The sequence below is a fragment of the Calypte anna genome, chromosome 2, assembly GCF_003957555.1.
Source record: "Calypte anna isolate BGI_N300 chromosome 2, bCalAnn1_v1.p, whole genome shotgun sequence".
NCBI lineage: Eukaryota > Metazoa > Chordata > Aves > Apodiformes > Trochilidae > Calypte > Calypte anna.
This window is the reverse complement of record NC_044245.1, coordinates 136,667,765-136,807,768: the sequence shown is the minus strand read 5'-3', so window position 1 is coordinate 136,807,768 and position 140,004 is coordinate 136,667,765. Positions and strand designations below refer to the sequence as shown.

At 38.9% G+C, this 140,004-nt stretch overlaps 2 protein-coding genes across 2 annotated transcripts; one reads left to right on the top strand and one right to left on the bottom strand.

The window, feature by feature from the left end:
- Positions 1–26,936: 26,936 nt before the first annotated feature.
- On the bottom strand, positions 26,937–30,922 carry UTP23 (UTP23 small subunit processome component). The gene is made up of 3 exons (XM_008505351.2): positions 30,661–30,922; positions 28,641–28,815; positions 26,937–27,746 (listed from the first exon to the last, which is right to left on the bottom strand). Exons 1-3 carry the CDS (start codon positions 30,846–30,848, stop codon positions 27,363–27,365), a joined length of 747 nt encoding a protein of 248 aa, XP_008503573.2. The 5' UTR covers positions 30,849–30,922; the 3' UTR covers positions 26,937–27,362.
- Positions 30,923–42,426: 11,504 nt separating this feature from the next.
- On the top strand, positions 42,427–133,145 carry EIF3H (eukaryotic translation initiation factor 3 subunit H). The gene is made up of 8 exons (XM_030445893.1): positions 42,427–42,566; positions 64,828–64,984; positions 115,721–115,888; positions 117,401–117,500; positions 118,939–119,088; positions 128,161–128,281; positions 130,778–130,910; positions 132,885–133,145. Exons 1-8 carry the CDS (start codon positions 42,447–42,449, stop codon positions 132,980–132,982), a joined length of 1,047 nt encoding a protein of 348 aa, XP_030301753.1. The 5' UTR covers positions 42,427–42,446; the 3' UTR covers positions 132,983–133,145.
- The last annotated feature ends 6,859 nt before the right edge of the window (positions 133,146–140,004 follow it).

The following is a 140,004-nucleotide window of genomic DNA, read 5'->3' as shown; positions in this document are numbered from 1 at the left end:
TTCTTCTCTATGCCAGTCCTTTCTGAATGCCAGAACATACTCAGCTTGAGTTCTTTTAAGTCTACTGTTCCCTTGCTTGTAGCATTGCATGTGGGATGTCAGTGCTTCTGTACTTAGGTGCTCCTGGTAGATCCAGACAATTGGATGCAAGCCTATAGAATCAGTGCATCTCTCATGAAGCTGTTGGTCACTTGCTGAGCTTATACAGAGCCCAGGGTCAGGAATTCTGTTCTACATGGGCTGTCTCTGGAAGGTGAAAAACCATCCTGGATCCAATAAACTGATTTAATCTGGGTTCCACACCAGAAGTGACTGTGTTGCTTTTGAGCTACCTGTGGAAGGAGCTGAGCTGATTTTGTTTGTGAGATGTCTTGTAGATGCAGGCTGGCCTATGTTGAGCTCACCTTAACATGTACAACAAATGTGTTCTGGAAAATCAGGACTTTATTTTTGTTCCTTGGGTTAAAGCTCTATAAGGGATGAAGTACTGGAACTCAAGTACTCAAAACTGGCATGACAGGTAGCTTTTCTGTCTTTTTTTTTAATGAAAATATCCTTGTTTATTTAAATAATTGGTTTTTCTCCTTTTTACATCACTGTGATCAGCAGTCCTGACAAGTTTAGTATCATTGGGAGTATACAGTTATGCGAAATAAATATAATCTGAGGCAATGCATGCAAGATCTGCTTTGTAACATACAGGATTTGAACTTCTAGTTTTGAACATGGCCTGCAAATAGTACTGACTGACATTTCTTGGAAAGCAGGCTTTGCAGTAATCCACAGATCAGCTGTTGAATGAAGTCTAAGGAACAGGCAACGCATTTGCTGTTTCTCCTGTATCTGCAGGAAGTGTTTCCTGACTCTGTAACTGTGCAGACAGGAGGAGATGCAGAAAGGCTCTTGGTACTGCATTTATTCTGTTTACCTTTCCATATTTTTTGTATTTCCAGTGTTCTTTACAAAGAACAACAAAAAAGTACAGCACCTGCATTTTGTTACAGTTCCTCTTCACATACGTACATGGCTAATGGCTTTAAAGGAATTGACCATAAGCATTCAGTTAGGTTTTACTAGATGAGCCATTTTCCTAGCATTTCAGTGAGTTACACCATCTACTTTCCAGAAACCAATCTTGTGAGGGATTTATATAATGTTACTGTAAAATTTATTTATTGCTGCTTTTTCACCTTTCAGGCTGGAATGTCTTTAGTATGTTTGGCTATAGCATTAGGCTGCACCAATGAAGGGAACTAACTGCTGTGAATGCCTCTCCTGCTGCCTGTTCCCCACTGGCAGCAGGTTTGTTCTGTCTGCAAATATGAAGTATTTATATCAGTGGCTCCTACTCATGCCCTCCTTTCCAAATTACTCCTTTTTGGTGGCTGAAAAGGAAACAGTTCATGAATCTAAAGAAATTCTCCTGCAAGGAGATTCAGTTGTTGAATGAATTCCTGCCCTCCGTGTCTGACCACCTTGAAGACAGAGTGCTTGCTTCAGTTCTCTCAGGAGAGCTCTGTTCTCATTCCAGGTAGGACTAAAAGGAAGGAAGTCAGGCAAGTAATGTAAACTACATATGTAGATTAATTAACACTCTTCTGGTAAGGATATGAGTAGAGGACTCTGTAATTCACAAGGCAAGGCAGCTTCTAACAACTAAAAGTGTTGGCTGAAGGTATCACTGGAACTCACACTTCAAGATTTTAAACCAACTTGGATAGCAACCTTTTTGAAGTGGCAGCTTTGCTTCAGTGACTTTGCAGGAGGATCAGGTATATGGTCTGAAGGATGTTGAGCTGTGTCCACCTGCAGACACTGGACTTCTGCCTTTTCTGCTTTGGCCTTGCCTGCTAATGTGCTCCTACAACTGCAAACAAAGGAAGGCAAGCCCCAAAGGGTTATTTTCCACTCCCTGTTACCCCATTGCCACACCTGTGTGTCTGGTGGTATGTAACAGGTAGCATTTGGGGGGTGGGAAGTGAGGCTCTGGTAGATTTTTGTGTTCCCAAAGCTCCTGAGTGTCCGCTACTTGTGGAACAGATTTCCTCAAGTGGTTCTTTTGTTCCTCCTTTTGCTTTTTCAAATATTTTTGTTTTGTTAGACCTACAAGAATTAACTAAGCAATATGCTATGAACTTCTTCAAGATGCATATATAGTACAAGCAAAAGGACCAGGAAAAAGTCCCTACACACAATGAAGAAAGGGCAATTCTCTGCATTGCTTGCTAACCTCTAAATGTCTGGTAAAGCCACTGGACAGACCAGGAGAAGGAAGTAAAAAAAGGGAAAGTTTTTTTTTTCCCTTGTAATTCTTCCAGGAGCAGTTTTTCAGAACATTCTCAGGCAGAGTCAAAAAACAAACAAAACAAAAAAATGCAAAAAAACCCCCAACAAAAAACAAAACAAAAAACCACCAGCCCACTTCCCCCCCCCCAAAAAAAAAACCAAACCTCAGCTAGGATAAAATATTTGTATTAGCCAAATGCTAATGTTAATGTTGTGTTATAAGTAGCATAAAGTGCCAGAAACTTTCTGGGAGAACACACCCTCCCATTTAATTTGGCCCTAACTATTCTGCCGCAGCCAGGAAAGATAGAAGTAGTCTGGCTGTCGTGAGCAATGTCTCCATGTTCTTCCCTCCCCAGCCCAACTTGTTTTCAATAAAACTTTCTAATGTAGCCTGAAACTAACAGTAGGTAATTGAGGACTGAGTGGTTGACCTTTAATCAGGGATGTTTATAAATGTTTGACATAGATCAAGAGTACATGTGATGAGAAACACAGATTTGCTCATGACACTTGGCATACTTCTGGAGCAGATGGGGTTTAAAGCCACTGACTCCATGCAAGGACTCCTCTAAATTAAACCATTCTGCTACTCTCTTGGAATACTTTCCCCTTTCCTGCCTTGCAGTGCCCAGGTAGTGCTGGCAACTATTGGTGCAATTTAGTTATCTAGGTTCGGGGATGGTGGGAACTGATTCAGGGTAAAACCCACCAAAAGAAACATGGGTTTTTTCCTCCAACTGGATCAATTCCTACATCCTGTGCACTGGGCAGCCATACAGAAACTCGTGCCAGCATAATACAAGAAGCACCAGGCAGAAGAATAGAGAAGAGAGAAGATGAGGATTGCTTTTTTGGATGGCTGTGCCAACTTTACATGTGTGTTAAATCAGCCTAGGGAAATTATTCACATTAATGCTGCTTGAAATTGGGAGTCCCAGCCTTGGCTGAAGCTGGTGAATTGGCATATTTATCGTCAGCTTGCACACCAGTGCTAACATTCTGCTTCTCCAAGGCAGAAGTTAAATCTTCTCCCTCAAACTGGGTATTTCTGTGACAGAGCTCCAGTCCAACCTCTGCCAGAGGATGTGTCTGCAGTAGCTTTCTGTTCATTTACTGAAGGTGAATGTATCCACTCCTCCTGGTACTTGAGAGTAAGCCAGGAGTCAACGTGCACTTCACAGGCAGCGTGTACCACAGATCACAGTAGACTGTTAGCTCTGAAATAAATGAATTGGAACACCAGAAACTGTTCCACTGCTGAGCATTTTTGCAGAGAAGTTCAGCTAAATCTGTTTTTGTGCAAATTAAGCTGCTTCTCGTATTCCTTGACTGCAGGACTGATCTCCAAAAAAAGAAGTGCTGATGTTTAAGGAATAAAGAGACCACAGTCAATGTGAGAAAACATAAGAGAAGCAGCTTAGAGTTTGGATTTAAAAGCCAGATTTGATGCTTGATGTAGAAATGTTGCTCTGATTGTTCAAGTATCTGATGAGAGGCCATGAAAATAAACTAAGTGTACCATTTTACATTTTGTAATTACATGAACACAAACTTGCAGCTAGTCTTGCTGATGCTGAGGGAGGCAGCAATGAGCCAGAAAAGGCATGGAAAGGTTTGTGATGGTGGCAGCTCCTTTGCAACACACGCTGCAGGTTTTCCTTGACGATTTCTCAAAACCAAAATAAGTGTGGAGGACACTGTGTGCTTCCAGTCCAAATTTTCATCTTCAGATCTGTCAGAAGCCATTTCAGTTTGTTGATAGTAGTTGGCTGCTCCCCATGGTGTGGAGTGGGGCTGATATCTCTGCCACCTTTGTCACTGAGCTTGTGGAATTACAGGCTGGTTATGCTGGGAGATGAGCAGGCAGCCCTAATGCTAAAAAGCTTTAAAACCGAGCCCAGGGGGGACAGACCTGATGAATGAGAGAGGATTGTCTCAGGAATACTTAAACCATCCCTCCCTTCAGCAGCAAAACCACTTTATGTTACAGCCACTGTCATTCCCCTATCTTGCTTGTCTGGTCCCTCGGCAGGGCTGAGGGGACCCTCGGAGCATTGCAGATGTTTGGCAGGTTTCACTGAGTACCAAGGAGCTGCTTTTGATGAGGCACAACTGAGCAAGAGGCTCAGTCTCAGGTGCACACAGCTGCAGAGCAAGTTTTCAGTGCAGCCCCTGCTCCCTGTCCTGGTGGCCAAGAGCTGTCCCCTGCAGGGCAGGTACAGATCACTCCCAATGCCCAGAGCCCAGGGAGAAGGAGGCTGAGCCCACCTCGGGGAGGAGTGCTAGGTCTAGCTAGACAGGTTCTCCTATCACCTTGCCTAAAATTATCTTCCATTTATGGCAGGCTTTGTCCTTATAGTCAGTAAGTTCTGTTTCTGTTAGGAAAAGGCTTTTCTGGTTCAGCACGATGTGCAGGTCATTCGTGCCCCGAGGGAAATACAACAGGTACCGAGTCCAGCCAGATGTTCTGGGCATACATATAGAGAACCCAGAAGACTCTTACGCCCTGAGGGCTGGACTGGAAGTGAGAGGACTGTGGGTTTTCATTGCAAATGATGTGGAGGCATAAGGTCTGCCAGCAGTGGAGATGGATTCAGCGGGAGGAGAGCCAGGGCCTGCAGTTCGGCTGCTGGGACAAGGATATGACAGTAACCTGTCTGCCCAAAAGATCCACCACAGGTACAAACATGAAAGTGCTGTCCATGCAGTGCTTCTTCAAAACCCCTCTCCATTCCCATGATCCCCAAGGCCCAGTTTTTCTGCTGTAACAGTGAGTTTTCTGCTTAATTTTAGGGACAAGACTTTCTCTGTCAGAGGACAAGATTTCTGGAATGCAGGCTGTGTATCCTCATTCTGTATTGTAAAGCAAAGCACACTTTTACCTCACATGCAAATAAGGCATTATTAGTGGAAAAATACAACCAAAACATGCTCACCATACTGGAAAGAAACACAGGATTAGTCCTGCTCTTTGGATTTTCGTGGTTACATGCTCCTACCTCTTAAGTGTGACACTTCTGTTTTTCAGCTAGTGTGTGTGGGTTTATGCAACAACTAAAAAACAATGATTTTTTAAACCTAACACAATCTTCCTTATGGGAAGAGGATCTGGGTTGGAAAACGCCTGGATACATGGCAATACAGTATGTCTGATTTAAAACTTGCCACCTTTGAAGAAAATGTGCATGGGTGTCAACGTGTGTCTGGTTGAGGAAGTTGGCACTATTTGAGAAAAATACCACAGCTGTTGGATTCCTGTAGTGTAGTGACCAGCTAACACATGGTTTCTGAATACACAGGTAAGAACTTTGGCCTGAGTGTTCTTCTGTCCAAAGGGAAACCAGATGCTCTTATGCCCCAGATCTAGTGCTCAACCATGAGCTTCCTGACAAACTCAGGGTTTGCCTGCTCCATAGGAGCTGATGTTTTCCACAGGTGAGTGCTGTGCAAGGACATGTGTGTGAACCCCTCCAGGAATAGCACTTGACAAGTCCCCCTTACTACAATGAGCCCACTCTCCTTCCCTTCCAGCAGTGGATTTTCCTGCTGGAAATCCAGGTGGTGGCAAACTAGGCTGAAGCCCATGTGAGAGGACCCCGTGAAGGTGACTGAGTTGTGTGCCCTGAGATTTCATTCCTACATCTCCTGAGCACACTTCATCTGTGGAGGAAAGGCAACAACCCCATCACAGCAGGACCTGCTTCTGCAGAGGTGAGGAGTAAGGTGGAGAGAGCACCTCTGATCAGGAGCCTCACAGTCAGGACAAAGTCCTTGCATTCAAGTCACTGATGCACAGTGCCACAGGTTAACAGTGGCCCGACAGTCAAAACGAGTGACAGATGCTCTCTATTAATCTCTCCTCCCTGATAAAGAAAGGAGAGAGACTTATGGGTTGGAAACTAAACTACACAACTTTAATGTAACAGTAATGATAAATAGAAAAATTACTAAATATATACAAATATACAAATATACAGGAAAATTCCTTCCCCCCTCTCCCCCTGATAACTCTCACATCACCACCGAGGCTGCAGGGCAGCTCTGGGACAGTCCAGGCTGGACTCCTGGGGTCAGCAGCAGTCGGGAGCTGGAGGCAGGAACACACAGATATGGGCTGGCACGGATCAGGATCACAGGCAGATGGATGGACAGAATCCTCCCAGGGTGCTGAAGGAAAACAGGGAACAGGTGAAGAAGGGGAAGCAGGAAGGGCAGGAAACTGGCTTGACCCTTGTGATCCCTCAAATTTATACTGAGTATCACATGTGTGGTCTGTTTGGTCAATTCTGGCATCTATCTTGTCCATTCCTCCCCAAAGGAGGGCTGCAGTGGGACCTCTTTATTCCTTCTGGAGGGTAAAATGTTCCTCAGAGCTGAGCAGTGGCCTTGGTTCTGCACACCAGTCTCTAGCAGTAACTATAAACATTGAGTGTTATAAGTTCTAGAAGCAGACACTGTCTGAGAAACTCACTGTTAATTTCAGCAAGTACAGCTACTTACAAGAGACTTACCTAAAAGTAAAAGCACAAGACAGAAAATCACCTTTATCCTGGCCCAAACCAGGACATATAATTAGGTCTACATCACTTGAGTAAGACTTAGAATACCAGGACAAGGCCCATTGACAAAAAAGACATCTTTACGCATTATAGAAGGAACATGAAAGCAATGCAGCTTCTAGGGAGAAATCAAGCTGATTCCACCTGAAAGTTACACAGATGTGAGTAATGAATGCTCATCCATTACCCTTCTCCATCTACTGCAATGGAGAGGTAGCACCAGGTTTTACATTTGAAGAGGTAACTTAGATGTTACAGTAAATTTGGGACTACCATTTAAAACAAAAAATAAAGGTTTAAGGTCATTGGACTAGCCTGATACAAAAACTGCCTGGTATTTGAAAACTTCAGCTTATTATCCAACATTATCCAAAATGATGTCATACCAAATAGAGAATAAAGAAATACAGTTTAACCAAAAGGTACAGGTAGCAATAAAGGATTATGCTTATGAAGCTAGATTGCAGAAAATACTGTCTCATAATCAGACACATCATCATCACAATATGTATGTACGTATTTAAAACACATCCTCCTATAACCAGCTTCTAGATACCGGTTAAACATAGTAGAAGTAGCTAGCATTTAAAATAATCCCTTTCAGAAGTTTGTTCATATTTTTTTTTCCTCCAATCAGGTAAATTAGAGCTTCTTTTTCAGGCTTAGGAGCACAGTAAAGTTTGATAGGCATGAGTTCTTGATGAAAGCCATGTAACAGTGGGCAAAAGACCAAGAAAAAAAATTTAAAGGAGTTAATTTCCTGCTGACTGAAGGATGTGTGTGAGGTCACATGTATTTATCTTTCATTGTGACTCCATATTTCCTTCTAGATGAGGAATAAAACTTGTCTTCATGGCATTTCTGCACAGGTATTTTAATTTTAGACCTCACTGTAAAAGAAGGGCCAAGAATTTAAGCAGTCCCGGGAAAGATCTTAAACTCTTGCAATATTTAAACTGTTATGAGGTGGAAACAGCCCACAGAAAAATGTCATCAGCTTTCTGCTACCAACCTAAATACCTGTCTGCATGGCCACTGAGGACTGAGCTTCCCTACTCCCTCCACACCTGGACCAGTCTCACAGAGCCAGAAACCTTTCTCAGAAAAAGTCTTTCTCAGAAATCACATTCCTGAATATTCTTTTCATGAATCCACAACTGTAGTCACTTGGCTCTCACTTATTTTTCTCCAGTGTTGGCAATTTGTTGTTTCCCCCAAATGTTCATCTGGCTCTGTTTTACTTAATCATAGTGTCTCCCAAAGGTCTGCACTAATGAGTTTTTGTATTTGTATCATATGCTTTCTCTGCTATGGAGAAATTTAGTTGTATAAAAAACAGATTTTGAGACTCTTTCTATTCTCTGCCTTTTCTGTAGATCTATCTTTTCCTCAAATCTGAAAGGTCTTCTTACCAGAAGAGGCTTCCTGAGTCCCTTCACCCCCCTAGGTAGAATTAGACCACACCTTAACAATGCTACTCTGTAATTTAGATTTGTGGCAGAACTTGAAAGTAACTGTCCATTTCTTTCTCAGTTTGGATTTAGGTTAACTAGGGTTGTCCTGAGCTTTAATTTGAAATCCCAGAGGTCAAGATCATCCACACACTCAAAAAGTGGTGACAGCTCTGGATGACAAGAGGCTATTGAAGGAGCTGTACTCTTCAGGGTATTTGCAGCCAGAAGGGAGAGGGAAGGGCTGCTCCTGAACAAGGGGAGGTTTTAAGAGGTTTTAGGGGACTCGAGGAAGCTGTAAGATCAGCACTGGAATACAAACCTCCCAGGAAAGGCAAAGCCAGCTGCCCTGGAGTTAACCACAACTAGCAAAGGGAATCACACAAGCTACTCAACTGATACAAACAACATGTTAAGAGCTAAGTATCTCAAACAGAGAATATAAAATCTCATTTTAAATTATCCAGTTAGGAAACAGCTTAGCAGGGAATGTTCTTTACAAGAAAGCCCCTGGAGGACTATTATTCCTACCCATTTTGGCAACTGCTCTCTCTTCACTCCCATAAATTCCCAGACCAGGGAACTTCTTGAACAGATCTGCTATCAACAGCAACACTTATCTTAGTGAGGCATCACAAATCCAGCTTCAGCAGCACAGAGTTCCCTACAGCATTTTACTCATATGAATCACTTTGTTTCCAGTTTTCTCTTGTAGATACAAAGGAATCAGTGTCCAAATGATATTCCAGTTTTCAGACTGCGCGTCAGGCTGAAAGTGTACCTGAGTGTTGTTTGCTAATCTGGGTCCACCCACAGGCAGTTCTCAAGTACAAAATGCTATTTATTGGCCAAACGTAGGGTCATAGGAAAGAAACTGATGCCTTTGATCCTAAGAGCAGCAGAAAGGAGGACATCTGATTCCATTACAGCTGTGTCAGGAAACTTTCTGGGCATGGAGCCATTCATGCACTGTCTATGGATGAAGTACAAGAAGATGCTGACTGACCTGAAGAACGCTGACAAGGATGGTGGTGTTGATGTGAAGTTGGGCAGGACAAACCGTGCAGAGGAGTTCCTGTTGGTGGCAAAACAGATTTCTTGAGAAGAATTTTGGGGAGGACCAACAACTTTCCTATAGTAAAGGACTTTTTTTTTTTTTTTTTAAATCTTAATTTCTGTTATGGTACCAGATTAACACCAGCATCCTTCAGAAAGAGACAATTTTCATTGTCTGGAGACTGCTAGTTCTCAGCCTGTTTGTTACTGGAGGTTCAGGCAGCTCTGATGCCTTTCATTACTGTCCTAGAGCAGCATCCAGGCAGCAACCTCCTTAGCAGTGGTGGCAATTGCAGCCCCTCACACAGTTGTGCTGGACCTGCCTTGCATCCCTTTGTGCACTGAGGTGGGGATCTCAGACTGGCTTGGTGCTTAGAGTCCAAGAGATGAACTACGGCTGAAGCTGTGTGGTAATGTCCTGTCCTCCCTGCTTTGCAAATCCACCGGTAAGTTTGTGTTCCCACCAGGGGATGGCGTTTTACCCTGAGACATTACCTAACTTTCAGGCAATGGTATCAAATCTTAGTTGATTATCTAGGCACTGACAGAAGAGCTGAAGACAAAACTATGTCCCCCAAGACACCCATTCCAGTTTATCTGCCAAAACTCCTGCTGTTACATTATTTTACAGCATTTGAGATTTTTGCCAGGTGTTTGTCACATGTATTTTTTTCAGTTACTATGAATTTTCTGATTGTCTGGTTTGTTTTTTTTTTCTTTTGCCTGATGCTTCCCACTGTTCAGGATGCTTTAATGATAACACCGGGCTTACCTGTAGCTTGTCTCCTAATAAACCTGATTATCAGTTATACAAGCTCAGATTTTCCATAAGCTGATCAGACTTCTTGAAGCGGACGAAAGTATGTTGCACTAATGTATGAGAAGAGTCTCAATCAACTTTTATATCCACTTTCAAAAAAACACAATTTTCTCTGAAAGACCTGCCTAAAACATTTGTCTCCCAGCTCGAAATATATTTCTGAAAGTAATAAAATTTTCCATTATACCAGCAAAGTAGATATTAAATTTTATTTCTCTGAGTATCAGAAGTTCCCATCCCTCAAGGGATGTCTTCTATGTATCTTTGCAAACTTAATAAATGAAGTACAATGAATTCAACTGATGTCCCACCTTCAAAGCAGGGTTATTATAAAACTGGGGGAAAAGAATCTTCCTACAGTAAGTGGAATAATAAAAAAATATATCTCATGTTCTTGAAACACTCAGAAATTTCTGGCAAAAAATAGGACAAGGTATTTTACTTCTGTGCACGTAATTGTAAGGGCAGCTTGCCATATACTTCACTCATTTAGATAAAAGATCCCTGTGATGGATGACACAACTATATAAAAAAAGAACAGAGCCTTGCAGCATTGACCTACTGTCTTTCTAATACTCTGTCTCCTTGGGACTTTCTAATTTCAGGCATCCTGGCCTCCTCAGCTCTGTCTCTGTTCTCGTCTACTTTTTTTCCTTAATTAAATTCAAACTACAGGACAAATATTTCTTTCTTTTCACCCATGTATAGACATCTCACCTGCTCTAGGCCCAAGATATCTGAAAGTCTATTGATTGGAAATGTTGCTACGTGTCCAAAAAAAAAAAACAACTCTGAGATAATGTGGCATCTTGTCACATTTAGCAAAAAACTGGCTGAAATGCCAGCACTTTGAAGCAAGTGGAAATTTCACCATGGGATTCATTAACGTTGATGTTTCAGTCCTGGAGTTTGGGACGTTGGAGCTGGGATTTTCTCGGGGGGGACACTCTGTGGTCTTTGCCAGAAACAGGGGTGATCATGTCCCACGGGAGCTGGTGCTGTGTCACCCTGTGTGACTGTTCACTCGAGCTAACCACCAGTGCTGTAACAAACAGCACTTTCTCCTTTGCACTTTTGCTTTAGCTGATAGAGGAGAAGGAAGTCCAAGCAGGGACCTCCTCATCTGACCCACCACCCACACTGTGACCACTACTGCAGACAGGAGCACAGAACAGTATTCCTCCTGAAAGAAAATTCTACCAAACACTACACAACTGATGCAATTACAATCACAGTTCAGAAGAAGATCAACCCACCCCCCCCCTTTTTTTTTTTCTGCAGGTTGAACAAGACAGATAGAAGTGTTGGTGTCTTTCAGGATTTAAAAGACACATGGGCTGCCTTGGGCACAAGCCCCTGGGTGGCCCAAGGTAGTTGGGCAGAGGACTGGGTGCTGGGTGAATATCACACTCCAATATTGATCATTACTCTGTTACTTCTTTTGCCTTTTTTGTTGTCCTCTTGTAGCTGTTGTGTGATAGGTTTTTTTCATGCCCATGGAAATCTTCTCAGCCACTCTCCTCTCCAAGTGCTCAGGGTGGTGAAGGCAGGCAAGGAGGGGACATGCCACAACAGAAGACTGTCCTTGAATCCTAAAGTTCAGAATTCTCTCTAGTCAGGTTGCCCTGCTCAACAGGTATGTTGAAAAAACTCCTGTGAGAAATGGATCAGGATGCTATCAAAGAGCAGGAATTGGGATGACATGTTTGATCCTTCCTTAATATAAACTTAGACGAAACTGCATCTTCCTTGGACAATATTTCCATCCAGATATGTAGGCAACCTATGTATGGTGGGGGTCTCTGATGTGCTCTGAGTGTGCCTCGTTCTCCTCCAGTTTGTCAGAAACAAAATGCTCTTGATGCTCAAATAAGCTACTTTGATGTACAGGCACCTCACCTGTGTAGTGGTCAGTCTGGTCACCAGCCACATGCCTGAAAGATGATACCCAGATACCTGGGATATCTTGTCCTAACCAAACTTGCAGGCACTCAGTCCTGGATGTTGCTGAAAGCAGGATATAAAACTAGGCAGGCCCCAGGGTTTGGTCTCCTGCTCTTAAAACCCCACTACTTTCTTGAATTCCCTCCTCCCTACCTCCTCCTGCCAAACTTCAGCTTGGAGAATGGATCCCAAGCCAGGGCTGGCACAGTGTTCACACGTAATGAAACTGGCACTTTCATTACTCCTAATATGATTTGCTGAACTTGAAATAGGAGTGCTTGGCATGGGAAGGTGCCTAGCAGGTACCACAGGCCAAGACAAGGAGTACTGGGACATCTCATATGTACTAAGAGGTACATCCAGGAAAAAGCCACCTGTTTCCCTCTAAAATGCCCCTCTGTGTGCAGGTAACAAAGATATGCATTGTGATAGTACTTGGAAATGCTTTAAAATCCATTTGCAGGTCACAACTAGCAGGCAGGCAGGCTGTCATCAGCTCTGATATTGCCATTTCACTTCCACTTGCTTCCATTCATGTGGAAAGTTCGTGGAGCACCCTGAGCTGTGATCTGCTCAGCTCTGGGTTTGGCTGTCTCCTTTCTGAGGAAGGCAATTCTCACATGTGGTTGTTTTCCAATTATCACTTGTTGAGACATATCCCTTGCTTATATTACAAAAAGAATCAGGTGAAAAGTACTTATTTACAAGTCTTTATTCCAAGGCACAGGGATATCTTATTGATCTGAGCTTTGAACTGAAACTGTGGGGACTCTTGGGAATCACATTTCTTCTGGCTGAGCTAACCCAGCCTCTTACTCTTCCATAGAAGATGATACAAAAAAATTTAAGTATCATACAATTTACTTGTGTGTGTGTGTGAACAGTATCCTGGCTGTCCATTGCACAAGATTTAAAATAATCATGTCTCCTACAACAGGCTGTAAAGTTAACACTGTATTTGATATTGGGCTTTGAAATGGGCTTTTTTTCTAATTACTGTTTGCCCACTCCACACCAGGATGTGATGCAGATGCTTCCTTCATTTCAAAAGTTTAATCTTTTTGGTGTTTAATATTAGTCTGTAAAGAACTTTAGGAGGAAAGCATGGATTTTTGAAGGGATGAGTGGGTGAGACAGCAGTGCTGTGGCCTTTCTGTTTGCTCTCTCCCACCCACAAGATGCACAGGATTACCTTTGAGGTCTCTCAGCAGAGTAGGTTTGAAAAAGTGGGAAAAACTTGACAATAAATGAAGTATTTCCATTAGCAGAGAGCAGATGGACTTGTTCTGCATCAAAAAATAGCTCAAATATTGACAGCATTACAATAACATATCACATACAAGAAAGTAAAACCCTTGGGACTGCTACGTCAGCTTCTAGCAAACTGTGTTGTGGCCCAGGAAAAGTCAGCTTCCCTCCCTGTCATCTGCTGCCCTGACAGAGTCTCAGGGCAGATCACAAGAGTTCCCAGTGCATCTCAGCCTCAATAGTGAGACCAGCAGGGTTTTGTCTGGACCAGCCTTGTCATAAACTGGGAGAAGGGAGGGCTCCCTGCTGCCTGAATGAGCAGGACCAGCACAGGCAAAAGTCCCAGTGAGAGCTGCTGAGAAGAGAGGATTTCTTTTGCTGATGCTGTGGACATTTCATGGCTCATAACCTTTGATTTTTTTTGGCAGCCACCTTTTCCTTTGCACCAGTGTGGTCAGCAGCTGTCTCTTCTCCTTGAAGCTTGAACAAATTTGACATAATTATGCAGTTTCAGTTACTTTGGTGAGCAATTTAGCCCACGGTCTTTACACCAGCTGTTTGCACACATCTGATGGAATGATTTCATTAAAGCAGCTTCAAGCTCATTGTAGTCAATACCCCAGTTTCTTTTAAAAGTAATTGAGATGCAGTTCTTTTTCATGCTTGTAGCTTTGGAGGTTGAAATTAAGCTGCATCAACATTCTGGTAATTTGATTGTTTCTTACCCATCTTCTCATCTCTCTACATATCTTACTTTTTCTAGGTACATTACGCACTCATTGGTCCCCTTTTTTCTATGCAGTTCTTGATTCTGAAAACAAAATTCAAGAACCAACTCGCACAGCTCTTCACCCACAAATGTATCTATTCATCCATACAAACAAGAGGACCAGACACAAATATCATACAAATATGTACAACAGCCAGGGAAACTGAAGGAGAACACCAGCACCCTTCTGACAGTGCCAAAAGGATGCACAAAGTAAGTGTAGGAGCTCCCTCTTTAAGATGTGAGAACAGTAAAAAATGAGGTCCATAGGCCTGGACTGTGCTGCTTTGCTTTGTTCCTGGAGATTTCTGTAACAGCCATCAGAAGGAGTGCTGAGAAAGAAACAAAAGCTATGATCATGCTGCATGCTGCAAAAAGCATGGGCAACCAGTTGAAAAGTTCAGTAATAGCACCAGATGGATGGATGGAAAATGCCCTAAAAATGTATGATTACTCTCCCCAGAGGCTTACAGGTGAAATTTCAATACAGTAAGTGGACTATTTCCTTATCAAATGTGACAGAAGGCAGAGGGGACTGTAAGGTACAGTACAGATATGAACTATGACCATTATTTAAAGTCACCCTACTGAATAGTCTGACAGCTGGAAATCCATCTACCAGTAAGAACAGTTATTTTGCCCATGCCTAAATCATATTCCTGGACCTTTTATAACTGTCAATAGTTAAGTTAGAAATAATGATGTGATTCAATAGCATGTTTTTTGAAAAATAAGTAGTGCAAGAAAACATGTCTTTTGTCCACATTCAGCTTTGTTTTCCATGCTCCTTTCTGTGTTGCTCTCTCCATATTATATGAGGGACTTACACTAATCTGACAGAAGGATCAAATGACCTGGAAATACCTTATTAAATACCTTATTACATGTGTACTTGGGCTTCTGACCCATGGAGAAGCCTGATAGAATAAACTGGTGTGGTGGATTTTATTGAAGTGGGATTTATTGGAAACAATAATCAAGGGAGCTTACTGTTAAGGCAGTAAGGGTTTATCTGCTACAGTTTTGCTAAGTTAATTAAAAATGGAACAATCCCATGATTGCATCAGGGTTCCTATTAAGACTAAATCAATAAGCCAATGGGTTCAAATCATGGAATCACTAAATTAATGCAGTGAGTAACCAAACTCTAGTTTGAGGCTGGCAGTGGAAGGAATTACTTTGTGTTTCAAGCTCTCATGAGAGCAAGGGACGGAATTGAAGGAAAAGCCAGAATCCTTTCCCTCTGAGGCTGCAGGCTGCCGTCTAACCAGCACATGAAATTATTTACCCAGTGAAGAAACATTTTGGTTTTCGGCCTGTGCCAAGGAAAAGTTGTAATCCCATCCTGTTTCATTTTGAGGAAATGCAATTTTGAGAGTTCTCAGCAGTTCTGCTTTAACATGGCTTCTTTGTTCTCAGCTGCTGCCAGCAGTTATGGGTTAACTGTTCTCTCTGAATACCACAAACACAAGAAATTTCCCAGAGAAGAATAAAAGCTCCTTCTCTGAGGTGCAGAAGAAATGATACAAATTGAAGGCCCCAGACCAATTGTTCCCCTACCCAGCCACTTGTTCCCATCAGCAAATTGCCAGGCACTGCTGTCCTTCTGACCAGGCCGCCTTGGAGAGGCAGTCCACTATTCTTAATACGTCCACAATTCTGAATGTTTATTCCTGTATAAAACATCCATCAGATTGCTTGTGGCATGCAGAAAACTGCTTGTGTGGATGTCAAGGGGCAGCATCCCTCCAGACCTTCTGGACTGTGTCCCCTGTAGGGACCCTCCCTGCCCACTACTCAGCCACATAAACGGCAAGAAGCCAGAGCAATTTGGAGTAATCATTTTATTTTATGCCTGTTTCATTTAGTTTCTTTAAAATTCAAGCTGTCTGACTGCTCAGAAGAGAGACCTCAGTCTCCCTGCTATGGTTTTCTTGCTTCTGTCTTTATCCAGGCAATTTCAGGGAAACATATTCTGTAAAACTAAGTGCTAGACTATTTTCCAAACATTTTCTTCTCAAGATAGAGTAGTGCAAGGAAAACAGTGAGCTCTTACCTGTGGAGGTTTAGTTCAGGTTTTCTTGGTGAAGTTCTGAGAGCCATGTTTTTAAAGGTGCTTTCAGATTTCTAGTATTGTCTTTACAGCTGATTTGTAAAACTTTTGCATTTCTATCCTCTCACTCTGATCATTGCCTTTAGAAATGAGGTGCAATATCTAAGGAGTAGATGTTTTGAGCAAGTGAAAAACTGACCATTTCCCTATGCTTAGCAGCTCCCTACCCTGACACTAAACAGCCCACTGTGCAATGTGTCCTGGGTGGTCACTTTTCCTATGGATACCCATTTTTGGTGTATGGCTTCAGTTGAGAGGATGGCCATCAGATGAGCACACTCTTTCAGTGTTTATTAGGATACTATGATAAGGACAAGACAAAGAGGCCGAAATGCTGTAAGTTTTACCCCTTGCATGTAAACTGAAAAGATTATTTCTGCCTGTGCTTCCTTGTGTTTAACACACCTCTTCTACTGAGGTCTGCTGTCACAGGTACAGGATAGTGAGAGAGGGTCAAATGCTTCTTAGTCTGATGTGATCAATAATCAATTTAATTCCTGTCCAGACACAGCGAGTCTTGTGTGGTCACTGGATCATACCAAACAGAATAACTAAATCACTTCTTCCAGATGAAACAACTTTTATAGGGTAACAACTGAGAGTTCAGCCTGCTGGGCATAAAAACATCACATCTGGCAGAGCATGAGGGTTGTGCATTCACCACAACTCTAGAGGGCTGGGCAAGCAATAGTATCCCTACCATAGACTTCTGTGGGACAAAGGAAAAATATACAGGCAGGCTAGTGTGCTTTACTGGATTTGACATCTCTTTAATGAATTAGAAAAAGCCATGGTAAATTCATTAAGACTTTTCCATGGAGTTCTCTAAGCAGAGTCCCACAGCTGGGATTTAAAGGTCTTGAGACAAGATTGAGACTTGTAGAAGTTTTCTTGGATGAGGCCCAGAGAACATACTGTAAAGATAAATGCATACTTCTCATCCTCTCTCCCTCTCTGTAAAGCATTTAGACTTAGATCTTCCCTGCAGATAAATTGGCATAGTTTCACTCATTGCATTAGAGCTGCAATAATTTATGGAGGGCCTATGCATTTTAAATCACGTCAGTTATGGCAAAGATAGGGGGGATGCTGCAGACCACAGTCCCTTCTGAAGGACCACATCACCTCCAGCTCCCAGTCCCCACCTGACTGCTCTCCCCATCTCCACTTTAAAGGTAGGATCAGTGGAGGTTTTCACACCCCCTAACACCCTGGTTCTGACCTGGGGACAAGAAGTAGCTGAAGGAACAGAGCTGCAGCCACAGGTAGCAGAGTGCACATGTGTCCACCCTGGACAAGCAGTGTGATCCAATTCGTTTCACCCAGCTCAGGCAAAGTTAAGGCTCCTTAGGAACACCCTGTTGCCTTTGCAGCCATCCCCAGGGTCCTGGGGGGGCTCAGGCTGCCTCACACCACTTCCACTTCACAGCCAGGGCTGTGTTCAGCCTGGCCTCGCAAATTCCCCCCAGCCCTCCCCCGGAGTCTTTGCAGTCTTTGGGGTTTCCATTTAGATGCCCTCTGAAGTAATTAATACAGAGGGCAGTATGCTGGTTCTGCAGAGCCCATTAATCACTTTTGCTGAGACAAGGGGACTGTTTGTCCAGAGTTTGCAGAGATTATCACCCTGGCTCCGGGATTTGTCACGTTGCATTACTAATGATGTTTTAGTGAGCTCCTCAGTTCCCAGTGGGCCACAACCTGTCTAAGGCAAAGTCAAATATTGTTGAGCGGCAGAGGTTTCCTAAGAAGAAGCTTATCTGTTCCAGATTGCTTGATTATATAAATAGGACTTTGATATGAAATACAAATGCAATTAATTCCTCAAGGGTCACATTTGATAACGGCACAGAAATTAATCTTCAGCTGCAGAAATAACACTGGAGTCAAGTAAAAGCCTGTAGAGATATCCACTATCCCACCAAAAATATTGCTTTATTTTCCTTTTTAGAAGAAATATATTATTGTTCTTGTAACCCACTGAGATTACTTACTTGAAAATGTTTTAAGAGGGATTAATTCATTAGTAACTGAAGATAAGGGCACAGCAGCCATAGAACAGCAGACCCGCAAGCACTGCCCTGCATGAATGGGAAGCTGAGCCAGCTTTCAGATCCACTTTACAGCCACAATCCAGTAAAAGGATGAACCAAGATTGAATTTAACAAAGTAATTCAATGTGCCTAAATATTCTGGTGTGAGGTAGTTTCCTAACACTGTCAGGGAGACTGTTGCAGACAAGAGGTCATTTCCCATGGGTGACTGGGAAGCTCTCATGTGATTCTATGAAGAGACATTGATCAGAAGCCTGGAAACACTCCTGGAAAAGTTTACCAGCAGGACAAGCAGATATAGAGAGTCATAAAGCCCAGGGCATTAGTGACAAGTAAATGTTTTCAAGACTAAAATCTGCATTTTTCACCAGTTTCTTCAGCACTCAACTGAAGAGCAGAATTTCCAGTCTTAAGCTTTTTACTTAAACTTAGTAATTTAGATAGACTTAAAGTCAGTAATAATTAGTGTTATACATTTCTCTTTTAGGTTAGATGTTCTTTTTTGGGTTCAATGTACCTATACATGTAAATTAATCCAGTGCCTTCCCCAAGGCCCAGGTGACAGCTCTGTTCAGGTCACTGTTAGTACATCTCATATGCCTATGAAGAAGATGGATAGATGGATGCATCTAAATACCATGAGTTTTTCTGTGGCTTTCAGACAGGACAGAACCTGGAAAGAGATGGAGGACTGAGAGAAAAGGGAGAAGGAGGTGCAAAAGGGGGGATCTGGCTTTGATGCAGAGATATTGGTGCAAGGGTATATATTAAAAAGGTGATATACTACACAGGTGAGTAGGATACCAAGAGAAAGCCAGGGTCTGGGACACAGTTTTGGCCCAGTCATGGAAAAAAATGCTGAGAAAGCCTTCAGAAAATAATATAAATTTTAAAAAGTGAAAACAAGGCATTAGTCTTCTTCAGAGTAATGGTACCAGATTTGTTTGTGGTGGAGATGAGCTTGTGTATAAGAGAAGGGTAGCTAAAAAAGCCTTAATAAATGTAGTTTAAAAAAATATACACAAATGAAAAATTTTGGTATTTAGAAGTCTGGCAATCAAGTGTTTTGAGCAATCCTAACACTTGCAGCTTGAGTCAGCTAGCTACTTCTGAGACTTTTGGAAGGCACAAGTGAACAGATGGTGTGTTTGTGACACCATCAGGTAGTGGGCAGTGAATTTCAGTAAACTGGCAAGTATCCATTACAAATTATTCCAAAGCAGATAATTAAATATGTTATAAATAACAACAACAACCTAAAATTTTTTAAATCTCAAGGAAGGAATGACAAGAAGAAACAACTTTTTTTTTTTTTTTTTTCCAAGTGAATTATACATCCTTATTTCTTACCTTTCCCTAGTCCATTACACACAGAGATCAATTAAAAATCTAATAAATTAAACTTCCCTTGGATAGTCTACATAACTGAAGATAATTGTCTGCCATCTTGATATGGTTAAGCATATGCAAAAACAATGTTTTAGTACTCAATAGCATTAAGAAATAAATAGAGACTTGAAATGAAGTCCCCTAGACATCACAGAAAGCCAGATAGGTGGAAAAATCTGATTGGCATAGGGCACTGATTTGTATGAATGCCATATCCCCAGTTTCCTTTTTACTTTTACTATTCTCAGCTCAGAAGCTTGGCAGGTCCACCTGGGTTGTGATATCTTGGATTTTTTGTGCAAATTTCTCTCTGACTCAAGCTTGACACCAGTGGTATTGTTCTTGTTCAGGGCAACAATAAATCAGACTTTTTTTTCTAATGATGATGCATAAACCTCATGGAATTTTTTAATATTCAAGTTAATTAATAAAAAAGTCTAATATAAACAAGCAAATCACATCCTCAAAACTCATCATGGATATTGAGAGGAAAGGTCTAAAAATGGGATAGAAATACAAACACAGGACTTGGGGGATGATTCCAGCTATGGAAATGCAGCCATATAGCCACTGAGGACTACAAGAACCTGGGTCGGGCATGCAGAGAGGCTATCAGGAGGGCTAAGGCTCTGCTAGAACTGAAATTGGCCAAAGATATCAGGAACAACAGGAAATGATTCTTCAGATACATATTCAGTAAGCTGAAGCACAGGGAACACACAGAACCATTGCTAAAAGGAGCAGGGAAACCAATTACTTCTTAGAGCAAGAAATGCAAAAAGTTGTGGAGATCAGGGGGATAGCCCTGGTGACTGGAAGAGTACAACTCACATACCCATCCACAAGAAAGGTACAAAAGAGAACCCAGGAAACTACAGGCCCAATAGTCTTACTTCAGTCCCTGAGAGAGTAAGGGATGGAGTCCTGATAGGAAGTATCCCTGTTGAAATGAATCAGGTGATTGGAAAAAACAAGCACAGATTTAGCAAAGGCAAATGATGCCAGACTGGTCTGATTGCCTTCCACAATAAAATAACATTTTCTCTTGACATGAGAAAGGTATAGGTGTTGTGCACTTAGACTTCAGCAAAATGTTCAACACCATTTCAAACAGCCTCCTCCTGTACAAACTGGCAAGGGTCAGATTGGGTGGGTGATCTGTGAGCTGGGCAGGGATTTGGCTAACAGGCTGCACTCAGATGGTGGTCAGCAATGGTCTTCACTCAGGCTGGCAGCCTGTCACAAGTGAGGATTGATACTGGGTCCCAATTTTTTCAACATCTTCTTAAATTATCTGGATGATGGGTTTGAAAGCACTCTCACTAAGTCTGCTGATGACACTATATTGGGTGGTGAGATGGACACGTGAGAAGAAAGATGTAAGATGTGTGTCATCTTACAGAGAGATCTGGATAGGCTGAAAGAACAGGCAAGCAAAAAGTCTGTGAACATTAATAAGACAAGTGCAAGGTCCTGCACCTGGGTCAATATAACCAAAGAGCCCTTTACAGGATAAGACCCATGTGGCTGGGGAGCAGCATTGCTGAAAGGGACTTGGAGGTTCTGGTAGACAACAAGCAGAACGTGAGCCAGCAGTGAGCCTCTGCAGCACCAAAGGCAAATCAGACCCCGGGCTGGATCAAAAGAAGCTTTACAGCAGTGGCAGAAACATGGTCATCCCACTCCACTCAGCACTTTTCAGGCCACAGGTGGAGTACACCATCCAGTTCTGTCCCTCACAATTCAAGAAAGATGCAGACAGACTGGGAAGGGTCCAAAGAATCACAGAAGTTCCAAGGGGTCCTAAGATTATCAAAGGGCTGGAGAATGTATCCTGTGAGGAAAGACTGAAGGAGTTAGGTCTCTTCTCCCTGGAGAAGAGAAGGCTTTGGGGGATCTCATCACTGTATCCCTGTATTTAAAGAGTGGCTACAAAGATGACAGAGACTTTCCCTTCACAAGGACCCACATGGAGAAGAAAGGACTCAACAGGAACAAGTTGCAGTGGTGCAGCTTTCATATCAATATAAGAAAGAAATTTTTTACAGTAGGAACAATCATTCAGTAGAATGACCTCTCCAGGGATGTGGTGGAGTTCCTATCACTGGAGGTTTTTTAAGATGTCATTGAACAAGGTATTAAATGATGTCATCTCATGTTCCTTTCCTATGAAATGTTGGATGAGATGATCTTTCAAGGATAGTTTTGATCTATTCTATACAAATTACCATTTACATCTTAACTTTAGGGCACAAGGTAACAACCATAAGTCTAGTGCATGACAGTTTTATTTAGGATTTATCATGTATCATTCCATGGGTGAGAAACCAAGATGTGTCCAAGGGCAATGGCATTCTGCTGAGGCACCTGGGGAGTGGGTGGCAAGCTGAGAGCTGCATGCAGAGTTCCTGTCCTGGGCATTTTCTCACAAGACTCATCCTGTCCACACTCTTCCTGAAAGAACATCCAGCAGAAAGCAGAAACATTCTGCTCTTCTTAAGTGGTCTTGAGCAAGTTGAAATCTTTCATGTCAGGTGATGCTCTTAAGTGCTACAGACAACAATTTCACCTAGAAAAGAATGAGTGGAAATATCATATAGGTCTGTAAAGTCACAAGTGGCATGGGAAGGCTGACTAAAGAATGACTGCTTAATGTTTCATCCTTTACAAGGGCTAACTGGCAGGTCGTACATTCAAAACAGACATGTGAAAGCATTTTTCATAAGACGTGTTCAAATTGTGCAACTCCTTACCACAGAAAAAAACTGAGGCTTAAAGTTTACACGGTCTCAAGGAGGGACTGGACAAACTTGTGAAACAGAAACTCATTGCAGGCTGTTTCAAACAAAATATTTTTCCTGGGTCAGGAGCTCCCTAACAAATTGTCAGAAAGTTGGAACATCATCTGGGGAAGTACCAAAAAAGGTTTTGTCTATTTTCATTCTGCTCCTGAGGAACAGCTTTCAGCCTCTATTGGGGGTGTGATGCTGGGCTAGACAGATTTTTGAAACATCTTGGGACAGCCCTGCTTGTATTCTTGGAAGCTGACAGAGAGGTCAGGGGTGGAAGGGGGGAGCCAGGAATTCTAGAAAACTGCTCTCTTAATTTTTTCTGAAAACCTGCCTGTCAAAATGGGTGCCAATTCACAAAGTGAAAAATTTCTTTAGTGTTTCTCCAAGACAGTCTGAAAGACTAACTGCCCTGAAGAGTCAAATCAGTAGCATCTTTGGCCCCAGAGGAAAGAAGATGGCAAAAAGATCACTCTGGATCAACTAGAAGTCAAGAGAGCAACAAGAAACTTTCAAGTCCCTCACTGAGCTTGTGGAAGAATATTAGACCTAAAAAAAAATAACATACCATGTTTTGAGTCATGATTTCCACAGCCAGAAGAGCCTCAGTCTATCTCCAGCTATTGTTGTGAGTACCCTCAGGAGCAATTAACTACATGGATTCACCCTATCAATAATGGCATGAATAAAGTTGCTCCTGGATGTAATATCTGTGTGCTGGGCAGTGAGCCATGCACAATGTCAGGCAAGCTCTACAGAGGATTTGGCTGCAAACCTGCCAGTGCTGCAAAGTGTGTAATACTGGAAAACTGTAAAGACAAGGAGTGTTTGGCATCAGGAGACCTACATTCTGCAGGAATCTGGGGGATATCAACACAGAATCTGTGAGTGGGTTAGTCAGTCCAGCTCCCTGTTTTCAAAAGGCAGAAACTGAGTCAGAAAGGGCAGTGAAGTTTTCTTATGGGAAACAGAAATATTTTTATCATTATAATTGTTTGTTTACAGTTTATTATTCTGTTTCCCACTCTCTTTGACTGCTGAGACATTTCTGGTTCACCTTTCACTACTGACAAATTCTTTCCTCCAGTTAACACCCAGAAACCCTCATACATGTTTTTCTGTCTTCCTTGGTTTCTTTTAAACCCCAGTGATTAATCTACTGTCTCTTCCTCCCAGCTTTCAGCTCTGGGTTGTTTTTGATTGGAGCCTTGCTAACAGCTTTGTTGTTTCCCTGTCTCCATACACAGAGTGCAGCTGCATGTTCTCCCTCTCAACAACAACAGAAGAAATCAGAAAATGAAGTCCCCCCGTGAGATCCCAGACAGTCTCTCCTGCAACAAGCCAAAGCAACTTTTGCAAAATGACTGCTTCTGTAGGCAGGCAGCTGAGCTCTCCGAGACAAATTTCTGGCTCAGAGTATACAGGCATAAAAATTACCAGAAATACATCACAAGCCCCTCTCCTGCCATTTCTAAATCACAAGGTGCAGTCTCTCTCAGTCCTGACTCTCTGGGTACAAAAACTTTTGCTTTCTGTCATTGTCTCTCAGTACACTGCAATCTTTCTCCCTGAAATTGTAACTGATAACACCAGCAGGGGCTCTTACTTGTTCATTCTCCCTATTTCTGCCTGCTCCCTGCGTGACACATTACGCCCACACAGAGGTATGAAATGCACGGTAGCTGCTTATGAAACTTCTGTATGAAGGATGCAGTGACCATAAATAATGTATTATTCTGATGTTCTTCATCTTGTAACTGACAGAACATGTTGAAGGAACATCAGGAACCCTTTAAAGATGATGGGAGAAGTCATTCATACCATACCAGTGTAGCTGAAAACAAATGAGCAGGACTGCTCTGGACATCCTGCTTTCCTTTCACCACCAGAACGTATTTATTCTTCAAGTCATGCCATATTCATATTTATTTTAATGATTCATAAACATGGCAGGTTCCAGAAGCTTCTAATTAACTAATCTATTTAGTGTCGTTAACAGATGCTCAGGGAGTGATTTATTGTACAATACCAGATCCCACCAACACATAAATCCAGCCAACTGAACTGGCAGGCAACCTGGGTAAATGCCTTCTGCTGCTGGTGGATGAGATTGTCCTAAATTCAGCATTAGTGCCCCATAGATTGTGATTGAAATGTTATTATTTTCTTCTTCCATCACTTTGCACATTTAGCATACACCGTACTGTACAACTACAGCTATTACCCACTTCTTATTTAAAAAAAAAAAAAAAAATATATATATATAGCAAGGTACCACATAGGATTCAGTGCATATATTTATGCTGTCTCAGAAAAGAGGAAATTACAGCTCCAAAGAAGTTTTATCTCAAGCTTCTTTTAATTTACCTCTGGACTTCTTAAGTTGCAAAACCAAAAATAAGTCCCTCCAACATGCTACAGCAAATCAATCCTAAACTTTATGAGAAAAATCACACCGGGAACCCAGTCTGTACTAGAGATGTAGCCACATCTCCAGAACACTGATGGATAAATAAGGGAATGGGCACTACATGGGCACTGGGCACTACAGCACTGGGCACAACATGGAGCTCTCCAGGTGCTTCCACAGGGATGTTTCACACAACACCCGGAGATGCTACCAATGACCTGAATTACCAGAGGGTCCCCAGCCTGTTCTCTAGCCTGGGCCACCTAAACCTCCACCCAGGTCTGGCAGGCAGAGGCAGCACAGCCAGAAAGCATGGCAAGAACCCAGCCTGGGCAGAGCCAGCCCAGTGCCCAGTTACCAGTGGCTTGTGGTGCTACTGGTTTAATGCCACGAACACAGCCTGCCACCTTTGGCCTGGCAGACTTGTTTCACATGGAAAGCCCAAGTGGATTTTTTTTTTTTTTTAAGATTTCAAAATGGCAACAACACATGGTCTGATTGCCTCTGCTTGTTGCCCGGGCAGGCGTTCTCTTCCAAAGCTGAAAGGCAAGTTATTTACCTCACTGGAGGAGAGCTGCAGCATAGCTGCAGACAAATTTTACAGCTTTCTCTGAAGAGCTCACTCCCTTTTCATTCCAGTTCTTCCCAATGGCAACACTGTGACTCAGTTTGTGTTAAGAAAATACTAAGGAAACAGATAAATATTGTTCTGAATTCCTCAAGGTGTGAGTCAGTAAAGTAATGCTTTTTTTTGCAGTAATTATGTTTTTGTCTGTCTATAGCCTTCAAAAAAGTATAAAGCTTTGTGTTTCAACTGCACTGAAAGGGACTGCTGTAAATAACTAGGATGTACTTTCTCTTCAATTTTTTTTAACAGTATTTATAGTAAAGTTACTAGATTTTAATATACTTTTGACTTGGAAACAGTTTGAAGATGAACCATCTCTGCTCTCTGCTCCAAGCTTTACTTACAGCAGTGCTTTCTGCAGGTAGGTTTGGGGAAGGGGAAGGAATGCAAGCAATATTTAAGGAGGAACAGGAAGAAAAGCTACATTATTATGGCACTGACAAATAAGTGAAGGAAAAGGGAATATGATGGCTTGAGAAATGTTACATACATTAAACATATATGCTAGGAGTTAGTAATTCTCCTCAGGACTCCCTGCTAGCAACAAACGAAGGCACAGTATCACCATGACCATGACTGTTTTTAATTTTTAATTAAATCTTTCATCTAGACTATAGGACCCTTTCTTCTAGTCAGTTCTCAAGGCACACGAGGTCTCTCCCATGGAACACCAAGGGGCAGTGCACTCCACACAGTCCGGTTGTGAGAAACAGCTTCCACCTGGGGCTGCAAGCAGAGAGCACCCTGAGGGAATCTGCAGCTTCTATGGAACAACCCTGCAGTTTCCACTAAGGCTGGCCAGCTCCCATCAAACTGGCTTCTCAAACTCCCTCAAACAACTGTCCTTATAATTTGAAAAGTCAACATAAAACATCACACACTACAGCTGTGTATAGACTGTAGAAATTCAAGAACCTGTACAGAGAACTATTTGCAAGTGTTATGATGGAGAGGCTGAAGGATTGTTTAAAAAACATGGATTAAACTCACGCAGGTGATGCAAGCTTTCCTTCTAAGGATTACATCTAAATTAAGCTGAACTACACCAAGAACAGTTAGAAACCTGGGAAGGGGTGACTTAGGAACACTGCTACAGCTCCCCTGTCACAGCTCATGGGATACTGCACACCTTGCACTGTGTCAACTCAGTCACTCACTTCTGCTGCCTTCTGCCACCAAACATCCAAGGCACAGGAAACTGAAACTAAAAGAAAGTACAGAACTTGAAACATTTTTGGCAGCTCCCTACTTTGACACACCAGAGATGTCATTATAATGTCAGGAATATCAATGCAATCACACACCCTCCAGGGTCTTCCTAGCCAGTAATGATCATGAACAGCAGCCATATCAGTTCACATGGAGTCTACAGTCATTTAGACTGGAAGGGACTTCAAGGCATCCAGTCACTTTGCAAGAGTTAGCTTCCATAGTCAAACAATGCAGATAAATGAGATACTATGCTTTTTTAGGTCAAATCCGCAATCTGTATCAGAACTGTCAAAACTAGTCTTAGTAAGAATAGCAAATTAGATTTAGAAAGTGTAGTAACCCACCCAAACCCACATGAAACAAAAAGCTGCTACCAATCATACAAACCCTCTGGTGGGAAGCAAGATGCTGGAGAGAATAACAGAACATGAGGGTTACTAAATATGTTTTAATTACCAAACAACAAAATAAATTACTAGGACAATAACCTGAAAATGCTGAGATGCAGTAATAAACAGTACCATCTCATAAAAATAAGTTTTCATATTATTCACTTGATTTCACATGACTGCATATTAATCTTTTTGCAAAGGTAAAGCAATGTTCAAGTCCTGCATTGTACAGAGAGATGGGTTTATTCTTCTTCATTCTTCTGCACTGACTGCACAGCTTCTGCTTTAATTCTATTTTGCTTTCTTTTTCTCCTTTTCTTCTTTTCAGCAGAGGGCTCCTGACCCTCCTGTGTTTTCTTTTTCTTCTTCAGACAGCTGAGAGGATTTGGGCCGCCTGCCCTTTTACGTTTTCTTCTCTTTCCACCTTCTTGCTTTGCTAGTCCTTCTTTTTCTTTAAGCTGTACAATACTTTGTTTTTGGTGCTCTGGAACAAGATCATTTGTCTGCAGCTTTTGAACAAATGCCAGAGATTTAGGTGAAGGTTTGTCTAGTACCATAGTGTTCTGAATAATAAAGAGGAGAGGAACGCCAGCCTTCTTTTTCACTTTGTTTGCTAAATCCTGGTCCTGTAAAATTAAATACTTCTGTCAATATTGTGAGATTAAATGATATTTGCAATTCAAATGCACCTACTTTGAATAAAAAAAAGAAGATAAATTACATTATGAAAAAAGATAAGAAACTTAATCTATCAGATATTTCCCAGCAGTGCCTTTCAGAACAATTTAATTTTTAATTCCTCTCCTTCTGATAGCTGTACTTCTGATGGAAAATTTATTAAATGCTTCCTTTTTTTTATGCATGCATAAGCATACATACATTTTCTGCAGAGAAAATCCCAGTTCATTGGTATGTAATACACTATGAGAAACAAGATAATTTCTTCCATAATATGTAATTTTAAATGCATTGTATCTTACATAAGAATAAAAGTTTTACTGCAAACCATTTTATATATAATGTAATTCACACACAGTGTCCCAGTAATGGACCTAAGGAAAAAAAACCTGCCTTTTTTAACACAATTTTAGCTTCATCCTTTAGCTAGAACTTACAAAGTGTCTTAAAAATTGAAGTTATACAGTTGTTTAACACTTAAATTAACTTTTCAGACTACTGTGCAAAACAGTTTAGGGCAGGGGATGCATACACAAGCAATATGCAAATAACAATCATTAGTTGTTTTCTTACATGTCAAAAGGTAGTAAGTTTTCTATGCTTTCTGCTAAACTATACAGTATCCTTCTAGGTAAAAATAACTAGTTGTTCAAGTAAGAGAAGAGATTCCCTTATAATCAGCAAATACATTTAAGAGCAAGGAAGGCTTTACAAGATTAATTTTCACAAGCTATTTAAAAAAATCTTGTTACTGACATTTCTGTACCTTAGGTATTCCCTACCCTTAGGTATCAAAGGACTGCTTCAAATGAAATGCAGTTACCTTCCCCATGAGCATGTACCTGTGTAGCAATAAAGTAGTGATGAGGGTTGCCCTCTTCAATCAGGGAGAGTAAACACGTCGAACCACTCACAGGATCCTTGTGGTGAGAACAGCTTCTCACTTGAAATCTCTGGGCAATTAATTTTGCTCCATACAGTGCCTTCCCCAGTGATTCCAGTTCTTTTAGAACGCATCTGAAAACCAAAAGCAACAGTGATTTCTAAATGAGAAAATGACTTCACACTTTTTACAACAGCAAAAAGTTTATGTGAGTTAATGGGGAATGAGCAATGCCCAGTTGTTCAGGCTCTATGATTTGTAAATGGCACCCAGGAACCTGAAAGCAGTAACCCATCAGATGTCAGCAAGATTTCCTTGGTTTCAAACAAGACTAGCCCATAACACTATAAAGTTATATTAAATAATTTAAAATATTTCATATCAGTGACAATGCTAAGTCCTTCCATTTATGTTTGGACATAACCTAGCATATGAACTGAACAAATAAAATTATTTGAATTAGGACAAACTGGTTCTTGCACTGCATGCAAGTTAAACTCTGTATTGGCATCCATTACTTTGCTTCAAATTTGCTATCAGAATCCAACCAACTCAAGCAAAAAAAAGACAAAATATTTTCCATATGATTAGAGATCTGCAAGTATATGGCTTCATGACATTCCAGTTTTAACAATAAAACACAAACCTAAACCCCTCATCTTAGCAGCACTTGGAGCAGATGTTCACATAGGGCAGCACAGCAGTTTGTGAGGATGCTAGCTTGGATACGCAGAAATGAGCAGGAGATGAAACCCAACTTGCTTTGGCCACAGTCTTACTATTACAGATGGACAGTGGCAGGAACACATGGACTTGAAATACAGATTCAGGGATATGGTAGCACAGTTAATAAGTAATCATGCCAGAATTTTTTTTTTTTATGTAGTATACATTTATCTCAAATATAAATGCAAGATATTAAATAAAACTACTTTTGTTTCCTAAGAAGAATGTTTTGATTTTGACAACAGTCCCTGCAGAGACCTGAAGCTTTCTGCAGACTCTCATAGCAAGTCAGCTCACTTCCTCACGGAAGCTCTGGTCTTGCCACTGCGGTGCTGCCTCACCAACTTCACATTCTGACAGCAGAGTCCATTCTGCTGCCTGCAGTGAAAAATGGTCAAAAAGATGCAACAGTTATTGCTGAAAGAAGGAAACAAGCAGTGACATTTAGACGTGAACGTAATCAGTTTGGACAAAAGATAATCCCAACCCTTTCACAGATAAGGTAACGTCTCAGTATTTTCTACTGTTTAGAGGTATGGGACAGTTCTGTAGCCTTTGTAAGATGGCTCACTGTTTAATTTTAGTACTTCAGGGAATTTATCTTCCTGGTACTTTCAGTACTTGCCCCCATGATGGGCAGCTGGCTATTCTCTCATTGCTGAAATCCATGTGAGAGGGTTTTTTTCACACATTATACAAAGTCAAGTAAAAACAGAAGCACCTTACATGTTTAGTGTTCATTCTTTACTCCCAACGCTTTGGCCAGCACATCCTTGCTCTCCCTCAGGAACAGCCACTTTGGATCAATCCCTCTACTACCAGGTTGCAACTCCAGACGAGAAGTCTGAGTTTGCTTTTGTTGTTCTCCCTTCGCCAAGAAGACGATGGGAGTGGGAAGAGGCTCCCCCTGAGGTAGCCCCCTGTTCCACTCCAGCCCTCAGCTGCCGTACCCGGAAAGGAGGCGGCTACCGGCACAGCAGCTCCTCCCGTGAGTTACCCACAGCGCTGCCTCCTCACGGCAGCTGCCGCCTGGGCCCAGAGCCCCACAGGCAGCGGGAGCTGAGGAGAGGCCGCAGACCCAAAGAACCATGAGCAGGGTACAGAGACCCCGGCCCCCCCCCCGCCAGCACCCCGGGTGTGCGCACTGCACCCACCCCGCCCCCCGCGCATGCGCACTGTGGGTGCCCACCAGCCCCATCCCTCCCTCTCCCTCCCTTCCCGCGGTGCCGGCGCCCCCCGCCCCAGGGCCGTACCGGGTGGTGCAGAGCTGGGTGGCACCGCCCAGGTAGCCCGGCAGCTGCTCCCGGATCTGGATCTTGTTGCGGAGCGCGGCCTGGCAGAAGGTGCCGTCCAGCAGCACTTGGAAGGGCTCACGGAAGTGGAAGTTGTGCTTGTAGAAGCCCATGTTCTTCTTGGCGTGCTTCTGCCGCCTCAGCCCCATGGCGCCCACAGCCCCCGCCCGACAGAGCCGGCTCCCCCGGAAGCCGAGCGGGCCCGGCAGACGCCGAGTGGGGCGGGGCCACCCCCAACCTCCCGCCTCCTGTGGGCCGGGGGAAGCGGCTCGGCTGCTGCAGGGGCTGCCACCTGGCCCGGACCTGAGGTGACTTCTTGAGGGCTGTGCCCGACTCTGCCCGTCCGGAGTCCCTTGTGCGGCCGGGCTGGCGTGCGGTGCCTCCGGTGGCCTCCCCCAGCCATCCGGTGTTTCAGGCTGGTTACCCGAGGACGAGGTCGTTACCCTGTTTATTGTGGTGTTAAGCCAACTCCTGCTGTTTGCCAAGATCAGAAATACACAAATTTCTTTTTTTTCTGATTCACTGTAATGGTTAAATTACAATTCGTCACCCAGAGGCTGTAGTTCTGTCAGGCATCAGAGTACTTTCCTTAGGAAGGTTTATTCAGTGCCTGCTTCTGCGGTTTGCATGTGTTGGCTACATCAACATAAACTGTGTGCATGGATTCATATATTCAGCATTTTCATAGAATCATAGAATGGTTTGGCTTGGAAGGAACTTTAAAAATTACCTTGTCCTGACCCCCTTGCATGGGCAGGGACACCTTGCAGAATCACAAAATGTTTTAGGTTGAAAGAGACCTCCAGGATCATCCAGTCCAACCTTTGACCAACACCATAAGTCAACGACTAAACCATGTCCCTAAGGACCAGGTCCAAATGCCTTTTAAATGCCTCCAGGGATGTTACTGCACCACTGTCCTGGCCAGGCCATTCCTATGCCCGACAACCCTCTCAGTGAAAAAATGTTTCCTAACACCCAGCCTAAACCTCCCCTGGCACAGCTTAACTCCCACCAGACCAGGCTGCTAAAGCCCCATCCAGCCTGGCCTTGAACACTTCCAGGGATGGGGCATCCACAGCTTTACTGGGCAACCTCTGCCAGTGTCTCACCACCCTCACAGGAAAGAGTTTCTTCCTAATATCTCTCTTAAATCTACCCCCTTCTGATTTGAAACCATCCCCCCTCAGTCTATTGCTATATGCCCTATTAAAAAAATGTAATTTCACTGTAGTTTGGTGAGATGTCTGTCATTCAGAAAAGTAGATTGTGCAGACTCCTCCATGTGCAACAGAAAGCATGAGCACAGCAGAATTTTGCCACCCAAGAAACTGAGCTTAATGCTGTATTTTAGGCAGGCAAAGGGATGTGACAGGGTATCACCATCAAAATGATAATTGGAGACATCTGTCTTGCTATGCAGGTACAAGAGAAGACATCTTTCTGCCAGGGACAGCTATATTGCAAGCAGAAAATTGTACCTGCCAGTTAGCTGTAACCAGTCAGACTGCTCTAAAGTAATTTAAACAAGTACCTGCCTCTTTTTGCTATCAAATAGAGATGGAAAACATCTGGTTCTAATCAGCTTTATCAATGTTAAGAGAAACTGAAAAATAATGCATTTACTTAATAGTCTAGAAATTTTGATATTTAAATGGGATAATATTTAAAACTACTTATGGGATGAAAAGTGCAAAAACTTTAATCTAGTATATTTTTCATGGGATCTGATTGTGCTGCTGATAGTATTTTTCTGTCATTCAGTCTTTCTTTCCAGCTCTCTTCAGGGGACATGCTCATGAGTATCATGGACATACATGGACACATGCCTTACTCTATGAGCTAAGTGACAGGCTGAATTCAGTGGTATTTATTAAACCTCAGTCCTGTGGCTGAAAGGTACCCACACTAGTGTGCTATTCCTCTTCTTCTATCTAACTGCATAGTCTGATTATTCTAAAAATTACACAAAAATTTGACAAGACTCCACAGTAAAACCTTATTTGATTAACTGTTTTTTTTTTGTGTGTTGCTTTGGTTTCTTTGCCTTTTTTTTTTCTTTTCTTTTTTTGGGGGGAGACTACAACTAATCCAGAGCCTGAAGACAGGCAGTTACTCCTCATTAAGAACATTTTCCACATCTCACAGACAGAATATGGAATCTGCAACAACTGTTGCTATTGCAGAATGGAATTAAAACAGGAGAAACAAGCAAATGAGAGCTTGAGCTAGTCAACATTTTGAACTAAATGCAAAATAAGATATAGACCAGAGTAGGGTGTTGAATACCATTCAGATTAAATACTCTTTCCATGTTCAGTTGGTAAATAAATGCACAGGCAAGTTGTAATGCAATTGGTATGGTAAATTATGTTCAGAAGGCTGATTAGAGGGCAAAACAACAGCACAGATTTCTTCTTCCTTGTACAGAAGATAGCATTATTTACATAATAAACTACTTGCAGTACCATTCTGTCAACTGAATTCTACTTTTATGCAATTCTTCTAAAATTTCTTTTAAAACTACTTTTGAATTACTTTAAAAAGTAGTGTCTGTGAGAATACTATATTGGTACAATTTTTTTCACAACTTTCTGTGACTGTTTGACAGTATTTTCTGTACAATGAAATGTACTGCATTTCTTTCAAATTCAGTCTTTTTACTTTTCCCATAAAAAGTGGATTTAAAAAAAAAAAAAAAAACAAAAAAACCCTAAGGATCCTATGGGAGCAGTAGAATCCAGTGGTCTCCAGGACCAGGGGATTGCTGCTACTGCCTGCTGACATACATCTGGGTACATTCTTTAGGTCCAGGGGGGTTCTTAGGCTTGCATGTGTCCTGCACAAGTGTATGGATGCACCTGCACTCCGGGAGGACACTTACACAGCCAGACACACAGACAACCACAGCACGTACAACTCTACCAGAAATCACACATAAGTACAGGTAGTGAACTATCTGCTCCCCCTCTCCAGCTGACAAGGACTGAAATTCCTAAGTGGCTGCCTACACACCCTCACTCCCTGTGCTCACCAGCACACATGTTCACAAGTCCTCCATTCAGATATTGGCATGGCCCCTGTCCATCTGATATCCATGCCTGGACCTTGGGTTCCTTAACCCATCCATGTGTGTATGCACACCTCTTCCTACTCACTGGCTCATCCAGCTTAAATCTGCTAGCACATTACACATCCACAGGATTAAATACATTGTGGAAAGATAACTAGATAACTAGACAGCTGGTTAAGAAAGGGCTTTAATAAGGAGGTAGGACAGGCTGCCATAATCAGGCAAAGACCTCAGACAAGTGTGCTGAACACTGCTGGCTCAGATTCGAGCCCTCCTCCATCCCATATTCCCACACATCCTCCTAGACCAACCCCGATCCTTCCTTTCCCTGCATTTGGCCAGTTCTGGGAACTTCCTATAGGAAGCTGTAGATAATCCCCCAAGCCCCTGCTGAATGCCTGGAAAATATTTCAGTCCCATAAATCCCACAAATACCTTGTGATACAATAATCATGTTTGCTCCTTCTTACCAAAGATAAAGCTCAGGCTGACCCTCTTTGGTGTGGCTTCCTGGGCAGAATCTTTAATAGCTTGAGGAGGTCTGCTCTTCACTCTTGCCTTTTTTACCACCTGCTTATTTGGCAATTATTGAGCATTTGTGTGTGTTTAATACATCACTTCCCTTCTTATTTGTTATTTTATATGGAGTAGTCCTTAGCTAGATGACTTCATCAATCAAATGCTCTCACATTTCACATACCTTTACAGAAACTGTATGTAGCACAGCAAAACCTGTCATAAAGCTCAGAGGCAGATAGCTTTTTCAAATAATTTGCTACTATATTTTTAATTGAGAGGTTCGTCAATTATCTAGCTGCACCGTTAAAGACTTTGAGTTTGTTTTATGGGTTTTTGTTTGTTTGCTTGGTTGTTTTTTTGGTGAGCATTTCGTTGAAGTACTAACAAACCACTTGTGTTATCAGTAGACTGCCTATCAGCAGCATTGTGAAGTGAGCTTGAAGAGAAGAGCAGAAGGTGTTGAACCTTTGTTAACTGAGCTGGTTTTTTTCCAAGCCAGGAAACACAATTTGAAATGGACAATTTCTGCAACTTCAGCAGCCTGACTGCTGCTGGGCAGGATACTTCCTGGTCTAGGGTACAGTTGCAAACTAACAAAACACTTCCTGGACTGTATCCATGATACCAATAACTGGGAGGTAGATATATAATATTTATGAAAATAAAGTGTCATACTGAAGGAGATCTATATATTCAAAGTAAGTTCATCCTGAACTTGCCAAATCTGAGCAATGAAAGGTGTCACAGGAACTTGGCTTCACTCCCTGCACTGCACACAAAACTTGCTCCAGCAGAGTATTAGCTCTTTGCAGAGAAGACCATCTCTTGGCATATATGAGTTCAGCTCTGGTTTTGAGATTCTAAGTAATGCAGTTGTAGAATTAAATAACATAATATTGCTGTGGCAGGTGGATTACTTGAAGTGAAAGATGTTCTTCATCAAGAGTTTTGATGTAGGCCTAGTAAAAAAAAAAAAATTCCTCTAATAGCTGGCAATTGGCAAATGCAAGGAAAAGATCTCAGGTCCCAATTCTCCCAGACTTGTCCTGTATGAGACCTTTTTAATCTCAATGTGTTGCTTCTGGGCAAATGTTGTGCTCAGTGATTATCTCCACTATGTCTTAGCACCAGACATGCTTAAATATGAAAAATTAACTGATTTACAAAAAAGAGAAGGATAGGGCTTTTAATTAGAACATTTGGAAACAAAACAATATAAACACAGGACATTGTTATATGTATATGTTATATGTATAAACATATAAACATTGTTGAAACATGTCTGAAAATATTTTCCTAGGTATACTTCTGAATATTTCTGAGGTATGTATAGGCCACATAGCAAGATTCAGCAGTATTTAATGTGCTAAATTATATTTCTCAGAATGTTTATTATTCATGTCTGGCTCTCCTTTCACGGCCTTGTCACTCGTTGTGAGCTTTTGAATTTTAGCCTTCATCAGGTACATTCATCTTTCACAGTACTTATTTTTCTGTTCTCTCATGGGAATGCAGCATCTGGATTCATAGTAAACATGGCTATAACAAGCCCTGGGTTTCCATTATGAATTGGTATAAACTCAGCAGGTGAGAATTTTGTATATGGTAAAGCTTTCTGCACCTTGCTGGCTCTAGTGTTACCATAATCCTTAGCTGAAAAATTATTTCTGGCTTAAATAACATATCTGCCCATCATATATCCCACATTAATTATCTTGTGAACACAAGAGGTTAATTTATTAGAGGTTAATGTAAAGGTTAAATCATTTAGTTTTACTACATACTGGTGGCTTCCATGAGCCAGTATACAGCAGGCTTTTAAGTGACTGCTTATAATTTCAAATACTTTGAGACTGTCCTAGAGGGCAAAGGTTTTGTAGGCAACTTTAGCTTCCTTACTAGAGTTGGAAGAAATTACAGGGTTGAAAATAATCAGTGGGGTTCTTGACAACTTTTCAAATGTTATCTCAGGTTTTATCTTTTTTTTTTTTCTCTCTCATTTTTGTTACATTGATCAAATCCACATGAATGATGAACAAAATCATATTTCTCTCATGTAACTAAATCTATTTATTGTCTTTCTGAATAGATACACATCACTGATATACACCATTTAGTTTACTGCAGAATTTTTGGCTGATGCAGCTCTTCAAGATGTGTGTGTTGAACAACTGGTTTCATGCTGCTGTAAGGAGACACAAAGGCATCTTTTGGGGGCAGCCTTTCCTCCCTCAGTGTTTGTCGGGATCTGCACTAGTTGGTTGCCATTCTGCTCCTTCCGTACTTGCAGAGCTTATAGAAGCATTTAACAGTGATGTAAAAGTGCCATAATCTAGAAAAAAAGACATCTTTGTGGAATAGCCAGGACTGGAATTGTAATTTCAATTTTGGGAGCAGAAGAAACGCAGGAGACAGGAATACATCTTGCCAAGCACTGATTGTGTGATAGCTGATGTGTTAGGAAGATAGAGGGGAAGAATAAAGTGATGCTTTACATCTTGTCTCCTGTTGTGCCTATGAAAGTATCCACTGCTTCATGTTGAACAGAAATTCCCTCTCAGCCTTTTAGTATTTCTGGTAGAAAGTAAATAAATCAGCTCCATTAGTACTTTTAATCAGATTCACAGTTTTACATTGTAGATTACAGGAAGGTGGAAGACATAAAACATTTAGGATTTTTGGTATGCTGATTTCCATTTGTTTCCTCATTTCTTGATCTCCTTAAAGAAGGTTGTTATCTTTGGCATGTAATAGCTTGCATCTCATCAGGAATCAGAAGGTTTCTTATGAAGATAAGGCTGAACAAATTGACATCAAAAGAGAAATTATGTGGGAAGCCTATCTCAGACGAGAAATTAACTTTATGTCAAAAAATTCTGATTTGTTCAAGAGAGTGTTGTTAAATTGCCTGAGATACTATGTGTGTCTTTTAATCCTTTGATGTATTTCAGGGAGAATGAGTTAACTGGGAACAGAGAAGTGGAATCTTTACATTGTGATGGTATATATATGGCCTCTATACTTAAATGTTTTCTAACTTATTACATAATTTTCTAAATTGATTCTATAGCAGAAGTCTGGCTCTGCTTAGAAACATACAATAACTTTGTGCAAATAACTGTCCTTTGCCTTATGGGCCAAAATTAGCATTTTAAATGTTTTGGTCTTTTTCACCAACTACGTTTTCAATTAGATAATTTTATTGTTAACTAATATGTTATTTTTTCTTCCCATTAGTTGTAAGCTAATGGTTTTGAGGTGCTATCTAAATGATCCATTAATAATAAAAATAACTATAAAAAAATAAAAATAAAATAACATCTGGAATAAAAATAAAAAAATCTGAATAAAAATAAAAATAACATCTGGAACATAAACAGAGTGGATAAGAATGGAAGGTAACTGAGAACATTTATTGGAAAACAGTTACTGAAAAAAGCAGAGAAAAAGTTGAGCAGTGAAAAAAAAAGAAACATTCCCAGAGGAAGAGCTTAAAATTTTAAATATTTCCTTAGCATAGAGAAATACCATATTATGCTACTGTCCAAGACAGGTGTTTTGACATTATTATTTTTTTAATATAACACTTTTACATTTAGCCAAGCAAATGCCTGTCTAAGAATATGGCTGAAACCATGCATGGCCTCTGAAACCTCTGTTCTTATGGAAAAGGAATTGAGCTCTGGTCCTGTTGTTCCTTTATTGCATTCGATGTTTGTCTCTGGGGATTGCAGCTCCCACTTTTCTATCACTCCCGAACCTTTTTACTTTCCATTCCATATTGCAAAGAAAAATCCAGTAAAACAAATTTCTTCATTTCCAGTCTCTTAAAGAAAGTTAGAGAAAAATGTGGACCTCAGTACTGGCACCAGTAACATCTTGAAGTCACAATTGGCCTCATGACAAATGCTAAAAAATTCTTGGCATAAAATGCCCATCCAGTTATGTAGCCCCATCTTACATTTCCACATTGAGCTCCTCTGTGTAAAGTTGTATGTTTTGGAATATCTGACACTGAATATTATTATTTGTCAGTGAAACAGAATCCTGTAGGTAATGTAGATATAAATGTACAAATGGCCTGACTTCTGTGAGTGGCATTTGGGGAAAGGATCAGTGATATCTGAACAAAGTGGGTGTTGAGTGCAACATTATTTATCAAGGAAAACCACTTTAATGTGGAGCTGATGCTCCTGGGGATATTTAATTTTCTCTAGACTTAAAATGCTGCAGTCAGCAGAACACAAATGGCTGAAACCCCTGAATTACACAGGATTTATACACAATCCTGCTTCCTGAAGCTGCAGTCAGTATTTGGAATTGCCTGCACATGGCACACCAGTACCTAAAATAACTGCAGTTAATGGAAAAGTAATGCATGCAGATGGCAAAACTGCATCTACAGGAGAGACCTGAGGGTCCCTGATGCACCTTCTTCTAAACACTTTTTATTTTTCTTTTAAACAAAGGAAAGAAAAAGTCAGCATTTAAGAGATCTTGTCTGTCCCATGGCTTCTGAAACTCGATTTGCAAGTCTTCTTGCCTTCCTCCAGTTCCTCTTCATTCCATGGGAGTGAGCGAGTGGCTGGATGGGGCAAAGCACCAGAGATAACTTTGACAGAGAGGGACCTTTTTGTCACAAGGGTTTCCACTGTCAGAGCAATATGTGAGTGGCTAATCTCAAAAGGCATCCTGTGGATAAGAAAGGGGTTTCTCAAGGAACATGGAGGCCAAGCTGTGTGTAGAAGTATGTAGAAGAAGCTTTTTACTTGAATTTAGGGATTAAGGACAGCCTTATATTCACTACACTTCTCCCAAATACAAGACCTTTTTTATGCAGACAAGGTGTTAGATTCTTACTTCATTCTTAAGCAATGCAGCTCCTGCTGAGGCAGAGCAGGCATGTTACTTATCATGGCACACAGAAAAAGGTGAGTGATATATTTGTATGGGGATGTGCCATGTGCCCATGTTTCTTCAGATTTGGAAGTTTAAGCCAAGTACCTCATCACTTCAAGAAAACTGTGATTTTCTGAACTTCAAACTTCTGTAGGGGTTTAGGATATTACAAGGCAATTTTAAGTGTATGTTGGGAGAATCACTTGCCACCAAAATTTGGGGGTTATTTTGCTAAATACAATTTCTTTTTGTAGATAATGAATGTTGTTTTAGGCAAGTGTAGTTATTAGTGCAATTTTGTATTTGGAGTACAGTTGTGTCTCAGTGCAAGTACAGACCCATTATCTGCATCCTAAGTGATTCTTCCCTGTTCCTCTACACTTTGTAATAATGAAATTAAGGTACTCATTATGCTTAAAAATATTTGGAATTGCTGACAGGGTTGGGAAGAAAAACACAGAATTCAGACATGACCCATTTACCGAGTGGTAACAAGTCATTGCAGGTTAGCTGAGCTCTGGTAACTCTTCATGTGCATGGTCTCAGCCTGCAGCATACATACAAATGAAATTCAAGTTGGTTGAGCCCTTAAGGGAAAGTCAGTCTGACAATTGGAAAGGGATTACAGCTTTGAACCTGCAATCAGATGATTTCTATTTAACAACACTAGTTCTGCTCATAGATATGGTGTAGCACTGTTGTGAAGAGAAATGACACATCTCAGTTACACCAACATTTTTACTTAGCAGAACGGGAGAATAAAAGGCTTCTGTTTGGTTCCAGCTGTCTTTTAATTTAAAGTATAATTTAAAAATTATTAATGGAGTCTGTGCACTACTTGAATTTTAGAAAATATTTTTTGATGGAAGTTCTCTGTTTTGTGGTTTTCCTGTGCAGCTTGGGCAATATTACTAAAATTCTTCAGCCTGACATCCTTTTTATGGCCTCTTATTCAAGAATTCAGTATGTTCAATGCTGAAATTTTCTGTGGCCTCTTGCCTCCAGTGATCTGCTGAGTTCTGTAAAGTAGAAAGTTGATATTTCTATTCCCTTTTTCATGCTAATCATAATTAACCAAATTTATGGAATTATTCTGGCAGTGCATTAAGTAGCGTGAGCCCTATGCCAGCCGCTCAAATAGGGTTATTTTGGGTGCCCCCAGCAACCTCTTTGAACCTGCTGATGTTCTGTACTGTAGCTACTTGTTAGGTTTGGGTTTGGTTGTTTGCTGTTTGGGTTTTATTTTGCTTTTTTTTTTTTTTTTTTTTAATTACACTGAGTTTCTGTGAAAAAAAATGATAGCCAGGAATAATGTATCACATTTGTCTTATCCCATGTGTTTTCATTCCTTTTCAGATCCCTAAGAATTTGCCAGTGGTAAAGCACTGTGCACTTGCTGACAGAAGGCATGTTTTTTCTATTTAAATACCTTTCATCAGTATCTTTGAAGTAGCCCACAGATCTCCAGCAGCCCATGGACTGGATTTGAAAACCATTATCTTATCATAATACTGATTCCTAATTTTAGTCTTGGTGTGGGTTTTATTTTATTTTTTAAAATTTTTTAAACTTAATTTTTTTTTTAAATTAAAGCTTTTTGATCATATTATAAATTTAAACTGGGTATGCATGTGTATGGAACAGCAAACTGAAATATTAATATTGAAGCAACCAATTTTTCTCTCTAGAAAAACTTCAAAAGGCAACTCCAGTGGGAGTGCAGCATTCAGTCATGGAAACCTCTGAAGGGGAGGACTTCAATCTGAACAGCTACCTGATGGTTGAGCTCATTGGCCATAGCCAGTGTCTTGAAACTCTGGGGTGTTATTGCATCAGCCTCACTACAAACCTATTTTTTAGAACAACGCCCTAATGATGCTGCACATCCACACGTAGGACTCTTTGGGGAACAAGGCACATTTGACCTTAGTGATGCTGCAATTCTAAACTTCACCCTTAATCTTTACTGAGAGGATTTTTCCAAAAGAAAATCTAAAGTGGGATTCGTCACACCAAAGTTCAGGCATCTGCCATGGGGTGTTCTTAGCTAAGCTGGTTATCTAGGTCTCTTGTTTGTGCAAATCTGGTCACTGATTATCAGTGCCTGGTGGGGATGATTATTTTAATAGATTCTTTGCTTGAATTTTTTCCACCCCTGATGCAGGCAGCTAGTAGGGAATATTCTTCTGATGTTAAGGCCATTTTATAGGAACAGGAAAATGCTGAGTCTCTGTCTGCTGGAAAATGCAGATACATATTTTTGGTGTTGGTAATTATGTTCCCTTCCCCCAGTTAAAAATTAGCATCAACTGCACTGTTGAAAAGGTTAATGGTGAATTTTTATTAGGTCACATATTTGGCATAGAGTCAGGAAAGCTCTTGCTGTTGGGTATGTCTACTTTTCACAGCCTACTCCATTATTCAGGTGCAGGGTCTGAAGTACTTAAAAAAAAACACAAAAAAACCCCCCCAAAACTAAAAAGAGCAGCAGAGCAAAACCATCAGTGCAACACTGATACTCTTTCCTGGGAGTTTAGAGCTTTGTTTGTACCTAATGCCTGAGATTTTGTATCCCCTCTCAAGTAAACCCCTAACTCACTGCTCACCCTCAAGACATAACTCCAAAGCACTCAACAGTTTTAAGGCAAAAACCCAAAGCTTTCAGATCTGTTAGATCTTGGAAGTGCCTCTTCCTGGGTCTCAGCCTGGGCGATGAGGTGCCAAGGCTCCATGAGCAGAGCTCCCTCAGTCCTGCCGGGAGCCCTCTGAGCCCCGAGTCCCCTGGGCCGGACTTCACGGCACCCTCAGCATCAGAATCAGCCGAGGAAGCCGTGAGACCCACGGCCTGAGGATCCCAGGAACCCCATGTGGGGAGGAAGGGTCCCCTCCTCCCTCCACCGCCCCAGCCCTCGGGATGGGAACAGGGAACAGGGAAGAGCCCCTGCTCCAGGCGTGGATCCTGCGCCTGGGACACCATGCGGGATGGCGAGGCCGAGCGGCCGGGCCCCGTAAGGAAGAACCGGGGGCCGTGAGGTAGGGACAGGGGTATGGGCACGGGTATGGGCAGAGATAGGGGGATAGGGACAGCGGGATAGGGGTATGGGCAGAGGTAGGGGCACGGGTACGGGAGCCGCCCCGCATAAACGGTTCCCTCCCGTCGCGTTTCCGCCCGGAGCCTTTTCCCCGCGCGCCGCCGCGGCCTCGCCGCCGCTTCCGGTGTTTCATTTTTCTCTTTCCGGCCGGTGCGAGCGGAAAGATGGCGTCGCGCAAGGAAGGCTCCGGCGCTGCCGGCAGCGGCTTTGGCGCCTCGAAAGGCAAAGGAAAAGCCGCCTCCACGGGAGACTCGGCCGTCAAGCAAGTGCAGATCGACGGGCTGGTGAGCGGAGGGGCCGGGGCCGTCGCTGGAGGAGGGGCGGGCGGGGCGACCGCGTGGAGCCTCCGGTGGGGCTGCCCCCGGCTCCGGGGCGGTGCCGCGGTCGGGGGAGATGGTCCCTGTCGGAGCCGGGGTCGTCATGGAGCCTCGACGGGCAGGGACGGCTTCGGTGTCTTCCCGGGAGCCCTACCCCGCGGCCAGAATCCCGCCGTGCTTGTCCCATGGCAGGGGGGAGCGGCTCCTTCCCCTCTGGAAGCGAAGGCTGGGGCACAGCAGGCGGCGATGGCTTTAAATTCCCTTCCTCCACTCCTCCCTTCCTTCCATGCCGCTGCCCTAGTGCTGGGGTGTTCTGTTTCCACCTTTCATAGGTCGGACTGTTGAGAATTACGCAGGTGTAGGAGATGGTGAGCACGGTGGGGTTTTCCCCTCATCCGGTGTTCTTGTTGCCTTCTTTGCTAGGGCTGATAATGCTGTTCTTTGTCTATAAGAAATAAGATATAGTGAGGGATTGAAGGCTTTAAGCAGAGAATGAAACTGTCCCGATAGAAGCGATCCTTGAAGCAGAAGAATTTCTGCTGAAGCTGCTTCTTGACTTTACTGCAGGATGGTTTTGTCTTGTGGTTTGTCTCATGTACAATGACATAAAGTGGAGAGAAAATAGCAAAGTTTTTTGAGGATAGAAGAATTTTACTTTTTCATTGTTTTTCCCAAGTGTCACTGGAACACAGGACAGCTGAAGTGTGAAGAAGAGTCAGTGTCCTGCAGTCAGGGTACTGGTAACCAGAGGGAATCACCAAGCCTACTTGGTGGTTATCAGTGATAGTCCCCAGTCATTATTCTGGAATTACACAGTATAATAAATATTTGGGAACAGGAAGAGTAACTTCTGTGTAGTTATTTTTATGAAAGAGAAAATTTGAATTAATATGAGTATTTCTGAAATGATCTGTTCAGCTGAATGGATCTCTGTCACTTTGGTGCATGGCAGTTTCAAGGAGTGGTGAAAACTGACCAGTCATGAAATGTAGCCCTAAAAATATAGTAGCTGACAGCAGGGCACTGCTATTGCAAGCAGACTACAACCACATGAATGGCAGTGGCTGGTGACTTTGTATCAGGAAGTCTGAGGCAACCATGGAAAAGGTAATAGTTTAAAGCAAGATACAGGTTGGCACCTTTAATTGCATTTCTGGGGGTGTAAAAGCTGTTGTATCAGTTTTGGACTTTATAACAACTGTTAAATTTGATTTCTTTTGTCCCTGTTTTGAATAAATAAATAGAAAAAAATCATAGAATCATAGAATTGGCTGGGTTGGAAGGGACCTCAGAGATCATCGAGTCCAACCCTTTTACCACCGTTGCGGTTGCTAGACTATGGCACTGAGTGCCACATCCAGTCTCTTTTTAACTGTTCTCTATCAGATGTGTAATCTCCTTTGTCAACTCCTGTTCATTCATATCTCCTGTGAATGTCCTTGATGGTCTCCTGCCATGTCTGCTGACAGTCCAACAAATACATATGAACAGTTCTTGCTCTCTGCTTTTTCCTTGTCCTTGTTTATTCTGGTGCAGAACAGTGCTTGGAGTCTGTACAGAAGAAGGTAACTTTCTGGGAACAGTGCAAAGGTTTTACCTCTCTGCCTGCTGAAGATGTCTCCCAGGGATCTTACACAAAACATTCTCAGCACAGTGACTGGGATTCACAAACTTCCATCCCACCTGTGGTGGAGAGAAGAGTTGGCATAAATTGGTTTGCTTTGCAAACTGAGTGGCTCTCCTTGCAAGTCCTCAGAGTGTCTTAGGAAAGATTTCTTCACTGAAAGCGTGGTGAAGCATTGGAACAGGGACATTGTGGAGGTGCTATCCCTGGAGGTATTAAAAAATGGGTAGATGTGGGGCTTTGGGAGATGATTTAGTGGTTAAGGAGGTGTAGGACTGATGGTTTGGCTTGATGATCTGGAAGGTCCTTTCCAACCGTGGTGGTTCTATGGTTCTGTTAGTGGAATTCTGTTACCTTACTGATGTAAATGTCTCAGCTGTGCTCACAAAGAAGCCTTCATCTGTCATCTTGGTGATGACCAGGGTGATTATGTGCCAAAACTGGGGATGAATCTTGGTGGACATCAGGGAAGCTGGCAGTCTCTTTCCACTGGTGCCTCAACTCTTGGCAACAGCATAAGTAATACTTTCAAATGGGACTGCTTTGAAAGCAAAGGCATGATGTTTAGGTTGCTTTTGGGTCAGTGCATTAAAAATAGAAGATGCATCAGTCCTCTCTATATGTGAGAATGTGAAAGTACTTTCAGAAAGCTTGTTATTTCACAGAAACAGTAAATTAAAACATTAGTAATGAAGTTATAAGTATCAGTATGTTACCTTTAAAATTAATACATAAACTTAGAGCAATACCTGCTTTGGTGTCCTTTTTTAAAATGTGGTACAAGTTCAGCATCTTGTGATTAGCTTTTCTTATTTTACTCTGCTTATTTATTATGTAATGGTGTAATTTGGATTTAGATCAAATGCAGTTTTGTTTCAAGTACCACACTAGTAAATTCTAAAGCATTGCCATGGCAGGGGTAAAAGCTAACAATGAAAACCTAGCAAAATATGTTAAATCTGCATAACTTTTTAAGCTATTAGCACTATTAGAGTATTCTGCAGAAAAAACAGCACCAAGATTTAGGAAGATTGAAGGATAACTGTGTCACATTGTAGACACTTTTCAACTTGACTGAAGTACCGGAATGCTTGTTTATAAAATACTTCTGAAATTAAAGTGAACATAGTTTTACAGTCTTCACAGTTTGACAGCAAGGAGAGAAAAAATACAAGTCTACCTTTTTCTGCCAGCTTTTCTGCTACATAATTAAGGTCTCAATCATCAAGTGGTACATGTGGCCAGCTACTGCATCAACATGATAATGAGATTCCAGGTGTTCTGGTTTTGAAAACTTGAATGTAGTTTTGGTTTCTGATCCAGTATGGAGAGATTGGTAGGAGGCAGAAATTACCTGTGTATACAGTTATATTGGCTCTTTTGAATTAGGAATGTCTTGTGTAAGGCACCATAAGAAGTGGGTGATTTTTTTCTTTTGAGAGGATATTGTGATTTGTTTGGAGTTTATTTAGTAATAAAGATGAGTAGTGGCAGCCTGTGCTTGTTCTACAGATCACTGAGTTTAACTCATCCTTAGTGAGCAGGGATGTGTAGTCTGTATAAGGATTTGTACAGCTGCAAGGGATAACATGGGTCTAGTTGCAAAAATAGAAAGTCCTAATATGTCACTGGTTTCTGCTGTTGTAAAGTGCCTGTGGTGATTCAGCTTCTATTGATTCAGTGAACAAAGTATCCTACACGTTTAAGTTTATACATTCAGACTTCGTTGGTATAATAGTGTGTCAGAAAAATTATATGCTTAATGAATAAACCTATCATGAAAGCAATTTCCACTGTAGGTGTCACCTAGTTTTTCTAAAAAATTTAGAGCTTGCAAGGTAAAAATCAGTCCTCCAGAAACTGATATTTATAATGTGCTTTTTGTTTAAAATGAAAGGAAGATTTTGTCTGGGTTTTTTGACCATTCTACAAAAAAGATCTTAAGATGAGCTCAGTCCATCACATTTTGTTATCTTTGCTTCTTGTAGAAATTCAAATAGAGATTCCATTGTGTTCTCTCCACTCAAGTGGCCCAAAGAAAACCTTTGTTCACAGGTACTGGTGATCACATGCATAGGATATTTTGGTCTGTATGTTTTTTTTTCTTTCAATGGGTAAGCAGCCTTTTCTGCTTTTTTGAGAGATTAGCACTTACCTGATCACTCACATTTGTGGTGATTATCACTACAAGGCACTGCATGAAGTCTTAAGAGTCTTGGGTTGCCTTCTGGAGTTCTTAGAAACAGTAATTGTAAATTTTATAATGAGCGTCCACCTGCTGTAATCACAGAAGAACAAATTAATCTTTTGATATAAGAACTGGGTAACAAAAAAGCATGAGTTGTTTTTTGCAGCTTGGTTTGCAGTAGGCCTTTTGACCTAATTAGAGCTCACGCATTCTTAAAGATGTTTTTTCATTTGAAGAACTGTAAGATTTTGTACCACATGTGGACTGCCTTACAAAGGCACTTTTAGAAACTGAGCTGCTTCTTCAAATAGGCTCTTCTGCTGCTCAGCTATCTACTTGCATGGAGTCTCTAAACTTCTTTAAGAGAGCTGTTCTATGTTTATTAAAGTTGCCAGCAACTTTGAAAATATTGGTGGACGAACTTAAGTATGAGCATGGACATCATAGAAGTTGTTGTTCTATAGGGAACCAGAGTAATGATTACACTGGCTCAGTGTCTTATACCTTTGGAACATGCATATATGATGTGGCCACTCCAACTTGTTTTGTAGTTGTGTTTTAAAATAAATACAGGATTAAGATTGCCCAAACATCATCTCTTGCCATCTGAGAACATGACAGAACTCATTTGGTTTATTATTGGTTCTGGGACTTATGCATACTCTCATCTTCCTAGTGGTAGTTCCAGGTGTACCAGCTGCATTTACAGTTGACTGAAACTATATAATTGCAGGGATGTCACTTAATTGGAAGAGGTTGTGATCAGACATCTAGGATGTCTTGTCCCTTGTAGTTATTAAAATGTTGTCTCTGTTAAAATTTTTATTGAAGGAAAGGGTATGTAATGAGCTTTTTCTATTTTTCATGTATGGAGGAGGAGGGATAGCAGAGCTCTGATGTGTGCATGCAAGGGATGCATGGCCTTTTCCTGGTTGCTCATCTGCAACAGAGATCCCTCTTTCCTGCTGATTGGAGAAGCAGCAAAAGGTACAGCAAGTGTTGTAATGTGTAACTTCTATTACTCTTGCTGGACACCTCTTTTTTTGTGTGTGTGTGTGTAGATAGTGGAGTTGAGGTATGTAAGAACCTTATTACAGCTTGAACACTTAGATATTTCTGCCACAGCTAATGAGTGTAATTTATACTAGGTTGTGCATGGCTTTGCAATGAGTTGTTTCTTCAGTGCTGATAAATTTGCTAGATTATCAGTTTCACAGTTGTGTGACCTTTCATAGCAGGAAACTCAAAAGCCACCGTCAGATTGTCTTCCCAAGGGGGTAATAATTATTACACACTGTCTAAAATGTAAAGCAGTGCCATAATTTGCTTACCTTTCCCTTTTTTTTTTTTCTCCAAGAAATATTGGTGGACTTTTGTTTATTTCTAGAAATTTCAAGCCAGTGGATTTTAGAACATGCAGCAGTTATTTCTTTGAATGGAAATAAAATTTCAGGTTAGCTGAAGACCTAGCAGTGTCTATCTGTGCAGTCAAGTGACCTGTTTTAATCTGTGAAAAGAAAAGATTCTCGTGCCTTAATCTTTCTTGAAAGAAAGCAAGATAAAAGGTTAAGTTACTAAATAATTGCATTTAGTGATGTCAAAATGAAAAATACTATCCATAAATGTGCTGGAACACACATAACTCTGGAACAATAAGACTCTTAATAAGAACTGCTGGAAAAATAAGACTCTTTTTACAACAACTAATCTGAGCAGTTTGAAATTGTAAAGTTGGGTATAAAGATAATTTTTCTTTGTTTCCACAAAACTAATCTTTAAAGTCCGACATTCAAACTTCAATTGCATACTGAAAACTCTGTAGCTGTCCCAAAATTGCATATTTTCTGTGAGTGTGGTTGGTGGTGCTGTACTGTTGATTTATACAGGCAGCTATATTGAAAATGCCCTTTTCCTTTTCATGGAATCATGAACTGTCTAAGGATTTTTTTGTATCTTGATGTTTGCTTCCTTAAAGCTAACAAACTTTCTTTCCTCTTTTTTCAGTCTGTGTCCTACACTCCGTTGTGATCTGCATTATACCATGGAGATAGTGTAAAAAAAGAAAAAACAAAAAACACACTTTTTTTTTTTTTTTGTTCAATGTGGTAGATGTATCATGAAGCACCACTGTCTTGTACAGGGTTTCAGGTACAAACCCACTTGTGGAGTAAGGCTGTTTTCTTCAGAACACTTATTTTCATGTCTTCTAGTGGAAAATTTAAAATATTATGCTGATTTTGTGCTTATTAGGTTTGTGATAACCTAATTTCTCGAATCTGCAATATTAATTAAGAGCCATTGTACAATACAAGAGAGTGTAATGAACGAAAATGGTTAGTTGGAAATCCTAATGTTTATTATCTCTTAAATGATAAGGTATTATTCAAAATTATTCTTCTACTGTTTCATATTTTATTTGGCCTTTTTTACATATAGAATCATCATAGTTGGAAAGGACCTTTAAAATCTTCAAGTCCAACTGCCAGACCTACACCCCTGTAACCATTAAATCATCTCTTGAAGTGCCATGTCTCCCAGTTTCTTGAGCACCCCCAGGGCCAGCAACTCCACCACCTCCCTGCACAATCTGTTCCAATGCTTCACCACTCTTTTGGTGAAGAAATTTTTCCTAATATCCAATCTGAGTCTCCCGTGGCATAACTTGAGCCTGTTTCCTCTTGTCCTATCACTAGGCACTGGGGAGAAGAGGCCCACACCTGCCTCACTGCAGCCTCCTTTCAGGTAGTTGTAAAGAGCAGCAAGGTCTCCTCTCAGCCTCCTTCAGTCTGAAGAGCCCCAGCTCCTTCAGCCTCTCCTCAAGAGTTGTTCTCCAGACCCCTAATCAGCCTGGCTGCCCCTCTCTGCACCCTCTCCAGCATTTCAATGCCTTTCCAATAATTTGGTGCCCAAAGCTGCACACGTATTGTGTGAGTATCCTCACCAAGGCTTGAGAGCAAGGGTAAGATCACCTCCCTGGCCCTGCTAGTCACAGTTCCTGATACAAGCCAGGGTGCTGTTTGCCTTCTTGACCACCTGGGCATACTGCTGGCTCATGCTCAGTTGGCACCTCCAGGTCCCTCTCTGCTGGGCAGCTCTCCAGCCACTCCCCTCCAAACCTGTAGCACTGATGGGGAGGTTGTGGCAGAAATGCAGGACCTGACATTTGGCCTTGTGACACTCATACAAGTGGCCTTGGCCTGTGGATCTGGTCTGTCTGGATCCTACCCTCAAGCAGATCAACACTTCCACCCAGGTTGGTGTCATCTGCAATATGGCATAATGCATATGGTGAATTTAACAGATGAGCACGAAAGCTTGTGTAATATAGAAATTGAACTAATATTAAACCCAGAATTACTCTGTGTGGTGGATTGTGGCTCATGTCTGACCAGTATGTAGATAATGGGTAACTGGAAACTTTCCTCTGGGAAAATGACAGCTGTGAGTTGGGAGATAGAGATCTTTTAAGAAGGCAAATGTGCTGGCTGCTAGGCTAAATAAGTGTTTTTTTATTAATTAAACTTGCTTTCAGAGTAGTCAAAAGGAAGAGTGTTGTTACTGGGTAGGTGCTTCATTCTTTGTATATCCTCTGCATGAGGATAATTTAGGAAGGAGAGTAAAACTAAAGGCAAGTAATTCCTCATCTAGCTAATTCTGAACTAACAATATGTGACTTTTTTTTCCTTTCTTTTTAAAATCCTAACCTCTTGAATTTGAGAATTCATTCAGAAAATTATATCCACCAATGCTTTTGGAGGACATAATGTTGGCAGACTGAATAAGGTTTTCTTAGACGTTGCTTTTGCACTACAGTGTAGCTGAAGCCTTAACAACATGCTTAAGCACTGATATGCTCATTGCTTTTACTATTTGTTAAATGGGAATTTCCCCCCTCACTTTTTTCTACTTTTTATTAAGCCACTGTATATGAATTCTTTTTACACTTACATCCAGTGCACACAGATTTTACATTTTGTAAATGTAGCAGAAGTTACAAAGGCTTCTCAAAACAACTATAGGTTTCTCTTCCTTTATCTTCATAGCTGCTAATGTGGAAAGCATTAATAATAGTAATAAACTGCCATTGTGTAGGTAACTAATACTGCCAGAACTTCAACAGAAGCCTTTATGGGTCGTAATGGGTGAGACATAACTGAATCTTTAGGCCATGTTAATTCTTAAGGTGATCTAATGCTGGATAATATTTGTTTCAGCTATTTAATTCTTTGAGTCTTTGAATATATATTTAGTTGCCTATTTTAAAGTTTGTATAGAATTTAAGCTAAAGCTTAAGATACCCTCGTAAAATTATTTAAATTAAATATGAACATTCATTGCCCAAACGAGGATTATATCAGGAAAAGCATTAGAAATTGTAGGCCATTTGTATTTCCACCAGTGTGGCTATAGTGTAGATGTTTCAGATATGACTGATTTATTCTAAGATTGTTACTGTAAGTTTCATTATATCATCCCTAATTTAATGATGATGTAGTGTGCCTAATGCTTTGTATTCTCAGCTATGGTATATAGAGGGTATTTTATTAACTTTTTAAAAACCTAGATAAAAGGTTGTGAGTTCACCTTTTATTTATTTATTTATTTTTGAAAACAAGCCAAAACAGAAAAAAACCCAAAAAGCCAAACAAAAAACCAACAGAAATCCTCAAAGCCTATTGTTATTGTACAACTTTTCAATAGTTACTCTACTCACACCTGTGGTATTTAAGTTGCCTATACCTGGTTTTTTATTACTAGTAATTTTTGCCCTAAACACATTATCATATCCCCAAGTGTATGTGGGGAAGGCCTACTCAGCTTATTGGGTTGTAAGCTCTTTAGGAAGACTTGGCTAATGAGAGCAAATGAAACACTGGTACCGTGTGTACTGGAAGTAGGTTTTTTAGGTTTATTTTTTAAAAGTTCTTTTAAGCACTTTAGAAAAAAAAAGATTTTGACCTTCTTGGGAAGAAAACAAATCAATTACTATAGTATTTGAGTACCTCTCATTTTAAAGCTGGTAACAATAGTGAAGCCTATATTGAACTGGTTAAAAATCTCTGACATTTTATCAAGTTGTGAAAATTGTGCTTTTCCTAGCTTTTCCTGTGGTTTCTTGCCTCCTGCTTTACCCATTTCGAAGACTTGGCAGAAATGTCCAAGCTGTGTTCTGTCTGCTCTTCCCGTTACAGTTTCTTGACATTGTGGAGCTGTAGAACAGGGTTTTATGATATAGCATCCTTCAATTGGTGTTTTGTATGTCCTCCAAAGGGGTCTGAATGGAATTTTAAATTGAAGTTTAATCTCTTTGACTTTTCCTTGACCTGTTTCCTTAAAAATGTGAATCAGATTAAGCTGATGCTGAGAGATAGTGTGTAAATTGAATATGAACTTGATGTGTTCATGGATACCTTGAACCATGCAGGAGATGGAAGCTTTTTGTATTAGTTGGATGGTATGTAAATACTTTCCTGTTAATTTTCAGGTACAGAGAAATGCATGAATATAACCTAGATAAAATGGGTTGTCTGACATACAATCTGTCCTTACTTTCAGAAGAGAAAGCATTATGTTTATTAGCAAGTTAAGAGGGAAGAACCTCCTTGGAATATATAGAAAACTTCCAATTTTTCAGCCTTAGTGAAGTGCCAGGGAAGTTCTGAGGCATCACACCATGTTGGCTTTCTCACCTTTCTTCCCCCAGCTGGCTGCCTCGTTTGTAACACTTCAGCAGGACAGTTAATAGCTCTCTATGGAAAATGTCCCACAGTGTCTGACCCGCTGGGTTTTATGAGTTAGCTTTGTCTGTTACCAGAGTAACAGTGGTACAAATCAAAGTGGTGATTGAATGAGTGTTGAATGAAGTGTGCCAAGGTTCTTATATGTTTTCTGTGGTTTTTATGCATCTTTTTACATCGGGACATTTCTGTTTAAAGCAAAATAAAAAATTCTGGTTGTTGGTGCTTTTTATTTTATTTTATTTTTTTTTCCTCCTAACCTAGGGTTCCTTGAGATCTGAGTCTGTGAGTAGTTTCTTCCAGCAAGGAAGAGCCATCTGTTTTCTTCTAAGTTGTACATTCTTGTTCTTGCTGTTGATTTCATTCTTAAATATAGACTCCATCCCTTTTGAGATTTCTTAACATGAAACAGGTAAAGTAACCACATCATGGTGGTCTGAAGATTAAAATTGCAGTGTCTCTTTTAATGGATAGCAGGTATACTTGCTAACAGAGCACAAACTTTAAATAATTTTTAAGAGTGCATTGCTGCACTCAGCATCTACTAAGTGTCACAGTAAGTATACTCCAGTGAGGTATTAAAACTAGAACATCTGGTATCACTTCATACAGTGAAACTAGTCTGCTGACAAAAGGAGTTAATCTAAATGAGAAGGTGGTTTAAATATATTGAGCAGTGTTAAACTTCAGGACTTGAAGGGGAAAATATTTCAAAACACCTTTTTTTTTGGGGGGGGGAGGAGGGAGGGACAGGGTTGTGCAAGAAGGAATAATGTGTTAGTCTCTAAGCTACTGTAAACGTCTCATTATTTTTTGTTCCTGCTGTATGCATATCAAAGGGGTCCCTTGCTTTGTAATTATATATGTGTAGCTGTTGAAAACTGTAAATGGTGCTCTCGTGATACCTATTTAACAGTGTCAATACCAAGGAAAAGAGTATTTCCAACAAATATATTTAAATAACTTCCTACATTTTAATGAGTAAAATGTTATGTCAGAAACATTTATTGGAACAAAATTATATCTTCATGTGCAGCATGGTGTAGTTGAAGGGAAGCATAGGAGATAGAGCAGGCCATAGATAGAAAACCAGCAGGTACAGATACAGAGAGATCATTTATTGTGTGTATATCAGATGTGTCTTTTATGCTGTATTATGTCTCGGGACTTTTTTTTCCACCTGCTAAATAAATCTTATAAACCTTATGAGAAGAATGAGAAGAATGGTCTTCTGATTTTTCCTGCTCTTTGAAAAATATTCTCAAAAAATTATTTTCCATACTTACACACATGCAAAATAAATCCTCGATGGTGGTACAGTTTTGAGCATGCATGTTGTTTTATTCTTTAGGCAGCATTAAGGTTGCAGAGATGTGATTACCTGCTTTAATAACAATGTTTAGTGGTTCATTTGAGTTACCACATAATATAATGGTATCATCTTAATTGAAAGTAAAAAAAGTGTTAATATAATAAATAATAAAATTAAAATTTCAAGCTTGTATTATAAGTATTATTAGTATTTTGTGAGCTTATTCAATAATCTAAAATCAGGAATGCAAACCAAAGACAATATAACTTTAATATTGTTTTTTCAATATGCATACACAAGGTTATTTAGGAATAATCACCTTGGGAGAAGTCAAGTAGACTTGTGTGTGGATTCTTATTTCAGATAAGCATTTGGTTAATTTATTTTGTCTTAATCTAATTTTAAAGTTAATAGAGAGGCTTACTTACGACTGGAGTTTGAAGATGCACCTGAATTTTGCTGAATGCATGCAGTTACAGGATAATTATCTTTTATAAATATTTGGTCTTTTACTAGAAAAAGAAGGTTCAGGTATTGCTGTGAGCACATGAAGCTTCTCAGTCTCTTTCTTTGTTCTGTTCAAACGTTATATTCTGCAATAGAGTGAATAAATACCTTTTCATGTTAAACATCGGGTCCATTTGGCGTTTACAATCATAATTTGAGCTGAATGTAATTTCTTGTCAGTATTTGTGGGTTTTTAATGCATGTTTGAGCAAAATAAGCAATCTTATTGACAAAATTCTTTGTTATCATAGGCTAAGTTGAGCACTTAGGACATTTTTTTTTATTGTTACGTTACTGTCATGCAAAAAATTAACTTCTCTAAAACATTTTAAATATCAGAAGACATATAGGATATTTACTGCAGCTATCATACCACTTCTTGGGTACAATCTATAAGCCATCCTGCCTTATACATTGGGTGCTCTCAGTGAGAAAATGAGCATAATTTTTTTTTAATCTCACTGTCACAGTAAGGAAGTGATTTTCACATGACCATGTTCAGAGAATGGTACAAAGGCAAATCTCTATGTGAAAAATGGGGAAGATGAAGCTTACCAGCAGTAACTGACTTTCACTTTTTTTCCCGAGTTTTATACTTCAAGTCAGCAGGAAAACTGAGTCTCAGTCCAGTCTCAATTCTCTGGATTGCATTACCTGTTACTAGGAGGGTTTGTCTCTGTTGCAGCCCCATAGCACATATTTGCCAGAAAGGATAAGTGCTTGAATGTGGAAAAAATTGTTACAGAAAACTTTATAAATTATTAAAATTACTTGGAAGTAATGTCCAGGAGGGATTTTACTGGTTACTTGGAAGCATCTGTTGAATGCATATGGAAGTCATGATTTTAAGACCCACCCTTAAATAGTATATGCATTCCAGTTCTGTTGTACAGGGTATGGTCTTTAAAAAAGGTCATTAATCTCAGATCAGTCCCTGCTCCCTTCTCCCCATCTAGCTCTGCCCTAGTTTACTAATTTTTGAAGGTCAAACAGATAGGGTCAACAGTGTTGAAGTTTTTCTTTGGGTTCAAAATAAAAACAATTTGGCACAGTCTGATTTAAAAATAGGCTGCTAAATAAAATTTGCTGCTGCTGCTTTTGGCTGTCATCTTTATGCTTTTTAATGGGAAGCTACCCCAAGTTGATGCTGAAGAGAAAACCTTTTACTTGCAGATACATTACTAACTCAATGAGCACTGTGAATATTTGAATGATATTCAGCACATTAATACACAGAACACGGGTATTAACTGTACATTGAAGTATAAGTGAAAGGTTCTGGTGTATCGAGTGGAAAATGTTGAAACTGTGCCTGCCTTTACTGGCTCTATATAATGTCCATATGCTAGGCTCTAAAGGAGTATATTCATCAACTTTCATTCTTGAAATGATGGGTAGGTATTGAATTCATTAAAAATAATAAACATAAATTACGTTGGCAATTTACAAAAATTGCCTAAAGTACTGGATGTTTTCAAAAGATTTGTGTTTGAGATTTGTGAAACAGGAGAAATAGTACTCTAAGTAGTGCTGGGGAAATGTTCTCTCCCACTTGTAACTAGGAGAATTTTGGATGTTAATCATATTACAGCCCTATTGCTGCTGCCTGACCATGTGTTAATAACATCCAATGCCCCGCTGCTCGCGCGATTGAAATCCTGGGGCTGCCTTACGGAAATGTTTCTACAGGGAAGTGATTCTGTGGTGCCTGTGGCCCTGGGGGTTTCCATGGGAATGAGCATGAATCCATGTCCTGTGAAATGTGTCATGAAACTTTGAATTGCAGAGAAATACATTATACCAATGTGTGAACAGGGCAACGGAGAATTTAAATACACAAATGTAATGATGCATTTTTTACTTACATTGGAGCAATATTTGAAGTGTACTAATGTCTTTCAAACAACCATGGAGATGGTTGTTATCCTGAACTCTTGAGCAGTCTGAAAAACAAATGAAAATATAGCAGGACAAAAATCACGAAGGGATTGGTCTGTTTGTCAAAACACAGCTTGATTAACATATGATATTTTTCTGTGTTTTAATAAACTTTGCTTTTCTCCACTGTTTAAAGACTTTTTCCTTCGGTGCAGTTTCTGTTTAACTTCTTCCCTTTGAAAGAACAAGCAGCTCACTTGGACATGAGTAAATAAATGACTTAAACAGATGTTTCACAGTACCTACAAGACATTAGCTGATTAATCTAAGTTCCTGACAAGAGTTGAGGAAAACCACAGCCTATGAAAAACCAACAGGCTTCTAACCAAAAACCCAGTAATCTCCCCTTCTACTGTTGTATTTGTACAGACACAGTCTTATTGTTCATGTTATTTTAGTTCTTCAGGCTGAATTCTACCTACCTATTTATTTCAGTAGCAAAATCCTTTTCATTTTCTATTTTAGATGAATACATGAATTACCAGTTTTATTTTTAAGTAATAACTAACGGATTGTTTCATCTTCTGTCTGGTGCTATCTAAACCGATTGATTTTTACAGTTTGGAATAGCTTTTTTAAAAGGGTTTTTATTTTTTAATCCCTACAGTTTTTGAAATATCCCAGAAATTGAATGAGTAAGAAGCTAACCTATGTGTATAGCAGCTGGGTGTGCTTCCAGTAAGTCCAATGTATGTGTCAGTCCCTTGGCAATATCCATAGTGAGCCTGAACTTCGAGTGTGAACGACTGCCTCTGTTGAAAGGCAGAGGAGGGCCCTGTTCTTGTTAGATTGGGTTTCCTTTCTCCTTGAAGGGAAATTCTAGAGCTCCTGAATTGCACCAGCTTGGGAGTAGTTCTTAAAAAGAGAAATAACAAAGCAACTGAAAGAGTGGATGCTTATTGAGTGTTTTATATGGGGCATTTCGTGGAAGTGGCTTAAGCTTTGCATTCAGTTTGCATTGAATGTGTTGCTGAGATACACAGGATCTAACAGAGTTACAGAAAGTGAAAAAGGAACTGAATGTTGTATTTTTCTAGACTGAGCTTCAGCATAATTGAGGTGTAGCTTTTCTAGCCATGTCCCCAAATGCACATCACCAGTTCGTGTTTGGGAAGGAGTGATAAAATGCTTCTTGGCCTGTCACTGACTTTTCGTTGTGCTCTGAGTTAGCTGCTCACTGAGATAAAGTGACAGGTTATGTCTAGCTTAATGCTGTATATGGATATTATAATTTTTTTTGTTGGGAAAAAAAAAGGCCAACACAAGAAAGTTGAGTTAGGTGGCTATTAGCACTTTATGAGCCAGGAGGTAACATGGAAAACAATCTAGATTGCTATACTTACAAAGTGATACGGTTCCTTAACCAAGTATAAGTGACTAACTACTGATACTAAATCAATAATATGTTCTGATTTTCTTCAACCTAATGTACAGATTATGGAGCTGCACTCCTTTTTGAAGGTTACTGATGTTCCCTTTTGTAGTTAAGTCAGCTGAAATTTAAAGTTTATAAAGTAATCGGGTGATATGGTACCAACTGATGGAATAGGTCACCCAGGGAACAAAAAGCTTTGGATGCACTTCATACCCTAATACTCTGAAGTATTCAAAGAGTACAGAAGTGTGTAATATCCCCTCCACCCCTCAAAAAATAAAAAAATCTCCCAAACCCCTACAGTTTAAGATGGAATATTTAATTTTAGCATGGATTTCCAAAATTATTTGGAGTGAGGACCTATATGAGATAAAACAAACAGAATCCTGCGATTTATATTGTCTGTGTGAAAATACATGTAGTATCCCCTGCCTCAGTAGCACCTTGGATCAATATGCTTTGTTCAGAATAGCTGAATGCAGGCTTAGCTCCTGGAAATTTCAATTTTAATGTCAAAAAGAGATTTTGATTTTTGCACCTGGTTGAGATTGTATGAAATGGCATCCATCACTCTGTTATGCCTCTTATATAATTGGTTTTTTTTAGCACTGTCAAGTTAAGAAATAAGATTTTAACATCTGGTGTTTATTAGCTGTTGAGTGAAATAAATTATAAGCTTACTATCCCAAGAACTGTATTTTCAAAGGCTTTGTAAATGGTTGTATTAAGATTCTAGTCAGTCAAGATAAAGGTAAAACATCATAGGGCATTTGAGGTCTTCTATCCAAAAGATTATTATTATACTTCCTAGACAAAATAGGGGGGGGTTAAGACAGCTATTCCTGAACTTGCTTTTCAGAAACAATGTATTTTTAAAGGTACCTTGATTTTCAGGTCTACTCAGTCCTTTTTTTGCCTATAATTTTCAACAGTGTGTTGAGATTGTCTTCCTGATTACTTGTCAGATAGTTAAAGTATCTGGGTTTTTTTGGGCCCAAAACATAGTTAGGATTGAAGATACTCATCAAAATAATTCCCTTAGGATGCTGAAGGTCTTAATGGTAAACAATATTTTAAATTTTTTTTACTGCTGGGATAAAATTGGTCTAGCAGTTTTAAGAGTTTTTATTCCAAAATTAAGCATGAGGAAGAAAAGACTAAATATTTATATGTGGATCATGTCAGGAATGGTCAAAAAATCAGCACTGAGAATAAGAAAATATAGAAAAAAAATCTTTGCAGGTAAGCTTGAATATTCATTTAAGTGAATTCAGGGTTTTATTGTAATTAGTGATTGTCATATTGCTCAAAATCAGTACAACACAGAAAATTCAGTTTTATCTGTAAACTTCAGTTCACCTCACCTCATGCCACAACTTTATAAGGTGGCAGTCTTGTATCATGAAGCTTCATACCCCAGCTTTTCACGTGTTGTGGTATCAACCTGCTGATTTTTGTGCTTTTGACATGTTATCTCCAAGACACTGCTTTCTAGAACATGTTTGTGTGGACTGCCCTGATTAATTTGGAATTTTTAATGTGTGTCTGTAAACATCTGTCTCCTTAATCATCCAGAGGAGAGCGTTATGTGTATTAGACATCTGTTTTCTTACTCTTAACTGTTGCAGTGGTATCTTTAATTTACTTTAGAGTTCCTTTGCTCCTGGCAGGAAAGTTGAGGGACTATGTTGCTGCTTATCAAGTGGTGCTATAGCCAGGAGACAGATCAGCTCAAGGCAAGTTTTTGCTTGGTCAGCTTCCAGAACTTGTCTTTTTTAAAGTGCAGATAAGCACTTACTTCTAGCATGTAAAAAAACCAAAACAAAACACCACCTCATCTGGAGCTATTAAAAATTTTTTACATTGCCCATGTTTCTCTGTATCTTGCTCTAGTTTTCTCTATATTGTTATTTTTTTTTCCACAAGTCTTTTGTTAGAAAAAAAAAGGCATTCTGTGCTTACCTGAACATTTCAGAACTTTTTAATTAAATTTAATTTTTGTGTAGCTAATTGATCAAGTTTTAGCATGATGCAGGTTGTAGATAAACTTTCAGTGTAGTGTGAGCTAGGAAGGCAGACAGGGCCACTAAATTAGCCTGAAATTTGATGTGTAAAATTTAATATGGTTTTGTTTAGGTGTTATCAAACAGATTTACTTACTTTTTCCAGAAGTATTGTGTATGTATTTTATGTGTATCAGGTAGATGGCATTCTTGAGTTTAGTACAATTCAAACTGAATTGCATGAGTTGTTAGCAATGATAGTTGGAATTTATCCATATACAAAACTACATTAACAGTTCTCTCTTGAACTTCGTCTGTGCTAGGAGTTTAAGTAAAATTGCTCATGCTGTAAACACCTAAATATAGAGGCTCATGATTTCACTTTTAAGTATTCATCAGGAGAAGGCTCCATATGTGATATGAATGTATTCAAAATGTATCAGACATTATTAGCAGTCACAGCTTTTAGGACTCTTTTGTCAAGCTTAATAGTGATCACAGTTTCACTGGTCTTAAATATGGGGGGGTCTTGTGGCACCTTGCACATCTGATGCCCACGTTAGTTATGGTGGTTTTGAAACCACCTGCAGAAGTGTCACATACACTCTGTCCCCAAATGCTGGGAACTGGTGCTAGTGGTTGTACTGACAAAACTTTATGGGTGGGAAAAAATGTTAAACATTAAAAAAACAAAAAAAGTTGATTTGACTGTGAATCAGCTTATTACATTGTGTATCCAGTGAGCTAACAGAAGCTCTCTTTTTTGATGCTGCATCTGTAGGACACAGCACAGGTACTGGCAGTCTGGTTTCAGTGGGGTGACTTTGAGCTCTCTGGAAGACATTAATAAATAAATCTTCAGTGCTTTGATTTACAGTTGTCTCTCTTTAGAGAAATACAAAAACGTGCATCTTGGCATATTCGTGTTCTTACAGTGGAATTTTCCCCAGGCCCCCCAAGGCTTGCAGAACTTGAGCTGATGGTTTGTGTTATAGGTATTTCTGTAATGAGATACGTTTTGAAATTAGCAACTATGATGTTGAGATGTAACCAAAGTTAAAATTTGGCATTGTAGTCCTACAGCTAAAAATAAGTATCTTTGAAGTTTTTAATAGTTTCAGAATGGTCCCTTTTTGTAGAATGACTGTATTCTTGCTGTTTGAGAAGTGTTTTGATGATCTGGAGATTAGAAGCAATGCTGAACTTTAAGCTTTATTTTTTAATTTAAAAATTTTTTTTGCTAATTAAGGGAAGACTAATGGCCATCAAAATCAGGTGGCTACTCCAAGTGATTGAATTGTTTTGGTATTTTGAGCACTAAGTTTACAAGACTGAGGGACTTTTGAGTTTCATTTATGAGTTTTACAAAGAGTCTTTTTGTACCTGAGTATGTCTTGCATACTAATTGCATTTACTAAATCAAGCTGTATTCTGTTATTGGCTTTAGTTTTCAGAGTTATCAGAATTTAGAAATCGGTGCTGTTTTTTGTTTGTTTGCTTGTGAATCAGCACTGTATGAATACTGGTGGTCATTTAAATTTATTTGGGATATTTTTCTGTGTCACTTGTAAACATTTATTTGTATTTCTCAGTATGTTGTATTACTTTTCTTATTTTTAGATTGCTTACATATATTTTCACAGCAATAAAATTATTTTGATTCTGTTCTGATGCTTCAGAAAGAACACTTTCTGGGAAATACCTTGATACAAGTTAGTGTTCATTTTTTTGGGGGGGGATGATGGATTGTGGGGTTTACTCAAAACGAAGTATTGGTTTGCACAGTCCAATCAGTAAATGCCATGGCATTGTTGTTTGTATAGTGATCAGCTCTTAAAATCATGGAATCATAGAAGAGAGTCATAGAATGCTTCGGGTTGGAAGGGGCTTTTAAAGGCCATCTAGTCCAACCCCCAGAGCAGAAACATCTTCAATTAGATCAGGTTGTTCAGAGCACCAATCAACCTGACCTTGACTGCTTCCAGGGATGTGGTTTTTACCACCTTTCTGGACAACCCGTTGCAGTGTTCCCCACCCTCGTTGTAGAAAATGTCTTCCTAATATCTAGTTTAAATCTCCCTCTCTCAGTTTACAGTCATTACCTCTTTTCATCACAGGGCCTGCTAAAAAGTTTATCCTCATCTTTCCTATAGATCCCCTTGAAGTACTGTAAGGCTGCTGTATCTGGGCTCCATCCTGCTGAAGCTAGACTAGCAAACAAATGGAAAGGACAGTTTTAAAGTTTGTAACTGATTTTGTTATCACAAGAGAAATGGTTCTGTTTTACACTTGGTCTGTTTTTAGTACTGAAACAGAAGTTCCAGTGCATGTCTGTTTCGTGGTCATATGGTAGTATTTTGATGGCAGGTTTTTCAATCCAATTTTAAGAGCCTGCTATACTAAAGACTTATGTCCTATGTGCTAAATAAACCTCTCCAGAACAAAGAACAAAATGAAAACAAGCATCATGTGTTGCTGAGTGCATTTCTGACTTGTTCATTTATCTTCTTAGAACTGAGTGTGGTAGCTAATGTATTTTCCAGTGCAGTCATAAACCTGAACTTCTGCAGCTTGCTAATGGGTGTGAAATATAGAGTAGACCATCCATGACCTCCTCTGCTACCTTTCTCAGACTCTGTTAGAAAACAGGCTTGCAGGTAGCTCTGAGCTGTGATCTGTAATCTCCCTGGATAGTATCTGCTATCTCCAGTGTTCAGGCTGGAGATTGAAAACTGCAGACTTGTGTAATAACTTCATTGTGTATTGGGGTATTCAGTTAGCATTTAAGAGTTTTGAACTCCCTAGTTTTATCTCCTGAAAAATCTCTGATACTCTATGACAGCCCATGCTCTTTTAATTTGCTGCTGCTTTCTGTGAGCAATTACAATCAGAAATGCTGCGATAAAATTGGCATCGGATCACAAATACTCCTGGAATGGAATCAAACAAATAGGATTCACAATACCAGGAACAGTGAGTGTGCAAAGAAAACTGAAGAGCAAATGAGGAGAAAAATACTGGAAAAGGTGAAACTTACAAGATTGTAAAGGTACTGAGAGTAATTGTAGAGCAGGCAGACAGCATGCTGTGCTGTAATTTGCAGTTAGTTATTGTTTCCTTTTATCCCAAGCAGGCAATGCTTTTGTAAAGAATTGCATTTCTAGTTACCTTTTTTTTCCATTTAGCCTGAACTGTGATGCTTTAATTCATTAATGGTCTCTTTAGAATTCCAATCATAAAATGGTTTGGGTTGGTAGGGACGTTAAAGATTATCTAGTCACCACCTCACTGCCAGGGACACCTTCCACTAGATCAGGTTGCTCAAAGCCTGATCCAACCTGGCCTTGAACACTTAGAAGGAGGTGGCAGCCACAAATTGCCTGGACAACCTGTGCCAGTGTCTCACCACCCTCACAGAGAAGAATTTCTTCCTAACAGCAAACTTAAATCTACCCTCTTCCAGTTTGAAACCATTACCCTTCATCCTATCACAAAAAATGTACCCATAAAGGCCATCTCCAGCTTTCCTGTAGGCCCCATCCAGGTACTGGAATATTGCTATAAAGTGTCCCTGAAGCCTTCTCTTATCCAGGCTGAACAATCCCAACTCCCTCAGCCTGTCTCCATAGGAGAGGTGCTCCAGCCCTCTGATCATCTTTGTGACCCCTCCTCTGGGGTTGCTCCAACAGCTTCATATCCTTCTGTTGGGGACCCCAGATCTGGACACAGTTTCAGGTGTAGTCTCCCAACAGCAAAGCAGAATGGGCAGAATCACCTCCCTTGACCTGCTGGCCTTGATTCTTTTGATGCAGCCCATGGTATGGTTGGCTTTCTGGGCTGCAAGTGCACATTTTTGACTCATGTTGAGCTTTTCATTAGCAACACCCCCAAGTTATTCTCCTTTCCCCTCAGGGCTTTTTTCAATCCATTCTCTGCCCAGCCTTTATTTGTGCTTGGGATTGCCCTGACTCAATTGCAGGACCTTGCACTTGGCTTTTTTTAACTTGATGTGGTTTGCATGGGTCCACCTCTCAAACCTGTCAGAGTCCCTGTGGATGGCATCCTTTCTGTCCAGAGTTTCTAATGCACCACACAGTTTGGTGTCATCAGCAAACTTGGTGAGGGTGCACAGAGTTCCCCCATGTGTGTTGCCAACAAAGATACTAAATGGCTCCACCAACTAACCCTTGAGGAACACCAGCTTTTACTGATCTCTGCTTGGACATTGAGCCATTGATCGCATTGATCCAACCAATTCCATATACACTGGGTAGTGCACCCATCAAGTCCTTCTCTCTCCAATTTAGAGACAAGGATGTCATGTGGGACAATGTCAAATGCTTTGTGCAAGTCCAGGTAGATGAGGGCCACTCACTTGCTCTTCTCTTATCCCCAAATGCTGTAACCCAGTCATAGAAGGCCACCAAGTTTGCTAGGCACAATTTACCCTCAGTGAAGGCTTGTTGTCTTTCATCAGTCACCTCCAGTTGTGACATGAAAGAGAAAACTAGGGAGAATATATGTTCCTGATGTGTAAAAATGAGATTAATTCCTATCCCTGCTCCCCCTCTGCCCTCTGTAGACTGTTCAGTAAATACCAGTATTTATAGAAGATCTGTTCTTGGTGTGGTTGAGCTGAAATCCATTAGATGAGCCTGTTTGCCAACAGACATTAGTGTTGCTTCAATGACAATATAGTCATCAAACATTTTCTGTTTTATTTTGCTTGGGTAGATTAGAGTTTAGTGAACTAAAATCCACTTATGGGGGACAAAGCATAAGAATTTTATGTTTGTGCTTATTGTTTTATCTTGTGCTGGTTCTAGTTGTTAAGCATAAAGTTTTACTTAAGTGTAAATTATTTCTAGGAAATTACTGACTGTTTCTGAGTATTTTTGTTCATACTGTTCCAATTTACAGTATCATCTGAGAATTACTCATTGTAGAGTTCAGATTTAGAGAAGGAAGTGAGAATTATATTACAAAAAAGTATGATGAGTAATTTGTGCTCCTTTTTTCTTTATCATTCATTATTTTTAAATATACTATGACACATAGTTTATGAACATATAAATTGCATTATCATCTGAAGTACACTGTAATGAGATACAATTTAGAAGGTTAATGCAACTGAAATTTGGTGTATTTTTGCCTTTAAAAATTTCCTACTAGTTTCTGTGGTTACTTTGAAGTGTTTTGATAGTGTCTAGTGCAATGTTTCCCTTGGGAGGGAGCTTACGCAATATAGCTTTTAACAGTTACAGCAACAAGGTAAAGTAAAAAAGATCATTTCATTGTAGAAGGGTGTTTCAGAAAATTGGTTCAACGATACATTTAGACCATTCATTTAATGGTTTTTTTTATTCTTCTGTAATATTAAAATTTCTTCAACATGTATTAAAATTGTTGGTGATTAAGCCAGTAGCTCACTTGGTTTGCAGCTCTAATTTGTGCAACACTTCAGCAATTTAAAAACACCAGCTATGTACTTTGAGAGCAAAAACCCCATTGCATAATATTGTTTTCCTCTCTTTGTGTTGTAGGTTGTGTTAAAGATCATTAAGCATTACCAGGAAGAAGGACAGGGGAATGAAGTGGTCCAGGGAGTGCTGCTGGGTCTTGTGGTGGATGACAGACTTGAAATCACCAATTGCTTCCCTTTCCCTCAGCATACAGAAGATGATGCAGATTTTGATGAAGGTAATTATTACAGTTTTGCAGAAATTCAAGTAAATAAAAAAATCCACATGTGCAAAAAAACCATTTTTTTCCTTGTGTGGGATCAGAGAATGTTTTCATTTGACTTAAGGTATCAATGGGTTACTCATAATGCCATTGCTGGACATTCAGCTGAAATTTTGTCTATGTAAGAAAAGTTATAGGGATAAAAACTGTATTAATGGACTCACTTATTATAGGTGCAACTCTCCACACAGGAAGTTACATAAGTTTCCAGTCTATAATTCATGTAGACTTTAAAGGTTTTTATGAAAAATGGCTCTGTGTGTACATGTACATGTATGTGGTCAGGCACGTAGGTTACCTTTCTGTGGGTTTATTTGTTTGTGTTAAGTACTCCTTGAAAGCTCGGAGAGCAGAGCTTTTTAAGTTTAAGAGGCACTGGTTAACTTGAAATATGGGTGATATGTCTGCTTTTCCAAGTAAGCTAACAGCAGCATCAGTGTTTTCTTTCTGTTTTGATATTTCCTTGCTAGTCCTTGTAATGTTTAGTTATTGCCCCTCTAAGTCAATATAATCAGCTTGATCTAGAACAGTAGAAAATTTATAAAGTAATTTCAAAAGACTTACAGTTCTAATGTTTGTAATAGGCATTTAATGATATTAGTAGAAATGTTTCTTTGTTAGGGCTTAAAAAGATACAGTTTAACTTCCAAGAGTAACTGAAGAGGCCATATTGTCAAATAGTTGTGGGAAGATTGATTCTGTCTAATTTTGATAATTCAGTATGAGTGAGATTAGTATAACCTGCTTTTTCTTCTAATGAGGTTAGATGTTATTAAATATGTTATCTTATTACAAAAGAATCTTTTACTTTAAAACAGAATTTTAAGAATTCTTTGCAACTTGTTAAGGTTTCTTAGCTGTTTATTGCTTCTGTTGTGGAATTATACAGTTTGCTATATGGAAAAAAAAAAGCAAGACAAAAGGAAATCCTGATTGTCCTGTGTTAATCACAGAATCACCTTGGTTGGAAAAGATCTTCAAGATCATCAACTTCAACATAATCATAGAATGGCTATATTTTGAAGGGACCTTCAAGATCATCTAGTTCCAAGCCCCCTGCATGGGAGGAACACTTCCCACCAGACCAGGTTGCTCAAGGTCCCATCCAACCTGGCCTTGAACACTTCCAGCGAGGGCGCAGCCACAACTGCCTTGAGCAACCTGTGCCAGTGTCTCACCACCCTCAAATAAAGAATCTCTTCCTAATACCTAACCTAAATATCCCCTCTTCAAGTTTTAAACCATTTCCCCTTGTCTCATACATCCATGTAAAACGCCCCACCCCAGCTGTCTTGTAGACCCCCTTCAGATATTAGAAGGTTGCTATAAGGGTCACATTGGAGTCTCCTCCAGGCAAGATGGTGCTTGAGTCAGAACTACATTTTTTTTAAGCCTAAAAGATGTTTTAAAGATTCGTTTTCTTCTGGAGCTCTTCAAAGGCTTGTAGTAAAATTTTTCATTGGGGCCCATGTTTCCCTTTTTCACATAGAAAATGGTTGAATTGTTTCTGTGCAGCTGAAAGTTGAGCAGAGTGAAATAAACTTCTTAGCTTTTCAGATGGATTCATCTCACCATGCTAAAGCTGTAAGCCCGTGAGTTTTGTATGCAAGATACCATTGTTTCTGTTTGGGAGAAACTTCATTCAAAGGAAGTGGCTGTTGTTACTGGTCTTTCTTTTTCCCTTTTTAGCCAGTAGGCAATGAGCTTGGTGTTATGTAAGGTGTAAAAGGCCCAACTTGTGAAGCTTCCCTCACCTGGATGCCTTAGCTTATCAACCTTGTGTTTCCACACTGCAGGCACAGAAAGAAAAGCAATCTCTTGCTAGAGTGGAAAGTGAACCTATCCCAGCGATGCTCATGGGTGCCTCTAGGTCAGGGGAGCTTCTCAGTGCTGAGCCCTATAAGCCAACAGAGCTGCTTTGTATTCCAGGTCTTCTCTGTATTCTTCTCAGTAAAACAGCATTGAGGAAATGCACAGTGCTCATACACATTATGCATTTCCTTTACTTAAGGCCTGTTTTATCCCTTTGACCTCTGTGGTAGAGGCTAGGGAAGATGAAAACCCAAACAAAATGGCTCTCAAGGCTGCCAGCTGAGCTTAGGTACCTTTTTAGACTCTATATAGAGTTTTCTGCTGTCTTGCCAATGTGAAGAACAGTGTTTTATAAATACTCCTTGTTTGTGTTCCCTGGAGCTGCTTCCCTATGCAAGTATCCTGCCAGGTTTTCAAAAGATACGTTTTTCTTCTAGATACAGATACTCCATCAGAGAAATCTCTTGTTATATGCCAGAACTTTAAAATTCAGGGTGCAAAAAACCAAAGCAAACAAGGCACTTCCCTCCCCCCAAGACATCAGAAACAGCCATGAAGATGATCAGAGGGCTGGAGCACGTCTGCTATGGAGACAGACTGAGGGAGTTGGGGTTGTTCAGCCTGGATAAGAGAAGGCTTCAGGGACACTTTATAGCAATATTCTAATACCTGGACGGGGCCTACAGGAAAGCTGGAGATGGCCTTTATGGGTACATTTTTTGTGATAGGATGAAGGGTAATGGTTTCAAACTGGAAGAGGGTAGATTTAAGTTTGCTGTTAGGAAGAAATTCTTCTCTGTGAGGGTGGTGTGAGACACTGGCACAGGTTGTCCAGGGAATTTGTGGCTGCCACCTCCTTCTAAGTGTTCAAGGCCAGGTTGGATCAGGCTTTAGCAACCTGATCTAGCGGAAGGTGTGGAACTAGTGAGTCTCTAAGGTCTCTTCCAACACAAACCATTCTATGATTGTAACTGGATTTACAATTTGCACAAATTCAGACCCAGAGATGAGCAAGGAACTTGTGAGAACTTGTCACTTCAGTGCCTCCATCACCCAGAATGATATTAATGTTCTGTTTGCTCAGAATCAGAGAGCAAGTAAAAAATCAAACTTTGTGTTTTCTTCATAGTGTGCATATATACATACACATTTTGTTCCACTTGTCTAAGTGGAACAAAGACACTTGTTTGTGGAATAGGAGCAATCCTACTGAGATTTCAAGTTTCGGACCCTGCAGAAATAACGTTTATTAGCAGACTTTCATCATACTTGATGTATTAATGCAGGGATGGTTGCATGGGCTGCCTCAGCTGCCCTTCTGCTTTGGAGGAAATGGGGAGAAGCCATGGTGCGGCTGTCTGTTGACAAACTTCTAATCTGCTATATTCAGAATTGAATTAATATATCCAAAAAGTTATTTTTTTTCTGTATCATTTTGCAAGAGGTCAGCTGAAAAATATTAATTTACCAAGGTGATTGCTGTTGAGAGTTGAGCTGCCATACATGAGGGTGATATTTGAGCAGACAAACTGTTGGACAGTTGGCAAGAGACATTTAAGCATGTTTTCCTTATTTAAACTGGGCAAATCTAATATACAACACATTCTTGAGGGTGCTAATAAAATATCCCTAGTTTGAACTTGAAATAGGTATGCATGACATTTAAGAATGAGTATAAATGTATTTCTAACTTGTTAGGAACAGCCGTTTCTTCAGATATGCTTAGATACGCTTTTGTCAAGGTGCCATTTTGTTTCTTACTGCTAATGGGTGAGATAATTAATTTTGATTATTTGCTGCAAAAGAATTCCTTCAAAGATGAAATTTTTTTGTTAAAAAACATACCCAAACTTGCTTTTTTAGTGCAAGAACTTTTTTTTAGTGCATTTAGTTGAATTTAACTATTTCTGCAACTTACAGAAAGCACAAGAGGTTGGTTGTTTTTTTAGCTTTGAGTAATTCTTATTAGAAGTCTGTGAGGTTTGCTTAACATTTATGAATCCACAGGTGTTTTTCATCTTAGAAAGTTTCTCCTGCAATGTCATCTTCCTGCTATTCTTTTTTACAGAGTGTAATTTTTTTGTTAGATTTTCCTGTCAGGGAAGTCTTAGACACTTAGGTTGGCCTGCTTGGAGCACAAGATGTTTGGAGGGGGGTTGGGGGGGCTAAGCTCAGCTCTGTGTTGGAAATCTGTAGGTGAAGTTTAGTTGATTATGTGTGAGCTAATGGAGGAAAATAGCAGAACCAGGGGTACGTTTTGAGTCTTCAGCAGAAGATGCTTCAACATGAATGTTTGATATTTTTGGGTCTGCCCTCTGGACTTTTGTTCAGGCATTTACTTTTCAGTTTATCTGTGTTCCCTTATTACTAGTGCACTTAAATCCTCACAGGCATTGAATGTATTTCTCAAAACACAGATGTTTAGTTTTAAGAAAATACTTTAATTTATCTATACATACAACCCTTACTCCTGTGTTTCCCCCATCCTCCAGTGATGAGTTCAACTCTTGTTGAAGGAAAATCAGATTTCTGTGGTAAGGATTTTTGGTTTAGGCACTTCTGTGAAATGATGTAGTACCCCCCAGCTTGTGAGGGTAGTTTTCTGAGAATTATTAGGGCACTTCCAGTCTTTTGTCTAGCATAGTTTTGCTTTCTTTCAGGTAAGGTTTACAAAAAGGTGTAATGCATGAAGCGTATTTTTTTCCTGAGAAATAGATGTATTTTTCTTGACTATAAATCATGTCTCTAAGCAATATATTAAGTTCAGTACTTTGCAGTTCATTGTTTTAATGTTCATTGCTATTATTTGAATAGTGCTCCTTCCTGTTTAAAGGGAATTTAAATTTATTTCGTGGAAAGCAGCAGTTAAAAATGTAGTATATATCTTGTAATTCGTTATAGGTCTTGAGAGACATTGCTTTGATAAGGTATTTTGAAACAGATTTTATTTCAGTCCAATATGTTTTAGTACTTTAGTTACAAAGCTGATGTAACAAGTGCGGTAATTGTGCCAATAGGAACTTTGACACAGTTATATAATTGTACGTCAAAATAAGGTCTAGAAGGCTGTACCTTATCCTTCTGTAACTTATTCTTCTTTTATAACTATGCAGAGTTTTCATCAGATTTCCCTGGAAATGCTACAGGTGAAAAGATGGTGCTGCCTTCTTCTCAGACTTCCTTCCCCAACACATTTTTTACTTTCCTATCTGAGGAGGTTAATTTTAAGCATCTAGATGATTCAAGATGTTAATACCTGTATTTTCCTGTTCTGTATATGGTTTTACTTGTATTATCAGTCAGTAGTAATTAGGAAAAACACAGTGCAACTTCCACAAAAACACTCACCATTTTCTTTCTGCCTTCTCTATAGCCTCAAATGAATGCAGTTGCTTAAGGACAAACACGGTATACCTCATATGGGAGTATTTTTCAAGGTTTTAATTGGCCTGGGGTAGCTGCAGTTCATTCTGCCAGGGCTTGCCTCCAGTTATTGCCAGTACAATGTCCTGTGATATGTGATCCTTGCAGAAGAAGAGGGCTTCAGGCAACTACTAGGAACATGCTTAGAAAAATTAATTTAAGATAAAGCAACTAATTGGATATGTGCTCTTGAACTGTTGCCCACTGCAGTGAGAATGGAGTGAGTGGTGGCTGTGTTAAGACCCTTCCTGTGTTGTTTAAGACTTGCCCTGAGGATGCATTTCTTTAGGTGAAGCCTGTGGCATTCTACACTGTTTTGGCATTATATAGGGGCTTCAAGACCAAATTCACTTGAGTTCTTAGGCTTTCCAGCAGACTGTGCATAGGTGTGGTCATGTTTGGTGGAATGTTTTTGCTTTTCAAAAAGCACCTTAACAAAGAAAGGCTACTGTACTGAGTTACACTTTTTCTTCTATTATGTGAATAATGTAGTTCCGCAAACAGCCTTGTGAGTGCAAATGGAGAGGTAGTATGAACCTCTAAGGTGCTTGAAGCTCCTCTATGGTCTAACCAGAATCTTGCAAACGGTACAGAGATACCCAGAGGAACCAAATTAACTCTGAAGGTTGAGTTCTTTGCTAGTATTGCTGTAGAAGTCATGATGTCATTAAACCACAGCTTTCTGTAAAAGCTTCTGTCAAGGCTAAATCTTGTCAGTTTTTCTTGTGAAGACAACTACTGCTTATTCCCGTTATAAATTTGCTAGTATTTTAACTCACAGGTTTATAATAGGAGACACATTCTTTATCTCTCTTGTATTGTTTATTGTCTTGAGGAGAAAAGACAGAGCAGAAAGAACCGTGCTGTGCCTGTCCCCTGACAGGAGACTTTCTGCTGGGCCTTTTGCAGCCGCACTGCCTGTCCCACATGGGCCTTATCAGCCATCAGTGTGCTTGCAGCAAGCCTGGGGAGAGCCCTTCTGAAATCTTCGTTTGCAAAGCCAAGCCATGATGATGATGACTGTCTACTGTATTGCAGGATAGAACTTCAGCATGGTGTAACTGTAATCTAAATAGGCAGATGCAATTTCAGCTGACAAATTGTCTTTGTTTGTGTTTATTCTCTTTTGATATATCAGTGGGCAAAAATGAAGTTCATGCATATTGCCTTTTTACTGTAAGAAAATGGAAAGTTTATGAAATGCAGAAATATAGTTACATGAGTTTCAAGTTTTATTTCAATAAAGACAGGAAGAGATTACCCAAGAGCTCCTAAATCACAGTGTAGGTTCTGGCTGCAGTTGTAGTCCATTTATCTGGATTCCTCAACCCTGTTTTTCGTAAGTTCTTATAGTAATTTAGGAAGAAAGGTATACTATGTAAATGTTGACTTTTCAATTACTAGGTGCTGGCAAAAGCCCATGAGGTTTGTGTGTGTATTTATGTAGTTTTACTTTGTGCACTAGGAAAAAAGGACACTGAATTTTAAGGTTGTTTTTTTTTTCTTTATGATTTGGCTGTGAAGAATTCACGAAACAATTTGTAGGCTTTGTAAGAATTAATTTATATCATGAATTAAAGTGATTATTACAGAGGGTGGATTGTCAGTTGTTCGGCACACAAAACAGTCTCATCTAGCTGGTTTGTTTTTTTTTTTTTTTTAGTTGCTAGGACTGGAATATAATGATTGACAGAGAAGTTGGTTATTAGATGTGTTTAATTTTCATGTAATAAGACGTATCACATAATCAAGGCTCTTTAATAAAGCTGCTAATCACACTGGAGTTATTTTGTACTTCACCTGCCCTTAGTGCGAGTTCTCTCTTTGTTTCCTTAAAGCAAAATAATATTATCACTGTTCACATGGTTGTAACGGGTCAGTGGAGTGGCAGACATGCAGCCCGTTTTGTGTAAGTTTTCATACAGCACAGACTTACCGCTCCTGGAGGGATTTGCGTTTCCTGGGCAAAGAAAAAGAAATTCAGACAAAAAGCAACTTTTCAGGGCAAGAGCCTGAAGTGCCCTCTGTGTGCGGATACACGGACGTGTCTACGCGAGATCAAGCAGCGTACCCCAAAGTACATTTTTGTCATATCAAGCCCTAAAACAAAAAGTGCTTTTGATTCTCTGCAGTACAGCAGAGGAGTGTGACGAGGAGGTGCGCGAATCCTCCCTCCCTGCTTCCCTCCTTCCCTCCCTTCCTCCTTCCCTCCCTCCCCTCCATTTTGCGGTCCCCTCGCAGGGGTGGCGGGCAGGGCTCTGCCGATAGAGGGCGCTGCTGCTCAGCGCTGCGGCCCCGGCGCCTGGGGCGGCAGGGGGAGGAAAATTGTTTTCATCTGATAAGGTTCATAAAATCCTTTATACAAATGAATCCCGAAAATATGTTACAAAGTGCACTGAATTAAATACAGTTCTACCGACTTGGTTTGATTTTTTTCTTTTTTTTTTTTTTTTTTTTTTTTCCTTTTAAACGTTTTGTTTCTGAAATCAGCCCAAACGTGCTGCCTTTTCGAAGGAGCAGTGTATAGATTGGTAGAGTTTGATGCAGAGGTTTTCGAGTGCCTGTATGTGTCCTAAAAGCAGAACGGGAGCTTTCTAGTTTTTTAGGTTCTCTTCCCAGTTCTACCACACATAACTAAGAGGAGGTAGCACTTTTGATGGGTCTTACTAGAGAGATTATTTCAGTAGCTTTATCTTTCTGGACTGTGTGGACTTAAAAACTGTGTATTAACTATTCCTTTTCTGACAGTATTGCTTGAAATGCCTGAAATGCTTTGTTTATTTCATTTCTGGTTTTTCGAGTTGATTTTTTTTACTGTAGAGGCAGTGCTTTAAAGTGGTAAATCCTTTTGTTCAACGTCTAATTTTAAATCTAAAAAGAGGGATAATTTTGCTCTTGTTTCAAGCACCAAGCATTTTAAAGTTTTATTTAAACCCAGTTCTACTAAGATTTAGCTGCAAATGAAGTTAAGACAATTTGATTATAATCAAAGCATACAAATGCTGTACTTTTTTTTTTTAACGTATCATTTCCTCATATTTTTAAGTAATGTTAAACATAAAAGCCTTAGGGCTGGCTAGATTCTGAAAAAGTCAGTCTTTTTTTTTTTTTTTTTTTTTAGTAATCCACAATTACCTAATAAACTTTCACGCTGAACTTTACTGAAAATTGCGTTTAAGAATTATCATTTAGTAGTCCTAGAAATGAAGTTAGGGAAGAATCTGTATTTAACTGTCTTTTAGCAGAATTAGAACAAGCTGGAAGACTGTATCCAGCTCGGTTTTTCATTCAACCATTTCTCTATATGTAAGTTTTGAACTTGAAGCCTGAAGATTTTTACTGCATAGTTTGTGTTCTATACGAACTATACTAATTTTTATAATATAATTTAGTTTACTATATGGATATATCATATAGTTTTGTAACACTTGTAGAAGCTTATTACTGTTTATGTAACCAACAATATGAAAGATGGATTTTTTTTGTTTTCTGCAATTTAGATAAAATATTACAAATGAGCTATTCTGAATTTGATTTTTCTTGCTAATTGGCTCAGGTCTGACTAAAACCACTGAAGTGCACAGAAGAGGATAATCAATTAAATAATAAAAGATTATTCAGATGTTTCATGTCAGTTCTTTGATTTTGGGCATTAATCTGTGAATTTTATGTCTATATTATACTTTGTGATAGTGATTTGAAAACATTGAGTGATGCTTACTGTTTATTAGGGAAGAGAAAATGTACAGGTTATTTACCCTGAGTACTTGAAACTTTTTTTGTTCACTTTTGAGAATATGCAAGAACTCGGAATCAAGAAAATATTTTATATCCCCCCCGTGCTTTATATCACACAGATGGAAATGACCTCGTGTTTATAATTTATCATTAACTTGTGGAAATATTATCATAAACAGTATCTAATGTGCTAGTTCCTATTTAAAGAGGAGTCCTAGAAAAATTTTTAAAGCTGCTGTGCTACAAATCTGTTTATGAAATGATATTTGGAACGTATGGCAAAGGTGGAACTGCTGGCTTCTCCCCCAGTGTTCTGTACCATTCACTAAGCATTTGAATTTTGCTGTACCACAATTTAGGGAGAGAGTCTGGGTATAAACTTTGGTATTTTAAGTAAAGAGTTTTCAGGCAATTGCTACCACATTGTGGCAGAGCCGTGTATTCACCTTACCCAGCTGAGGTGGGTGCTGCCTTGAATGCCTAACAGAAAAATAGAAGCTTTAGGCTACCTCTGTCTTTGGAGGAAGCTGAGCTTCATCCAGAAGGAAGCCCTAGCCATGTAAAGATGGTGCTGCCAGTTCTGGTAAAAGCTTTGTATTTCTTCATCCTTGATTCCTTATCTTCAGTCACAGATAGTGGACATTTCCATTGGTCTGTTTGGATGGATCACACTGTGCTTTTAGGGTCATTTGTTTTGATCTGAAGCATGCCCTTTATGCAGCAACCTGGTTGCTTAAGGCCCCGGTGTTTTCTTGTAGCTTTGGCCAGATATTTTGGCTCTACATTGATTTGTTCTTTTGGTAACACTTTTCCCAGTGTGACTAGACCAAGAGGAAAAGTGCTCTCTTAACACCTTCTTATTACCTCTTTCCATTCCCCCCCTCCGCCTTTCCTTTTTTTGCTAATGCAAGTATTTAGCCATTTCCTTCCCTAAAGAATGCTGCAATAAACTTGAGGGAACTGAAAAAAAAGCATGGCAAAATGAAAAAATCCCATGTGCTAATGTTTTATGCTGAGAGTCAAAATGAAGGAAATTCCTATAGATCCATCGAAAAACAATTCAAACCAATACATCTGGGTGAAAAATACTAGAAACTGATAGAAATAAGTAGTAGCAGTAAATTAAGAAAAATCTCTTTGATTCTTCTTTCTCACTCCATAGTGTTTTATGGATCTTTCATCTGCATAATCTGGAAAAATTATGTAGCCTTTTTCTCTTCTAGAAGAAAATAATACATACTCGATACAGAACACATAAAACCCAAAATGCCCCTTTTTTGTTAATAGCATTTATATTTGTTTTATTAATGGAAAGACAGATGTGTTACTGGCCCAAGGTTCAGTACTGAATACTGAATTGCATACTGGAGGAACAGAGTTGAAATCCATTTTGCTAACAGCAAACCTACTGCAGCAGCTGAGTTGAAGGGATAAGAATTTGCTTCACAAAGATTACTAAACTTCAAAAAGCTATTCCAGAGAAATACTAGTCTTTGATAGAAAAGGAAAAAAAAACTTTTTATATTTTAATGCTATGTTTTAGCATTATTTGTTTATGATAACTATATGTTGCTAAAACCAGAGGTACAATCAGAAATAGATGGAGAAACTGGAAAAAACTCAAACTGAGCAAATCTTGCATTTCTGTGTAGTCTGGTAAGACAGCACATAGAATCTTAATAACGGCAAAAATTAAGGAAATAGAAACTTCTTTAAAGCTCTACTGAAAATGAACAGGGTGTGCACAGCTGCAGATGTAATAGTGTATAGTGTGTTAAATACATATAATTCCATATGGACATTTATTGCAGATAAGGTTCTCACCCGTAACTCCAAGGCAATTACTATATTTTGGTTTGTGGTGTGTTGGTGGAGAAGTTGATGTTGTATGCAGCTTGTCTTTTGTTTCACTGTTTTCTGAATACAGTTTGATTTCTTTTATTGGATTACATGCTCCAGTTTAGGGTAAATTAATGCAGTAGAAAAATACACACTAAAATATATATTTTACTGAAGAGTAAACAACTTGTATGTTCTTGTAAGGTTTTGTGTGATAAATCCTTGATGCTCATATTTATAGCCCATATGCAACATTGTGGAGTTTTAGTCAATAACAGAAATAGAAAGATTTCTTAAAACTTTTTTTAGGAATCAGGACGGGCATGTTCTTTGTGTGATATATTTAGGTCATAAGGGACATCTGCTAAAGATAATTTTTTAACACTTGCTAACAATCTTAATCTAATACAGCCTGTTCATCAGTCATATTGTTCCTGACTTGGCTAGTGTAGATTTTAGTGATTCCCGATGTGCATTCAGACTCTCTTAATTGCTAGTTTCTTGCTGTTCTATCTTATTGTTTCCTAGGACAATGCATAAACAGACACAGAACAATCAAAATGGTTTCCTTGGCCATATTAGGCACCTAACAGAGATATATTTGCTGTGCAATGTGTGCATGGTTTTGCAAGTGGAAATCTCATTGAGACAAAATAAACCTATTAGCGAGGAAATAATTCAACAAGATTTGAGCAATGCCATTCAGTGTATGTGTATGTATGTCAGTGTGTGTGAATGTATATAAAAATATATGTATTTGTAGATGTGTTAAAAAATAATAAAAAAAGCTAATCTGTGTGGGATATCTTGGAGGTTTGGTAGCATGCGTTTATGCAGCAGAGAAATTAGAGTCAGTTAAGGAAGCACTACAGGTACCGAACATCAGGATTTTAGAGTTCTTGGTGAACTGTTAAGTTGTGCCAGTTTTGTGCTTTTGGTTTAGAAATAAAAGCTGATTCAGAGAGATTTGCAATATAGACGAGATCTAATCTTTTATGTTCTTATGTTCTCATGAACTCAGACTTTCACTTAGCTGTAAGGCGTTTGACTCCTGAAGAGGTGCAGGCAATGTTCCTCAAACCTAGCACATGCGTGGCAGATAGTAAGATAGGCAACATTGAGCTTCATGGTTTGAGGGGAGGGAGATTATGGTGGTTTTTAGGTTTTGGTATTAGTGAGACAGCAAAACTGACCAGCTGAAGTCTGGCAGAGTTGCTGAAAAGGGGTATTTTCAATTGAATTCCACATGTAGATGGAAGTAGATTTTTTTTTCCTTTTCCCTCTAGCATGTTTGGGGTTTTGTGGTGGTTTTTTTGTTTGTATGGTAGTTTTTTGTGGTGTTTTTTTTTTTTTTTAAGCAGTTGTTGTTGTTCCACACTGTGTTCTTGTGCAATGATAGAAAAATAACTATTTAATGTTTGCAGGTAATTGTTCTAAAAATTAAGTGTTCTATTTTAATCCAGTTTCTGTAACTCTGAGCTGTTTGAGGTAGTAAAAGAAACAAAAAAAATCAGGAACTGTAGCTTTTGCAGAAGGTTGGGGGAAGCTTTCTCTATGGCTTATTCCAGGTGTTGGATATTTTTTAAACCAAAGTCTTACCCATTTGATCAATTCTGAGAGAAAAGAAAAAAAACTTTATTTGCTGGATTTGTTACTGTCCTTTTTACTTGGTTGTCTAAGCTAAATACAATAGCTGATCTTTAAAATCCTGTGTAGCTGCAAAACACGAGAGTAGGGTTTTTTTCCCAATTTCTTTAAGTGATTTTTAGTTCCACTGTAACAAAGCATGTTTAGGAAAATTGGTTTGGGCTATTAAAGAAGTACCAGTGATCAGGAATAAATTCACTTGTGGCTGTTAAGTCAATTGTTGAGTACAGTTGAAAGACCATAGTCTACGCAAATGTTAATTTCATTCAGAGTTTAAATATGTAGCTGTATTACTTAATTAAAGAATTTTGTCAGACTTCATAGTTGTTCTCCACATTAAAAAGTTGAAAATCTGATTCATCTTATGTACTGTTGATTAAAACAGTTTGGTAAAGCTTTATGTAAGCTGATTTACTTATAATATATTTTATGAAACATACAGTTTAAGCACAGAGCTGCTGATTTTCTGTGGCAGCAGCCTGGGAGAAAGGAATGAGGGAAGACTGCTTGAGAAGGGAATTGAAGATGCTGTTGTAAGGATGCAGTTTGGACACTGGGTGCCACTCCTGGTACATACTGAGGCTCTAAAGCCTTTCTCATGCAGTGGAACAACAAGCACCCTTAAAAATGGAGGTCTTTGTTACTCAGGAAATTCTGAAGGTCTTTGACCCCTGAGCCAAGTGTTTCTTCTAGTTGGAAAACATATTTCTGAGTCCTACAAGGAGTAACTAAAGCTACAAGGGCAGGATTTTTTAAATTATTATTTTAATTTTACTTTTGTTTTCTAGATGATGCGTTGCTCTCTAGTTATGTAGCTCACATCATGTACAAGAAAGTCAAGGTTGCAGCACCAAGTATTCAGGAACTGGACTGAACATGGCAATTATCCTTTGGAGGATAAATAAGACTGAGACGTCTCCCTGGATTTTTTTTTTCTTTTCTTTTTTTTTTTTTTTTTTTCTTTTTTCATGAGCTTTTTAAAATAGAACTGTGTTAGAAATCATTGGGTGGTGTATTACTGGTGGAAGACTAAATGAAAGGACAGCTGAGGTTCTGTTTGGGATTGCTCAGTTTACAAAAAGTAGAATTGGAAGCATATAGTGATGGTTTCCAATAGGCACCAAGTGGTGAAGACAAGAGGAATGCTGAGGCAATGGAGTGAGGAGTGGGAGCAAGAAATGTTAAGATGTAAATTGGAACAAGGTTAGTGCTGCCATCCTGAAAGCTGTGTAGCTCTCAAACTAGAAAGTCCAACATGATTTATGGTTTACTGTGCTCATACCCCGAGGCGTCTGCTGTCTCTGGTTGTCCTAAGCATTGTACAAACACATTTTTGCTCAAGCATTTTAGAAACAGCACAGGAGTTTAGATTTCCAGGTCTTAATGACTTTCATTGGAATATTGGAATTTCTACTTGGCTACTTCGAAAGCTGAAATTTCAGTTACAACTGAAAGGCAAATGGGGGCTTGGAAGCCTAATTGCCATAGCATTTTTAAAATGTTAGACTTTAGAAGTCTAGCATTTCCTGATTTCCATGCAAAAATTCCATCTACTCTTTTGTTTGAAAACTAATTGAAATAGTGGGTTAGAAATCAAAATGTGCTTGGAACAGGGGTGAAAACAAGATACTACTTGAAATAATGAATGGCAGGGTGAGTGATGAGGGAGTTCCTTGTAAAATTCTGCTTTGATGCAGTGGTGTAGAATTAAAACCAAAAAGTCCCTCCATCCTCAAATGTAGAAATTCGAGCTCTTGGTTTTACTTTTTAAAACAACATTTGAAAATGGGTTCCTGTTATTCACAGTGCTGCATTCTGTGATGTTTTACTGAATCTCGAAAGCCACTTCTCTTATAATGATGTTTCAAGTTAAAAAACTAATTGATGTATTTGAATGCAGAAAACACAAACTTACCATTAAGAACAAATGTCAAATAATTTTTTTTTTCTTTCTGTCAGAACTTATATTCCTTTTAAAGGTAAAGACTTTCAGAGGTATTTAAAAATACTGACTTGACTATGTATTTAACAAAACTTGCAGTGTCTCTTAAAGAGGCTATTACATTTTTTTTACTTTCCAGGACAAGTACATTGGCCACAGAAAACTGGCAAACATGAGTCATTTTGCATCTCCTTTCTAATCAGCTAAGCTTTATGTAGATAGCAAATAATACAAAACTTCATTACTTTTATATGGTTTTGCCAGGTGGGGCAAAAAGTCTGACTCTTAAAATAAGTATTTTTTAACCTTTTTAAATTTAAAAATAAGACCTTATCAAAAGGCATTATATATATAGGCAGAGTCAGAAAGTAAAGAACGGCTACAAACCTTCTTTGTCACCTGAAAGTCTATTAAATGGGCCATTTGAAATAATGAGTATGGCATATGATAAGCTAGAGCCACCTGGGTTTTATTAGGCTACTTGATGCTTTGATCACAATATTATTGAAAGCATTTTCTGTTTGAAGTGTCAATGCTTCTTGTCATCTCTGTGATTTAGATTATAATCTGATGCAGTCAGACAGTGCTCAAATCAGAAATTGGTATGGGAGAGATGCTAGTTCAACTTGTCAGCCTCTGAACAAAAGAACCTCTTAAGGAGGGCCAGCAATCTAAAAGTAGAGCAGTAGGTGATTTTCAGTGGCCATGGGACACATCTGCATCGTGCCATGGAGAGCAGTGTTAGTAACTCACACTTTCTGGGACCAGAGAGATGAGTTCACGTGGAATTGTGTGCTTCCATCTTGGGTGGAGAGACCAGAGTGGGCATCAGTGTGGATGTGTGCATGTTGGCATGCATAGCAGGATGCTCTGCCTCAGTGGAAGACAGACTGCCAGATAAACTAGAAGGTCACGCTGTACCTTGGTGTTGGAAGACACTCTGGAGCAGCTGGGCCCAGAGGGGGAGAAAACCAGAAAGCTGGTAACAAAAGCATCAGTGTTCTAATGAGATGGAAGTATCTTGCTAAGCTAGGAGGATCCTTGACAAAGTTTGGTTTAGCAGTGGATGACAGACAGTCACTTTATTCTATAAGAGCCCAGTCCACTATATATTGTGGGGGATTCTTGCACCCTTGTCCCATGAGGTGTGTTTGATACTGCTCCCTCCAGCGGGGATGCCCCTCAAACACTTATTCCTCAGAGACTGAGGGAAAGGAAGTTCCAATGGTCACAGTATAGGGTAACAACATCTGTCCTTATTTAATAATTAAGCAAACTTTAAGCTGGTGTATTAACATTGCTTTAAACTACTCCTGTGGTTATAGCTGTAGATCTAGTAAATATCAATTAAGAAGTAGTTGCTATAGAGCTTACACTCTAGACAAGGGTTGGACTTGGTGTTCTCTGTGGTCCCTTCCAACCCAGCCAATTCTATGATTCTATGACTACAGTGTAGTAGATATTCTGATAATCTGGTTTATGTCCTTTAGTCCAATCACATAATTTTTATAATTTGAAAAGAAATGTTGCTTAGTGCATATGCACGTGATCTCTGGTCTGCCAGCCTAGACCCATAGGGAGAGCATGTTGCCTCTGCATTCCTTAGGAGCTACTGCCACACATAAGCACAGCTGCAGTGCCATGTGCTCAGCTATGCATTGCACCCTGACACAGCCAGGTCGTGGTCCTGCTTCAGCTTCCCAGTGCTGCCCTCGGTATGATGCAGACATGCTCCTTATGATTTTCCTTTGCTTTATCTTAATGCATTTAAATTAATCGAATCATTAAATCTGCTGTGTTGGAAGGGACCCATCGGGATCATCAAGTCCAGCTCCTAAATGGTGCTTTAACAGGAAGGAAGGACCACTTAATCCATCCCCTGATCTTGATCATTCTTGCTGATAATAACTTGAATGTGAAAACTATCTGCCTTTGTTCTTTTTCTTAATAAAATTTTGATGTGTCCAAAGAAAACCAATAAAGCTGTTGAAGGGCCTAGAGAAGAATTCTTAGGAGGAGCAGCTGAGGGAGCTGGGGATGTTTAGCCTGGAGAATAGTAAGCTAAAGGGAGACCTTGGTCTCTATAAGTATCTGAAAGGAGGTTGTAGGGGGGTGGATGTTGGTCTCCCAAGTAACAAGTGATAGGACTAGAGGAAATGGCCTAAAGTTTCACCAGGGGAGGCTTAGATTGGATATTAGGAAAATTTTCTTAGTTTAGTGGTTTTGATTTAGTGGTGGACTTGGCAGGCAGTGTTAGGTTTACAATTAGACCCAATGATCTTAGAGGTCTTTTTCAACCTAAGTTATGATGCAGTTTTGCAGAGATGAAATAAAAACATCTCTACAGACAAAATGCCTAGGCTGTAACATTTTGAGGGTTTACTGATTGGCAGAGATAGGAGAAATGCTTGTTTGATAGTGTCTGTGTATTTGGTTTGGCCATGGATACCTAAGTCTGTTATTCAGCCTGTAACAATGCTACTTTTCATTCTGAGTTCATCAGGTGCTCAGCACTGCTGTTGAAAATAGGTTGTTTTTTTTTTAATGCATACAACAGGATAGCTGATAATAAGAATGACTGTAGTTCTCAGTTGGGATTTTCTTTGTTTCTCTTGTGTGTTTTGGAGTTTGTCAGCATACGCAGGCTGAAGGGACATTTGATTTAAGTCTCCTCAAAGAAAAAGGCTTCTGCAAAAGAACAACCCTTTTTTTGTGCCCAAGATGGCTGCAAGAAGAAGCAGTGGGTTTAATTTTTATCTAGGGAGGGTTAGGTGAGTCACAAGGAGAAACACTGTATGGGTAGAAGTATGCTCTGGCAGGTTGAGGGGAAGTCTGGAGAGGTCTCAAAGGATACGTTAGCCAAACACTTGCTACAAACAATATGTAAGGGCAGGAAACAGCTACCAAATGACTTTTAACTCTCCCCCTATGATTTTGATATCCTATTTATCCTGAATTCGAAAGAGACTTTTAAATTACCAAAGCCTATGCATTTCAGCATCTGTAATGTGATGAACTTGTGTGGTAATATTTTCCATAGCTCCTTCCCCCCATGGAAGTTTGCATTTTAGAAGGGATAAATGTGAGGTTAGTTTGATTTAACTGAAAATATTCACAGTTATGAAATAGAAAACTGGGCTTTGTACAAAAACATCTTAAATATTGTTGTTCAGGTATCTCAGAATGGTATAAAGGAGAAAAAACGTTTTAATTATTTGGCAGTTCACTCAGTTGTCGGTGTTGCAGGTTTTTGGCTTTTAACACAGTGGAAGGTAGTTGTTATGAATGTATCATTTGGGAATGATGGGAGGTGGGCGGGATATAGGGCAAATCCTCCCCACTTCTTATTTTGTTCTGTTGTTTCCAGAATACCTTCAAAAGTAAAGGCCTTCTTATACTTGTTTTCCTGCAGAATCTAATTTTTCCTTGATAATTTGTAGGAATTTGAGTACAGATTTTGAAGTTTCTTAAATATACGCAAGCAACTGTTTTGTTAGTCCGTGTTTCCTCTTTCAGAACAAATAATTATTAAGCCAGATATTTAATTAGGTTTTAAATTAAATTTAAATTTAAATTTTTTGCATTTGAAGAAATGTTATAATCTTAGCTAAAATAGCATCAAACTTTTGTTTTCAGGTCATATGAATGCAGTGTATATATACGCTTCTTGCTTATTTCCATCTTTTTTTTTTTAAGTTAGCTGACATAATGACAGAACTTCCATGACACTTCAGGTCTTTCTGCCAAATGTGTGTTCACGTAGGAAAATTAGTTGATCAGTGATTTGTTTATTGTAAATTTGTATAAAAATTGTGGTAGTTATTTTTAGTAGCAGACTTTTTCATCAGCCATTGTTAGGAAATGTTCTGCTGACTTCTGGGCCTTCAGCTCACATAGACTTTTCATTTCCTAGAAAGGTCTTGCAGATCTCTGGCTCAGATAAAGACCCATCTCCATTTTTTTAAAAATTACAGGTCACTGTTAGGGGAATAAAGTAATACAACTTCCATTTTTATGAAAGATCACTGTCATGTCTTAATGAAAGCAAGACCACCATTCCGGTTTTATCAAGAAATTGCTAAAAGTGTTAAAAGAAATGTAGAAGTGGTTGAGTAACTAAAGTTTCACTAAACTTACTTACTAATCCTACTGGTATTTTGTTTAGAAATCCATTCAAACTCTTAGAAATTAACAAAAAAGCCCCAAATATTTTTCATAGAATTGTAGAATCTGCCAAGTTAGAAGGGACCCATCAGGATCATCAAGTCCAACTCCTGTCCCTGTGTAGGGCACCCCAAGAATCACCCCATGTGCCTGAGAGTGTGGTCCAAGCACTTCCTGAACTCAGGCAGGCTTGGTGCCAGAACTACTGCCTTGGGGAGCCTGTTCCACTGCTCAGCTGCCCTCTGGATGAAGAATTTCTTCCTGGTACCTAACCTAACTTTTCTCAGGACATCCTTTTACCATTCCCTCTGGTCCTGTCACCAGTCACCAGAGAGAAGAGGTCAGTGCCTGCTCCTCCTCCTTCCCTACTGAGGAAGCAGTAAGCTGTGATGAGGTCTCCTCTCAGTCTTCTTTCTTCAGGCTGCACAGACCAAGTGCCTTTACCTGCTTCTCATACAGCTTTCCCTCTAAACCCTTCACCAACCTCATATCCCTCCTCTGGAAACTCTCTTGTAGCTCTGTGTCCTTTCTGTACTGTGGTGCCCAAAACTGCACACAGTAGGAATAGAATTAATATACTGTGACATGAGCAGCATAATTGATCAGGTGTTTCTGAACACTTCAGCAGTCTTTTAATTTAAAAAGTATTAAATTCTTAGGAGTGCCATTGGTATTTTTCTTCCCAGAATACTTTTCTTCTCCAGTCAGGCCTTCTGTAAATGTATAAGCATGCTTCTTTTTGTCTCTGTATAGCAGAAAGGTGTATAGCGCACTGAACATCTATAAAGTACTATTGCTGTTGGCTCGGTGAAAAAGGAAACGTATTCAAGAGACTTGGAAGAAAAGAATGGAAAGGGACCTCAGTTTTAGGCCTGGGGAACTGCAAAGAACTTCTGAGCTGCTGAAGGGGGGGAGGAAAGCTTTGTTTATACTAGTAAATCATAACGAGAAGCTATAGTGAATGCAGACCCAAAGTGGATATAGCCAGTGTTGTGTAACTTTGATCATCATCATGGTTTGTTTTGCATTTTCTTCGTAGTGTCCCACCAGGCTGTCTTTGAATTGGCTTTGTTGTCATCATGTCATCCACACATGCAGACTTCGAAACTGCTGTTCTTCTGTCCTATCTGGAATCTTGCAAATGCTATATTTTCTTTAGCTTTCTAAAGTGTTCTGCTTTTTCTTTTCTGTTTAGTATGGAATAACACTGTATGATAAATTAATTTTTACTGTCACCTCTTTTCTGAAGTCTCTCCCATCTCCCATCCAGATTATGGCATTAAGGTAACAGTTGATTTACGACTATTTTCTTCTCTCTCCTTGATCTTTCTCTTTCCTTCCCCCAGCTTGTCCTGTTAACATAGAGCAGATCTGCCCTTGCTTGCACTGCTGCTCTTTTTTCCCCTTCACTTCCTGCTTTGAAACCTTTTCTCTACTTGATCCTCTGACCTGCAGACCTGGCTGATAGAAGTGCAGTTGCTTTGCTTCACGCTGCTTTTTGCTACGTCTGCTGGATCTGTATCACTGGTGAATCATGATTGTGAATTTTCCAGTGTTTGTGTTATTCAATTCTCCAAAGTTAAGATTGTTTTGTTAATTTAGAGGGAAATCTTCATCTAAGATATTTTTAAATAGCTTTCTGGTGAATGAAGTGTAAGCGTTAAAACTGGTTATAGACCCAATGCATGTTTTGAAAAGTGTGCAATTAAAAGTTAAACTTACAAAGATGGCCAGTGATCCTTTTGCTCCTCCTACGCTACAGCTTTTATGCAAGTTAGATGGTATCTGGCAACATATCTGTTACATGCAGCTGACAGAAGTTTCGTGGATCTCCTGGTACCGCTGCCAAAAAGTTGATGTCTGTAGGCAGCTCACAGGCTGTGTATTTGGGCAGTCTACCTGAAGCTGCAGATGTCTTGAACCAAATGCCCTTTTTTATGCAGGGAGGTGTAGGTAGCTGAACCACAAAAGTGCACTGTGTCTAAGATGTCTGCTGTGGGGAACCGAGCCAATGTATGTATTAGAGAGTTTAAATGGTTGTAAAGCTGCCAACACTAGGTAGAAGGTGGGATAAGAGAATGATTTGTACCTGGAGTGTGAGATTAATACCCTGCACTTGCATAGCACCTTTCATTTGAGGATCTTGGCACACTTTATGATCAGTTAATTGCCTCATAACCTCTCTGTGAGGTAAACTGTCACTAGTTTACAGTTAAAGAAACTGATGCATAGAAGAATTTAAGCAACTTCTTCAGGATACCTGGGTAGTTGTGGGAGAAACCTGTGAAGTTTGTCTTGTGCCAATTTTGGAACGTCTAACATTGCAACACTTAATTTCACTAAACAAAAGGCAATAACTGATTCTGGCTTTCTTGCTCTTCCAGCTCTTCAGTTGTGTGCGTTCCTTTCCTTTTTTTCTTTTTCATTTTTTTTCTTTTTCATTTTTTTTTTCTTTTTTTCTTTTTTTTTTTTTTTTTTTTTCCCTGTGGTCCTTTGAACTGTAGTCTTACAGGTGGCAGCTGTAGGGAACTGTTGGAAGGGGAAATGAAGTGTTCTTTTAACTGTGAGTTATAAGCACTGCTGCTTGTCTGCCTTTTTTAGATGCTGAGGAGCAGAGTTTCACCATGAAAAGAACTCTGAAGTCTTTTCACTTTCTTCCCATTCTCTTCAACACACAGCTGTCTCTCTGTATTCCTTATTGTTCTTTTCTTGTTCTTTCTTACAGAAATTATAAACCAGTAATCTTGCAGTGGCCAAGTGACCATTGCAGGTGACCATCTAGCAATGCCAGATGAGCTAAGCATTACTGACTAGCAGTGCTCAGGTTAAGGCATGGTTTTGTTAAAAACATTAAATAAAGTTGTATTTCAGTTTCAGTGTATGAACACACCTCTGTGTGCCCCAAAGGAAACTGTCACAGTTAATTTATTCCTAATTGTCCTTTTTTCACCTTTGGTAAAAAGAAATCACAGCTATCTTTTTAATTGTTTTAAGCATGTCTGTATATAATTCCTACTTGATGATACTGTTTATTAAGAGAGGAGTACTTAGAATTTAATATGTGCTGGTCAGTAATGCACTGGGTATTCAGTTGAAGATGTGCTGGAATATGAAAATTTAAATTTATCTTTTATGGAAACAGTGCTACAGGCTGTATCCTTCATAGGAGTATGGATAAAAAGCTATCTTTAGAAAGGCAACTGGGAGTAGTAATTCTTAAGATAGCAAAGTACTTAAAATGTTTTTGGAACCATGACAGTTTATATTCTACTTTGAAGTAACACGGGTAAAAATGGACACTGCCTACACCCCGGTCCCCTACCCCCCAACTTCATGAAATGTGATTTCTTTATTACATGTAGAAGTTCTTATTAGTGTTGACTTTCTTCTGGTTTAAGACACTGAACTGTTAGAGGTGGTGAAAGAAAGCTGGTAATAGCAATGTGCTCAAGAAGCAAAGCATATTTTTTGACCACAGCTTTGGAGAAGAAAAAGAAAAAAGTAAACAGGACTTTCCCTTAAGATACTATGGACATGACAAGGCTTATAGTTGGTTTTAATCTTTCATTTCAGCTGCTGTTGCCTCACAAGATGTTTTTTCTTCTTAATAGGCAAGAATTTATCTCATGCTACACAGCAAAATCATAGGGTCAAGTATTCAATATAGTCAAAGCAGTTTTTTACCCTGAACCTTTTGTTTAATTGTTCTGCTTTTCAGATCTGCATCTCATTTAGCAAAGCTATACAGTACTTCTTCCTTAATGTTAAGAGCAACTTAGAGCTGAACATAATTTAACTGGTTTCTTAAATAGAGCTCTTTTGAAACAGATGTACAAAGCTTGTTCTTGTTATAGGAGACAATTTTAGAAACATTTTATATGGCACTAGGATGACTGTTGTGATAGGAAAGGTAATTGTTCCCTGGGAGAAACCTATCAGCTTTAGCTTCAAAAAACTAAAAGCTGAGTGTTTTTAAGCTAGATGCATCTGCTGATACTGTTTTAGAAAATGATGCTTTTATTCCTGTAATGTATTGTGTATGTGTAACATTAACATTTTGGTTTATCATCCAAACTTCAAGAAAGTTAACGAGTCATATTAGATATGTTACAAATTTAAGAGGTTTATACTGCTAAGAGCATTCGAACTTGCATGATAAGTAGCTGAGCAAAACTAATCCCTTCATTTGTAAGTATACCTGCAAACCTTCTGACCATGGCTGTTTTCTTTTAGTGTTTAATGGTACTTCTGCATTTGGGATGTAATTAAAGAGCAGGCATTACTGGAGTACCTGTTGCTGTAGCCTCAGTAAGGTTATGGTTGTCTTGAAGAAAAACAAGCACCTTTGCTTATTTTTCTCTTCTGTATAGTACAAAATATATAGTGTTTTGGGGGTTTAATTAATTTAGGTGCTCCTTCTGTGGGGGATTTCACTCCCAACTGAGTTGCACGCTTTTTTCATTGCTGAAATGGTACTGATGCATTGCTCATTTTCAGTGTTCAGTTAATTTGTCATACAGAAGATAACTTACTCTGCTGGCCATAAAATTGGTTTTATTGCCAATACATTTAAACACTTCTGATTAACTTTTATTGGGGTCATTTTATTAAATTTGGTGCTTGTAAGTGTCATGCTGAGGTAAAGATTGCTTCTTTCAGAGGCCACAATTTTATTATATTGTTATCTGTGAGTATTGTGGTTCTTTGTCCCTGGCCTGGACATGAAGTTGATTGTAATCTGGGAAAAGAACATGTTGTTTCCTTCTTTTTAAATTGGTATCATACTAAGTAGTAGGGCCTCCCAAATGCTTAACACAATTATTTTAACAATATGCAGAAAACCCCAGAAATATGAAGACTTCTCTTAAAAGCTTGTATGACTCATTTGAAGGGCAGATCTATTTGCTTTGCCTCTTCTACAAGAGAGTTCACAATACAATAAAGCCCAAGAAAACATAACATTTTGCAGGTAGTTTTATGATCTTTTCAGAAAATAATCCATCTGACCTAGTTGAAACACATATTTGCTGTTTCTCTTCACAGTAGGCTGGAAATGAAGTTTTTAGTATTTAATGATTAAGCCCTGAAGGAGATTGATTTATTGCTGTGGTGGGTTTTTTTGGTGTTTTTTTTTTCTTTTTTTTTTAGCTTCTTAAAAAAAACCAGACTGGCTACTTTTAGTGCAAGTTAATTACAATAATTACATTTAGCTTCCATGAAAAGTAAGACAGTAGTAGTCTCACTGTAGCTCAGTATTGATTTGAAGGTTACATTTTATTAATTTGTAATTTAAAAATCCATTTTTATTATTTTAAGGAGCATTTCTGTGAAGAAGTAAACATTCTTATTTTTATTAGTTATAAATAATTTTTACATAATCTAAGTCACATGGTTCTACATGATGATGACTCTGTCATGACTTTATTATGACTTTATTATCACTAATTGATACCATAGCAGCCCAACAGTATTGCAAATTCGTTCTGCTTAGGAATAGAGACATGCCAAACATTTCCATATTGAGACATGAACTGGCCAAGTAGGTTATTAATTTTAAGTAGTTAATGTGCTACTAGGTTATGTTTATCTACAATTTATACTGGGAAAAAGAAAGATTTTTGGAGAAAATTTTAGATAGATTCACCCCACTCCCCAGCCATAAATAGAAAGATAAAGAACGATTGGCAAAACATATCAGAGAGGAGTGCTTAAGAGAAATGCAGAAGGTGATAGCTTACTACTTTCATGTTTACAGAATGGTAATTGCTACTTTTCTATTTACTCATCCAGACTTGTATAAGTAAACAAGCAAAACTTAAACAACAAGGACAACGGAAAGCAATATGTTCATTAAATTTGCTAGGAAAGATCACAAGAATAATAAATAAGTGAAGAAGGTGAAGAGGAGAATTAATACATGAAGAAAGAATGTATTTTCTGTGGTGTAAGTTGTAATTTGATGTCACTGGGAGTAAAATAGTAGTGGGGACTACAAGTTGTAAGGCTTCTAGATTGGTCTTTTTGGCCATAATCTCTTTTCATAAAGATAAGGCTAAAATGGGTGAGTTTATTTCCTGCATAAAAAAAAAAAATACAAGGATTTGATTCAGTGCATAAAACCAGCATTTGAGAAACATGATGAACTGTGTATGATTATTTTACCTCCACAAGAGACCCCGAGGACGTGCAAGTTTTTGACACAGAGGAGAGATGTGTAATTCTTTAAAATAATTCCTGCTGCTAACCTAAGTAAAGAGAGAACTTTTGTATGAAAACCTAATATATCTGTTTCCTTAGTCATGCCAGAAACGCTGATATGGTGTTACATGTAGGCTTTTCTGGGGCTCCCAGTTACTCAAATGCTGAACATCTGACAGCAATGAATATATTGCACCATAAGTTGGTAATTATCTGTGCTTTGGATGAAAAGAGGATATAATCTTTTGCCTTGTGTCACCTAATCTGATTTACAGTTCTTCAGTTACACAAACACTACAAAATCAAAATGTGAGCATCTGTTCTATAACATTTACTGATTTATTTTTTAATAGTAATTTCTGTTTTTATTTTGTGTCTTCTGTTAAAGAAGACTTTCCTCAGGCTTTCATGGACTAGTCCTCACCTTTTATATTAAGCCATGGTTTTCCTTTTCTAAAAATGAAGTCAATAGCTGTGAAATGTCTAATTTCTTGAGCACCAAGTATTTCTTCGTGAAGAGCTAAAAGCATACCAGCCCTCTCCCCTTTTTTTCCAGAGGAACACTTTGTATATGCTTTTATAAAAATACTAAAAAGACTTTATCATTATATGCCCCATCATGTTAGACTATTTAATGATAAACATGTAAAAGTACAGTTTACAAAAACTTAGTGTACTGTATGGATGTTATGGAAGGTAATCTGTCTACATACTAGGGAACTTGCTTCTACTCAACAAGTGCAGATTATTTTCTTAAGCATGAGAGCTGTTTATACAAAATATTTTCATTTCAGGACACATATGAAGTTAATGACTAGATGAATCTGTTTGAGGTGCCATCAGATGGTAGTATGCGTTTTTGGCACACCATACTTACTAGTATTCTGATGTTTCAGGACAGATTTTATTTTAAACATAATTTATCTGAAAACTGGGCATGTAAATAGTGTTCTTTCTCCCACACACAACAGAAACAGGCTTTAAAAATTTATTCTGAGGTGTTCTAACTGCATCATTGTAAAACCAACTGGAGAGCGAGGCCTGAATGAGACACAGTATTTGAAGTTTGCTTTGCCTTCTGTTTTTTGTGGGAATATTTTATTTTTTTTACAACTACGAAGAAAATAAACTGCAGAAAATTACTGTAACTGGATGGCCTTTGTGGAAGGTGAAGAAGAAAGAGAAACACCTGCAAATAGGTGGTATGATATTTAACAGAAAAAAAGCATAATTCACAGCTATTAGAAGACAATGGTCAGTATTCTAAATAGCTAGAGGAAAATGGGTTGTAAGTTATTCCAAAATAAATAAAGCTTGTCGTTCTTACTCTGATACTGAAAGGTAGGAGGGAGACATAAAATCTTTAGAAATATTTTAACATGTTTTTCTAAGTATAATTAATTAATGACTCCTAAGGCTTTTTTTCCATGTAATTTGTGTAAGTCAATCATGACTAATGAAAAAAAAAAAAAAAGCACAACAGAGTTTCAGATATTTTGTATTAAATGCAATGAAAGATGATGAATGAAGTCTAGTAACTGCACTGCCCCTTGCAGTGGACAGATTGAAGCAGGACTTTAAAGCATTTTTAGAACAAGATAGCTATCTTCAGTACCCAGTTCTGAAGATTTTAGCTGTCTCAGATAATTGAGAGAAAGGACACTGAGAAATTGAGTTGACTCTAATGTAGTCACACCCAACACAACGCTGTGGATGGAAGTAATCCTACTCTTTCTCAGCCCCCTTTCTTTGAGTTTTTAAAATTACACTGAAGTAAGGTGGGTTTTTCTGTTATTCCAGCTGTTTAGGTGTCTTGATAGTTATAGCTGCTAAGCTGTGGGCAGTTGCAGATAATAGGAGCAGTTTACAAAGGTGGAAGAAGGATGGGATAGGAGCTTGTGAGGATCCCTTGGCAAAATCTCAGAGGCCAAATTTATTGTCAGGGCAGGTGATCTCTGTAGAGGGAGAAGCTCAAAGAGGGCAGCGAATTTGGTGGCAGGGAAAATCTTAACTGCTGTTTTACCCTAGAATTAGAAAGTATCTGTGAACTGGCCATAATAAAGGCATGTCACTGAATGGAATAAAGCAACAAATGATAGAAATAAATATTTTTAGCAATTCATAACTAACCTGTTAAATGTCAAAGGTATTTACCAATAGAGAGCATAATTTGTCATTCCAAGTTTGTAAGGCAGTGTAAGACACTCTCACAGAACCATGCAAGTGAAGACAGGATAAGACATCTTGTATTTGACTAGAGACAGGAATATTTTCCAAGGTATATCAAACTTCCAGTGTAGCACCATGTATTTTAAATTAGGGTCCTAGCTTGTAATCAGGCTTTTCCTCTGCTTTAGTCGATACACTCTTGATTTTTTACAAACCTTCTCATTAATTCTTTGTTTAAACATTGTGTACATGCCATTGCACTTAATATTCTAGTGAGACTGTGTTTGTAAGTGTTGTTCTTTATAATTATATACGGAAACAGTTGTTTTAAAAATACTTTTTGTTCCTTTTATTACCTTGGCCTCCCTAATATCCAGTCTTCATTCAAATGTAAGAATATTTTCTCTGCTGTTTCTTATGTACCTAAAATATGGGTGTCTCAGAGGGTCTTTAGTCACTCACACACTGCTCAGTAATTTTTTATGAAATTCACTGGGTTTTCTTAGTGACTTAGAAGTGACTTAGAAATTGTAAATGGGTACTTCAATTCCTAAAGTGTATAGGAAAGTATCCTCCTCCCTGCAATGTCCATTCAATGGTGGAGTTAAAACCTGCCCTAGAAAGGTGAACCCAGTGGGATTGCTATGCATTTATTTACTTGTATTAAGATGTTTGTCAAACTAAAATGTGGCCAAGTTGCATTTGTGCGATGCTCCAACTGCCGTATTTGCCTGCTTGGAAGTGTTAACAACTTGACCATGGGTAAAAAAATAGGCATCATAAATTAAGAGACTATTTGCAAGCTGTCATGATCCATAACTATTAATATATTATAATTTGTTTGTGAGGAAATCATAGAATTGGCCAGGTTGGAAGGGACCTCAGAGATCATCAAGCCCAACCCTTGATCGACTACCGCTGCAGCTACCAGACCATGGCACTGAGTGCCACATCCAGTCTCTTTTTAAATATCTCCAGGGATGGAGAATCCACTGCTTCCCTGGGCAGCCCATTCCAATGCTTGATCACCCTCTCGGTAATGAAATTCTTTCTAATGTCCAACCTAAACCTCCCCTGGCACAACTTAAATATTAGCATGTACATCCTACAAATTGCAAAAGTAACCAGGTTTATGGTTTGAATGAATTACAATGATTTATTTTGGGGAAGATGGTACTATGTTGAAAGGAGTCTTAGGAAAGAATTAAACGTGGGAGAGAAACACAGGGAAAACAGGTTCTTAAACAAATTAATCATCTCAGGGAAAGGGCTGGGATTAAGAAAGGACAATCAGTGTTCTTTTCATGCTCCTCATTGCCAGCATCTCTGTCTCTTTGAAGTCACTGAGGAGGATGCTCTCCGGTACTGTGCTCCTTCTGACTCTGTCTGCTTAAATTTGCTTCTCTTGAGGCGTTTGGCATGCTGCTCCTTTTTGCCTTTTTCCTCTAAATTTTTATAGTAAGAAGTTCTTTTCTTCTCATCAATTATAGCCAGAGGTTGCAAATTGGTAAATGCAGGTCTTCCCTTTGTATTCAGGTTTCCTGGAATTCTTGTATTTGCTACCAATTTGCACTAACTGTCTGGCGGCTTATTAGCATTTTATCTTTTTAGTCCTGACAAAGGAGGGGGGTCTGTTGATGAGATATTGCTGATGGAAATAAGTTTTATGCATTTTAAACAGAGTAAACTATGGCAGTAGAGCCACGGTTTTGTTGATTCAGGAGGCAATTTTTTTATTTTCAATGTATCCACATTACACAAGCATCCTAAGGGAATGGTTTCTCAAAGAACTGTAAGAAGGATTTGCAGCTGATTTGTGCCACTCTTCGTAAGCACAAAGGGCAGTGTTTGTGCTTTCCTTCAGAAGTTTAGTTGAAGGCCTGAAAAGGTAATGGGGACAAGTATGGGGTTAGAAATTTAGGAGAATTACATGCAGAAAATGGAAAGCCAGACAAAGGTCTTAAAAGTGGAGAGACTAACTTATATTCTGTAATTATAGCACCTCTTCTCTACCACCCTCACTGTCTTGATGCTTTTTTAGAGAATATTAAGATGGATGTTTAGGAGAACCATCTGATATGGAGAAATTATTAGGGATCAAAGCCAAAGGAAAACAAATGTTGGATTTATAACCAAGATTCTGAATCATTTAACAGTCCATTTGTTGTTCCTGTACACCAGAATGGAAGTGCTACACGTTGGGAATTACTTCTCTAGAGCATGGATAGATAGGATAGAATTTAAGCTGATCCTCACAAACTGACTTTAGGCAGTAGATTTAGTCAGCTTTATGTATCAATAAAAGCAGATGCATTCAGGTGGGATTTTTAATGTAAAGCAAGGCTTGCTTGGATTGACAAGAATATGTGCTGTATGGAATATCAGACTAAGAAGGAAGTCCAATTGGGAAGTAGAAAATATACTGGTTATTTTTTTATCAGCTCTTATATTTAGAGAGTAAATTTAGAGTTTTTGAGAAATGGGGAAGAAGTGATTCAGATGGATATAAAGCCTGAGCTAGTGAAGTAGCATTCATTCCATAGGAGGATGCTCCCAAATGTAATTTCTTTAGAAGGGACATGGAGGTGTTTAGCTGGTGCTGCTAAAAAATGGATGTTGTTGTGGTCTAATATGAAGGATTAAACTCAGTATGGGGACTCAGTCCTGTGTTTGCTGCAAAATTAAACATATGCTTTAATCCTTTTAATTGTTCTGCTACTTTCCCAGTCTATCAAGAACAGAAATCTTCATTCTCTGTTTCTCACAAGAGATGCAATTCACAGCTGGAATTTGTGATTCATCTTGTCCATATAGAACTGTGCAGAGGGGAAGACATTTTCTTTGATGGTTTCTGTCTTGACTTATTTCATGTAGATGTTAATTGGCCATAGAGTGAAATACAATGTGAACCATTATTTCCTCTGCATAATTTGATCCTGACCTGACAACAGCACCAGAAAGCTATGTGTATAGGGGGAGTGGCTTGCATGCACTGCAAGATGGGGAGAAGAATGCAGAATGACTTCAAGCAAGATATGGCAGCATTTCCAAGACCAGTAACTCTACTTGCCTATATAACTTTTCAGAGGCACTATTTCTTAATAATTTAATTTTATACAAAAATACTTCAAATTGGTAGTTCTAACTCCAAGCAGCCAGGAGACCTTGAGTATTAACACAGTCTTCTGTTGTATGTGTTTCTATTTCAAACTGGTTTTGAGCTTTCCTTTGTCATTAGAGTAATTTTTGTACTGATACACACTACCCCCAAAATACCTGGTTTAGTTGACAAAGCAAATACATAAAGTTGTTTATTTTTTTCCCCAGAAGAGTTCTTTGGAAATTCTGACAGTCCTTTTTAATAATGTGCTGTATAAATCCTGTATCCATATGTAGGACACTTCGAGTATGTATTTGTCCTCCTTCACATTCTAAACTTCAGTGAATTAAAGTTTCTGGTTAATGTCACGGGGCTCTTGCTTTGATTTTTATAATATTTTTTTCCAGTTTCTTGTACGTGAAGAACAATGTAAGGCTGTATACACATATTATTTGGTAAATTCTGTAAATTCTGTGTATCTTTAAATGATTTTAATGCTACTGAGTTTTTTTTTTCTTGTGATTCTCCTAATCAGTTATAGCTCTTGTTAGGGCACACATTACTGGAAGCAAACCATTTCATAGCTCTGCTGTTTCTGAAACAAATGATTGCTGTTACAAGGAGACCTTTGTAGGTAGTGTTTAATTTAAATATGTTCTTACAGCAGTCTCTGGGCTGTTAAACTCTGTAGTTCAAGCATCTGTCATTCAGAGTTCACTCCCTGACAGAGCATATCTTAGGTAATGGAGGCATTTATACTGTGGGCTGGAAGCAGCACCGTATTGATTAAGTCGGATGGTTTAAAGAATGGTAAATGAACTGTAACATGTAATTTTCCCCTTCTTTGCTATTTTAGTGGATTTTTGAATGATATATAACAAAAGAATTATAATATTTATTGGCTGTTTCTGTATATGATACTGTTCATTCTAGAAGGAGTGATATGTTTCTGCAGGTGAAGGTTCATAATACGTGTAACATAATACATGTAACATAACCCATGTATCACAATGCACCTAACAGCCAGGGGATGGGAGAGCTCCTGATTGTTCCTCTGTGTGCTTGGCTCCCTCGTGTAGGATCTCCCGATTGAATGACCACAGTCAGATTTCTTTGGTAATCTACTGGAAATCCAACAAGTTGATGCTGTTCATGCAGCTGCAGGAAGGGGAGGAATGAGTAGGAACCAGCAATTTCAGCAACAGTTGAGGGTAAAGGATTGAATACAGTATGAAAGAGTATAAGTTTTGTTCTTGTCTTACTTTGTGGTGTGTTAATACAGGGGAGAGGTTTTTTTATCATAAAATGATCAAGAGCTGTAAATAGTATTGAGATGACTTGTTTTACTCATAGCTAAATATCTAGATAATGTATCAGTTACAGAATTCTGAAACAAGCATGAGCAAAATACTATTTTTATCACAGCTGTGGATTTATTTGTCAAATATGTAGGAAAGTTAAGCAACTTTTGTGTTTCTCATCATGGGAAGAACTAAATTTGAGCTCACAAAGACTTGTTAGCTGAATATTTATCTTTAAATGATACTTTGCTTGAAATTCCTCCAAACTGCTGTACATGAGCAGGGTAGGGTAAACAGATAATGATTTATAGACCCCAGCATATGAATTTCATACGGTTATCCTATGAAACAGAGTAACATTTTGGTCATTTGTACTGGTTTGGTTGGGGGATTTTTTTTGGTGGTGGTTTTTCTGTTTTGTTGGGTTTTGGTTTTGTGTTTTTGTTGTGGGTTTTTTTTGGGGGGGGCGTTTTAGAATTTATTGGTTGTTGGAATTTGAAAAGCTTTTGCATCACACTTGTCTTCAAAATGTTTCAAAGTTACAGTACAAGGTAGACTATTTACTAAAGTTATTTGGAACAGAAGTTGAAGCTTGCTTTTTCCTAAAACCGAGCAAATGCAAGTGCTCTCTTTGCCTCTCAGTTTTCACTGTGTCGGAGGTGGTCACTTTCTTTATACATTCTTCTCCTGGAACCTTTCATCACTTTTTTGCACAGTGTCAAGGAGTGGGACACAAGCCTGATATCAACACCTAATAATTTGGTATGCTTGGTATCACAGTTCTGTTTCTGCATGATAGATTCTTGGTATTGTGCATGATTTATATCATGATATTACTCACTTAACCACGCTTTCCATAGCCAGTTTTTAATCTCTCTTTTCCCTAGTTGACCACAATACATTCATCTGTTACCTGGTTTTGTCTCATGCCTTTCATTAAGTACATGTAACATTTTTTTTATTATTATATTAAAACTGTTATGCAAAAGTAATGGGGATAAGAGGGGCCCATACTGAGAGAGTAGTCTACAACACATTTGGTTAATGTGTGGTCTTTTTGGTGGAAAAATGTCAGTGTTCCTATGATGGCATTAAACATTTTAATCACTTTTAGTTCTGTGAAATTTTTATCCAGGAAAAATAAGTTTGGGTCTGGATATCACTTCTTCATCTTCTAAGTTTCACTAACCAAGTGCCCACTAGGGCATTTATTCTTCTGAATTTTGTCCCAGGTTTGATGTTAGAATTGTTTAGTGACCAAGCTCTGTTTCCACTGTCAGTAATGTTCCTACCATTTATAACACTGTGTAAAATCCAGTCTCTCTTTCATCAGTACTAATGGAAGTGAATGATAGTATGAGGTGATGGAAACATTTTATTTCCTAAACACTTCTCAGTTTGCCGTTGATTTCAGTTACTCTGGAGGACTGATCTTTCACAGCTGTTGCAAAATGTAAGTGGGTTTTTTCCATGCTCTGCAGATATCTGCTTTTTTCTAAACTCTGTGGCACAAAAGGGTCTTTTAAAATGTCACAAATACTAAGCAATTCATGTGTGCATTAAATGTAAACATTTTGCTGTCATTGTTTATGGAACAAATTGAAAGTTTAGGATTGAATGGGTTAAAAAAAGATAAATACTGAGCAACCTTCTTAGAGAAAGAGGAATGCAAGTTACCTAGTTATTCCTTAGAAAGTATCTTACATTCAGTTTTATCAGTTACTACTTGAAAATACTTGGGGCATCACTTTATAATTACATTAGCTATGCTTTTTGTCATCTACTCTTGTTTTTAATGAAAAGTTTTGTTAAATGTAGTGACGTGTGGATGAATTAATTGTTGTAAGTTTGTGATCTAAGCCTAGTGAAAACTATGTATGTGCATATATCTAGTTTTATCTAGAATATATATAAATATATAAATATATAAAGTATATATAAGTATATAAATATGCCCAGGTAGGTGGCTGCATATACATATAACTGCCTGACTCCCCCTATGATATAAAATAATCGGATAGGTTTTGCATGAGAACTTTTCTTTAAGAAATTATTTACCACTGAGGATTACTGCTGGACGTTAATGCATACATATGGAAGCACAATGTTGATTCAGATGGAAGAGGAAATATCAATTTAGATTGAGGAATGTGTTCCCTATAATCCTCCCTGTTCTCAGTTATTCTTATAGAGCTTTGCGTAGAGCTCGTAGCTATGGTGCGGGAATACTAACTTCAGTAGCAGATGTGAGCCTGAAGCTTATTACATATTTCACCAGATGTTTCATTTATCTTTAGGGCAACCTTCTGGTTTGTTTTTTATATCAAACACTGTGAGAAATCAAAATTCAGAATGTATTTGAAACATGTTATGGGTATTTGGAGATAAAGGAACTCTTTCATAACCTGAAGAAGTATTGTAATATTTCATATTAAGTATATTTTTGTTTTAAACTGTACTTCAACAAGATACATTATAATTTCCTGTATTGATCCAATTTGATTTACATTAAACTCACTTGTAAAGATAATATAACCTTAAACTGAGCAGGCTTTGCTTGTTTATGTAAGCTCATTTTCTACTTTTGTATTTCTTTATTAGTAATTCATACAATGTAATATCATTGTTTCCAGTTTAAAGTAATCTTTGGTTGAAGAAGCCTCAGCATTTTCAGAAAGAATTGTGAATCTCAAGAAGAGGTTCCTCAGAGAGGGTGATTCAATTGGTAGTTTAGCAAGTAATAGATCTTTGGAGACAGTTCTGTGGCTCATTGTCTCTGTTTTCACTCAGTGACCATCACCTCTGTACAGGGTAGCAAGTCAGAAATTCAGCTTCTGTGTTCCTGTACCTGCTCACATGTTTAAAACCATGTGCTGTCCTTGCTATGAGTAAATTATGAGACTGCCAGAAAGCTGGTGTGTAAATGAAATGAGTATGAAATGAAAGCTGGTATGTAAATGAAAATTTTAGCATTTGTGATTTGATGTTCAGGAGTATAACAAAACCACATATTGGAAAGATTTGCTACTGAAAATTGTAGGGGACAGGGAGTGAAATGTCTATTCAGTGGTTTTGTTCATCAAGCACATCTAATGGTTTTGCTAACCAGGTACAGTCTCTGCCTTCTGTCATTGTTTTCAGGCTGTATCAGTTTCATGAAAAAAAAATACCCTGTTCATAAACTTGCCAAAAACCCTAGAAGGTAAGTAGGAATCAAACAAACACTTAAATCTGACTTTTTTCAGTTGATCCAAATTTTACACTTGAGTTCTGTAGAAAGATTGTCAGACAAATCAAGCAGAGATCAAGTACAATTCTTCCACTTGAAGTGCAGCATTGGAAAACAAGTTATTGCTCTTGTCCTTGAAAGAATAAGAGAGAGTAATTTTATAAACACTTTGGATCAGGAGTTTTGTGAGCTCTCATGTAGCATGGAGTAGGTCTTAACAAAGACTATTTTGTGTACATTCTCTTCTCTTTGTGGACGTCTCTTTTGTGGCTGTGCAAGAGTCCCTTTTTGGACTTAATTAGGTAGTCTCCTTGTAACAGCTACAATTGCTTACATAGAGAAGTAATTTTAGGAAAGTATTATATATACTTACAGCTATCTTTTAAAACAACAGCTGGCTACCAGAGTCATCATGGTGTGGCCAGCATTTGCTCTCCAAAACAAAATCTTGAGGTCTATTTTAAAAGCTAATTGGCGTATCTTTAAGGCTGCTGTAGTGTTTGTGTTCCTCCTCATGCTTCCTAAGAAAGGATACCTTTAGGATAGACTTTCATTGCCACATGACCTTGTGGGGATAAAAGAACAGAGAACAGCCTGGGCTCCCCTTCTTTCAAAGTCACTAGTGGGCCCAGCAAAGTTTCAGTTGTGTCAGAGTGATCAAATAGCCAGCTCCCTAAAAATCTCACTGGTTGTCCATTTCAGCAATAGGGACTGGTTCTGCTGGGTCCCTGGTGGAAGTCTTGATTTGTGAAATCATTGTGGATTCAGTTTTCCCAAGATGAGGTTTTGGTAGTGTGACTGTCACTTTGTCAAGTGTTCCTAACTCACAGGACTCTGCCAAGGCCATTTTTTGTGTGGAATCTTTTCCACCTGCCAAAGGAGTGGCACGTGGTTTCCACGACCCCTCAACTGTTAAGTGTAAAAAGTCAATAGAACATTTGTAGAAAAAATGTTTTAAACTCTAAACCTAAAGACTTACTGAAATTACTTACTAAGAATAGAACAAATCTTTTTTTTTTCTTATTGTTAAGGACTTTGTGCACACACATGCCCACCACAACCTCTGTGTCTTGTTGATACCTTAATTTCTAATATACAGTGCTGTGGCTCACAATCTTTGTACAGAGAGAAGAATGGATTTCTTTTTTTTTTTTTTTTTTAATTCCCTTGAGTATATACTTATGATAAAATATGGAGGAGGTGTTGGAAACACGAAGTGCAGTTTTTAAGTAATTGTTTGGAGACTCTGGGAACAGTATAAACATCTTTCTTCTGAGGCAGAGAAAACTTTTGACAAAGTTTCCTACTTGCACCTGATTCTGTGATTGTGATTCACAAAATAAATTGAACTAGGAAGTTTATTTATTTTAAATAAACAGAAATTGAACTTATTCTTCCTGAATAATGCCTTTCCAGATCCCTCAAAGTTGCCACTGTTTAGCTCACGAAACTAATTATTTGTACTGTTTTTTGATATGTATGCATATCTGTGGTACATGTAAATACTTTGTTTTCAGATTCTTGAAAAGCTCATCTAGATTTTATTCTGATTATTCTGATAGTATTATTCAAGAGAATTTACTGATTTTGCTGTTCATGGTACAATAGTATTACTCAATATTCTTTATTTAAATGCAGTTTTAAACAGAGCAGGTTATGGGCATTGTACTAAGATGCTTTTTAAATTTGTATTTTTTTTCTGCAGTGTTTCCCCATCTGTTGAACAAAATTAATTCTCTAGGCCTCTCTTTTCAAGTCCTCTTGACATTGCAGTTCAGTGTTATTCAGTCCCTGGCTTTGTTTCCTTTCTGTCCTTTGACAGTTTTGTATTTTCATGTTTGCTTACCATATTGAACTGCAGTCGCAAATCTAAGCAGTTTGTGAAACAAAATATTTTCAGACTGCATTACCCATGTCAATTTTTTGAAGCCATTTCTGGTGCATTTTTGAGTGCATTCAGTGAGAGTGGCTAAAATAAATATAGTCTGTGGCTGTTAACCAAAGATTTTGTACCTATTGTGACTAGTGTCTTGTTTGCATTTGAAAAAGTATTTAGGCTGAATCATTTGAGAACTATATAGTCCTCTGCATAATAGCTTTTAACGTGTTCAATGACTAACAAAAAGATGAATGCAGAATGAAAATAACTGCTTTTGAAGAGCAAAAAGTCTCCTTTCATGAAATTTCACACTATGGTGGTTTCTTTCTGAAAGCCTGTATTTTACTCAAACCAAACTTGGATTACTTAGATCACCATAACTTTTCTTTAGTATGTAGTAGAACTTTTGGATCTCAACCCTTTAAAAAAAAAATCAAACTGTAATATTTTGTGTGACTTGAATTAAAGGTTTGGGGGGGGGGGTGTTAAATTTTTTTTTCTTTACCATATTCTAACTTATTTAGCTATCTTTTCCACTCATAGAATCAATGAATAGCTAAGGATGGAAGGAATGTCTAGAGATCTCTGGTCCAGTCTCCCTGCTCAAAACAGCAGGGTTAACAGAATAGGTTGCTTAAAGCCCTGAGTGTTTGGATTTTGATTATCTGTGAGGATGGAGGCTTAGCAGCTTCTCTGGGCAGCCTGATCTGGAGTTCATAGATTATCACAGCTTTTTTCTTTTCTTTAAAAAAGTATCTTGTATTATGTTCAAGCTGGATTTCCTGTGCCTGTTACCTCTAATCCTGTCTTTGGGCACCACTGAGAAGAGTCTAGTTCTTCCTTGATATCCCTGCCTCTTCCTGCTTAAATATTTATGCACATGGATAAGATCTCCTTGAGCCACTTTTTCTTTAGGATGAACAACCTCAACTCTCCCAGCCTCTCCTCAAATGACAGATGCCTTCACTCCCCATTCATCTTTATGGCCTGTCCCTGAACTCTCTCTCCAAATTCATGTCTCTCTCATACTGGGGAGCCCAGCACTGGACACAGCACCTCAGGTATGTCCCACCAGCTCTCCTCAACCTACTGAAAATGCTCTGCCCCGAAGAGCCAGCTCATTGTCAACTTGGCTTCCACTAGGACCCTCTGAGTCTTTTCTGTGGAGTTTCTGTCCATCCAGTCAGCCCTAGAATGTGCTGGTGCCTGCGTTTGTTCCTTCCCAGTGGCAGATCTTTGCATTTCCCATTGCTGAACTTTCAGATTCCTGTCAGCCTGTTGAAGTCCCCCTGGATATCAGTACAAATCTCTGGTATATCAGTCACTCCTCCCAGTTTTGTACATTGTGAACTTGTTGAGGGTGCACTCTGTCTCATCACTTAGGTCATTAATGAAGAGGACAGAACAGTACTGGACCCAGTATTGATCCCTGGGGCACACCACTAGTGACTGGCCTCCAGATGGACTTCATGCTGTTATTCTGAATGCCTCGTCATCTTTTATTGGAAATTGTTTGGGTAGTTTTAATCTTGAGGAAGTCTTTTTCATCAGCTATAATTTAGGTTTGTAAATATAATTTAGTTATGAAGGCATTTTGGCAGTCAGTGAAATATAGGTATCAGCCAGTGATTCAGTGATTCATCTTTTCCTCAAATGGGGGCTCTTTTGTTTTGGGCTGTGTTCAGAGTAAGTGGTAAATGCTATCCCAAGGGCTTGTAATCTTCAGAGAAGAAGCAGGCATGGAAAGAATAGACTTGTCCAACCCTCATCAGGGAGTCCTTCAGCTGAATGAGCAGTGGAACCACAGCCTCCTGCCTCCAGCTCTGATGCACTGCACATTAAGCTATACTTTTTGTCTTACTCTTTAGAGAATTGGAGTGGATCTATCCCCCTGTTTCCCAACTTGTTTCCCATGTACAAAACCTACTTTTTATAACTTCCTTCTTGGCACATTGTGCTTTTTTCTGCCTATTTAAACAGGGTGTGAGTTTAGTTCTTGGCTACTTTAAAAGAACAATCCACACTTAGATATAAATGTTGTAAGTGCTATGTTGCTGAAATATTAGCTTTGGCTTGCAGAATCCTGCCATGTGAAGTTACAAGCCCTGGAAAGCGGAGGAATTCACCCTTATTCTGCCTTAGGTAGCTTGATCTAAAAGCTATGAGCTTTGTTTTCTAAATGTATCTTCTTAAACTGCTGAGGGGTTTAGTTTTATTTAAATCATTTGGTATCTTATGCATTTGAACATAGTACATGGTCTCAGGTTGTTATATACCAGAGGCTGCTTATGAGAAGGCATGACTGTCTTCTACCTCAAATACCTAACTACTCCTGGTTTTATTGTTCCTCCTGCTGTGCTATGGAAAAGGCTTTTTTGAAGCTGGGTTGCATTAATTGTTTCTTTGAGGACACACTGAAGAAGTTAGGCTAATAACAAGCGTTGCTAGTGTTAGCCTGGGCTTTAGAAACTCTACTGAGTAATATCAATGGTAATGCCATTCAGTAGATACCTTGCAGTCTTACAGCTCCTAACCCCAGCACTAATCCACAGTGAAATGGAGATTTCTGTTTTGAGTTACTTTGGTTTGAATTCCCTAACTGTCAGGTTGCTATCTGGGCTGAGGTGTTAAATCGCAAGGTGTTGGTTTTTTTTTTAGGGGGTAGGGAGTAGTAGAGGGGTAGAGATGAACTCTGTAATATTGCAAACAAAGACATACTGTCAGGCTTCTGTGTATTTTTTGTTATTGAGAAGTTGCCTTTGCATTTCTTATTGTTGAACTTGCTCTAACACCACCCTTTTCCCATGTATATAAAAGTATGGCCATGTGCATTAGTGTTTACATGGCATCCATCTTGACTCTTGGTTAAATGTGTATTTAGATATAGGGGGGTTGTGTATATCCTCAGTCCTCGTCCTCTACCCATGTATGTGTGTACATATACATATGCATACACGCACAAGTGAAAATAAAGAAGCACTAAGTGGTGATGAGAAATCTGATTTTCTTGGGAAGAAAATGGGATCTGTAACAGCTAACTATTCGGGTTGTCCAAGGCAGCATTGGAAGTCTCATGTAACAGTGGTTTTGAAGACCTAATGCATCAATGCAGTTGGGCTGGCTCTGTCCTGGCCAATTGAAATGTTATTTAGTAAACAGTGCTTGTTTAAGTACTTCAGTTGATTCCTGTGTGTTAAGGAACGGGCATGTCCTGTCTCAGCCTGTCTTTCTCCTTCCTCAAATGTGGCATGCTAAATTGTTCTTTTCTCTCTCAGATTAAGGATTGAGCATAAGGTAGTGGAAACTGGAAAAAAAAATTACTTTCCTAGGCTGACAGTGAGCCTTTCAAAGCTCTCCCTGCTGGCTTTTGATGGCACCTGTGTTGTGAGCTGCTAGCCCTGTGTTACAGCATCATCTTGGAGTTCTCCAGAAATCTGTAATGTTATGTCTGAAACTATAGACTTTTAAAATGTTAGGTACCTTAATACAGTTTCACTAATTAAATGCTGCACATGCTTCTTAATCGATGGCTGTTGTGGCAGCAGTAATGCAGGGAGACAGCACAGTGATGTAGTAGGGATGTTCTTGAACATTTCTTTGTTGAAATCGGCATAAAAACAAGGTTTCAACTAACGAAGTGCAGCATACTTCCTCCATTGATTAGCTCTAAAATTCTTAACGCGTTATTTTTCTTCTAACATTAGTGTTAACCAGAGGAAATGGATGGAAGCTGTGCCAGGGGAGGTTTAGGCTGGATGTTAGAAAACATTTTTTCACTGAGAGGGTTGTCAGGCATTGGAATGTCCTGCCCAGGACAGTGGTGGAGTCACCATTCCTGGAGGGATTTAAAAGGCGTTTGGACTTGGTCCTTAGGGCCATGGTTTAATATTTAGCTTATGGTGTTGGTCAAGGTTTGGTCTGGATGATCTTGGAGGTCTCTTCCAACCTAAAACATTCTGTGATTCTGTTTAGCTGTATGTGACAAGATGCGTTGAAAATTTGGATGCCATCAGTTGTGGATGATGATTTTCTGTTCAAAATGCCATGTGTTAGGACTGTAAGCTTTTGCTGCCTGCTAACATCCATGGCCACAAAATAACTTTTTGCACCTACAATACCCTGCTAGTGCTGTAGCCTGTCATGTTGACATTTACATAATATTATTTTGCTTTACGAATCAAAGGAAAGTTTTTTTCATGTACAGGAAAGGACTAGCTCTATTAGAATTTTGGTTACCTACTGTTTCTTGGTAGAGTCAGCAGCTTCCAATGTGATTGTGCTGTGGCCACTGGCAGAAAGGACTTAATAAAAAGTTTTCATGAGATGTGGAAAGGTCTTGTCATCTAATTGCAATAATTTAGGAGCCTTTTGGGCAAATGCTTTCATAAGATTTGATCCAGTATGCAATTCTTCGTCCAAAATTAAATATTTTTCTTTTAGCTTCCTAGAAAATATTAATCAGGATCTTCTACTCTTGAGCCCACCTACAGTCAGTTCCCTTCATACTGTTTCACAAATGCTAAAGTATCCTAAGAAAGAATTGAGAATTCTTGGTGACCAACACACTACAAAAAAATACTAATTAACTTGTGTCCCTTATGAATATTTTAATGTATTGTGGAGGAAAAAAAAAGACAACATTTATTTGAGTTTAATCATTGCTCTCTTAAGTTAGTTGGATGGGTTGTCCCAGTCTTTTTGTGTCATGGACATTTAAAAGACTACCTGCTCCATGGGATGTATTATGGAGAGGTGTCAGGTGGTTTTTCAAGACTGTTGTAAGAGGTAATACTGAAATGTGTTGTGACTTTGTGTTCATCTTGGTATTCTACAAAACTCCTACTTACTGCTTTAAATTAGGAGTGAGAGTTAAGTGCTACTCTTACTGAAAAGAAGTTAATACAGCATTTTATTGATGTTTGATCAGTGAGTAACTGCACCTACGCCAGATAAAACTAATACTAATTTACCAATTTTGGGGGCTCCTAAGGGTCCTTTTTGGTTCCTTAAAGAAGTAATAGATATTAACTGCTTCAAGCCTTCTTGTCACATGGGGAGACAATGCTCTGCACCAACAGATCTTGATGGAAGAAGCTGTAAGCCTGAGACTGAAGACACGTGTCTTCCCCCCACCCATCCCAAGTACACTTAACACATTTGGAAGATAGATACTTGTGTAATTTTGATTCAAAAGTCATGTGTTTATGGGGGCAGCTACCATTTGTTTTTCTGTTTTGCCAAAAATTAGAACATTTCTTGATTGATTACCCCTGCCAGATCTTTAACAGTGTTATTCCTACATGATAGGCTGATGGTGGTCACAGAAAACAACTTACAGTTACTTTCAACTGAAAAAACAGGCTGTAGCAATGAGCTTTGATTTATTTTAAAGGCAAGTCCAAAAAAATTTTGTGGGGGTTTTTATGCTTCACTGTTTGGACCTCGTTTTTTGAGCTTGAAAATTAATAACAGTGTCAGAGATTCTTCAAAAGAGATGTAGATATTTAATACTAAGGATTCAGAAAACCACTTGTTTTATGGTAGCTGGTAAGACAAGATAGTTGTTTTGGCTTCAAGTAAGCTGTTGAAGATGTCCCTTATCTTCCCCCTGCTCTTTGAATTTTTTGCAGTGCAAACACTAAGAATGATACTAATTACCAAGACTTTGTAGCTTTATGAAAAATAAAAACATTTTTCTGCTTTTCAAGTCAATATGTGAAGTCTTTATTCTTTTTCAAAACCCCTTGTGTGAAGTCTTCATTCTTCTTCACTTACAGAAAAGTTATTAACAAAAATGAGACTTTCTTGTGATGTGTAATGTGTGGCACTACTGATTTGTAAAGTGCAGTGGTTGCTAAGTTGTTTCCATTTTAGTGTCTGTCCCCCTTTCAAATTGTTGAATATGAAAATCTGTGTTAAATTAAAAAAGTAAGAATGACCATGTGATTCATTAATCTTTAAACATTTCCAATTTTTTTCCAGATAATTTAATAATGTCTCTGAGAGTTTATGTACGATAAAGCTTTATAAAAACACATTGGTCTGATTGACGTTTACATAGGAAAGGAATTAGATTTTCACCACACATTTTTGTACTGTTGTGTTCTTAATGACTTTATAACTTGTAGCACTAAGGCAGGTAGACAGGTATGTTGGTAATATTTTGTAAAGACAGAGCTTAACTGTTAATGTAGCCTCACAAGAGTAAACAAGCAAAAATCAGTGTCCAGTAAAGAAACTTAAGGAAAACTTTTTTTTTTTTTTTTTTATTTTTTTTTTTTTTTAAATAAGGTGTTCAGTCACATCTGAGGTTATTGTAACATATGGTTGTTTTTTGACCATGTGGATTCCTTTCCATGGCTTTAATCCTACTTTGCATTTTATCAGCTAGAATTATACTCATTGGACAAAAATTTTGTAAATAAAGGCTTCATGGTGCTGAAGTTCATAGGAATGCATTCCTAATAGAAAAGATTAGATGCTTTCATCAGGTATTTGATGTTTACAAGGAAATATGATAGCATCTTTTTTATAAGGAAAGCAAGACTCAAGTTGCTCAAATGGCATTTTTAGTAGGAAAATTTACTGCTGTCAGGAGAATGTAGGCTGACTGAAACTTTTTTCTTTATAAAGATTTTATTCTTGTAGCAAATCCATCTTCAGTCAACATAAAAATAGTAGTGTAGTAAGCCAAATGGTTGCTTAGACATGGATAATGTTTAACTGCTGTATAGGAGAAGATTGCGGATTAAGTGATGCCTGTGAGATACTGGGAAGATGAAGCTTTCTGTATAAATGCCAAGAAAACTACTCCAAATATATGGTAGAAAACCTTCAAAATACGTTGTGTTTTCTTCTGTCAGTTGCTTCTTGTCAATAAAATAATGAAATTGTATTCCTTGATTTCAGCTTTAATTTCAAGATACTGGTTTAAAATGGATTTCTGAATTAACTAATGCTTTTATAATACTCAAGTGTTTTAATATTTCCAGAAGATAATATTATTATGCTTATAGAAGACAATTTTTCAAGTTATCTTGACAAGTCCTGTCTATCCTCTATGGCGTATTCATGAGGCTTATGTGTGTTCTTTTAAAAACAAAAAAAGTTTCCGTTATTGTGATGTGTGTAGAGAATTGTGTGATCAGGCAGATTTATTTAGTATGTCCAAAGGCTTATATGAGTGCTTGCTCATGTGTTAATAAAATGATATAATAACTTGATTGGTTTGATTAGCTCCTAATTCAGTGGTTGTGTGCTTAGACCAGAGCCCCAAGCTTGCTGTCAGAGAATACTGGGTGAGTTCCAGCACATGTGCAGGAAGTGGTTTGCTTCCACTTGCTGCTATCCCGTTGTCCCGTCACGCACATCCCCATGCACATCTCCATGCTCCTTGTTTTACTCATTTTCCCTGAACTTGTCCTTATCCTCTTATTTCCACCAACAGAGCTTCCCTTTCCTACCTTGCCCTGCTTTGCCAGGAGGTGTCTTTGTGCTGGTCCATGCCTTGGAGCCACCTCTGTAAAGCAGCAGGGTGATGGTGGGCAGCTACTGCATTGGTGTCATGTCCCCAGCTCCAGGACAGGTACTGCTGCCCACACTGCCAAGCCTCAAGTCACCAGCTCTGGGGGAGACCATGCCTGGACAGCTGCTGTCTAAAAACTGGTAATAAACCACAATCTGGAGAAACATGCTTACATTTGGGTCTGTTACTCCAGACAGAAGCACTCCAAACATGTTGTTTTATTTTTGCTGTGTTCCTGTTACTTTTCACTGTTCACCTCCTGGTTGTGATACCTACTTTGGGTGTCCCAAACTTTTTCTCTAGAGCACAATTAAAATTACCCAGTGGTGTAGTAAAACAAATATTGACTTGTGATCAAAATTGAAAATGAATTAGTTCACTAAGCACAGACAATGAAGAGTTACTTGAGATTCTCTTCTTTTCCATAAAATGAAGGACTTTTTGCTTTAGAAAGTATTGACACTAGCAAAGCCTCAGTTGCTGTAATGAGCTTCTACACATGGAGGACAGTTGGGTTAGCTCTTTAAAAAGCAGTAGTATTGATGGCATAGGTGGAGGTGATTGCTACAGATTGGTTTCCAATTTATCCCATAGCCTACAAGGAAAATGCAGATTTGTAAAGCATGCTTTTCAGATGTTGTGCAGTTTTTCCACCACAGTTGCTAGCTTACTAAGATAAAAACAGTTCTTCAAGAAAAAATTAATCCAGTTAGGACAAATATGTTCTACCCTTTTTTTTCATCCTTGGATTTAGCAATTAAAATGGAGTTGAATTAGGTCTTTTGACTTGCTTTTGCTTTTGTGATCCTTTGAGTGACTGTGACTACTGGACTGTTGCCTGTTTTCAGGTCATTTTTTTCCCATCCAGCAATACAGGCTTTGGTCTGCTTAGCTTCCAAGCTGAGGAGATCAGGTGCTTTCAGACCAGTTTAGCAAAAGTGCATAAAATACAGTAGTGTTTTGTAGCCCTGACTTGATATTCCGGAGAAGGAAATGAATATTTCTGAGGAAGGCAATATTTACTTTTAATTTTTTTTCTCTGAATAGGAGAATTGTTGGGTTACTGAGCTTGTGCAGTTGTCTTGGGACAAGTATGAGGGACTAGGATATAGATAAAAATCTGCAAATATGTGCATGCATATGGGTTGCATGCTTAAGGTTAAGCAATGTGTTTCAGCAGCATCTAGGGCTTTTTCAAATAAAGCAATGCCTTAGCTGGAATTAACTGAATTCTTCTTTTTGTCCATCCTTATTTGCATTTTTGAACCATAATAAGTTGGTTGTGGTACTAATTATATTTGCATCCCCACAATTGGAATTGTTATCAGTAGATTCAGTCATTCTGATTCATAGTTTTTTGTAAATAAATTGAGATTTTGTGTGTGCATGGAGGGAAACGAATCAATGTTGTCTCCATAATTCTTTGTGCTTAATTAAGTTAAATAAATCAGTTTTCCTTCTTTTCCAATGCGTACACTGGTTCCTTGAACTAGCATCTGCTAATTTGTTTTAGTCATTGAAGATACTGTCTGAAGCATACATGTGGTTTGGCAAGGCTGAATATGTATAGAAAAAACAGAATTTTTTGTGCTGCTAAAAAGTACCATGTAGCGCCTAGCACTTGTTCAGTACTCATGCTACCACATGGTAGCACTTCAAAAGATACAAATTATTGCCTTAAAAATACTATCCACATTAGCAGTGGTGTTATAAAAGGAATATTTTAGCTGCTTTTCAATATTGTTTGACCAGAATAATGGAAATTTGCCATGTTTCAGTTAATTTCAGACAAACATTAGTGCAGTGGCTGAATGCTGTTTCTTCTGATGGCCTTTTGTATCCCATGGAAAGTATGTCCAGTCTTAAGTAAATAATAGTTACTGACAACCCTAAGTTTAAATTCATCTGTCTTGTTGAGTGCTCAAGATTCCACAGGGAGTCAATATTCATCCTCAGGTACTCCTGCGAGTCTCTGAGGAGGCTGTTGCTGGTGAGGCAGCAATAAAGGTCTGCCTTGTTCCTGAATCAGTGACCTGTCCTCAGGAAGATGTGTTAACTTCTGCTATGGGAGTTCATAGTTTAAGGACAAATTTGTGAAACGTGAGTCAAGACAAACACTTAATTGTGAAACCGAGGCTGAAGGCTATGCAGATATCAGTGGTTTGTAGCAGAGAGTTGGTTGTTACCTCCTTTGCCAGTGCTGCCTATGCCCAGGGTATGAAGCAGAGAGCTGGGTTAGCAGCAACATAAAACCAGGCTTTGACCCGTGATGCTGGGTACAGAGCACTTCCCCTTTGGTAGGCTTGGCTTTTTAGGAGACATGTTGATTGCAGCTCTTAAAACCAGACTTTTAAGGCCTTAAAATACATGCTTGGAAATTAAGGCCTTGAGCATCTGAGGTGCCATCAAATGTATTACCTCCAGGCCATCTTTGAGCAGGGTTTCAGGTCACACTATTTACCAGGAGTCTGAATGTGGCCAGGCTGAAATGCATCTCATCTGATGGTTATGATAACTAAGTACTAAATTTCATCAACACATACATTGATATGTGACCTCCTGAGAGCTGGATTTTAATGAATTGTTTATGAAGAAATAAAAATTATAATAAGAGTTTTAATGATAAGTAAACTTGTATTAGGTTCCTACAAGAACACTTGTTTCCAAAATGTTTTAGAAATAAGCTGTTATTTCAAGAAGGAAGTGATTTTGCAAGTTGTAAACTTCAGATTTGTTGATTTGTTTTCATTTTAAAATAATCATATGGACTTTTTTTTTTCTTTTTTCTTTTTTTTTTTCCTTGAGTGCCTAAGTTGATTTGACCTATCCCTAAATTAGGTTTTCAAATAATAATGCTAGTGACCAGGGATATTCTTAAGGTATTTAAAAAACATTACCCAGTTGTTCTAGTGTTGAGCAGTAATCACGTTAGTCTTCAGTTCTTGGCCTTGTCTCTGGTTTATTATGTAATTTTGGATATGTATTTTTCTTATTGGTAAGGTAGGATATATAGCTCCTATATGTTCAAGCCCAGATAAATTTTCTAATGTGCTCTTTAGAAAAGAGAAAATGTTCATGTTATTTTAGTATTTTCTTTATTCTTTTTCAACAGGTTTATTAAAACATTGAATTCAGGGGGAGGGGAAATGCCCACAAAAGTATGGTAATGTTTACTGTTTTCAGTCAAGGGATCTTGTTAGTACTAGTTCACAGGAGTCAGTCACATTCAAGTGAAATACTCAAACTATTCAGTTTTGCATTTTTTCTGCTTTAGACAAATTGTAGTAACATTTTCTAGCTGCATTTATTTCCCTCCCCTCTCCCCCCCCCCCCAAGTTTGTTTGCAAGCTAAGGAAAAAAATTGCCCTTTTAGAGCAAGGAGAGCTTTTTAATAATGACACAACAGAGAATCTTCTGTTAAAAGAAATACCTACCCTAGAGAGGTGTTCAGGAGCCAGAGGCTGTGTGTTCTTAATGTAAGAAGCACACTGAGAAGTGCAAGTGTGATTGGTGACTTTCCTTGTCACAGGGACACTCCTGAACAAATCATTTTCTTAAAAACATAGATACTCTGTTTAAATGGGGGGATGGAAGCATCCTGGTTTGCCTGTTCTCCTGCCCTTTTCGTTGCTCACCTCAGTTCTGGGCACTCTCAGATCTCGTGGCACTTTTAGTAGCAGCTTTGTGGTGTGGCTTGGGAAGGACCATGACTTGAAGCAGTGAAGTCCTCCTTAGAAGCAGTGTGTGACTGTGCCCAGTCCTAGCAGATGAAGGACTCTGTAGGAGGAGAGAGCTCTTGCCTGGTTGGTGCTAAATGTCTGTGTATAAAGATGATGCTGTATAAATTGGGCAAAAGATGTAAAGAAACAGTGGTAACAATATCAACAAAAGCATCTTGGGGGCTGTTATCCATTTGTGCAAGTTGGCAGCTTGTTGGAGCTATCTAGCTACTAATACGTGTTATAAAGTATGTATGTTTGGTTAAAAGAGTTTCCATTTCTCCCTGGTGGGACTGCATCATGTTTTAATTTCTGCAGTTGTTTTCCCAAGGCAGAGATGTTAGCTATTGATGCTTTATTGGTTCTATGAGATTTTTCCACTATTGCCTTCATTATCATCTAACTGTTAACAGTCATGAGAGAAGGAATTGCTGACTTGAGATCTGGATGGTTTTCAGCAAGTCCTTTTTTGTCTAGATGATCTAGCTTACAATTGTGTTCAGTTACCTATTGCTGGTTATACTGTGCTTAAGAAAAGAAATTGTTCTGGAACTTAACTTACCAGGTACCTCTCAGGTGTACACTTTTAAGAGCATGGTACACAGGTATTCAAGTTTTTAAAAGATCTGGTTTTTCTTAGGATACTCCTGCCTTTTATATTATACCTCTTAAGGAACAAACTCTCTAAATGGGTCAACCACGTGATTTCACAGCAATCTCTATGATCACCACTGCATGACCACCTTGACTTTCACAGTATCCTTAAATACAAGAGAACTGGCACTTTAAGGAGCAGTCTATCTCGGCCATCTAAATATCAACATTTAAATTAATTCTCAAAAAAATGTTCTATCCCCTTCAGCTCCTTATGAAATTCTCTTTCTAGTTTTTCTTTTTAGTGACTACATTTGGTTGGAAAAGATCTAGCCTCAATTTCATGTTCTAACATGTTGTAGCATGTCATATCAAAAGTAAATCTTGCTTTCTTTCTACACAGATGTATCTTTGAAGAGCTTCTTTTAACCAAAATAGGTTGGTTTAGCTACATTTAATAAATGTATAATGTTATTTAATTCAAAGTTGTCACAGCAAGAATCTTTTAGTTTGTTCTGCTGATGGTCTGTATCCTTTGTCCTTAATTGTAAAATCTAGAACTTCAACATCTTAACCCCAAAATCTCAGCAAAACTGTTATGTTTAGGGAATGAGCTTGTCTAATATGCTAGATCTTAACCTTTGCTTTTGTGGGAAACATTGAGATGCTACCTACTAAAGCATTGGGACTACTTTGTAAGGAGTTTGCTTGAAAATGGCCACTATTTCTGGAAGCTTTGTAATGGAAACAGGATTAAAATTTATTTTTATCTGGCAGGTTCCTCTGCTTCAGGGGGATAGTTTTCATGCTGACTTTAAAATAGCTGTTTGATCCATTTTGCTATCTGGCTGTTCTATATTGTATAGTGGCATCTTTAGATTTGCCTAGAGAGAGACAAAGGGTGCTTTTTCTCTGATTGAAGTATATTGTGGGATTTCAGATTGTAGCCTGGATGTTCTTGCTACATTAATTTTGGGGTGCTCTACTATTATGGTGTCCTGGAGGAAACACAAATTGCAAGCAATTCCTATTAAGAAATTATGAAATAAAATGGAACCACCATAGGCTGATAGACAAAAAAAGTCTGCAAGTCTGTATGTGTACATAGATTAAAAATACAGGCAGTAAGATATGGCAGTTGAATGAAAAGGGCCAGCAGGCTGCAGAATGTAGTTTGTGCTGTAAGGGTGATAAGTTGGAAAAATATTTGTCCAATCTTGAAAAATGTATCCTCGTATCTTTAAAAAATATGGTTGGATTTGGTTGTTTTTCTCTTCAAAGAATATGAAGTGGGGTCTGAAAATGTAGCACATTCTGTCTTCCAGTTCATTTCTGTTGCTTTCTTTTATAATGAGTATCATATTTTAGTATGTGCAAGGAGAAACCTTGAAAAAAAATTAACAAAAGATGAATTTGTCTTGTTTTAATCTTTGTAAATTTTGCAGCTGCAGACATAATTTAAGAATTATTTAGTGTTCTTGCATTTGATTTCCTATCAGTTGGCTATGAGTGTTGGTTCATCTGATATTCACACTGAAATCTGTTTCCTTAAATTTAACTGGCAGGCATAGTGCCTGCCTGTTTAAAAGATCCGATAAGTGATAAGTTGTGTTGATCTGCTTGATGGGATTATGTTAAACATTCCTGAATAGAATTTTGTTCCATCAAGACAATCTGTTTGAAGGAAGCATTTAGATGAAACAGAATGTATGCATTTGTACAAAGAAACATTACAGCTGTTGGTTTAAAAAGCCTGACAAAAATGTTCTTTATTGTCTAAGGTAACTTGCTGTATATGAATATGTGTGTGTATTATGTATAATATATAATATATACATGCATATTTGTGCACTTTCGTACATCTAAAAGAAAGAAACTGTTGAAAAACTGAATATAAGTGCTAAACTACCTGACAGCTACAGCTGGTCCTCTTAACTCTGATACTGAAAATGTTGTTTTTATGCTGCAAAAAAAGGCAGAGTTTATCTTCTGTTTCATGTACTCATAAGATAGTTCTTCTTTTGATTAGAAAAATTCCAGCAGTGTTACAATTTAAATTACAACATTTCTTTGTTACTAAATAGTAAAATGTTACTGCTTAATGAAACCCAGTATCAGGTGAGTTTTTTTATGAATGATCAAGGTAATACATCCTGTAAATGATGTGTAACAGTTTGTTAATCATTTTAGCAATTAACTGCAGCTGAAAAATGTCTGCTTTCTCAGGCTAGTCTTCCCCACATTCTCTGAGAAGGCTCTGGATTTTACTGAAGATAGCCTAGCACTCAATAAACAACCTTCTACACGGTTGCAAAAATGAAAATAAAATACAGCTTATTCATTCAAGCTCTCTCTCAAAATAGCCCAGATTGTGTAAGTTTACTTTTTAAACCTACTTTTTGTTTAATCTAGTTCAATACCAGATGGAAATGATGCGAAGCCTTCGCCACGTAAACATTGATCATCTTCACGTTGGCTGGTACCAGTCCACATACTATGGCTCTTTTGTCACTCGTGCCCTCCTGGACTCCCAGTTCAGTTACCAGCACGCAATTGAGGAGTCTGTAGTTCTCATTTACGGTTAGTATGAGGTTTCCTTTATTATTCTTTTCCCCTCTTAATATTATTACTACTATTTTTGTATTCTGTCTTTCGCCTGTAAGAGTAGCCTGGCAAGCCTTTTTGAGTAAATACCAACCCTGTGTCTACGGCAGCCTCAGCAGCAGCTAAGTCTAGACAGGGTTTCCTTCTTTCTGTTTATTTTTCTTGCTATCAGAGCCCTGATGTGTACGTTTTGGAATGCTGGAGTAGCTGCTTCATTTTTATTCCTTCATCTCCCCTCCCTCGTCGAAGGGGCTGGTGGAACCCGACCAGATGTCTAACAAACCCCTCTTGCTAGCGTGTCTGGCTCTGTACGTGACTGACCAATCATCGCACGAGTTGCCAAGTTTTTTTTTTATACCTCTGACAGAAGCATACAAAACCTGGACTGTTTCTTAGCACAAAGATTTTTTTCTTTTCTGCCTATTTAATGGTGTTTCCTCAAGCTCTCCAGACCAGATGTTCTGTGCTGTATCAGAACCATAGGCAATTTAACAGCTTTATAGCCTCCCCCCTCCCCAAACACTCACAGTTTGCCATATCTGGCAGACTTGCATATAGTTTCCAGCTGAGAAGTAAATGTAACGTCCTGAGTATCTGTCAGAAAAAATACTAATGAATACGATCAATCTTATGAGCTGCCCCAAAATTGTTTCAGTATGTTAACAATTGGATTACAGTAAAGAACAAGTTGTTAAAGTCTACTTATATTGGCTGGAAACATTGCATCATCAGACCTTGATGAATTTTCCACTTGTTTCAGTCTATTTTGGTTTTCATTTTATCACCGATTGCTAAAAGTTTTACTGTGTTAAGTTTCAGACAACATGAATGTTAACACAGCTTTTATTCTCATGTTGGCATGCTTCAGCCGTTATCATGCCACAAGTGTTAAGCTTCTTTGTCCTAGGAATGTAACAGTTTGTTTAGAAAATTTCCCCCTAAATTCAGAAGAGGATGTCAAGACAAAACTAATTTTTTTGTACTCCAGGTACACTGTCATGCATGAAGCAGCAGGGCAACTTGATCTGAATGAGCTTATTGTTACTCTGAAATTGCTTCGTTGTTGTTGTTGGATGAAATGTACTTTAATGAATATTTTAATTTACTGCATAATGACTGGAGGAAAAAAAAATCTTTATTTAAATGGGGTAGCTCTTACATAACTTCTGTGCATAGTTCATATGAAATAAAAGAAAATGTGACTTAGAACTTTAATGGGGAAATAATGGGAGTAGAATGGGTCTAGATCCTGCTGTGTTGTCCAAGTTGAGTTTATTAATTAGCTTCACTGTGTACAGTTGGATGTATTTTACATTTCAGTACAATAGGATTACTTCTGCTATAGTGTCTTTTCTGTGTTAGTAGTTGGTTGTTTTTTGTTAAAATAGGAATACTTAGTTAATTTCTTCCTGTTTGTATTCAGATATTATTAAGAAAAAAGTCAGTCTGGGCTTAGTAATGATATGCTTCCTCCATTTTTAATTATAGATCCTATTAAGACTGCCCAAGGGTCTTTGTCACTAAAGGCATATAGGCTGACTCCCAAACTAATGGAAGTTTGTAAAGAAAAAGACTTCTCTCCAGAAGCGTAAGTAACCTAAAAGAATGTTTTGCTGGATTATGTGGGAGGCAGAAGGGTACATGTGATGATGAAATACTGTATTTTAAAATCCCTTGTAACTGTGAGTATTGGGGAAACTGTATATATATGGGTAGCAATAATCATGCACTGATACAGTGGGTCTGAGAAGGCAGAAAACTTTCTCTGAGCATCTAAATAAGGGTCCAAGTGGTGGAACTTGAATTGATTTTGGAGATGGTTGGCGGGCTGGCTTTAAGGGCAACATTGAAGATGGCTGTATCTGGGAACAGAGTCAAAAATACAAAAAAAGAAACAGCGAAGGGGAAATAGCTGGTCTGTCTTTACACTCTTTTTTTCCAGAAGGAAAATTGAACAGGTATTCTGGAATAGCTGTTTCTCTGTATTTATTCAAAATTAACTCCCCTGTGTAGACACAATCTGGGAGGAAAGTAGGATAATTACTCTGTTTCAAAAGATTAGCCACTTGTAATGCATGCTGGCCTTAGCTGTCATCTTTCTTTCTCAAACAGCTTGGTGTTACACGTAGAAAACCAAAAACAATTAATAAACTTCCTTCATTGAGGAAAAATTGAATAATTTCTAAACATTTCCATGGTGAACAAACAATACTGTGCTTACTTGGGGGAGAATGAGGGGGAGACCACAACAAATAATCAGAAAAAGAACCAAACCAAAGAAGTTAAGAATGTATTTCCTTAGAAAATTAGAGCTCATGGTTTGATTTCCAGATTTTATGAATAGTATTACTGTCTACTTTATTATAAAGCAGCAACAATTTTTATGTATATTGTAAAAAAAACAAACAAACCAAAACAACAGAAAACACCAAAAAAAAAAAAAAAAAAAAAAAAAAAAAAAAAAAACCCAAACAAACAAAAAACCCCTTGAAACTGGAACCTTGGATTCTTATAAACACCATGGAATACAAGTATTCCAAAACACACTATTTTGTCAATCTAACTTTTGGTCAGTAAAAATTGTAATTATTCAGATATTGGAGAAATTGTTTTTCATTGTAATAGTTATGATTTTACAGGCATTTCAGTGTCATGAGGTAACTATACGCTTCACTTTAAGATACACTGATGGCAGGGAAATCAGTAAAGTATTTTGGAATGGGCAGAGTTAATCCTGTCAGTACAATCTTTTGCTGGAGGCTTTTTATGTAAGTACTGTACTAGCAAGCAGAGCGGCTGCTTGACTTCTGAGAGTTTTTCTTAAGGCACCTTTTCCTGCTCTTTGTAAAAGTGAGGTTTTGCCATGCAAATGCTCTCTCACAGAAACCTGACTCTTGTTTGATTGTGGAACTATGAAAATCAAGAATTTTTACCAAGTTGCCAATTGTTGTTGGAGCAACAATTCATCAAAAAGAACAAAAGTCACTGCTTACATCAATAAATATTTTAAAACTTTTTTTTTTCAGCTTGAAAAAAGCCAATATTGCATATGAAAACATGTTTGAAGAAGTGCCCATTGTAATTAAGAATTCATACCTGATCAATGTGATGTTATGGGAACTGGAAAAGAAATCTGCAGTAGCCGATAGACATGAATTGCTCAGTCTGGCTAGCAGGTAAGTACTTGTTACAGTAATGGATGTATTTTTATTCACTTTCCCAAACCACAGTTTAACACCTTGGGTGAAATCCCAGTCTCATTACAGTTCATGGAAGTTTTGCCTTGACTTTTAATGGGGTTAAGACTTTACCCTTCATGTTCTTTCACTGAAGGAAAAACTGCATGGTAAAACTATAACATTAGATTCAAGGACTAAATTCAGTCTGTAATCTGCATATACCTGTACTGTCTGAAGTGTGAACTTTTTAGTAGTGTATATTTCTTCAAGAAAATACTGGCATTCTGAAAATTCAGGTAAATAGTTCTAGAAATAAGAAATTGTTTTATTAAATATTCCTTAAATAATTCTGTAAATTATTTAATAAAAAGACATCATATTTGTTCTACTTTAACAGCAAGTTGAATTTGAAAATAAAATTAAATTATAAACCCTCTGAGAAGCTGGCAAAATGCTCAGACCGATTGTCATGGCAGCCAGCTTTCATGATATCAGAAATCATTTAAGAGTTTCTAGAATTATCTTATAATTTTATCTAAGAATAACTTCTTGTTCTAGTAACACTTTGCCTTGAAAACACATTTATGATAGCAAACTAGCCATGACCTCTACCAGTACGATCAGAAATTTGGTGATGGTTAAATCTTAGAAAACAGTCAGGTTAAATGGATTATTTTGGGGTGGTCCAAAATAACCAGGTACACAAAATAATACAGTATCTTGTCCCATGTGGAAACTGGGATGTTTTTGCTAACAGTTTTTTTGGGCGTAACACTATTTGTATGTGGAGGTATTGGCTGCCAAGCTTCTGATGTTTTCTGACTTTTATAACCAAGTTAGCTCAATACTAGTGACCTCTTTTCCTTCTTCCTTGCTACACACCCCCTTCAGTCCCTCCCCCCATCATGTAAGACAGCTGTTAATTGATCCATATTGCTAGTGGTCTATATGTTGCTTGAGTTAGCAGAAATTTTCTATTTCCTTCACTTGAGATTATGTGCATGTATTGTGGGTTCAAATAGCTTTTAGAGAAGTATGTCAAGAGAAAACAGGTAGAAGGTTGAAAACTGCCAGGGAATTTACAGCTATTGCAAGACATACTTAGTAATTTTATCCAGTAAAGTTGTGAATTTAAACCCTGAAACTACCAAAGAGAAGAATATTAGCCAAGATGTGAAATCCACTGGACTTTGCAGGCTTTCTATCAGACTCTTTTCTTGGTTAAGGATTACAAAGCTTTTGCCATCAGAGGTAGAGGGTGGAGTGATTCTTCATGTGTGAAAAGGAGGACCGTGCTGAAGATACAGTAGGTTTCCAGATGACCTGACAGCATTGTCCTTGATTGTTTCTATGGGCTTAGTGCTTTAAAAAGAGTTGGGATTGCCCAGCACCCTGGTTCCTTGCACAAGCTGATCCTACCCATGGGAGACAATTCTGGAAATTGAAATTAATCTGAACAGATCGCAAACCACAGCTGAAGTTTTTCATCAGCTTTACATCTTATGCAGTTGTCCTGGTCGGGCCAGGATAGAGCTACTTTTCTGTCTTGTAATTTTGCTTCCAGCTAAGTCTCTTGTAAGTAGCTCTACTTGCTGAAATTAACAGCAAGTTTCTCAGTCAGTGTCTGCTTCTGGGACTGATAACGCTCAATGTTTATAGTTACAGCTAGAGACTGGTGTGCAGAGCCAAGGCCAATGCTCGGTTCTGAGGAACATCCTGTGCTATGGGAAGAGAAAAGGAGTAGGGAGGTCACACCTGCAACCCTCTTAGGGAGGAGCAGACAAAATAAATGACCAAAAGTGACCCGAGTATTCCATCCTATACATGTAATAGTGTAAATTTGAGGGATCATGAGAGTCAAACCCATTCCCCTTCCTTTGGCCTTCCTATCTTCACCCTTTGCTCTTCCCTTTGGCCCTTGTTCACCTGTTCCTATTTGCTTCAGCATCCTGGGAGAGTTCCATCCATTTGTCTGCCTGTGCTCCTGATCCATGCCAGCCTGAATCTGTGTGTTCCTGCCTCCAGCTCTCTATTGCTGCTGACTCCAGGAGTCCAGCCTGAACTTTCCCAGGGCTGCCCTGTATAATTGGTTGTGCCCTGAGCATTACTGGGGGAAAGGAGGGAGGTGTTGTTTTTCTGTACATTTATACATATTTTAAAATTTTCCTTTTATCATTACTGTTTAATTAAAGCTGTGTAGTTTAGTTTCCAACCCGTAAGTCTTTCTCCCTTATTCTCATTTCTTTATCAGGGAGGGGGATGAATAGAGAGAATCTGTCATTAAGTAACTGCCAGCCCAGTATTAAACCGTGACAGTAGTAGCTGTTCATACCACTGCCCTGACTCAGGATAAAAGATAAAAAATGTCCAGATTAATTTCCTTTCTGGAATGATGCTGTTAATAGCCTGGTGCAAGACAGGCTTTTCTCATAATGGGATGAGAAGTGAACAAGAAAAACAGGAGCCCAAAGGAAAACTTCATCATTTGTGTTTAGGAGTCCTTCATAATATGAAAAAAAGGGACAGGTTTTTTTCTTAGTGAATCATGGTTTCTTTTCAGTGAGTGTTCCCTTGGAGCAGGGCAGCACTGTTCTTGACAATGACACAGGTGGAACTGGATTCTTGATAAACCAGGTTAAAAGTGCCATTCAGATTAAATGTTTTTCTTTGAATGTACCCAGTTACTATCCGAATTTCAAGCAATTTCTTGAGCTATATGAAGTTTAGAATATCCCACTAACGGTTTTCAGAGATATTTCTGAGTTATGTCTCTTGAACTTACTTTCCTGGCAGCATTCCTTTGGGTCACCTGGTCTTTTTGAGGAATTTTGAGGAATGCTTAGTTTGGTTTCAAGGAGAGAAAGTTTTGCAAATTACCTCAACAGATTTATTTGGAGGTTTTTATATGTATCTTTTTTAAAAAATAATTGATAGGTGTTTTTAGTTACCAAACAGGTTACAGTCAGTATAACTGTATAACTTTGCAGCTGACAAATTAAAACATTTTAAAGCTCATTTATTCAAGGTAGAGCGAATTATACTGCCTGCTAAATATTTAAGTGGTTTTTACTTGTATTTAACTATGAAGATGTCTCTGTAAAAGAATAGGTCGCCTGAAGAGGGGGGGTTCAAATCTCCACTATTCCAGAGTTTTATTTCCACTTTGCATTTCTTTATTTTTGGTGCCCTCACTTTCCTATTGTAGTCTTAGTTGGCAGTAACTTTAAGCCTACTTTTTTTTCTTGGTTTTTTTTTCTCTTAGGTTTTAGGGTTGGTTGGGCTTTTTGGTTTGGTTTGGTTTGGTTTTTTTGTCCTTTGGGAGCATGCCTGAGTCTTTGTTTAATCTTCTGAGGCAATGGTTTTGGCAATGAAATTATTTACCCGTAGTTCTCTGGAGAGTTTGTTTCATTGAGATTCTCACATGTGCAGCCACCCACCTTGTCTGAGTTTCAAGTTGTACCTATTGAAGGTACTTTGTCTTCACCTTTCTCCTTTTAAAGTACACTTGTGACAATTGTATAGTTTACTTTTGGGGGCATGAATTTTTGTTTCCCCTTCTCTTGTGAAATCAGGATTGACTAGAATATTCTGGGGAAAGAATTTAAAGTCAGAATAGCACCAGGCTAGCAAGTAATAGCAAGTAAAGGCCTTCTGCTCAAACTGCTATCCTACTGCTACCCTTAAGGACCAAAATGTCTTGAAGACCTTGGAGTACTGCCAGCCTTTTGATAGAGACTCAAGAATTAAAATCCTGTCAGATAATGTTCCAGATCTTTAGAGAAATAATTACAACCAACTTTCCCATTCTCATCCATCTCTTTCCTATTCCACTGATGATCTAGTTTAAATTAAAAAAATCTTTTTTGTGGTCTAGCTTCATAATAGGGTTGTTCTATAATATCTCAATTTGTCTCAAGCAATTTTTCTAATAGTGTGCGTCAGTAGAAGCAAACATGTGCTGAACATTTACTGCAGTTACATCTACTTGGCAGATAGATTTTTCAGACATCAGATGCAGTATTTTTGCAAAAGTGACATAAGGAGGGTTACTCTGGCTTTTGAAAACAATGTTAACCTTTACACATTGTACTGTTTATTCAGAAATCTCAATGTGCTTAACGGATTATTAAGATAATTATGAAAATCTCTAATTTGCAGATGGGGGAAGCTGACACAGAGAGGGTAAATGTGTTGCCCAAAGGCACACATCAAAGTCTGAGCAGAAAAGGGAATGGAGCTCAAGATTCCTGACCTACATATCTTGTTCAGCCAAAATCCTCTTAAAAAGAGCACAGGTTGAACTTGGGCTGAAATGCTGAGATGTAAACAAGTTCTGCTAAGCAGTGGGAATGTTTCTTGGAAATATTTAATCAAAAAGATGTGCATTTCCCAGCAGTACCTCTCTAATCCACCCCAAGCTGTTCCCACCAGGAGGAGAAACGCTACAAAGGGTGGCATCTTTCCCAAAAAACAGTGACTCTAAGAGGAACCTCAGTAGATCTGATGTAAAGTGGAATAACCAAGCAGCAGATACAGCGTTTTCATATGCTGCTTCTTGCTGCTTTTTGTTCTCATCTTCCTTAGCCAGAGTGCAAGCAAAGTGAAATTAATGACAGGGTCCATTTATGGCAATTGTAGGCTAGCTCAGGGGAGTTTGGATACATCTAGCTGTGGAATTGTCACACCCAAAATTTAGGTGCCTGAGTACAGCACGGTGATTGAGGTCTCAGAGGCTGAGTGCCTCTGTTCCCTCTGGGGCCAGCACAGGCAGGTGGGCTTCTCCAAAGCTGCAAGCTAAGGCCCATGAGCTATGTGTAGAAACAGTTAAAACTGGAATTAATGAAGCTGAGAACTGTGTGAATCACTGCCTCTCTTTGAAGATTTGATGTCTGACTCAAGGTTGCATTTTGGGTATTTCAGATCTCTAGCAAGTGTGTGTCTGGAGTCCTTTCCTGTTTAAAGATGCTGAAGTAAATGTGGGCTTCATGTGTAGTTCCCTGTTATGAATCCTACAGAAGCAGAGCCAGCTGGAGGTTCCAGCCCCCAGCTGCTTGCATCATTTCTCCCCACTACCCCATTTCATCTCTACACCCCTCCCACCCTCAGATTTTTATTCCCTCATCTGTTTCAGAGTATGGCTGTACAAATAGCTGTATGGAATAGTCTGATGGAAAAAACTCAGGCTCCCAGTCTCCCCTTCTAGCTTTCCTTCAGTCTCACTAAAAAAAAAATTAAAAAGAAACCCTAACAGAGAGGGTTTTGCATTTGCAGTAGACTATTTCACTGGAAGAGTTTGAAGTGTGCCCACGCAAACAGCTGAAACCATACAGCTGAGAGTGCTGTAATCCTTGGGCAAAGAGGGAGGGAGAGGCAGGAAGATGCTGGTGCTGGAACCTCTTAAACTGGCTTTGCTGTCAACAGCCAACTGTGCCTTTGCTCTACTTTAAATATATCTGCAAAGGTAGGCTCTGGTGGTGCAAGCATTCCCTCAGGAAGAAGGAGGCTTCCATTTGGGTCTCTTAGCCTGATCTGTATCCTAACAGGATGCCCTTTTTTAGGGAGTGATACCTGCTGAGTTCAAGTATAAGTTGTTGCTTTCCCTTTCTCTGGGTGTTAGACCATGAGACTGCCAAAACATGAGGTACACCAGTGGGAAGAACAAGACAGACTATTATCTGCAGGTTAGGCTACTTTGTTCACAGGCTTCTACCTCTTATCCTCAGGATTACTTGACCTTTGTATTTGATAATTGTTAAACAAGGAATCAGAGGTCATCCAGGTGTCAAGGACTTGACTGTGTATCTGTTCTTTAGGGTGAAGGATTATACCCCATCAATATAAGGCTGTTAGCACAAAAATGCACAGTATGAGCAATTACTTTGCAGACTATGCTTTCGAGTCTTCTGTGGGGTTTGTTTGTTTGGTTTTTGTTTTTTTGTTTGGGGTTTTGTTTTTTCTATTTTTGGTTGGTTTTGTTTTTTCTTTTTCCAAGCAGATTTTGACTGTTTCTCTTTGTTTGTATTTGTCCTTTTCTTGGCATTCTTGATTATGTCATCCAAGTTGAACTTAAGTCTTAAATGATGAATTTCTGGAATCTTTACGGATGACCAGGTATAGGTGAGTAGTCCTAAAAATGTGAAGGATTGCTCACACATTAGATTATTTCTTCATTAAGTATGTAAGAATCCACATGACACATTTTTGAGTGTCCTACCTGCTAAATAAGCTCCATTCATCTTTTTTCCCCTTTTTAAAATCTATACTTCTGCCCAAAAAGAACACAGTCCCCAGGTATGGACTTTCTGATGCTTACTGGTTAGCAATTCTGCAGCAGGTATTTTTGTCCCTCAAGGATTCTCTGGTACCTGAGGTGTGGTTATCTCTTGATGTAGCCTTAGGGTACAGCCATGTCTTAAATGCAAGACTGTGCTCAGGTCATCAACACTGCATGATTTTAGACCCAACTTGTTTCAGATGAAACTAAACTGAAAATAGGTTTAAGAGGATACCTGCTGTGCTTCAGCCACTAATGGGTTTTCAGATCACTGGACCACATCAGAACTAGTGATAAGAAACCCCCCTGAAACACATGTGGCATGAACATTGGTTTCTCAGCACCAGCTGTTTTGCTTTATGGATCTGTTCCTGTTGGTCTATGCTACTTGCTAATCTAAATGTAAACTCAATTTAATTTAATCTTCAGCTGAATCAGCTGACTGAAATGCATCCATTGAAAATGCAGTTTCTTTATTACTGATGCCCTCAGAACAACAACAAATTCAAGTACTGAGTCTTGTGGGAAGGCAAGTCTCGATGGGGCTGTAAGCAGCATTTACTCACACCCCCTTTAAAAAAAAATGCTTTGTTTTTTTTTGTTGCATAGATGCATGGAGGGTATGTAGGGACCTAGCAGTGTGATCTTTGAGATCAGCTGTGGGGGAGTGCACAAGGTAAAAAGCCTAAGGAACCTTTGGGCTAAGTTAAGTGTATGATGAGTCTTATGGGATGGAACAATGCAATTTCACTTCCTAAATCTCACCAGAATGAATTTCAGTTGAATAAAACCTGCTTAAATATTGTATATATACATATTTACAAATTATTTCCTGTTGGTCTTTCTGATTTTTGTAAGACATGGAGCAAAAAAGGGCATGTAACATGTGAGCACTGAGGAAGAAGAAGCTGGTCCTGTACTTGCAGCATACTTATCACTTCATGTCTCCATTCACATCTGTTTAAGTTGTCTGGTTTTAGCTTTTTGTTTCCCTGGCAATGAGAGCAAACACGATATTACTGCAACTTCTAATAGAACTCTCTGTTTCTGGATTCTTCTGTACTAAGCTGCTCCCAAAGAGATTCACATAAAATCATTCTTTGTAACCAGTTTTATTTCATATAGATGCTATCTGTAAAATAACTGTGTGTTCCTCATGTCCACGTACCCTACAAGGCTATTAGTGGATATTTACATAGGCATTTCTGATAATATCCAATTCTGCCACTAACTATGTATAATATAAACTCTATAAAAAAATAAAAATATGCACATGCCTAGCCATGGCAATATTCCACTGTTTTAAATATCATGGGCTTGAAATGCCTAACAAAAAACCCCGTAAGATGTTTAAAAATAATTATTATAGTGGCACCTTTCTTGCTGCTGTGTAGCAGCATCTGCCCCTGTGCACATTTGAGATTTAAAACTTTGGCTTGTAAATAAATTCTGGTCTGAAGTTACTGATACAGCCTTTTATTGAGTGAGCAGGCAGCTCAGGTGGTGAAAGAGGTGTCCTGGTACTTGGAGATACAGGTTTAGCTACATTCTCAGGAAGTATCCTCTTGTGCCTTAAGTACTTTACCAGCTTGTCTCCAGCTACGAGTTCTATGGATTTGGGGAATAATTTACACTTAAAAAGGAACGTTCATGGTATTTTCTATGTGGTTCCCTTTTCACTTTATGCCTCTGTCTTCCAGTTAGTTTCCTCAGTTCATAGGCTGTAGGACACTGGGAATGCATTGTAAAAGACAGAATCCTGGATAGCATGAAGATGCAGTGACTGAAGGATATGGTTCTGACACAGAACTGCACCAAACTTTTTGTAAAAAAGAAACTTTGATGAATAGGAGTGGATTTCAGTTGAGGAGGAGAAGGATGGAGTCTAGCTTTTTGAGTCATTGGTCTTCAGCCAGGTAGGAGTGGGTAAGGCTTAGATCAGAGCCAAAACACTGACTTCTGATCTACAGGATCAGTAGAGAGCAGTAAGTGTCCTTCTTTTACTGTACTACCCTGTAAACACAATTTTGGATGAATACTGTCTCCATGGGCACCAATCTAAAAACTTCCAAAACTTTAACTTGGAACCTATACCTTAAGTTGAACGTTCCTGCAAAATACTGAATCCATTGCTAAAAATGGTTACAATAAAAGTTGTTTAACAGACTGGTTTTGTCTGGCCAAGGGAGTAGATTGCATAACTGGAACTGGACGCACCCAGCCTCGCTGCTTCCATGTTGCCTATGGTATGGAATGTGGAGTTGGCTGGACAGGACACAAGACTCCTTCTCAACAGCAAAGATCAAGTGATATCTGCTGAACTGCCAGGAGTGGTTTGATAGACTGCTTAATGAGATGGAGTTCTGAAGAACATTTGCCTCTGCAGAGGGATCGTTACATTTTCTTGAAAAAGCTAGCAGCAGCTTGAAACCAAACTCCTGAAATATTGTTGGGGATTACATGTCATCAAAGTATCAGACTTTTTCTTTGAAACATTTCACCTGCATCTGTAAATTCATCCATATATTCACTCAAGACATTGTTTTTTTTAATAACTATGAGGTTCTCTGTGAAGACCAAAACACTTAAGTGTTTGCAGTGTGGCAAAGATGCTAAAGGAGGTGCCATGTAAGCTATCATCAAATAAAGATATGAACAATGATAATCAGGAATGTAAAAATTTACAAACTGTGCCATAAGTGCAGAAATGGTGGTCAAGTGACTTGAAATGTATTTTAAATTTTAATTTTTAAAAAAAGAAATTCAGTCTTTCATGGATGTTTCTTTTATTTCAGTAATCACCTAGGGAAGAGTCTGCAGCTGCTAATGGACAGAGTGGATGAGATGAGCCAAGACATTGTTAAATACAATACTTACCTGAGGAATGTAAGCAAACAGCAGCAGCAGAAACACCAGGTTGGTAACGTGGGGAGCATGAATGAGAGGATTTTTTTCCACAAAATGTGGTTTGGATGATATCAAAGACAGATCAACTTGAAGCTAAGCAAGTGAAAATTCTTACAGAAATGTATCCATTAAATAGATTCCTAAAATGTGCTAATCAGTGGGGAATTATCAAATTAATTCACTTGTGCTGATACATAGCATGGATTCATCTTTCTTTGGCATTCTACATGTTTGTTAGTGATTTATGATAAAGCAAAAAATTTGATAAATATGCTGTGGACACAGGGATTAGAGGTTTAGTAAATTAAATGAAAGCTGAAACTACAAGTGAACTGTTCCAAAACAAACCATGTTTTAATACCATCAGTTATAGTCATGCATCTAGAAATAAAGAAACAGAGTCCACATTTGAAATACATATTTAAAATGGCATTTTTAGTCATGTTTTGTGTCAGTAGATAGTGAATACTGATCAGGTGATACTGACTTTAATTCCTGATGCCAAAGGGTCTTCTTTAAAATCCAAAATAATCTGATTAGGGAATGTGGAGTGTGGAGACTGGCTCTCAGGGGGCTTTGCCTGAGCAAAGGGTTTGAACAAAGTGACCCCCAGAGATCCCTTCCAACCTCAACCGTTCTGCAGTTTGGAGATGGTATTACTTTATTTGCTGTAACCGCATCTGATAAAGCAGTACTGTGTCTAATTATAGAAGAATGCTGGTAAATTGCAAAAAAACACTCTGGGAATGATTTAACAGCCTGGAAAGCAGAACGTAGTCAATGCAAATTAAGGAGTGGCTTGCTTACTCAAGAGGTACCTGCATGAAAAATAAATTTAAACTCGTAATCTATCAGACAGAGGTATGACAAGATTCAGTATCAGACAACTGAAAATGGGCCAGGCCACTTTAGAGATAAAATATTGCAGGCATAGCTACACGAAGTAGCTAATTGTTAAAAAGAGTGCCTGTGGTTCATGTGAAGTGCTTTGTTACTGACTATTTTAAAATCAAAATTGGTATTTTTCACTTAAGTAAAGTGTAGCTTGAACAGAGAGTACTTCAGGGAAGCAGCTCATCATCTGGTCTCTCCTGGCTTTGTAATTCCTGGTGACATAGAAGCTTCATGCATGTTATCTTCAGAAAATGTATTTTCCTTTGCTGACAATTTGAATAGAAAGATGGCATCTTCTTCAAAGGTTTTTGTTAATAATGAGGGGGTCTGTTTATTTTGAAAAGCAGAGCAAAGTAGGTTCCATGGTGCCTCTCTTAATTTCTTTACTAACTATAGCTGCCTTAGTAGTGGCTCATTGTAGCATAGTTAGTGGTCTTAACTTCATTTTTAAAATGGAGCATTTGTGATTAAGAGCAATCCTTTTCAATAGAGAATAATAGGCAGACTGCTGAGAAGTGAATGGAGTAATGCAAAGAAAGAAGAAACTACATGCAATTCACATACAAATATGGGCATTTAAGATTTTATTTTTAACATTGTCCAAAAACATGGATTTGTCACTACTACTGGAAAAAAAATTACTTCATTTGAGTATGCCACCAAGTATAAACTGTTTTCAGACTCTTATGCACAGATACATTTAAGTAAGTGAGAAAAACACCCTGTACTTTCTGGTCTGTTTATTTTAAAGATTCCTTTTGTGCTGAATATGAAATCTTCAATAGACAAGCCTTACAGCTAATTCCTGGCTGTCATACTGACATACAGTGTGAAATCTCACATATGTGTTTTTGGATGTATGCACTACTGCAAGAAAAAATCTTATCTGATAGCTGAAGAAATGGTCTCCCTTAATTTTTATGTCTCAGTCATCTACATAGCAAAAGGAAGCACTGAAAACAAATCCAATGTTTTTTAATGGCAGAATAATTTCTAGAAACTGCTACTCTAATAACCCACAAAGAAATAGCATAAAAATCATAGAATATCTAGATAACTGGAATGGAGAAATGAACCATTATGCTTATTTCAGCCTTTGTTCTAATTTTAGTTAATATTTTTTGGCTTAAAATACCTTGTTTAATCTCTTCCCCTCTCACAATATTGCTTTGAATTTTAACTTGCATAAAATTCAGTATTTCTGACTTGTATAACTATTTGAGTTAATGACTTCTCATACCTACACATTCCATCCTTGATTTCCTTTTTTGCTTGGGGAAATAGAGGCTTTTATCTAGACGATGTGTTCTTTCCATTAGATATTGTGTTTACCTCTGCTTAAAAAAAAGAAAAATGAACTGTATCACCTCAATACCACTGAATTTTCTAGTACCTACAAGGTGCCAGCTGGTGGAGGGAAGGGGGTTGCTTGTTACCAGTGAATTGAAATAAGCTGTGAATTGCATTTGCATTACTTGAAATAAACTGAATTGCATTGTATAAGTATATTTTTTAAAACATACTTGCTGGTTAGGTAGAATATCTGAAAAGAAAAACTTTCCATTGCTTTGGATGTCCTGTTGTTTTCAGTTTCTGTTTCTTTATTTTCAGTACCAGCAGAGACGTCAGCAGGAAAACATTCAGCGTCAGAGCCGGGGAGAAGCCCCTCTTCCTGAGGAGGACATCAATAAACTTTTTAAACCACCACAGCCCCCTCCAAGAATGGAGTCACTCCTTATTGCAGGTAACATTCTAGCAGCCTCTTTAACTCATTTTTTTTGCAAAGGAGTGTTTCCTTAAGGAAAAAATGCAGTTCCTACCTTGGAAAGCACCTTAATTTTTCTTTACCTTTGCCATTATGATATGATATTTTTGCACTGGTAGTATTCCACGCTTTGTTTGGTCGAAGGCAATGGGTTTAACCTGGGATCCACAGCCCTGGTAATGTCTGAAGTATGGAGGTGATGGGAAAATAAGGAAGAGAAATAACCTTGTTGCTAGTAGGCAGTCCATGTCTCTTTTAGAATATGAGCTTACACACGTGGAAGTATTTTAAACAATCTAGGGAAGTAATGGAGCTGTTACTGATACGGACATATGTATTTTTCTGAAAGCAAGCCACTGGGATTGAACTGGAATAATTTTTTTCATCTCTATGGCCAGAGTTATGGGGAGACTATCCCCATCTCCTTGCACCCCAAGGTGAATTAGAATATAAATGTTAACAAAGCATAGGTGGTTTTGGTCATGTTATTCAGTTTTCTGGTATGCTGCAGTATGTATCCACAGTTTGGTACAATAGGTAGTGTGTGTCCTGTTCCTCCTGGAAGGGCATAAATACCTGGAACCTCACAATGGCAACAGAGAGCACAAAGCCTGGGTGCTGTGGTAAGCATCTAGGCGTACCTAGATGTCAAATTAAATTTGGAAAATTTAATGAGAAAGGAAATTGTTTAATTATAGCAGTTTTTTTGGATGTTAGCCATCAGCTTGTTTTGCACTAAAGGAAAATTAAACTGAGGGCCTGGTACCTTAGTGTATAGAAAAGAATGATTTGACATCTAGAAAGAAAGAAGTTAATTTGAACTACTACTTAAATTTTGGAGTGTCTAAGAGATTATTGTTTAAATATTAATATTTTTTCTTACTGCTAATAAGTACTGCTTTTAGAAGAAATAATGTTCTTGATTTATTATTCCTTCCAGAGTCTTTAAAAGAAATTATTAGTCTCACAGTCTTTACCAGTTAATGAATCCTAGCAGTATTTAAGTATTTAAACTTCCAGCATTAGCATAGCTTAAAACTGCAGTAGAATCGTGTATGTGTGTACATCTGTGTTATATGTGGAATGAATCATCCCTTATAAGAGAGGATTGAAGACTTTTATACTTAAAGGGAAAAACAGTTTTCAGCCAGAGCACTGTGTTTGTTATTTTACCATAGTCAGAGGAAGAGTTGAAAGCATCCATTTCAACTTAAATGAAGTTTGTGAAACAAAACTTAGCTCTTTTGTCTCTGAGGCATTTAAAAACTTTTAAAACAGAGCATTAAATTGAGAGTTTATAGGCCTTCTAAACAGTCTTAATTTTGATTAAACTGTCTTCATGTTTTGCTATTCCTAGCTAACAAAGGAAATAACTTTTAGCAGTACTTACACAAATATGTTTTGATGGCACATTTGATTTGTAAAGCACTGACAAATCTTCATGCCCTGATGATTTCTGAAAGAGCTAATAAAGCAAAATACTAGGTGGAAAAAATGGCTAGCAAAGTATGAAAAAGGTGTCCCACAATATTCAGTCTGCTACTGGAAAATATTACAAATATTTTAACAGGGACAGCAGATGCATAAGAACAGAACTGAACTTGTAATATTTTTAGGCAACTAAATTGATCGATTAATGTGATTATCATTGCAAGAATTTTTCATTCTTTTTATTGTCATAAAACTTTTCAGAAATTTTACATAATAGAACTGTAGGAAAATTAAGGGGGGTTGAGTATACCAGTTCACTCATTCTGCTCATTTAGTTTCCTCTTACCAAATCTGTTAGTGAATACTGAAAATGTAATTCCTAAGTGTAGTCAAGCTGTTAGGTTGCTTCTCTGAGTAAATCCTGAATGATTTACACACAGTTGGCTTTTTAAAAAGTACATTCTAGAATGTCTTTCTAAATTTTAAAACTGACAAGGGTTTACTCTCTTTTCCTATTGACAGGTCAAATTAATACCTACTGCCAGAATATCAAGGAGTTTAATGCACAGAACCTGGGCAAGCTCTTCATGGCTCAGGCTCTCCAAGATTACAACAACTGAAGAAACTTTGATGTAGCCCTCATCAGAAAAAGTTATTTACAATTTTATGCTGTTCATGATCCTCTTGAAAATTTAGTACATTGGGGAAAAAATCTTGTAAAGCAGAGTCACCTTGGATTGTGTAGAATTCTGTAAGAAAAATAAAAATTAAATTTTAATGATATTTTAGTATTTCCTTATTTGTTGGCAGTATTAGACCGGAATTTTCTGTGGTCAATCAAGTTTTCTGAATGCTTGGCAATTATTTGTGTTTAGTCATAGCAAATAATACAGGTTTTATTTAACTTAGCATCATCAAATCACTGAATTATTTCAATGGGAAGGGACCTTAAAGATCATCTGCTTCCAAACCCCCTGCTTGGTCAGGAACACTTACCACTAGACCAGGCTGCTCAAAGCCCCATCCAACCTGGTCTTGAACACTTCCAGGGAGGGGGCATCCATAACCTTACTGGGCAACCTGTTCCTTTATCTCACCACCCTCACACAAAAGAATTTCTTCCTAATGTCTAACCTGACTCTACCCTGTTCCAGCTTAAAACTATTACCCTGTGTCCTGTCACTACACAGCCTTGTGAAAAATCCCTCCCCACCTTTCCTATAGGTCCCCTTCTGGTTCTGGAAGGCTGCTATAAGGTCTCCCTGGAGCCTCCTCTTCTCCAAGCTGAACAACCCCAACTTTCTCAGCCTGTCTTCTTAGGAGAGGTACTCCAGCCCTCTGATCAACTTCATGGCCCCCTCTGGTGTTGTTGCTTCAACAGCTCTGTGGCCTTCTGTTGGAGACCCCAGATCTGGACATAGTATTCCAGGTGGGGTCTTATGGCAGTGGAATAGAGAGGGTAGAATTACCTCCCTTGACCTGCTCGCCATGCTTCTTTTCATGCAGCCCAGGACATGGTTGACTTTCTGGGATGCAAATAAACATATTGAGCTTCTCATCAACCAATACTGCCAAGTCCTCTCAAGGCTTTTCTCAGTCCATTCTCTGCTCAACCTGTATTTGTGCTTGGTATTGCCCTTACCCACGTGCAGGACTTGGCCTTGTTGAACTTCATGTGGTTGGCATAGGCCCACTTCTCAAGTCTGTCAAGACCCCTCTGGATGACATCCCTCCCCTTCTGTGTGTCAACCACACCACACAACTTGTTGTCATCAGCAAATTGCTGAGGGTGCACTCAATCCATGTCTCTGACAAAGATGTCAAACAGCACCAGTCCTAGTTCCAGCCCCTGGGGCATGCCACTCACCCCTGGTCTTCATTGGACATTGAACCATTGACTACCAGTCTTTGACTGTGACCATCCAGCCAAATCCTTATCCACCAAGTGGTCCATCTGTCAAATCTCTATCCTTGGAATTTGGAGACCACAATGTTTTGTGGACAGTGTTGAATGGTTTGTACAAGTCCAGGTAGATGGCATTAACTGCTCTTCGCTTGTCCACTGACACTGACTGTGTAGCGGGAGGAGCCATTCTTGCTCCTGAAGCTCGACGAGCTGCTGGTCTCTTCCAGGACTCCAGCCACCACACAGCGCTTCCAGGGTAGAAGTGTAGCAGGAAGAGCCTTTCTTGCTCCAGAGGCTCAACGAGCTGCTGGCCTCTCCATGCCTCGCACCAGAGTGAGCTGAGGTCTTCTCTGTGGGTGTGTGTTCCACCTTTATTGGCCCCCTGGCCTTGCTCATGCCCAATAGGGGCCTGTCCTAATCAGGCACAGGTGGACTCACACCCACTCACTGGCAATTCGAGGCACCTGGTTTATCTTATTTCTCTACAGACTGCATCATAAAAGGTCACCACGTTTGTGTCAAGCACAACTTGTCCTTGGTGAAGCCATGTGGATAGCTACCAACCAGCTACATATTTTCCATCTGCCTTAGCAGAGCCTTCAGGATCTGCTCCATGATGTCGCCAGGCATGGAGGTGAGACTGACTGGCCTGTAATTCCCTGGGTCTTATTTCCTTTCCTTTTTGAAAACGGGGATTATGTTTACAACATTTCCAGTAAGGAGAACTTTGCCCACTGTGGGAACTTGGAATCTGAAATGAAAACAATTTATTACAAATATTCATTATAGCGGACAAAACAGACAAAATGTAGTATTTCCCAGTTTTGGTTGAGAACTTACAACCATAATGTGCTAATCACTTGGAGCAGTTGCTCACTTTTCAGTCTGGTGTGATGGACCTTCCATATGACAAATATTTTATGGACTTATTTGGAACATACAAAACTAGTGTTTTGCCTCTAGAGACTAATCCCTACCATCCCATTCTAAGCTGTGTTCCCATTTTCCATTGCTGCCATCAACTCAATCGAAATCCAGTGATGCTACTGAGGTCCTTGTGACAGAAAGTAGAAGTAATTAACCTGGAGCAGCTAGTGTGATGTAATGGACACTGTGGCTACTCTGCATTAACTTTGCCATCTGGACATGCCTTTATTCTTGAACTTGGGTGTCTTAGATGTCTTAGGCAGGGTTTTGGAGGTGGGAGTAGCACAGGGTGGAAGCTGTGGCACAAGCTGCTGGAAGCTCCCCTGGCTTCAATTCTGGCCCCACTCAGAGGCCAAGGCCTGAGCAGATATTGAGAAACTGAATGTGCCTCTGCAAGTAACATATTCAAGAAAGGGAAAATAAAACTGCAAAAAAACCAACCTGCAGAGGAGAGGAGGAGGTGAGAGCAATGGCAGCACTGAGATACCAAGGACTGGGAGGAGGTGCCCAGCAGAGATTTACCCACAGCCCATGGCGAGATGGGAGATGAGTCCCTGTGATCCATGGAGGAGCGGGGCAGACATGAAGCTGCAGCCTGTGCAGGATGACAGAGGGGCAGATGCTCCTCTGCAGCCATGGAGGGCCCCGTGCCAGAGGAGGTGACTGTTCCCACAGCAGCCGTGACTCTGTGGGCAGCCCGGGCTGGAGCAGTTCCTGAGGAACTGCACCTCCTGGGAGGGACTCATGTCCCAGGGGTTCCTGAAGGACTCTCCTGTGAGAGGGACCCCCTGTGGTGAACTGACCCCAGGGCGAGGCAGCAGTGAAGCAATTTGGGCCCAGGAAGAAGGGAAGGGTGGGAGGAAGGAATTAAGATCTGATTATGTTCTCTCTTTCTCCTGATAGATTAAATTAATACTTTTTTTCTCCACAAGTTGAGTCTCTGGTTTTGCTTGCTGCTGTAATTGGGGAGTGAAAACCTCCCTATCCTTATCTCCATTAAGGAGTCTTTGGGTGGATTTTCTCCTCCCTGTCACAGAGTAGGGGTAAGGTATGCGTGAGGGAGCAGAGGACTGGTTGTGCCATTGGGCTACTTACCTTTATAAAAAGTATGTAAATTTAAATGTTTAATATGTGGCAACTCACGTATGTCACTGTCATTGATTTCTTTTTTTGTTGAGTTCTTTCTTTCATGTCATTGTATGATGAGCTCTGAGAGCTTAAAATGGCTGAAGGAATGTGGTTTGGTCTTCTAAAATTAACAATATCCTCTAAATATGGACCTAGCATGGAATATTTCAGCTTCTAAGGTGACTGTTTTGGAAAGTCAGAAGTGTGTGAAAACTGGTAATGAGAGAAAGAACTTGTTCTTTACCAGTCTTAAACTATAGTGATTGCAGTATTTATGTAAATAAAGATGCAAATTTTGTTCAGCCATGACATATATGATATATGGCAAATTGCCAGCCTGATGTTTTGCCTTGGAAAATTTTGGCACCCTTGTGCTAGCTCTGATACAGTGAATTTCTCTGAAATCAAAGATGCTACAGTGCTGTATAATTGAGCATCATTTCCTATACAGATAATACTCAATCTGTGTTAATTTTCTAATTTATGGAGGACCAAAATAACTACCAGGGATAAAAGGTAGGAGCAGATAATTCAACTAAGACATTTGATATTTAAAAAATTATCTTCTGGATAACTGGGAGCAGAAGACTGGCTCTGTAATGACTGTGTATGGAAAGAACCAGCAGTAACATTATAGATACTGGAGGGTCTGCAAAGGAGGTGTTAGCAAAACGAATACTGGGAATGGGTTAAAAACAATCTGTGTGTTTTGAAGGAATTCTTTAAGATTAAGGATGTAAATGTGAGAAAGAGGGCAGTAATATTCTGTTGTGTTGGAGTTCAGCAAGACTGGTGAATTTTACATAGCTAGATCAAACATGCTTATTAAATGTCAATTGAAGTCCATGAGGAAGTACGGAAGACTTTGGTTAAGATTTTGGCTTCTAAAACTATGGGTTTGAGTCAGGGAAATGAGATACAATGTAGACTTTGGTGTTGGTTTTGACTGTTCTGTTCAGAATCCCACTTTGTTTTGTCATGGTGAAAATCAGAGAAAGCCTCAGGGGGTGAGGAAGGTGGAGTCAGATGAAGCTGCTGGCCTGTAAATGAGAATCAACAGCTGTGGATATGAGGATTTAAAAGGGCTGAATGGGGCTGTGTCTTCATGCTGGGTTTGGTGTGAGCCTTCCCCGCTATCTCTAATTTCCTGGAAATTTGCTTTTACATTTTCTCATCCTAATGTGAATGATCTGGCAGCTCATTCACTGTAAGACATGACCTTTCCATTTCTAATTATCCTAGCACTACCTGTTTTTTCTCCTTTGGCTGTGAAAGGCTTTTCTGTATACTAATAAAAATACGTTGACATTAGAGTCTTTAAAAATCACCTCTAAAGTAATTAGAACTTCTTTTTGGTCAGCAAGCCTATTGCCACTACCGAAGCAAGCAAGGCCTCTGCCCTGTGGTTCTCTCTCTTACTGTGTGTCGACGGGTAATGCCCATGCACACAGGAGACAAAGCCTGAGTGTAGGAAAAAGCCTTCCCTGCAGTCATTACTTATACATAGAGTCCACATCTGTACATTATCTCTCCTGCCACACCACTAACCCTGCATGTGTGTGTTGACAGAACTGTTTTGTAAATAATTTTGTGTGTGTAGAACTTTTAAGAGAAAATGTTACTGTGGAATCCGGTTCTGACTGGCCTGAATTTTACAGACAGATCTTATAAGCTAGATTTTATATGACTCTTTTACAGTTAAAAGATTGAAAGAAAAGGGAAGGAGATAATTATTTTCATTTTAATGCTCAACAAAAGCCACTATTTCTTCCAGCTGATCAAAACTAGGGATCTTCACCAGTATAGCTCAAGTTTTTCTGTGATGTTTACTACCTTTGCTCCACTGCTACTTGTCCAGTCCTTTAATTGTACTGATAATTGAGCCTCCTTTTTTCAGGGCACTACCTTGGCCATACTGCCATAACTGCCTGCTTATGGCAGGGTGTGGTCCTCTGGCCCAGCACTTTTTGGTGTGTAGACAAAACAAAAGAGCTTTGCTGGTGCAAGGTGGGGTGGATACAAGTCAGTGTTGGATACATGGTGGAAAGATTGGTGCTCCTACAGTTTGCAGTGACACTCGCTGAGGAGTCACAGTACAGGATGGTGTGTGTGTGTGTGTGTGTTCCAGCTTGGTCACAATGTGAACTGTAGTAGGCTCATCTCTGAGCTTTTCAAACAATCTGAAAAGTGTCTGGTTGTGCTGACAGCCTTGGCGTTATCTTCAGGGCAGGGAATGGGAAAGGATGCTAAACTTTGGACCACCTACTTGCTTAAGTAAAAAATCAGTAAGTTCCTCAGATACAGTTAACTGCCACACTTGTTTTCAGAAACTAAAGCTAAACATTAATATTTAAGGAAAATGAAACTAAACGAGAGAACTTTTCTGTAATCGAGACATACTTGGTGTGCTCTTATCTTGACATCAATATATGATGCCCTATTTCAATTTTCCTTTTGGTGTTTTCAAACTTGTATCAAACTCCATCTAAACTGTGAAGCATCCTGCTGCTGACTGACCACATGGAGGAAACCTGGAGTGCTTTCCTCCCTTCTTGACAGGTTATCATGCCCTCTCTCATCTCAGCTCCACATGATATTCCCCCCAAGTAATTACACATTTTAGAAGTTGAATTTCTACTCTGCATTCTGTCAAAGTTTGGACTTGTGTGCAGAGCTGAACAGCTTGGGTGTAAGATACTGGCAGGTAAGAACGGAGAGTGTTTGGGCTGATGTAAACAACTGCACAGAATACAGAAAGTCTGAGTGAGGTGTCCTTTTTGGTGCTAGATAAGATGTTGGATAGGATCAACAGTGGCAAACAGCAACACTTGTAACGAACATCTGACAGCTTTTTGATTATGCTCTCTGTGCTTTGGAAATTCCTGAGCACAGAGTCATTCATTAATCTTCTTGATGGTCAGTCTTGCTTGGTTTTTTGCCTTCTGATAAATCTCTGATGTGCTAAATCAGTGGTGACAATCAGAGAAGAATCCTTAAGAAGCAAGCACAATTTAATGATTCTTGCTTGGTAGTCAAAAGATTCTTGGTGCTCTGTTAAGAAGTCATTAGGAGCTGGTGATGCAAATAATATCACCAGCCAAAATATGTGCAATGTGTGCAGTAAGAGGAATCTGCTCTCTGTAGAACTGCTTCTCATCCAGTTTGCCAGCCCTGGGGTGAAAGATATGTCCCTTGTGATTTTCTGTGCCTGTGCATTTTCATCCCCTGGATTTTATACTTGCTTTTAATTTTCTTCAGATTTGCCCACAGCTTGTTGATTTTAAAGCAGGAGGAGCATGCTGCTTTAAATCCAGTACCTTCTGGCATTATGTGCTTTGCTTTTCCACAAATTCTTCTGGAAATCTTTGTCTGCAACTGGAAAGATGTTTTAAATTTTGTGAGCTGAACATCAAATTCACAGTGGAAGTTTCAGTTTCTCAGGTGTCAGATATTTCCCTGAGTTCAACTTTCTCATGCCCCTGGTGTTCAGCTGCAAGGGACTGAGTGCATTGGCACTGCTCAGGAGCTGATGGTGCTGCTCCTCGGGACTAATTCACAGGGAGTGATTCAAAAGCTTCTCATACCAACTTTACAACCGGAAAGAGGTTTACACAAAGTTGTGCCTGTGTTTTATTTTTTGATCCTTTAATTGACAGACCAGATTGCTGTTGACACAACTCG

What these genes read in the sequence shown, in the direction of transcription:
- UTP23 (XM_008505351.2), bottom strand. Translation starts at nt 30,848, where the DNA reads ATGGGGCTGAGGCGGCAGAAGCACGCCAAGAAGAACATGGGCTTCTAC. An exon ending in ACCCAGCTCTGCACCACCCG is followed by an intron (nt 28,816 to 30,660) that starts GTACGGCCCTGG and finishes TTTGGTTTTCAG; the next exon opens with ATGCGTTCTAAAAGAACTGG. An exon ending in ACTACTTTATTGCTACACAG is followed by an intron (nt 27,747 to 28,640) that starts GTACATGCTCAT and finishes TTAATTTTACAG; the next exon opens with GACCAGGATTTAGCAAACAA.
- EIF3H (XM_030445893.1), top strand. Translation starts at nt 42,447, where the DNA reads ATGGCGTCGCGCAAGGAAGGCTCCGGCGCTGCCGGCAGCGGCTTTGGC. An exon ending in AGCAGCAGCAGAAACACCAG is followed by an intron (nt 128,282 to 130,777) that starts GTTGGTAACGTG and finishes CTTTATTTTCAG; the next exon opens with TACCAGCAGAGACGTCAGCA. An exon ending in GGAGTCACTCCTTATTGCAG is followed by an intron (nt 130,911 to 132,884) that starts GTAACATTCTAG and finishes TCCTATTGACAG; the next exon opens with GTCAAATTAATACCTACTGC.